The sequence below is a fragment of the Nerophis ophidion genome, unplaced genomic scaffold (assembly GCF_033978795.1).
Source record: "Nerophis ophidion isolate RoL-2023_Sa unplaced genomic scaffold, RoL_Noph_v1.0 HiC_scaffold_75, whole genome shotgun sequence".
In the NCBI taxonomy this organism is placed as follows: domain Eukaryota; kingdom Metazoa; phylum Chordata; class Actinopteri; order Syngnathiformes; family Syngnathidae; genus Nerophis; species Nerophis ophidion.
This window is the reverse complement of record NW_026906997.1, coordinates 1-144,179: the sequence shown is the minus strand read 5'-3', so window position 1 is coordinate 144,179 and position 144,179 is coordinate 1. Positions and strand designations below refer to the sequence as shown.

At 39.9% G+C, this 144,179-nt stretch overlaps 4 protein-coding genes, 1 long non-coding RNA gene and 5 other non-coding genes across 10 annotated transcripts; 5 read left to right on the top strand and 5 right to left on the bottom strand.

The window, feature by feature from the left end:
- Positions 1-43,190: 43,190 nt before the first annotated feature.
- LOC133547147 (zinc finger protein 239-like) lies at positions 43,191-53,656 on the bottom strand. Its single transcript, XM_061892973.1, has 3 exons — positions 53,587-53,656; positions 53,239-53,351; positions 43,191-45,508 (listed from the first exon to the last, which is right to left on the bottom strand). The coding sequence occupies exon 3, from the start codon at positions 45,456-45,458 to the stop codon at positions 44,379-44,381; it is 1,080 nt and encodes a 359-aa protein (XP_061748957.1). The 5' UTR covers positions 45,459-45,508; positions 53,239-53,351; positions 53,587-53,656; the 3' UTR covers positions 43,191-44,378.
- An 18,553-nt stretch (positions 53,657-72,209) lies between these two features.
- LOC133547153 (gastrula zinc finger protein XlCGF49.1-like) lies at positions 72,210-79,869 on the top strand. Its single transcript, XM_061892976.1, has 2 exons — positions 72,210-72,472; positions 78,055-79,869. The coding sequence occupies exon 2, from the start codon at positions 78,573-78,575 to the stop codon at positions 79,404-79,406; it is 834 nt and encodes a 277-aa protein (XP_061748960.1). The 5' UTR covers positions 72,210-72,472; positions 78,055-78,572; the 3' UTR covers positions 79,407-79,869.
- A 4,954-nt stretch (positions 79,870-84,823) lies between these two features.
- Positions 84,824-84,910, top strand: trnay-gua (transfer RNA tyrosine (anticodon GUA)). Its single transcript is given in 2 exon segments — positions 84,824-84,860; positions 84,875-84,910. It is a non-coding gene; the product is annotated as a tRNA-Tyr (tRNA).
- Positions 84,911-85,746: 836 nt separating this feature from the next.
- Positions 85,747-85,819, top strand: trnaf-gaa (transfer RNA phenylalanine (anticodon GAA)). The gene has a single exon. It is a non-coding gene; the product is annotated as a tRNA-Phe (tRNA).
- Positions 85,820-86,426: 607 nt separating this feature from the next.
- On the bottom strand, positions 86,427-86,499 carry trnak-uuu (transfer RNA lysine (anticodon UUU)). Its single transcript has one exon. It is a non-coding gene; the product is annotated as a tRNA-Lys (tRNA).
- Positions 86,500-91,742: 5,243 nt separating this feature from the next.
- LOC133547148 (gastrula zinc finger protein xLCGF3.1-like) lies at positions 91,743-92,756 on the bottom strand (the record flags this gene model as incomplete). Its single annotated transcript, XM_061892974.1, has 1 exon — positions 91,743-92,756. A coding segment is annotated over one exon (780 nt), but the record flags the coding sequence as incomplete, so codon positions are not given.
- Positions 92,757-102,078: 9,322 nt separating this feature from the next.
- On the top strand, positions 102,079-102,165 carry trnay-gua (transfer RNA tyrosine (anticodon GUA)). Its single transcript is given in 2 exon segments — positions 102,079-102,115; positions 102,130-102,165. It is a non-coding gene; the product is annotated as a tRNA-Tyr (tRNA).
- A 2,138-nt stretch (positions 102,166-104,303) lies between these two features.
- On the bottom strand, positions 104,304-104,376 carry trnak-uuu (transfer RNA lysine (anticodon UUU)). The gene has a single exon. It is a non-coding gene; the product is annotated as a tRNA-Lys (tRNA).
- Positions 104,377-113,639: 9,263 nt separating this feature from the next.
- LOC133547155 (gastrula zinc finger protein XlCGF57.1-like) lies at positions 113,640-116,445 on the top strand (the record flags this gene model as incomplete). Its single annotated transcript, XM_061892979.1, has 2 exons — positions 113,640-114,311; positions 116,437-116,445. Coding segments are annotated over 2 exons (681 nt in total), but the record flags the coding sequence as incomplete, so codon positions are not given.
- A 7,002-nt stretch (positions 116,446-123,447) lies between these two features.
- On the bottom strand, positions 123,448-126,622 carry LOC133547152 (uncharacterized). The gene is made up of 2 exons (XR_009805349.1): positions 125,656-126,622; positions 123,448-125,592 (listed from the first exon to the last, which is right to left on the bottom strand). It is a non-coding gene; the product is annotated as an uncharacterized LOC133547152 (long non-coding RNA).
- Between the last annotated feature and the right edge of the window lie 17,557 nt (positions 126,623-144,179).

The following is a 144,179-nucleotide window of genomic DNA, read 5'->3' as shown; positions in this document are numbered from 1 at the left end:
CTACCATGTTGGCAAAATACAAACACACAATATATTGACATATATAACACATAAAACATGGAATTAGAAGTGAACAGTACCCATCCCTACCAGCAAGTGTTGTTGTACTGGAAACTAATTTACAAACACAACTTCATCACACACAATACTCCACTATGGAATTGTTCTTATATTAAAATGAGAAACAAATTCATCTTTGTACAGCAATGGTTTGAAAAAGGCATTTGGTCACTGATGCACTTATTGACTGATACAAATATTTTAATATTTGAAGATTTCATTAAGTAAGAACTGAAAATAAAAAAAAATATTACACAATTTAAAAAGGCTTTCATTCAAAATATTCTAGTTACTGCATTTGTATTTATTTATTTACTATTTCACCTTCTTCTTATCTTTCTTTCTAAGGCAAAAACATTAATTTAGGAAAAAAAAAAAAAAAGACGGAATTGACCACTTAAAATAATATGTTGGATGTTGTTTTGCAATTGAAGACAACATTTGTTGGTTCTGTGACTGTGAAACACAATAAACAGTTTATTTTAAGAATGTATGCAAAGTAAATCTCTGTGGGATGATGTACAATATTGGCTTTTGTCTGACACTCCAAACTTTGACTGATATTGATGTTGTTTTGGGGATGTTGAAAAAGAAAAAAAAACATTGAAAAAAATGTTTAAAACACAATGCTGGATTTATTTGATGTATCCACAAATGTAAGTTTGTAAAAACAAAACCATCTTTTCACACACAACTCAGCTATTTTCTCTCACTTTTATATTGCATAAAGGTCTGGGGACATACATATAAAACAATCACAACACAATCATCATAATACAGAGTAATAACGATAATGAATAAAATGGATTATAGAGACCCAACAAATGATTCATAAAGTCACACATTTTAAAATTGTATAAAAGACAACTGTTCAAATGATGTATAAAGTAAATAATAATATGCTTCCTGAAGTGGTCCAGAAGATGTTTCAGATGTGAACCAGTACATATGTATATCATATAAAGGTGCTTATCTATGGGATTATTAACAATTACAAATACAATATGTAATACTTTGATATTTCATATAAATAGGTCTAAAATTGTATGATGAATATACAGTATATATATATACAGTATATATATATATATATATATATATATATGAGTGTGTGTGTGTGTGTTTGTGTGTGTATACATACACACGTTTATTGCATGTAAAAATATGTATTCTACTGTTTACTCTCACTTTTTTACTCTAATTGTTCTGTCCATTTTTTAATAAAAGTACACAATGTTGCATATTAATGCATGTGCTTGACTGAAAAAAGCACTAATATAAACTATCTAATTTATAAATATAGACGCATATTAAACAGATTGTTAGACAAACAACAATGTCACACATGTTATTTGTGCTGATGTTGTTAGAAAGTCAAAATGAAAGTCTGGACAGTTTATTTCAAATCCTGCAGTTTCATTTGCTGCTGCTGTTCTCACCAGCACACTTGTGTTTCTTACACTGCTACTTAGAAGACAATCTTTCACCACACACACTGCAACTCAACACTTTCTCTCCTGGGTGTCTTCTCATGTGTGCTACAAGCTTTGATTGTGAACAAAAGCTTCTGTTGCTGATTCAACAGGAATGTGATTTTTCACCAGTGTGTGTTCTAGTGTGTGCTTTCACATCTGTACTTCTTGTAAAACCTTCAACACAGGTTGAACAGAAAAAATATTTTTCTTCAGTGTGTGTTCTCATGTGTCTTTTCAAACTCTGACTTTGTGTATAACTTTTATCACAGATTGAACAGACAAAAGGTTTTTCACCCGTGTGTGTTCTCATGTGCACTTTCAACCATCGACTTTCTGTAAAATCTTTACTACAGATTGAACAGACAAAAGGTTTTTCTCCAGTGTGTTTTTTCATGTGTCTTTTCAAATATATACTCTCTCTAAAATCTTTACCACAAATTGAACAGGAAAAAGGTTTTTCACCAGTGTGTGTTCTCATGTGTACTTTCAAATAGTGACTTCGTGTAAAACCTTTACCACAGATTGAACAGACAAAAGGTTTTTCACCCGTGTGTGTTCTCATGTGTACCTCCAAATGTTGACTTTCTCTAAAACCTTTACCACAGATTGAACAGGAAAAAGGTTTTTCTCCGGTGTGTATTTTCATGTGTCTTTTCAAATTTTGACTTTCTCTAAAACCTTTACCACAGATTGAACAGGAAAAAGGTTTTTCACCAGTGTGTGTTCTCATGTGTTTTACCAAACTTGAACTTTGTGCAAAACCTTTACCACAGAGTGAACAGATAAACGTTTTTTCTCCAGTGTGTCTTCTCATGTGTGATTTCAGACGACAATGGTATTTAAAAGTTTTGTGACAGAGAGAAGATGTGAAGTGAGTGTTGTCAGTGTGACATGTCTTATCATCTTTAGAGTCTTCATCATCAGTGTCAGGAGAGTGTGACGTTGTGTCCTCACTATCTGATAGTGGAGCTAAGAGCTTGTCTGCTTGTGATCCTCCACAGTGGTCTCCATCAGCTTCTGTTGTCATGTGTTGTGTTGAGCTGCTGCTTGGTGGCTCCCCCCCTCCCCTCTCCTCACTTTCACCTTTCACCTCATCATCTTCACTCTTCACACTGACGAGGTGTCTCTTGTCTTCCTCTATAAAGTGGGGGGACAGCCGCTGTTTTTCCTCCACTTTAAAGTGGGGGGGCTTTGGCTCCTCTTCTTTCACGTGGAGGTACTGTGACTTCTTCTGCTCCATACTGGAGGACCCCTCCTGCTGCTCAGGTGGGCGATATTTTTCACAGACGTCTGCAGGACACAAGAAGACAAACACATGCTGGGATGGAAATAGACAAGATTTTACCAATTCAGATTTCATTTTCGACTGCTTTACGATTGGGTTATTTGTGGACTCACTTTTGCTTTCACATTCAGTAAAAAGGAGAAGAAACAGGTCGATTAGCATCAACTTTGACTAGTTGAGAAGTAACATGAGCCTACAAAGCCAACAGTGAGGTCTTAAAAGGCACAGATTTTCCGGGTCCCCCACGGGGGACCAAAGGGCCCTAAGGTCAATATTGTGCTTTGAAAATATCTATAAAATAAAAATATTTTTGGCAAGAAATTAACAAAATACTACACGTTATTTTGTGGCAATTACAAAGGAATGTCCAGTATAATTCTCAGGGCATTCAATCAATCACAACTGGACTGTTAAACTATATATATATATATATATATATGTCTTGATTGGATTATCCAGAGAATAGTGCTCGATACCGTGGTAGAGCGCAATATGTAGGTGTGGGAAAAATCACAAGACTACTTCATCTCTACAGAACTGTTTCATGAGGGGATCCCTCAATCATCAGGAGATTTTTCTCCTGATGATTGAGGGATGAAGTAGTCTTGTGATTTTTCCCACACCTACCTACATATATATATATATATATATATATATATATATATATATATATATATATATATATATGTATATATATATATATACCCCGCCTTCCACCCAATTGTAGCTGAGATAGGCTCCAGATAAACGGTAGAAAATGGATGGACACATGCATATATAGAGTCGCGATCAAAAGTTTCCATACACTTGTAAAGAACATAATGTCATGGCTGTCTTGAGTTTCCAATCATTTCTACAACTTCTGCTTGAATTTTTGACCACTTCTCTTGACAAAATTGGCGCAGTTCAGCCAAATGTGTTGGTTTTCTGACATAAACTTGTTTCTTCAGCGTTGTCCACACGACTTTGGGAAGGCCATTCTAAAACCTTAATTCTAGCATGATTTAGATATTCCTTGACACTTTTGACGTGTGTTTGACATTGTCCTGTTGGAACACCCAACTGCGCCCAAGACCCAACCTCCGGGCTGATGATTTTAGCTTGTCCTGAAGAATTTGGAGGTAATCCTTCTTTTTCATTATCTCATTTAAAGCACCAGTTCCATTGGCAGCAAAACGGACCCAGAGCATAATACAACCACCACCATGCTTGAAGGTAGGTGTGGTGTTCCTGGGATAAAGATCTCTCTTTTTCTCCTCCAAACATATTCCTGGGTATTGTGGCCAAACAGCTCCATTTTTATTTTATCTGACCACAGAACTTTCCTCCAGAAGGTCTTATCTTTGTCCTTGTGATGTCAGATGGAACAAAAATTGAGCTGTTTTTCATGTATATAATATAATGCATTGTGGCCAATCAACTGAGAACAGTACGATACTACCTTTGAAAAGTGCCGCTTCTGCTCTTTCATCTGACTGCATACAAGCAATAACATCTTGAAGAGGAAGAAAGGCAAAAAACTACAATTCTACTGGTTAATAATAAGGGTGTGAAGTACAATATGACTTAAAAACTTTTTTTTTTTTTTCCCCTTGGCCTCAGTCTGCACCCCCACTCCAGGGCCCAGGCTAAGACCGATTTTTAAATTTTATTTTAATCTTCTATTTTTTTCTTCCCTCCACACCCCTTGTTTACCTGTATGTCATCTTTTTTGTAAGGGGCGCTGGAAGCCGGCAGACCCGTCAGCGATCCTGTTCTGTCTCCCTGTAATGTTTGTCTGATCTTGAATGGGATTGTGCTGAAAATTGTAATTTTCCTGAAGGAACTCTCCTGACGGAATAAATAAAGTACTATCTATCTATCTAACAATAAAGGTGACGCTTTAAGCAGGGATGCACCGGGTTGAAAGTTCTGTTTTACACCTTCCCTGCTTGTCGGCTCCCAGACCGTAGTCGAGGAGAGCAGGGGAGACCTTTCACTTCGGAATGATGAGGCCATCAATTAGTTACAACTTGCTCACTTTATTTATAATTTCCACAGGGCAACACCGGACATCCAACATGCTATTGACAGTCCTGCACATGCTAGCACTACCTCTCCTAACTTGCCCACTCACTTACTCGTCACGTACCCCACATACTGCCATTCTTAGAGGAGCACACACCGAATGCTACTATCACAACAGCTGCTCTAAAGGGGAACATTATCACCAGACCTACGTAAGCGTCAATATATACCTTGATGTTGCAGAAAAAAGACCATATGTTTTTTTAACCGATTTCCGAACTCTAAAAGGGTGAATATGGCGATGTAAACGCCTTTTCAATTGTTCGCTGTCGGAGCAATGACGTCACAACGTGACTTTAAAACGTAAAGCAATCTGCCATTTTCTCATACACATTACACGCAGCAAGTCAAATCAGCTCTGTTATTTTCCGTTTTTTCGACTGTTTTCACTACCTTGGAGACAATATGCCTCGTCGGTGTGTTGTCCGAGGGTGTAACAACACACACAGGGACGGTTTCAAGTTGCACCAGAGGCCAAAAGATACGAAAGTGGCAAGAAATTGGACGCACATTTTACCGACGACAGCAATGCTACGACAGAGATGGCAAGAATTTGTGGATATCCTGCGACACTCAAAGCAGATGCATTTCCAACAATAAAGTCAGAGAATGTTGTGTCACATGCGGTTTGCATCTTCCTCCGCTGCGGTTCCACCCAGAGGGCCCGCTGACAGCGCAGCCGGACACGCTCATCAAGCGGACCGCGCCCACTCTCCGCCGCAGCTGGCCGCAGTCCACACCTGTGAGTGACGACGTGAGCTGCTTAAAAGACCAGTGGACCCAGGAATCCTGGCGGGAACTTAGTTCTCTGTTGAAGTACAAACTCTCCGTCACCTGCAAAGTGAGCTGTGCGTCTCACTCTTCTCCGGATCTCCTTCGTCATCAGATTGCTTCCTTCGTCCCTCGACTCCTCGCTTCCTTCCACGGACTACCCTGCCTGTCTTTGCCCTTATTGGACTGCATCGCGTCTCTCAACACGCACCTCCAACACTTTGGTAAGACACTCCAGTTAATCTATACACATAGTCTTACAACACACTCTTGGGTTTTTTGATACACACATCATTCTCTAGTTTATTAGTATTGTTATTATTATTATTAGTATATTTTGTATTATATATATATATATACTATGATATATATATATATTTTTTTTTTTACTTTGTATAAGAATAAATCTTTGGACATTAATGCCATCTGGTGTCCGTCCGTCACGTCTTTAGTAAACCATAACAGAGAAATCCCAACGGTGAGTTTTGTTGATGTTATTGACTTATGTGCTAATCAGACATATTTGGTCACAGCATGACTGCAAGCTAATCGATGCTAACATGCTATTTAGGCTAGCTGTATGTACATATTGCATCATTATGCCTCATTTGTAGCGATATTTTCATCCAGCCCTTCCCTCCACCCACATTTAATGCCAAACAAACACTTACCAATCGACAGATTTTTAAGTTGCACCAGTGGTCAAACGATGCAATCGTTGGTTAGGTGGCGATCGCCGAATTCGTCCTCGTTGCCGCTGTCTGTCGTGATATGATTAAATAGCTTCAGTTTCTTCTTCAATTTCTCTTTTGCTATCTGCCTCCACACTCCAACCATCCGTTTCAATACATGAATCGCTTACGTCGCTGAAATCAGAGTCTGAATCAGAGCTACTACGCTATACTTTTCTGTGCTATCCGCCATATTTGTTTTTGTTGGCTTCACGAAGTGACGTCACAGGACAATAGACGGGTGGCTATAACGACGGTTAAAATCAGGCACTTTGAAGTCGTTTTTTGGGATATTGCGTGATGGGTAAAATTTTGAGTAAAACTTCGAAAAATAAAATAAGCAACTAGAAACTGATTTTTATTGGTTTTAACCCTTCTGAAATTGGGATAATGTTCCCCTTTAAAACATGCCTCCCCAAATGCTGCGATGAATGTTAGCACCTTTGTTTCAAACTGAAGTCAACATTTAAATAATGAACAATCAGATCTGCACAAGGAGTTATAAAGAGTGACGTGTAATAATGTCATTGTTACACCAGTCCTGCTGTTCGGTCCGGTGAAGACTGCTCTCATATGAAACTTATCTTAACTGCATGTCAGTTATTTGAAGTAACACACAAATTAATAACATTGATTAAAAAATAATTCCGTTAGCAGGGCTCGAATTTAACCAAGGCAACCGTGACAAAAGCTGCAACTGCCCTTGTGACTTGCCGTAATGCCCTAAAAGATTGACCAACATCGACGACAAGAACATGCCGTGACCGCCCTTGACTTTCTAGTTCAGGAGTTAATCCGGCTGTATTTCCAACTAGGACTTTCCCCCATGTCCCTTTAGGGGTGTTGTGGCAAAATGTGAATGCCTGCCGAAAACGTATTTCCTTCGCTGAAGCTGCAGTTTTGGCTTGGTCTGTCCACAGCGGATTACTAAGTGTAAGATAAACACTTTATCTTCCTGGTTATTGTGTCGCTACGTGTTTGACATTATTTGAGACTTTATCGTGCCCGGAAAAGGACAGTTTGTCTCTTCTGTGGTATTGATGAGATTTAAAGGAGTGTTGTTAGTCCCATGTTGATGTGATAAAACCTCTTTCTCGTTTGGAAGATACACACAGCTGTAACTGTTCTTTCTTCCTGCACATAATAAATATGTACAACAGGTTTGGATGTCTAAATTTATGTAAAATTGTCATTAAATGTAATATTGCCTGACAAAAAGTGATTTGACGTAATATTTTGATATTTACACATCGCATATTTACAGAAGCGTATTTTACTAGAATACCCTTATGACCATTCCATATATCAAAATCAAGTACCTACTGTACTGTTTACTTGTTTAAATTCCCTGTTAGAGCAAATATCTACCCAAATGGACACTTTGTTGTTGACAAAAATGTATTTTAAGTAACATTTTCATATTGACATATCTTATCTCTGCATATTCTACTAGAATACCCTTATGGGCCTTACACATATGTAAATCAAGTACCTACTGTACTGTTGTTTAAATACCCTTTTTAGAGCTAAAAACTACCCAAATTGCCATTTTGCTGCTGCCAAAAATCGATTCCAGATAATATTAACAATAATAACAAAATTGTCAGAATAATTGTACATTAGTTATAACACAACTTTGTGTTCCATTGAGTTCAGGTCCCCTGCTAGAAGACAAAAACTGTATTTCATCTTATCAAACAAAAGGCTTGTAAAACTCCACTGTGTGCGATGGGATGCGACATGGAGGTGTCGGTTTCTTTGATCTATTGACAGCCACAGGAAGACCTTGTCCTGACCCGAGATCCACGAAGCGGAGAGGGAGCAGACCTGACGCAACTCCAGGTACCTTTTCTTTGAACTGTTTATAACTGAGTGCAAAAGCTGTGTACGGCCCCCCTCCCTTTAGAAACAGCTGCAGCTATGTAATCAGAAAAGACCCAAATAAAGAGGACGCGTGGAACTCCCTCGTCAGAGCGTGGTGGGAAACTGTACAAAGTTGCAGCCCAGACGTTTCTCCTCATGAGTTAAATTGAAACCGGTCTCTTTTTCATTTCTTTGCTTCTTGTCTTTTCTAAGAGATGCCATCGGTGTTTGAACCTGATAAAAATATCAAAGCATTACTCTAAAACACAACATTATACATTCTGAAAATGTAAACGATAGCAAGAATATACCTACATATTTCAGAAAATTTCACTAGCAAACACTTTGTTTTAAAGGTTTTTACTGCCTTTTTTTTAGCCCTTTAAGACACCTGTGAGTTAGGGCTATATAAATAAACATTGATTGATACTGTACAAAAATTCTAAATAACTGAAGAAAAATCACTGATAAACACTGGAAAACTGTCACTGAACGTCTTAGTGTGATGTCATTCTGTGACAGACAAATGGAACACAGTTTCCACAAGGTGAGGACATTGATGGTCTGACTCACTGTCTTACGGATCACCTCAACTTCTGCCTAGACGTGACCTGCCCTGCCAAGACTGTTCGGTGCTACCCTAATAACACACCCTGGGTAACACAGGAGGTTCAAGCTGTGCTCAACAAGAAGAAAGCTGCCTTCAGGAGTGGAGACAGGGAGGCAATGAGAGCAGCACAGCGGGAGAAGAAAGGACGTGTGAGGAAGACTAAGGACAGATAGCCAGGGACTGCAGATGGAAATTAGCTATATAGCTATAATCTGGAACAGAACATATCTGTCTTTGAGCTTAATGTTTCTGTGCATTGTCCCTTCAAATAAAGACTAAACTAAGCTACAGGAAGAAGGTGGAGCAGAACAACATGAGGGAGGTCTAGTAAGGTGTGAAAACCCTCACAGGCCACAAGACAAAGACCAGAGCAGTAGGGGGGACAATTGAGATGAATAACTTCTTCAACCGGTTCAACCAGCATGTGTCCTCCCCAACCCCCACTCCTCATCGCAGCCGCCCCCTCTTCTTCTCCCCCCCAGCCATGGTTGCAACCCCTTACTCTTCCACCTCCACCAGACAATAGATGGGTTTCCGCTAGCGGCGATTACCCATAATCCTTCGAGTCAGCCGCCATCTTGTGCAACAAAACTTTGTTTACTCGTCTGCGGCAGTTTTCTAAATATATTTCCACACTTTTGCAGCAACAATAACGTCCACTTCAGGAAATTTGAAAGAAGTCGTAAAAGTTCCCCACAGACAGACGCTAGATGCAAAGCCAGGTATTTACAGAAATGGAAGGATATTGGCGATAAAGATCCGTATGAGATGGGAAAGCACGAATGGACTACGGACTTGAAATGTTATCCGGATATAAGTTACGCCGACATCGTCAACTATTTGGTGAACAATGTTAGTGCCTACACTCTGGATGAGCTCAAGGGCTACAAGTCACTCGAAGCGTACAATTACTTTGTGTGTGGATGGGTACAGGAAATGAAACTGGCTACAATGGAAGATAAATGTGTGCTCATCGCTGGTGTTCGTCACTCTCAGAGATCAACTGATATGTGTTTGGTGCCATGGGTCATATCAGAGAAGACGGGTCGTGTTTTATCAGGACACTGTACATGTATGGCAGGCATTGGCGAAATATGTTCACATGTTTCTGCATTGTTGTTTGCCATTGAAACGAGCGTCAAGATGCGGGACAACACGACAGTCACACAGGAAAAATCTTACTGGCTACTTCCATCTGCAGTCAAGAAAGTTGGGTACAAGACCATACAGGACATTAACTTCACATCACAAGAGAAAAGCTAGACAAGGCAATCGTATCTGGAGATACACCGGCACCATTAAAACAGAGGAAACTACCGGAGGTACAGAAGGGGACACAAGATGAACTGTCAGACTTGTATAGAGAATTAAAATCCAAACGAAAAATTAAGCCTGTCTTACTTTCTCTGATTCCAGGATATGCTAAAGACTATCGTCCAGAAGCACTTGATAAATAGTACCCAAAAGTATTTTCAGAACTATATGATTCTAACTATGCAACTGCATAGTTTAGGGTTACTTGATTTAATTCATTCAAATTTTAATAAAATCGTCCAAAAATAAGCAGCGATTGCCTATATTATATATAGAAGGTTATATTTGTGCAACAACAACGTCAGACGTCGAGCGTTATTAAGTACAAGCACAGGCACAGTAGTTCCTCCTATGTTTTAATATCCATTCTAACCATAACACATTTGATCATCGATACAGAGAGCAACATAATTCAAAGTACCTGTTACAAAATGATCAGAGCAAACTTTATAATGTCGTTTTGCTGGATCAGGGGTAAATCCCACTCGATTGATTCTAGCTAGCCACAGGTTGCTCCTTTCTGTCGACAGTCGCTCGGTTTCCTTTCCCTGTTTTACTATAACCTTAGGGATATCGTAGTACTTTGTTGTTCTTTGTCCTGAATTGGCGCGGTTTACACAGCCCCAAACGACACATGTCTGACCCATTCTCACAAAAATAACAACGGAGGCGTCCTTGGTTACGAGTGTTTGTTTTGACATACAAGATGGCGGACAAGGGAATTGTGGGACGGGTGTGACGTCATCGGAAACCCATGTATAGTCATCTCTGTGGACCAGATCAGAGGTCAACTGAGGAAACTGCATCCTAGAAACTACCTGATGCGCACCAGAATCTATCTGGTGTGCACTGCGTATTATTTAAGTACAGTCTTTTATTTTCTTACTTGCAAACGCAGTGTTACTGTTCAAACTGTGTGCAATGCAACAGTATTTAAAATGATTAAATATACTCGTTAAATAATGTGTCTTCCTTGTTTTTAATGAATAATTAAGGCCTACTATGCTACTGTATTTTAATGCTGTTCATGATGGTGGTACTTGGAAATCCAAGTATTTTCTGAGGTGGTACTTGGTGAAAAAGGTTTGACAACTACTGACGTAGTGACATTGTAAACTACATTGGCAGACACCATTTTGTTATACCCAAACAGCGTCTGCTCATACATCGCGCTTCCAACGAGATCCCCCTTTGAGTAAAAAGGTTCCACAATTGTTCATGTTATACCATCTCATCTTATTGTCCATCATGTGAATGTTTGAAGTGGAACTAAATGTGATCTCTGAAAGGGGTACACATTATTACCAAAGCAGGGCCCCCGTCCACATATACAATACTACTACATATCTGATGAAAAACAACATCAGTTTGTTTTTTTAATTATAAGCGTGCCAAACCATCTCTATTTGGACATTATCTAATGCAGGGGTGTCCAAAATGCGGCCCGGAAGCCATTTGCGACCCGCAGCTAACCCGCCACACATCCTGCAAAAATTGCAAAATTGATAGTATTGCAAAAATTAAAACATTTTAAAAAAGTGGAATGAAGTGAAATATAGTGAGAAAACGTGTTAATGTTGACACAAAGCTGCCATGCAGGCAGTTTTTTTTTCCATTGCTCAAAAAAAGGACAAAAAAATTTGTTACAATGAATTATTACTTAAAAGTTACCACTTTAAAATGTTTTATGTAGAAAAATACTGCATATGTTGTGTGGTTGCCATATAAAAACATCAACATTTGGACAAAAGAGCATAAAATAAACAAAATAATAGTTCAAACTTAAAATCGACATATATTGGAGGTTTATCTTGAAATTTAAGTGTTAAAAGTAAAAAAAACAATCTAATAAAAATGCATCACTTTATGAGTGGGGAACCTTTCGGATCTCAAATATGTTTAGTAGGACTTTAATTAACTTTTCACTGTGATTACTCAAAAATATTAAATAATTAAAATCAATAATGTCCTGCATTATTGATCTTTGAGGGCTTTAATTGCTAAATAAAGGAACTCTCCTGAAGGAATCAATAAAGTCCTATCCATCTATCTAAATACTGCATATTTCAGTTTTACTATAAAAAACAAAGTTATGTTTGACGGAAAAGGCATAAAACCTTATTTGTTTTACTTTATATCAACCTCAAGTTGATATAGAGATTTACTGTAAGCATTAAATAAATAAATAAAATAATAATTTGACCTTTTTTTTAACATTTTAGTGACTGAGACCCTCTATGCTCCCCAGGAACCCTAAGGATTAAAAAAAAAAATCCATATATTTTGTTATGGTTTGAAAATGAAAAATATCAAAATGGTCCCCGCATGCTTACATTTTTCCGTGTTCGGCCCTCTGTGGAAAAAGTTTGGACACCCCTGATCTAATGGAAATGACTGCTGCAAACACGTCATGTTCATGATGAAATATAAAGTTAGTAAACATGTGAGAGTAAGAAGTAAACAAACCTGTTCTGTGTAACACAACTTGAGGTTTCTTGAAAACAGCCTCCAATAGTTGACGTAGTCTCTCGTTCTCTTCTTTTGTACGAGAAAGTTCCTCTTTGTACTCTGCTATCGTTCTTTCACACATTTTCACACAACAAAGTTCCTCCTTATACTTTTCTATCGTTCTTTCGCACATTTTCACACAATCACAACACTTTACACTCACACTTGATCTTAACTAAGCGATGTGTTGATCAAATCCGCGTCTCTTTGTTAGCGGCTAACAAGCTAAGCTAACTAGCATGCTAAGCTAATTGGCGCACTCAAACAACTATCAAGCTAAGCGGGCCTAATAATCTCCAAATGTGGCTGAGACGAGTGGAGTTTATCCTGACACGGAGGATGAATAAAGTGTAGTTAGTAGCGATGTGAGGAGATGTGCCGAGGCTTAGAAGCGTGTGTGGAGAAAAGGAGGACTTTGCCGCAAAGCGCATGTCTTCCAAGCATGCGTCCGTAGGGGCGGGGCCAAAGAGTCATAGTTGTGACGTTTTGGGCTAGGGAGTATAAAAACTACACTACCCAGCATGCAACAGTGGTGACGAGCATGCGCGGTAGCCCCGTGAAGTGGTGTCGTATGTCGCCATGCAGACAGCTAGAATGTGGTTATGAGCACGCTGTGTGAGTCAACGTTGAACACACCTCGTCTGCATTTATTACAATTAGACAGACAGGGTGTACCCTGCCTTCCGCCCGATTGTAGCTGAGATAGGCGCCAGCGCCCCCCGCGACCCCGAAAGGGAATAAGCGGTAGAAAATGGATGGATGGATGGATAGACAGACAGCACAATAAATGCATTAAAAAAACTACTAGTCGATTATTTTCATACATACATGATTTAAAGTAAAATACGGTTTATATATTTGAAATATAATTTTTGATTGATTGGTTGATTGATACTTTTATTAGTAGATTACACAGTACAGTACATATTCCGTACAATTGACCACTAAATGGTAACACCTCAATAAGTTTTCAACTTGTTTAAGTCGGGGTCCATGTTAATCAATTCATGGTACAAATATATACTATCAGCATAATACAGTCATCACACATGTTAATCATCATAGTATATACATTGAATTATTTACATTATTTACAATCTGGGGGTGGGATGAGGAGCTTTGGTTGATATCAGTACTTCAGTCATCAACAATTGCATCAACAGAGAAATGTGGACATTGAAACAGTGTAGGTCTTACAGTAAGATATGTACAGCCAGCAGAGAACATAGTGAGTTCACATAGCATAAGAACAAGTATATACATTAGAAGTACATTTGATTATTTACATTAGGTTATTTATAATCCGGGGACATGAGATATGAATGGAGGAGGGTATTAGTAAAGGGTTGAAGTTGCCTGGAGGTGTTGTTTTAGAGCGCTTTTGAAGGAATATAGAGATGCACTTACTTTTACACCTGTTGGGAGTGCATTCCACATTGATGTGGCATAGAAAGAGAACGAGTTAAGACCTTTGTTAGATCGGAATCTGGGTTTAACGTGGTTTGTGGAGCTCCCCCTGGTGTTGTGGTTATGGCGGTCAGGAAGAAGTTGGACATGTACTTCGGTATCAGGGAGGTGTCGCGGATTTTATAGACTAGGCTCAGTGCAAGTTGTTTTACTCTGTCCTCCACCCTTAGCCAGCCCACTTTGGAAAAGTCGGTTGGAGTGAGGTGTGATCTGGGGTGGAGGTCTAAAAGTAACCGGACTAGCTTGTTCTGGGATGTCCGGAGTCTAGATTTGAGAGTTTTGGAGGTGCTGGAGTACCAGAAGGTGCAAGCGTAATCAAAAAAGGGTTGAATGAGAGTTCCCGCTAGAATCTTCAAGGTGCTTTTGTTGACCAGAGAGGACATTCTGTAGAGGAATCTCGTTCTTTGGTTGACCTTTTTGATGACCTTGGTTGCCATTTTATCACAGGAATGATTAGCCTCTAGAATGGAACCTAGGTAGGTGATCTCATCTTTCCTGGTGATAACGATGTCACCCACTTTTGTTGCCATGTGTTGTTGTTTGTGGTTACCCGTAGGAAGAACTATGTCGAGCTGCATGAATAAATTGGCTTTAATTAAGTCTTCAGCAGGACAGCAATTGTACGTACGCACTAGAGATGCGCGGTTTGCGGTCACAACCGCGGAGTCCCCGGATAAACCGCGGGTCGGGCGGGTGACATGACGAAAAGATAGATTTTAAATAGATTCGGGCGGGTGGCGGTTGAACCAATTCGGAAATATATATTGGAATAATCCCAGGAATGTAGGCTCAAAAAAACTTCTTCGTTTGTCTTGTCTTTATTGCACAAGATGTAATACAACCACACAACAGCTCTCATGTCTCTAACGCTTTTCCCTGGACAACGCGAACTCTCACTTCCTGTCGATAACGTCACTTCTCTATCTCTCCCGGAAGTCCCGCCCCCCAGCCAAAGTCATTGTTTAACACCTCGTAGCCAGCCGCTACATTATACATAGTTAAATGTTATGTTGAAGAGGTTCATTTAGCCTACTGACGTGTATTTATAAATGGTTGGTTTATACAGGCTAGTAGGTAAAGTGTTGTACCTGACAACTCTTGATGGTACAATCCATACATCACGTCACAGACAACGTCACGCTAACATCACGTGACACCTCTGATGAAGGCTGCAGAAGCAACGTAGCCCAAACTTGTCAGGTACAACACTTTACCTTACTAGCCTATAGAAATCAACCATCTATAAATAGTTAAATGTTGTTACCCACATACGAAAAACGAGCAGCACTCTTTGAAACAGTATGTGGGCATACTTTTATTTTGAAGTGTCTCGTTTGGTCTGTCGACGGATGTAGGGAAGCTACTTCCAGGTGTGGCCAATGAGGTTTTTTACTTAGTAAAATGTTTGATCCACATGCTGTGCATGTTATTATTTTTACGTTTGTAACCTGCTTTATTTATTACAGTTTTCACGGTGAATTTGAAGGGAAAGTAAGCCTTTTAATAAATCAGTTCAAGAAAGCCATTGTGTCTGTGCTATTTGGAGGGAGTTACACTTTCTAACCTCACTAATGCCTTGCATCGTCTATATTAGATATATAACAACGGGCGGGTGGGTGTGGCTTTGATGAAATGTTGGTTCGGGTGGATTGCGGGTGGATGACGACTTTAGTGATGTGGTTGCGGGTGATATAATTGCCTATCCGCGCATCTCTAGTACGCACTGCATGAGAGGGTGGTAGTATCTGACTCCTCGATGTGCACACCCTGGTGGTGTGTTCTAGAATTACAACAAAAAAACAGTCATTTTACCAAATCATCTACATCCTTCCCTTTTAGTTCAGCGTCCTTAAAAAAAACAAAAGAAGATAAGTGAAATGAATATCCACATGCCCCTAAAACTGACCAACACGCCGGATTGTAGTCAGCTGGAGGCGTGTCTTAATGAAATTAAACAATGGATGTCCGCTAACTTTTTGCAACTCAACGCCAAAAAAACGGAAATGCTGATTATCGGTCCTGCTAGACACCGACCTCTTTTTAATAATACAACTTTAACATTTGACAACCAAACAATTAAACAAGGCGACTCTGTAAAGAATCTGGGTGTTATCTTCGACCCAACTCTCTCCTTTGAGGCACACATTAAAAGCGTTACTAAAACGGCCTTCTTTCATGTCCGTAATATCGCTAAAATTCACTCCATTCTGTCCACTAAAGACGCTGAGATCATTATCCATGCGTTTGTTACGTCTCGCCTCGACTACTGTAACGTATTATTTTCGGGTCTCCCCATGTCTAGCATTAAAAGATTACAGTTGGTACAAAATGCGGCTGCTAGACTTTTGACAAGAACAAGAAAGTTTGATCACATTACGCCTGTACTGTATATACCTTTATATACATATATACATACATATATACCTATACTGGCTCACCTGCACTGGCTTCCTGTGCACTTAAGATGTGACTTTAAGGTTTTACTACTTACGTATAAAATACTACACGGTTTAGCTCCATCCTATCTTGCCGATTGTATTGTACCATATGTCCCGGCAAGAAATCTGCGTTAGAAAGACTCTGGCTTATTAGTGATTCCCAAAGCCCAAAAAAAGTCTGCGGGCTATAGAGCGTTTTCATTTCGGGCTCCAGTACTCTGGAATGCCCTCCCGGTAACAGTTTGAGATGCCACCTCAGTAGAAGCATTTAAGTCTCACCTTAAAACTCATTTGTTTACTCTAGCCTTTAAAGACTCCCTTTTTAGACCAGTTGATCCGCCGTTTATTTTCTTTTTCTCCTATGTCCCACTCTCCCTTGTGGAGGGGGTCCGGTCCGATCCGGTGGCCATGGATGACGTACTGGCTCTCCAGACCCAGGATGAACCGCTCATCCAGAGTCGGGACCCAGGATGGACCGCCCGCCTGTGTTTCGGCTTGGGACATCCCTGCGCTGCTGATCCGCCTCCGCTTGGGATGGTTTCCTGCTGTGAACGGGACTCTTGCTGCTGTGTTGGATCCGCTCTGGACAGGACTCTCACGGCTGTGTTGGATCCATTATGGATTGAACTTTCACAGTATCATGTTAGACCCGCTCGACATCCATTGCTTTCCTCCTCTCCAAGGTTCTCATAGTCATCATTGTCACCGACGTCCCACTGGGTGTGAGTTTTCCTTGCCCTTATGTGGGCCTACCGAGGATGTCGTAGTGGTTTGTGTTGTGGTTTGTGCAGCCCTTTGAGACACTAGTGATTTAGGGCTATATAAGTAAACATTGATTGATTGATTGATATGTAACTGAGATCAAATCTCTTAACTGTGTAGGGTGAGTACAAACAATTCACCATCTGTAAGGAATATCTAAACAAATCATAGAACAGCTAGAAAAATACTATCTCAAAATAAATCACACGTGCATTTTTATTTTCTTACTGCACATACTTTGGATTGGGTCTGCAAACTCGACCTGCATGTGTTTTGTAAGCTGTGTCAGTCCGCGTCGTGAATCTGGGTCGAATTGGTGATGTACTTTCCGTTTGCCTAATCACTGTCTTTTCTCTCAGTGGTGTGGGAGGGACCAAGTCCACCATGGTATGTCTACCATCCTGAGAGTCTGCTTCGCCGTTCTGGAACGGTGTTGGTGGTTGTTCTTGAACCGGGACGATGTGGCGACGATTCCTCCTGTATCTTCTCCCATCGGACTGGATGATGTAGGAACGTGGCTCTTTGCACGACTTTTCCACTATTCCAAGTCGGTCATGTCCAGCAGGAGTCTGCATACGGATCACTTGCCCTTCTGCCAGGGGAGTCAGTGGGCGACTTGACTTGTCGTAGTGACATTTCACTGTAGTTCTCTTGTCGACTAGTCGAGCGTGTACTTGTGTTGAGTCTTTTTCTGTTGGATGTAGTAGTCTGGTTCACACTGGGATAGCTGCACGCGTTTGTCTTGACATTAAACGTTCGGCAGGGGAACCAAGGTCTGCATCTCGGGGAATGTTTCTGAGGTTCAGGAGGTTTAGGAAGACATAAGTTTTGTCCCGGTGGGATTTCTCCATCAGTTGCTTGTCACTCCTGACAACTCTTTCCGCAAGTCCATTCGACTTGGGAAACTCTGGGCTACTGGTGTTGTGGATGAAGTCCCGCTCCTCAGCAAATTTCCTGAATTGCTCACACTTGTACTGTCTTACATTATCAGATAGCAGTGTGTGTGGTGTACCGTGCAATGAAAAATGTAATTTTCATTTTGGAAATTACAGCTGTCGCTGTGATGTTTTGTAGAAGGTCAATTTCAAACCATCCAGAATAGGAATCAACTATCACCTGGTAGTGTTGTCCACGCCATTCAAAAAGGTCTGTAGCAACTGTGACCACGGAAGGTCTGGAACTGGATGGAGATGAAGTGGTTCTTTCTGCTGATGTGGTTTTGTGCTGTTGCACACTGTGCAAAAAAGTAGTTCTTTAGTGATGTCTCGTGACATTGATGGCCAAAAGATGATACCTCTTGCTCTGCGTTTGGTTGCTTCAATGCCTGGGTGACCTTTGTGTACAATCTTAATGTACTCTTTTTGTAGTGACGTTGGAATGACTGCTTTCTGCCCTTTCATGACAATTCCATCTTCCACAGTGAGTTCATCTCTGTAGGGGAAGAAAACTTCAATGGCAGGCTGCAGCTGAGTCTTTCTGGCAGGCCATCTACGCTGGATAACTACACTGAGTCTGCATTACTTCAACCTCCTCCATGTGCTTCTTGAGCTCTTCCAGGCGGGCTGTAGAAATGTAGCTCACAGACATGACGTCGAAAGAACTACTGTCAGATGGGCTCTCACTGTCTGTTGCATTAGGGGCTCTTGAAAGAGTGTCAGCTAAGTACATGTGCTTTCCTTTTTTGTAGATTAGGCTTATGTCATAGTTTTGCAAGCGTAGCAGCATCTGCTGAAGACGGGCCGGGGCATTGTGAATTGGTTTCTTCAAGATAGTCCCCAACGATTGGTGGTCAGTTTCTACTGTGGTGGCCTTGCCATACACATAGTCTCTGAACTTGGTGCATGCAAACACAACAGCTAGAAGCTCCTTCTCAATTTGAGCGTATTGAGTTTCTGTTTCTGTAAGGGTGCGGGATGCAAAGGCTACTGGCCTTCCATTTTACATGAGGCAGCTCCTAGTCCAAAGCATGACGCCTCACAGGTCAGCCTGACTGGCTCTTTGACATCTTAGTAGGCCAATACTGGTGGAAAGGAGAGACATGCTTTCAGGCGGTCGAAAGCATCTTGGTGTTGCTGGAACCAGCACCATGCGGTCTCTTTGTGAGTCAGCTTCCTCAGTGGCGTTGGGATGTCACTGAGGTTTGGAATGTGCTTGCCAAGATAGTTAACCATTCTCAGGAAACGTTGAAGTGAAGTGACATCTGTGGGGACTGGCATGTCTGTGATAGCAGCAGTTTTGGAGGGGTCAGCTTTCAAACCTTTACTTGTGAAGATATGACCAACATAGCATACTTGGTCAAGTCGAAATTTGCATTTCTGCGGGTTGAGTTTGAGGTTTATTTCCTTCACACGTTCTAGCACCTTTTTTAGGTTGGCGTCATGCTCCGCCACATCACGGCCTCCGATTATGATGTCATCGACAATGACTGAGCATGGATATCCAGCAAAAAACTGATCCATTGTGCGCTGGAATACTTCGCTTGCTGAGTTAATGCGAAGGAATCTGTAACGTCCAAAAGGAGTACTGAATGTTGTCTTCATTGAGGACTTCTTGTCCAGGCGGATCTGCCAGAATGAATTTTTTGCATCTAGCACTGAAAACATTTGTGCTGCTACCTCCTCCACACTTCTCATGGGGTGGTGGGGCCGTTTTAGTGCTTCATTTAAAGGCCTACTGAAAGCCACTACTACCCACCATGCAGTCTGATAGTTTATATATCAATGATGAAATATTAACATTGAAACACATGCCAATATGGCCTTTTTAGTTTACTAAATTGCAATTTTAAATTTCCCGGGAGTTTCGTCTTCGAAACGTTGTGTAATGATGACGTGTACGCAAGACGTCACAGGTTTTTAGGAAGTATGAGCGCTGCACACACACACAGCTAAAAGTCGTCTGCTTTAACAGCATAACTATACAGTTTTTTTGAAAATCTGTGTTGCTGAATTTTTTGCAATTTGTTCAATTAATATTGAAGAAGTCACAGTAGAAAGATGGAGTTGGGAAGCTTTAGCCTTTAGCCACACAAACACACAGTGATTCCTTGTTTAAAATTCCTGGAGGCGAAACTTTCCTATGGATCAGAGCGCGGTCAAGAGAACATGGATCCCGACCACATGTCAACCAGCAGGTTTCGGTGAGAAAATTGTGGTTAAAAAGTCAGTTCTTACCGGAGAAAAGCTGAGCTTGTGCCATCCATAGCTGCCGTCAACTCCCCTGAGACACTGCGCGTCAAGACAGTCGTGGAGACACACTTCCGACTATCAGGTACTATTTAACTCACTAAAACACTAGCAACACAATAGAAAGATAAGGGATTTCCTAGAATTAGCCTAGTAAATATGTCAAAAAACTTCGGAATCCGTCCCAATGCAATCACATTTTTTTTTTTTTACTTTTTTTAAATTATTTTTTTCTAGTCCATCGCTATCAATATCCTCAAACACGAATCTTTCATCCTCGCTCAAATTAATGGGAAAATTGTTGTTTTCTCTGTCCGAATAGCACTTTTTGTTGGAGGCTCCCATTAAAAACAATGTGAAGATGTGAGGAGCCATCAAACATGTGACGTCATCGTCTGCAACTTCTGACTTTTCTCTTAGCACCGAAAGTTGCAAAATTTATCGTGGATGATCACTACTAAATCCTTTCAGCAAATATATGGCAATGTAGCGAAATGATCAAGTATGACACATAGATTGGACCTGCTATCCCCGTTTAAATAAGAAAATCTCATTTCAGTAGGCCTTTAAATCTTTGGGGTTGATGCACAATCTGATTTCTGATTTGACTTTTGTGTGCCCAGCGACCATGGATGACACCCAAGCTGTTGGTTCGGTGACTGAAGTAATAACGTCTATGCTTTCCATGCGTTTAAGTTCAGCTTTCACACAGTCTTGCATCGCTACTGGGATGCGGTGGGCCGGCCTAACAACTGGCGGCACATTGGGGTCCACTGTCATTGTGTAAACAACTGGTAGTTCTCCGAGCTCTTCACTGAAAATATCTTGGTATTGTGTGAGGATCCGTGCGCTGAACTCTCCAGTGTTCTCTGTGGTGACATGGTGCACATCGGGACTCAACTCGACTAGCCCCGTACGCAGGCATGCACGGAAGCCCAACAGTGATGTCACATTCTATCCACTGTGAAAAATGGCAGTAAGTGGCGCTGTCCCTTTAAAAAGCATGTCAGCGTAGCTTCACCTTGTGTCTCCATTTTGGCTCCTCCGTAAGCCACCAAATTTGTGCTTCTGTGTTGTTTGGCGAGTTTCACGCCGCTGTTTACTCTATTGAAAGTCTTCAGTGACATTACATTGCATTTAGCACCTGTATCCACTTTCATTTTGGTTGGCATGTCGTTTATGCACACTGTGACAAATCCTTCATCTTGGTCTCTTTGTTGTGGATTTACAGAGTCAATGCAATTTTCTGTTTCCAAGCCATCCACGTAGAATGTGTCATTTTCACTTTGGCTGTGTTGATCCACTGTCACATCATGCACAGACTGTCTATAGCACTTGTTTGTGGTAAACTTGGACTGACTCTGTGGCTTTGACTTGCAGCATTTTTTGTACAGATTTTGTTTCTTGCAGCTGTTTTCATGTTGTAATTCTCGAACACACCACCAGGGTGTGCACATCGAGGAGTCAGTTACTACCACCCTCTCATGCAGTGCGTATGTACAATTACTGTCCTGCTGAAGTCTTAATTAAAGCCAACTTATTCATGCAGCTCGGCACAGTTCTTCCAACGGGTAACCACAAACAACAACAAAACTGTCATTTCACCAAATGATCTACATTGTCCATTTAAATTTTCAAAACAAAGACATACAACTTATTTCCGTAAAAATATTCAAATATTTAACAATGTATTGAAACAACAGTAGCATAAGGAAAGAAAAAAAGAAACAAAATAAATATTACACTCATGATATTATTTTTGTCTTTGATGATAATTTGTTTTATAATGTATTTTAGAATGTGGGAGGTTTTCATGTTCTTTTTAAATTTCAATTGGCATTACATATATTATATCTATACATCTATATCTGGCAGCACGGTGGAAAAGGGGTTAGTGCGTCTGTGTCACAATACGAAAGTCCTGAGTAGTCAGGGTTCAATCCCGGGCTCGGGATTTTTCTGTGTGGAGTTTGCATGTCCTCCCTATGTAGCAGATTTGAGCGTTATGGAGCTATTACCATTGCAGTACAACGTCTTCATTGTTTTGCAGAAAAAAATTGCCGAAGCCAAATGTGTCAAGTGTCTTGAAGATACTATCATGTGACAATAGTCTCTGTGTTTTCTCCTCCGCCACTCGGCTGTGACGTCATTCCCAGCTTCTGGCGTAAACGAAAGGCGGCAGAACAGAGCAGTACTGCCTTGTAACGTCAAGTGTGCTAACTGTCGTGAAAGCACATTGACAGAAAGCCCCGAGCAGGACGCTAATAAGTCAGTCTTATTATTTGATCTACAGTTTGAAATATTTTCGTCGTATAAAATACAAATTTGATTCTTTCTTTAAGGATAAAGTGGTCTCGATGCGCTAGAAGCACCTTGCCGCTTCTCGTGCTATCTTTGCTTGTTAGTTAGCTTAGCTCGCTAGTTAGCTTAGCTTGTTAGCTGCTAACAGAAGACACAGAAGTTATCAACACATCGCTAAGTAGAGATCAAGTGGTTGTGATTGTGTGAAAATGTCTACATTACAAATGTTGAGAGCGTTGGTGGATCAGCGACTAACTGCTGCCGTTGAAGAAATATTTGTAGTGTTAGAAAGAACGATAGCAGAATACGAGGCGGAACTTTCTAGAACAAAAGAGGAAAACTATCAAATACTGGACGCTGTATTCAAGAAACATCAAGTTGTGTTACACAGAACAGGTTTGTTTGCTTCCTACTCTCAAATGTTTACTAACTTTATATTTGATTGTTAACAAGAAATGGACATTTGGTATGATTGAAGTGAATGGAGTAGCCTTGTCAAGTGAAAGTAAACAATCTGGCATGCAGATGAAAGAAGATTCATGGAACAGAGTATTGTAACTAAAGAAGAACATGGATAATCAACAGAAAACATTCCTAAGTTTTGTTACAGAGGTAGTCAGCAAATCAATACAACAGCTAAAATTAAAGTGTCCGTTTGCAAATTGCTTAAAGTTAGTTTTTTTCTTACAAAAAAATATAACTCGATCGTCACCAGCTTGCTTATGTTACCATTAGTGGTTTAACAGAACGTATACATATTTTTAAATGTCCATTTTTTTCCACAATTACTAACTGAGATAGGTTCCAGTGACCCCGAAGGGGACAAGTGGTACAAAATGGATGGATAATTAAATTGAATAAAACTGGTTAGGAATTAGTTTGGCGTTCATGCTTGTCACTTACTGCTGTCTTGTACACACACTGGGAGCGTGTGCACGTACACAGAAACAGTCCGAGAGAAGCAACTAACACTTTGCAGTCATGTTGTTGTTGTCATGATAGAATATACATTCAATGATATGGGATGTACGCCTTGCTTTTTTGCTAGCAAATGTTTTCATTTAGTACTATAAACATTTGGTGGCACAGTAAAAAATTAAAAGTAATACGAAGTGTTCTATATAACAATTATAATATCAGCACTCAAACAACAATATACAGTAACACACATGTGCACTCATACTAATAAGACCTCATTCAGCTTTTTATAGCCAAGTAATACTATAAAAGTATAGTCCAGTAGCATGTATCAGTAACATAACATGACTGACAGCACATGCATGTCCATTACTGATCATAATGCCACGCATACACATGCCAGAATGAGAAGTGACACTGATAGGTTTTCAATGGAGTCAGTCCCCAGGAACGGTGATTTGTTTAAATTAGGTAAAAAATCAGATAATGTTAACACAATGTCTAAAAGGCAAACATTTATTCATGAAAGCAGAATATGGCTTTTAGCACAAAATGATGTAACTCCACACATACGTAACATGTACACGCACATTAGCTTTGTGTGTTGACCTAACGCAGGGGTCGGCAACCTTCAGCATACAAAGAGACATTTTAGCCTGTTTCCCCCAAATAAAACCCACCTAGAGCCACAAACTCTTGTTAGATTCCTAAAATGACGATAACACCACTTATAGTTTTGTTACACTTATGACATCAAACATGTATTTGATTTATTTCTGGGTATAACAAAGCAAATCATCAAATTATTTTGAACATTAGAAACAAAATACACTCTTCTTTCCCTTATTAATGAATACAAAAATAAAAATCAACTCATTCCAACATTCTGAAAGCATACAACTACAGCATATTTATTTGACTAAAAATTGAAAACAACTACCTAGTCATCAATAAAAACAGCAAATTAATAAAAATGTAAGTAAATAAAATGTTTGTCTTTTTGATCCGTCCATTGCTAGGGGTTGACCTCTAAAAACAATACAATTGCATGGCAGCAAGAGATGTCGCATAAGGGCTGTGACATACATTTACATCCACAATATATTCACATGGGTTTTATTTCCCTATGACAAGATCCCAGAAACTCTCCAAAATTACAATTGTAAAATTCAAATGAACTAACTAAATCAAATGAAATATAATAGATCAAGTAACCATTATTTGTTGACATTCGGTTTCAAAGCCAAAGGGAGCCAGGGAGGCATGAAAGAACCTCATGTGGCTCCAGAGCCGCGGGTTGAAGACCCCTGATCTAACGCTAGCTATCATTGAATATAGATTCAATATAATCAGAATTTGTGGGGAATATAGACACTAAAATGTTCTGTTAAACCACTAATGGTAACAAAACATGTCCTTTGGTGGTCTTAATTTTTTTGTTGGAAAAATGTAAGAGCACAATTTGCAAACAGTTGAGTCTCTTTTAAAATTATGAACTTATTTCTAACCTGCCTGAATAAGTGACATTTCTTATTATTATAATCACATGACAGCATTAATTTCCATGAGATTATTTTCTACTAATAGTGTTTTAGACCACTTACAATGACAGTAACAAAAAATATAGTTTTTTCATGAGCTGTGTACTAGTATTGTATGTCTGGGTAGGGGTCCTGCTTTGGAAACAAATTGTACCCTTTCAGGTTTGGCATCTAGTTCCCGCTAAAACATTCACATGTTGCACAATGAGATGTAAGCATGGGATCATGTGTACTGTACATTCCTGTAACTTTGTGATTGTATAATATATATCAATCAATCAATCAATCAATGTTTATTTATATAGCCCCAAATCACAAATGTCTCAAAGGACTGCACAAATCATTACGACTACAACATCCTCGGAAGAACCCACAAAAGGGCAAGGAAAACTCACACCCAGTGGGCAGGGAGAATTCACATCCAGTGGGACGCCAGTGACAATGCTGACTATGAGAAACCTTGGAGAGGACCTCAGATGTGGGCAACCCCCCCCCCCTCTAGGGGACCGAAAGCAATGGATGTGGAGCGGGTCTAACATGATACTGTGAAAGTTCAATCCATAGTGGCTCCAACACAGCCGCAAGAGTTCAGTTCAAAGCGGATCCAAGACAGCAGCGACAGTCCCGTCCACAGGAGACCATCTCAAGCGGAGGTGGATCAGCAGCGTAGAGATGTCCCCAACCGATACAGGCGAGCGGTCCATCCTGGGTCCCGACGAGCGGTCCATCCTGGGTCTCGACTCTGGACAGCCAGTACTTCATCCATGGTCATCGGACCGGACCCCCTCCACAAGGGAGGGGGGGGACATAGGAGAAAGAAAAGAAGCGGCAGATCAACTGGTCTAAAAAGGAGGTCTATTTATAGGCTAGAGTATACAGATGAGTTTTAAGGTGAGACTTAAATGCTTCTACTGAGGTAGCATCTCATCTTATATTTGTATAAGTATTTCTTTAAAATAACAGCATTTCTTGATTAATATTTATAAATTAGGATTCTTAATAAATGACACTAGAATAAGCACACATTTGATTGTTATAGCTTTTTGTGTGTCTGTAAAGGCATGACTGGCTAAGTGCCATTAGTGCATGTGTTGGTGCACGTGGGAAAGTGCGAGCGGCTGCTATTGAAATGACAAACTTGGTTTTGGTCAGGTTTGTGCGGCAGAAAATGTCCAATTTTGCTAGATAGGAACTTTTTTACCAATGTTTTGGTCACGTGTTTGTGGCCGACAAAAATTTAGCTCAATAAAGGGATCGCCGGAATTCATGTCCTCCTTCGAGCGTTTCGACAGACGTTCCAATAATTGAACGGTGATGATGAAAACGTTTTTCTCTGTTGTGGCCGTCAGTTACATTGAAAATTGTTATGCGCTTATTTTTTAGTTAGATTTTGGAGTGGCATAGATTTGCCGTGTGCAGAGGACACATTAGCAGTGCGCAATTGCACAGGATTAGAGAGAACGTTGATTGGAAGCACAAAATATGAACTGCAGATTTCTGCTGAGCAGCAATAACAGATTTGATCTTTTTCTTTTGTGGCATTTTTGTGTTCCCTTTCCCTGCATTTTGACTCACCAGAAGCAGCATGTATGCGCAGGCGTCGTTTGAGCAACAAAGAAAGACATTCGTAGTATTTTTTATTGCTCGCCAACGGACTATATTTCTTTACCGCACGCGGTCCCCTTAAAGTTAAAACCCCATCTGTGACGTTTCGCTGGCATCGTGGTGAAGAGTTGTTCTGTCGTGGGTGCAGCGGAGGATGGAACACAGCGTGAACCAAAGACACTGGCACAAAGGCACTAACAAAAACCAACAGAACTAGCGTGGGAGCTAGAATGAACAAAAAGCGCTGGTATGTAAACTAGGGACAAGCAGACAAACAAAATAGCATGGACGCTAATCTAATAACAAAAGTATTTTCTCAACATGCGGGAATGCGACTTCATCTGTTGCATATAGCAAACTACAGTCCGAGAGCCAATGTCCAACAAAAGCGGTCTTAAATAAGGAGATAAATCAGGGGCAGGTGTGCGTGATCACACGGGAAGCAGGTGACACAAATGCGTTGCTAGGACAACAGAAACAAACCAGGAAGTGCCACCGGGACCTAAGAGAGCCAAATACAACACAGGATGATAACAAAACAGAAACAAAACCAGAGTATGACATGGTCCAAGACGTGGACCATGACACCATCGACATGAATGAGCACAACGATGAGCATTGGAAACATAACTTTATTGAAGTATTTTCAGTTGTGAAGTGAAGTGAATTATATTTATATAGCGCTTTTCTCTATTGACTCAAAGCGCTTTACATTGTGAAACCCAATATCTAAGTTACATTTAAACCAGTGTGGGTGGCACTGGGAGCAGGTGGGTAAAGTGTCTTGCCCAAGGACACAACGGCAGTGACTAGGAGGGGGGAAGCGGGAATCGAACCTGCAACCCCCAAGTTGCTGGCACGGTCGCTCTACCAACTGAGCTATGCCGCCCCAGTTGTTGAACTGAAATCCACAGTGACTGGCTAATTGTTTGAGTAGAAGCTAAGCGAGAAGGGTAATGCTGTGTACACATTAGGGTTGTCCCGATCCAATATTTGGATCGGATCAGCCGCCAGTATTTGCCAAAAAATGCATATCGGCAAGGCATGGGAAAATGCCGATCCAGATCCAGTTTTAAAAAAAACTCTGGTCCACGTTTTCCAACGCACCGATTTAAATAATACATTCCACTCTTCTGCTGCTCCCTAAACTCCGTTCTGCATATTCCAGAACACCTTCAAAACTTCACAGGTCTGTGTTCTAACCGTGTGAATTAAAAGTTACGGTAAAAATGTCAGCTGTGTGGGATTATTTTACCCTACAAAACATGCCACAATAAATTGGCATAAACTCTATTGTGGCAACATAAACGCAACATAACAAATACCCAGAATCCCAATCTTCCATGACTCTTTCAGGCTATATTTTACACCCCGCTAGCACCAAACCCCGCCCCCCCCCCCCTCCATGCGTCTGTTGAGGTGGGCGGAGTTGGGGGCGCGGACGTGTATAATATAGCCTGAAAGAGTCATGGATGCAAAAGTTTCTGGGTAATTGTTATGTTGCGTTTATGTTGTGTTACTGTGAGGATGTTCTCCCGAAATGTGTTTTTCATTCTTGTTTGGTGTGGGTTCACAGTGTGGCGCATATTAGTAAGAGTATTAAAGTTGTTTATATCACAACCTTCAGTGTAACCTGTATGACTGTTGACTATATCCCTTGCAATCTCGTACGTGTGACGATGGGAGCAGCGAGATGCATGCGTCTGGCCGGCACGCAGATAACATGGTGTAAAGGCGGGTGATGACATATTGTAGAGGACGTTAAAAGTAAAGCTGTCATGGCACGCCCTCACTATTGTAGTCCGAGTGAAAGTCCGAGAATGATAGCCCCGGGAGAGGCACCAAAATCCGGAAACCCCCCAAAACAATGACGGGGGGGAGGGGGTCGGTGATTATGCAGCTGAGCCATGTGCAGCTGAGCCTCATCAGAGTGGCCAAAGAGCTGCATGCGGCTCCGGAGCCGCGGGTTGCCGACCCCTGGTCTAGTATATAGAAAAGTGCAAAATAAATCTAACCCATTATTATTATTATTAATGATACTGCTATCTGTTGTTCCAGCTGACCAATTTAATTATGACACGGTGTGACATTCAGTTCAGCTGCTGCCACTACACGTTAAAATCAGCGCTAAATGATGACAAATAAGGAAGCAACACCACACAAAAGTTTGTTTCATAACAATATTTTATTTTCAAATTCACTCACAAGGTGTCATTTTGAAGTGAACACACTTTTCTCACGACGAGTCACGGCCATATTTTATCAACCGTCCTCCTGGCGATCCATTAAAAAAAGTTTAAGTTTAAGTTAAAGTAGCAATGATTGTCACACACACACTAGGTGTGTTGAAATGTGTTCTCTGCATTTGACCCATCCCCTTGATCACCCCCTGGGAAGTGAGGTGGAGGTGGGCAGCAGCGGTGCCACGCCCGGGAATCATTTATGGTGATATAACCCCCAATTACAACCTTTGATGCTGAGCGCCAAGAAGGGAGGTAATGGGTCACATTTTTTTATAGTCTTTGGTATGACAATAAAAAAAATATATATATTCTAATTTTTTATAGTCTTTGGTATGACCTCCTCTCTGAGCTGCCACCTTATCGTGGTAGAGGAGTTTGAGTGTCCAAAAGATCCTAGGAGCTATCTTGTCCGGGGGCTTTATGCCCCCTGGTAGGGTCTCTCAAGGCAAGCAGGTCCTAGTTGAGAGATCAGACAAAGAGCAGCTCGAAGACCTCTGTGAAGAAGAAAAATCATGGACCCAGATTTCCCTCGCCCAGACTCGGGTCACCGGGGCCCCGCTCTGGAGCCAGGCCCGGAGGTGTGGCACGATGGCGAGCGCCTGGTGGCCGGGCCTGTTCCCATGGGCCCCGACCGGGCACAGCCCAAAGAGGCAATGTGGGTCACCCCTCCAATGGGCTCACCACCCATAGCAGGGGCTATAGAGGTCGGGTGCGATGTGAGCTGGGCGGCAGCCGAAGGCAGAGAATTTGGCGGTCCGATCCTCTGCTACAGAAGCTAGCTCTTGGGACGTGGAACGTCACGTCACTGGGGGGAAGGAGCCTGAGCTAGTGCGTGAAGTGGAGAAGTTCCGGCTGGATATAGTCGGACTCACTTCGACGCACAGCAAGGGCTCTGGAACCACTTTTCTCGAGAGGGGATGGACTCTCTTCCACTCTGGCGTTGCCGGCAGTGAGAGGCGACGGGCTGGGGTGGCAATTCTTGTTGCCCCCCGGTTCAAAGCCTGCACGTTGGAGTTCAACCCGGTGGACGAAAGGGTAGCCTCTCTCCGCTTTCGGGTGGGGGGGAAGGGTCCTGACTGTTGTTTGTGCTTACGCACCAAACAGCAGTTCAGAGTACCCACCCTTTTTGGGTACACTCGAGGGAGTACTGGAGAGTGCTCCCCCGGGTGATTCCCTTGTCCTACTGGGGGACTTCAACGCTCATGTTGGCAACGACAATGAAATCTGGAGAGGCGTGATTGGGAAGAATGGCCGCCCGGATCTGAACCCGAGTGGTGTTTTGTTATTGGACTTTGTGCTCGTCACAGTTTGTCCATAAAAAACACCATGTTCAAACATAAGGGGTGTCCATATGTGCACTTGGCACCAGGACACCCTAGGCCGCAGTTCCATGGTCGACTTTGTAGTTGTGTCATCGGATTTGCGGCCTTATGTTTTGGACACTCGGGTGAAGAGAGGGGCGGAGCTTTCTACCGATCACCACCTGGTGGGGAGTTGGCTGCGATGGTGGGGGAGGATGCCGGACTGACTTGGCAGGCCCAAACGCATTGTGAGGGTCTGCTGGGAACGTCTGGCAGAGTCTCCTGTCAGAGAAAGTTTCAATTCCCACCTCCGGAAGAAATTTGAACATGTCACGAGGGAGGTGCTGGACATTGAGTCCGAGTGGAACATGTTCTATTGCGGAGGCGGCTGATTGGAGCTGTGGCCACAAGGTAGTTGGTGCTTGTCGCGGCGGTAATCCCAGAACCTGTTGGTGGACACCAGCAGTGAGGGATGCCGTCAAACTGAAGAAGGAGACCTATCGAGTTATTTTGGCTCATAGGACTCCGGAGGCAGTGGACAGGTACCGACAGGCCAAGCGGTGTGCAGCTTCAGCGGTCGCGGAGGCAAAGACTCAAACATAGGGGAAGAAGCCATGGAAAACGACTTCCAGGCGGCTTTGAAGCGATTCTAGACCACCTTCAGCCGCCTCAGGAAGGGGAAGCAGTGCAATGTCAACACCGTGTATGGTACGGATCAGATCAGGGGCGGTACCTCTGGATTGGCAGACCGGGGTGGTGGTCCCTCTCTTTAAGAAGGGGGACCGGAGGGTGTGTTCCAACTAACGTGGGATCACACTACTCAGCCTTCCCGGTAAGGTTTATTCAGGTGTACTGGAGAGGAGGCTACGCCGGATAGTCGAACCTCGGATTCAGGAGGAACACTGTGGTTTTCATCCTGGTCGTGGAACTGCGTACCAGCTTTGTATACGCTCGGCAGGGTCCTTGAGGGTGCATGGGAGTTTGCTCAACCAGTCTACATGTGCTTTGTGGACTTGGAGAACGCATTCGACCGTGTCCCTTCGGGAAGTCCTGTGGGGAGTGCTCAAAGAGTATGGGGTATCGGACTGTCTTATTGTGGCGGTCCACTCTCTGTATGATCAGTGTCAGAACATGGTCTGCATTGCCGGCAGTAAGTCAAACACATTTCCAGTGAGGGTTGGACTCCGTCAAGGCTGTCCTTTGTCAGCGATTCTGTTCATAACTTTTATGGAAATAATTTCTAGGCGCAGTCAAGGCGTTGAGGGGTTCCGGTTTGGTGGCCACAGGATTAGGTCTCTCCTTTTTGCAGATGATGTGGTCCTGATGGTTTGATCTGGCCAGGATCTTCAGCTTTCACTGGATCGGTTCGCAGCCGAGTGTGAAGCGACCGGAATGAGAATCAGCACTTCCAAGTCTGAGTTAATGGTTCTTGCCCGGAAAAGGGTGAAATGCCATCTCCGGGTTGGGGGGCAGACCCTGCCCCAAGTGGAGGAGTTCAAGTACCTAGGAGTCTTGTTCACGAGTGAGGGAAGAGGGGATCGTGAAATCGACAGGCGGATCGGTGAGGCGTCTTCAGTAATGCGGACGTTGTACCGATCCATTGTGGTGAGGAAGGAGCTGAGCCGGAAGGCAAAGCTCTCAATTTACCGGTCGATCTACGTTCGCATCCTCACCTATGGTCATGAGCTTTGGGTCATGACCAAAAGGATAAGATCACGGGTACAAGCGGCTGAAATGAGTTTCCTCCGCCGTGTGGTGGGTCTCTCCCTTAGAGATAGGGTGAGAAGCTCTGTCATCCGGGAGGAACTCAAAGTAAAGCTGCTTCTTCTTCACATGGAGAGGAGCCAGATGAGGTGGTTCGGGCATCTGGTCAGGATTTAGGGCACGTCCAACCGGTAGGAGGCCACGGGGAAGACCCAGGACACGTTGGGAATACTATGTCTCCCGGCTGTCCTGGGAACGGCTCGGGATTCCCTTTGAAGAGCTGGACGAAGTGGCTGGGGAGAGGGAAGTCTGGGCTTCCCTGCTTAGGCTGCTGCCCCCGTGACTAGGGTTGGGTATCGAGTATCGATTGGAACCGGGACTAACTTTCAGATTCTCCCGGAATTGTTCAAAAGTTTAAATTTCGATTCCTAGTTTCGATACCCAGTCCGCCGACCGGAAACAAATGATATGTCCGCCGACCCGGAAGAAGAAGCCGCTGAACACCAACGAAGAAGCGCCCACCGCCGGAAGTGTTAGCATAGCCGAGCCTATGTAGCCGAGCGAGTCAGTCAAGCATGGATAGCGGGCGTCGACGGTCGAAAGTGTGGCTTTATTTTACTAAAAAACATTTAAATATCGGACAAATGTAACACATGCGACAGGACTGTTTCTCCAAGTTCTCTGAACCTTTTGATGATTTTACGGACCGTAGATGGTAAAATCCCTAAATTCCTTGCAATAGCTCGTTGAGAAATGTTGTTCTAAAGCTTTTCGACAAATTGCTTAAAAAGTGGTGACCCTCACCCCATCCTTGTTTGTGAATTACTTAGCATTTCATGTAAACTGCTTTTATACCCAATCATGGCACCCACCTGTTCCCAATTAGCCTGCACACCTGTGGGATGTTCCAAATAAGTGTTTGATGAGCATTCCTCAACTTTATCAGTATTTATTGCCACCTTTCCCAACTTCTTTGTCACGTGTTGCTGGCATCAAATTCTAAAGTTAATGATTATTTGCAAAAAAAAAAATGTTTATCAGTTTGAACATCAAATATGTTGTCTTTGTAGCATATTCAACTGAATATGGCTTGAAAAGGATGTGCAAATCATTGTATTCTGTTTATATTTACATCTAACACAATTCCCCAACTCAAATGGAAACGGGGTTTGTATATATATAATATATTTATACATGCGTGTGTGTGTGTGTGTGTGTGTGTGTGGTTCCACCAGGCTCGTTATTTAAATGATATTTGTTCAGTATCTAACAGATTAAAATGTATTATGTTTGCAGATGATACACATGTATATTGTTCAGGAGAATACTTGAAGTGTTGAGGTTAATAGAAGTTGAGTTGATTCAGCTAAAAAAATGTTTTGATATTTATAAGTTATCATTTAAATGATAAGAAAACTTAATTTGTGGTGTTAAGTGGTGCAAGGACAAATTGTGAAGCAAAACTAAATCAATTGGAAATTGATAGAGTATATGAAACTAAATTATTGGGAAGAATAATTGATAGTAAATTATGTTGAATATATACCGTATTTTTCGGATTAAAAAATCACATTTCTTTTTCATAGTTTGGCCAGGGGTGCGATTTATACTCTGGAGGGACTTATGTGTGAAATTATTAACACATTACTGTAAAATATCAAAAAATATTATTTATCTTATTCACATAAGTGCCTAGACGTACCGATAGAAGAGGAAGCCGCACATTGTCTACTTTGGACTTGGCAGAGTTGTTTAGAAGTGACACCGAGGAAGAAGATTTCATGAGATTTAGCGATTAGGAGTGACAGATAGTTTGGTAAAGGTATAGCATGATCTATAAGTTATAGTTATTTGAATGACTCTTAGCATAATATGTTAGGTTAACACAGCAGGCACCTTCTCAGTTGGTTATTTATGCCTCATATAACCTACACTTATTCAGCCTGTTGTTCACTATTCTTTATTTATTTTAAATTCCCTATCAAATGTCTATTCTTGGTGTTGGATTTTATTTAAATACATTTCCCCCAAAAATACGACTTATACTTTAGTGCTACTTATATGTGTTTTTTTGCCTTCTCTAATTATGCATTTTCGTCCGGTGCGACTTATTCTCCGGAGCGATTTATAATCCGAAAAATACAGTAAAGGGAAACATATCCAAATCTATTCATTCTCTTTATAAAGTAAAACATGCTGAATAAGACATGTCTGCAAATGTTATTGTGGAAGGTCTCTGTCCCAGATCCCCCTTTGCTTGGCTGGAATCACCACACTCGGTCTCAGTGATTTACACTTTTATTGATGGCAGTACATGCAACTGCATCAGTCCAGTGCTCTCCAGTTTGTTCACTGTATCTCGCCGTGTGTGTCTTTCTCTCTCCGTCACTCTCATCATCTTTCCCCTTAAGATCTCCAACGCTGCTGATAAAGGACCAGGTGATTAGATAACTCGCTCCAGCTGAGGTATCGGCTCACCTGTCTGCTGCTTCGTGGCCAATCCCTGCACATGCCCCGCCCGCAGGGAAGGCGTAGGCCACGCCCCTCTCCACATGCCTCCACCGCCCGATTCAGGCCGGGCGGTGCAATACAAGCACTTTCTCTCCCGGTGTGAATTTATGCAGTTGGGTTCCCCGGTTATACTTGCGCCGCTGACGCTCTTGGGCACGGAGAAAATTCTCACGTGACAAGCGCCCCACCTGGTGGAGTTTTGCTCGCATGTCAAGGACGTACTGTAACTAATTTTTGCTGGAGCTTGGACCCTCCTCCCAGCTTTCTTTAATGATGTCCAAGACTCCGCGAGGCCTCCGGCCGTACAATAACTCACACGGTGCAAAACCAAGTGAGGCCTGGGGTACCTCCTGCATCGCAAACATGAGGGGATCCAACCATTTACCCAATTATGTTTGTTCTTGTGCATACATTTACGGCTCATTGTTTTCAGCGTTTTATTCAATCTCTCCACCAGTCCATCCGTTTGTGGCAGGTACACGCTGGTGCGGATCGCTTTTATCCCCAATAATCCGTACAGTTCTTTTATATAATGCGTGACATAAAGGACGTGCCCCGGTCAGTCAGAATCTCTTTTGGGATTCCATCTTGGGAGATGACCTGAAACAGTGCTTGCGCGACACTTTTGGCGGAGATAGAGCGCAAAGGCTTTGCTTCGGGATACCGCGATGCGTAATCCACCAGGACTAAAACAAAACGATGTCCCCGTGTACTCGGGCCAATTCTCTTGAATGGAACCTCTATGAGCGATAATGGGCGTAACGGTGCCCGTGGAGTGGCCGCTGGATTCACCAGCTGGCAGTCTGGCCAGGCTGCGCACCACCGGCGCACATCCGCCCGGAGGCCTGGCCAATAGAATTGCACCATGACTCGATTAAGTGTCTCGTCATACCCCAAATGTTAAGCCATCGGGTCGAACCAGGTTTTGGTGGATCAGGGACTGCTTACAGACCGAGTCCACCATCGCCCGATATGTACCCCCTTGTACTCTTACCGGGACGTAGTATGTCTCTCCTGGATCGGGGGCGGGTGCTGGCGGCTCGACAACCCGCATTGCCCGCCCCACCTCCATCATGGAGCAATCCCTGCGCACGTGACCGGGTTGTCTGCACCCCCAGCACACCAGCCCTGGAAGTTGAGGTGCCCTCTGCGAGGGAAGCCCTCTCGCCACAGCACTGGGAACCTGGAACATGCACACATCAGATTTATTGTTAACCCGTGTCCCAACGTTAGTGGTGTGTGTGTGCGTGTGTGCGTGCCTGCGTGTGTGTGTGTAAGTGTTTGTGTGGCCACCAGGAAATCCTGGTCTTTATGCCCGGGTGAACCTGCCCGCTCCATACCCCCCCATCGCGGGGCGAGTTGACGCCGGGGTGCTGGGGTGGATCCTGCGGCCGTCCTCGGGGTTGCCTCCCTCTGCACTGCTAGGTGTTCCTCCGCCAACCTCACCGCTGCTTTTACGCTCGGGGGGCTGTGGTATCTCACCCACGCTGATGTCCTAGCCGGGATGGCGTCCAGGAACCGCTCCAAAACGATGCTTTCCAGCACACCTGGATCCTGTCCATTGGGCCGGAGCCACCGGGTCGCTGCGTCCCTCAGCCGGTAGGCGAACACGAACGCTCGGTCTTCTGGCTCCAGCGTCATCGCTCTAAATCAGCGTCAGCTGCTGCCGATCCGGTCCAGGATGGCTTAACAGAGGTTGGTGTATTGCAGGTGGGCAGATGCCGAGAGACTCAACACCGCCCGCTGCGCCTCCCCCACCAGGAGCGGCAGCAGTTTGGCTCCCCACTCTTCTTCCGGCCACCTGTTTGACGCCTCGAACACGTCCAGGAATGTTTGAGGATCCTCCCCCTCTACCATGCGTTTCATGTCGCGATTGTTGCTGACTTGCTGCTGATACTTGCGCCAGCACTTGTCCAAGCGCTTCCAAGGGGTTTGGTGCCGACATATTTCCTGGATTCTTCCTTAGTTGGGCGCCACTGTGGAAGGTCTCTGTCCCAGATCCCCCGTTGTTTGGCTGGAATCACCACACTCGGTCTCAGTGATTTACACTTTTATTGATGGCAGTACATGCAACTGCATCAGTCCAGTGCTCTCCAGTTTGTTCACTGTATCTCGCCGTCTGTGTCTTTCTCTCTTCGTCACTCTCATCATCTTTCCCCTCAAGATTTCCAACGCTGCTGATAAAGGGAACAGGTGATTGGATCACTCGCTCCAGCTGAGGTATCTGCTCACCTGTATGCTGCTTCCTGGTCGGCCCCTGCACACGCCCCGCCCGCAGGGAACGCGTAGGCCACGCCCCTCTCAACAGTTATATTATTCTTTTATTTTTCCATATTTAACATATTGTGTTGAAGTTTGTGTAAATGTTTACAGCAAAAGTCTTCCAGCTTGTATTCTTAGGTTATTTCAATTAAGAGGAGAAAACTATCATTCACGGGGGATATTGATTTTTGAAATAGGTAAAGTAAGAAGGGATATAAAATGCAAATGTATCACAGTTTTAGGAGTTAAGTGGTGGAACAAGCTCAGTGATGAGTTGAAGACATGTAGTTCTCTCACTGGGTCCATGTGTACACTCTCAGTTACATTAACACTGATATTATACATGTGGGCCAATAGATAGAAATGCTGTTAAATGTAGCTTTGATGTGGCAAGCTACTGTTGCAGTGTAGCGTGTAGTGTAGCTTGCTACAATTCTCTGAGGATAGCTTAGCTACATTTAATGGAGAGTAACTTGTAGCTTAGCTTAATACATTTTCCAGGTCGCTTGCCCATCACTGTCTGTTTGGCCTAGCTCACATGTGAATAGTTTGAATACTGCAAACTTCAATACAGTAACACCTCATTTGTGTTTTATGTTCTGCAGACGTCCAGCAGGTGTCAGCAGAGAGTCATGAAGAGATTCCCTCCAAGCAGCAGGAGTGGAGCTCCAGTGTGGGACAGAAGGAGCTACAGGCCCCCTCCCACATTAAAGAGGAAGATGAGGAACTGTGGAAGCAGCTTCAAAGGGTGGAGGATAATGATGAAGATGAAGCTCAGTCCTTACAGCTTCATCACAGTCAAAGTGAGGAGAACAGAGGGGCGGAGCTTGTAAGTCAACACATCACAGAAGCTGATGGAGAGCATTGTGAAGATATAAAGTCAGAACCAGACAGCATCTTTGCTCCACTGTCAGACATGGACCACATGATGTCAGACTCTTCTGATCACAGTGACCACATCCAAAAACCTTTGGAGAGTAAAAATGACTCTAAAGGTGATACGAGACATCACACTAACAACAAACACTTGGACTGCTCTGAATGTGGGAAATCATTTAGACTGAAGAGTGATTTTACAAGACACAAGAGAATACATACTGGAGAGAAACCTTTTACTTGCTCTGTTTGTAAGAAGATGTTTTCCAGAAAGCTTAACATGTCCACGCACATGAGAACATATACTGGAGAGAAACCATTTACTTGCCCTGTTTGTAAGAAGAGTTTCTCCACAAAGCTTGTCATGACCAGACACATGAGAACACACACTGGAGAGAAACCGTTTAGTTGCACTGTGTGTGATAAAACATTCAGGGTTAAGTATCAGGTCAGTAAACACAAGTGTGTAACAGTCATGGAAGCTGCAGGGATTTAAAACCACTTAAGCAGTGATTGTGCTAAATGTACTCTAAAACACAGCATGTTTAATATGAATGAATATTTGATGTTTTATGTAGTAGTGCTTCTCATCTTCTACTGTTATTCTATGTTGTTCTGGAATTACTTTTAAGTTGTGTGCATTTATTGAATATCATGTATGTAGCTACTATTTTATTTTATTTTCTCATTGTTAAAGAGAGAACTTCTTATTATTTACAGTTGTTTTTTGTTCACACATTTTCTTCCATTGCATTTTTATTGATGTTATTATCCAATTAAAAGAATGAATGAATAAAATTGTTAACAAAATGTGGACTGAGCAGTATTATTACATCATGGATGTTAACTCCTGCAAAACATCAACAAAGAAGAAAAAGTCTGAAGTTAGCAACACATCACTGAACTTTAGAGTCATCGTGAGTGGAGTTGCTTGTTTTTATTGCTGCATTTGTACTTATTTCACCTCACATCTTCACTTTCAACCCTAAAGTCTTCTTCAAATATATTGTTGAAGGTTTTGAAGATCAATGTTTATGATGTGTGTGTAGTCTGTGGAAAGGGTTGTTGTCCCTTGTGGATCCATTTGTTCACTTGCACAGATACATCTTCATCATCATCATCATCATCATCATCAGCCATAACCGGTCCACTACTGGATGAAACCTTAGCATTAATGTTCTAATATCAGTGTGACCTCATTATTCCTTGATTATAAGACCTAAAGGCCTACTGAAATGAGATGTTCTTATTTAAACGGGGATGGCAGGTCCATTCTATGTGTCATACTTCATCATTTCGCGATATTGCCATATTTTTGCTGAAAGGATTTAGTAGAGAACATCCACGATAAAGTTTGCAACTTTTGGTCGCTAACAGAAAAGCCCTGCCTTTACCGGAAGTAGCAGACAATGACGTCACCCGTGTGATGGCTCCTCAAATCCTCACATTGTTTTTAATCGGAGCCTCCAATAAAAAGAGCTATTTGGACCAAGAAAACGACAATTTCCCCATTAATTTGAGCGAGGATGAAAGATTTGTGTTTGAGGATATTGATAGCGACGGACTAGAAAAAAAAAAAACAAGTAAAAAAAAAAAAAAGGGGGTTGCATTGGGACGGATTCAGATATTTTTAGACACATTTATCAGGATAAACCTGGGAAATCCCTTATCTTTCTATTGTGTTGCTAGTGTTTTAGTGAGATTAATAGTACCTGATAGTCGGAGGTGTGTCCACGGGTGTCTGGACGCCAGTGTTTGCAGGAAGTTGACGGCAGCTTTATGGATGGCACAAGCTCAGCTGATCTCCGGTAAGTGGCGACTTTTTACCACAATTTTCTCACCCAAAACTGCTGGTTGACATTTGGTCAGGATCCATGTTCGCTTGACCGCTCTGATCCATGGGAAAGCTTCACCTCCGGGAATTTCAAACAAGGAATAACTGTGTGTTTGTGTGGCTAAAGGCTAAAGCTTCCCACCTCCATCTTTCTACTGTGACTTCTCCAATATTAATTGAACAAATTGCAAAAGATTCAGCAACACAGATCTCCAAAATACTGTGTAATTATGCGGTTAAAGCAGACGACTTTTAGCTGTGTGTGTGTGCAGCGCTCATACTTCCTATAAACCCGTGACGTCTTGCGTACACGTCATCATTACACAACGTTTTTAAGACGAAACTCCCGGGAAATTTAAAATTGCAATTCAGTAAACTAAAAAGGCCGTATTGGCATGTGTTGCAATGTTAATATTTCATCATTGATATATAAACTATCAGACTGCGTGGTGGCTAGTAGTGGCTTTCAGTAGGCCTTGAAAATACAGATTTCAGCACTGTATTGCTGTGTTGGATCCGCTTTGGACTGGACTCTCGCGACTGTGTTGTATCCATTATGGATTGAACTTTCACAGTATCATGTTAGACCCGCTCGACATCCATTGCTTTCCTCCTCTCCAAGGTTCTCATAGTCATCATTGTCACCGACGTCCCACTGGGTGTGAGTTTTCCTTGCCCTTATGTGGGCCTACCGAGGATGTCGTAGTGGTTTGTGCAGCCCTTTGAGACACTAGTGATTTAGGGCTATATAAGTAAACATTGATTGATTGATTGATACTCCAACTCACCACACTGAGAAGTGGGGGCGATCCTGAGCTAGCAGATGCATGTTGCTATCATGTTTTATCAGCGAGGAAGACAGCAATTGTGTATACTTTTTTGTCGGAAGCAAGTTGTATTTGTGGTATACTGAAGTTTCATGATGTTGTTTGCACATCAGACTGACTCTCTCTCTCATCCACAGTCTGGAGTGCAGCTGACGCTGGTCAATCCAACACACCTGAGGTTGATTAGCGTGCCTTTATTAACTGGCTGCTTACGGCCCGTTAGCGCCGGTACTTTGTGGTTACTGCTGTTCCTCACGCATGACTGTCCTTCTCGTCTCACTTGCTAAACCCTCCTGTTTTTGCTCGTGCATCTTGCAGGTTTGCCTGTTTATCCAGCGCCGACTAACGCTTGCAGTTTATCATTTTGTGTTTCTGTTTTACTTCATTCTTGAAGTATGTTTCCTAGCTTCGTCTAGAGATTTATTTTTGAACTTTGCTCTTTTATTTTTTATCTTATCTCTCAGTATTATTCCCAGTCTTTACTAGCGCTTTTGGTTTAGTTTTGGTATTTATCTTAGTAGTTTTTATGGTGTGTTTTTGTGCTCCACCATCGCTTTATGTTTTTGTGGCTACATCCTCCTTGCGCCCAGAATAAAAGAATACATTTTGTCTACAAACAATATGTCTCTGCATCCTTGGGTTCCATCTAATTCAGCTCCTAACAGTATTGCTCTGCTGAATAAATGAATCACTATAGCTGCCAATATGGAAGATTATTTATATATTTAAGAACATATCATTTCCTAAACAGGTAGCAAAATGACACCACAAAAAGTGAACTAGCAGCAGGACTCAGTTAGTATTTTATTAATTTAAAAATGAATTAACTATAAAGAGTAACATGAGAGTGGATTTTTCACAAGAGTTCACCAAAAACTGGAAATTGGGAATGCTAGTTACAATCATTTCGTTATTTTTAAGATGCAGAAGAACGAGGTGGCACCGTGCAGTGAAAAAAGGGATATTTATTGATAAAAGAACAAAAACCCAGAGCAACTTTTCTATGAAGAAAACAAAACAAACTGCTGAAATCCAGCAAAACACTCACAGAAAATCAGCAAGAAAAGAAAAAAAAACTAACCAAAATAATATTAACAATAATAACGATAATAATAAAAAAAATGAAAGAATATGAACAGTTAGTAAATAAATAAATAGAAAAAACTATGTACATATAGGGAGTCATCTTTAAAAAAAAAAAACACAGTTTAATCACGAATTGGAAAAAATAAAATCAGTCTTATGTGGCGTGACATAATGGAGCCAGTATTCCCAGTATGAAGTACATTTCTCTAGTTTATCCTTTTGATAAAGCTGTTATCTCCTGTGTTTTATAAATGTCCATTGTGATTTCCATCCATTTCTTCAAAGTTGGGCTCTCCTGTAATATCCATTTCCTGGTAATGCTCTTTTTACAAGCCACTAGTAGGATATTCATGAAGTATTTCTCTTTTTTCAGCCAATCCTGAGGTGCGATGTGTGAAAAACAGAATGTTACTTTCAAGGGGTGATTTGAAAATATCCTGTAGAGCTTGGTGTATCTCTTTCCAATAGTCCTTTATGGCAGAGCAGTCCCAGAAAACATGCTAGTGGTTTGCCTTTAGATTCCCACAATTTGTCCAACAGGCAGGGGAGTTGTTATCATACTGAGACTTCTGAGAAGGTGGAATAAAACTTTCCCAGCCAAACTCTCCACTTGGGTGAGCTGCTACAAGTCCATTGATATCTCCATTTTATTGTCCATTCTTCCTCAGATATAGTTATCCCTCCTTCCTTCTCCCATTTTGTTTTAATATATAAAGTTGAATATGATTTCTTATACAAGCATGAAACACTTCTATCAATAGTTTCTGAATTATATGCTTTTGTAAACAGTTCAATGAAACAAATGCTTGTCTTTGTTACATGTTTCACCTTCATATTAACAAAATGCCGCAACTGCAAATATCGATAGAAGTTTTGTTTTTTTAATAAATGTGTCAAATTTGTCACTGACAGTTTAGTTAGGTTTTTTCCTCTGTGTTTGTTTTTATTTCCTGTAAGCGCTCTTATTTTGGTTCAGTTTCCTGCTTGTCTCTCTGAGAGCTGTTTCCCCTCAGATGCGGCTGATTGGCACCTGGCCACACCTGGACTGTCAATCAGCCGGTTGCTATTTAGACCTGCTTTGCCCTCCAGTCAAGGCTAGAGTAGTGTTGTTGTACTGGAAACTAATTTACAAACACAACTTCATCACACACAATACTCCACTATGGAATTGTTCTTATATTAAAATGAGAAACAAATCCATTTTTGTACAGCAATGGTTTGAAAAAGGCATTTGGTCGCTGATGCACTTATTGAGTGAGAAAAGTATTTTATGAATTGAAGATTTCATTAACTACATCCTGCAAATAAAAATAATTACTCAATCAATCAATCAATGTTTACTTATATAGCCCTAAATCACTAAATTACTAAAGATAAAAGGCTTTTGTAAAAAACATTCTAAATACAGCATACCATCTTTTGTAATTATTTACTATTTCTTCAATAGTATATTAAAAAAAAATAGAACTTGAAAGTTTCCAATCTTCCAAAGGCAAAGGGGTTCATTTTGGAAAAAAAAACAACCCCGGAATTGACCACTTAAAATCATTTTTAGGATATTGAATTGCAATTGAAGACAACACTTGTTCGTTCTATGATAGGGAATGTATGCAAAGTAAATCTATGTATAATATTGGCTTTTGCCAAAACGACAAACTTTGATTGATATTGATATTGTTTTGGGGATGTTAAAAAGAAAAACAACCATAAAAATGTTTCAAACACAATACTGGATTTATTTGATATTTCCACAAATGTAAGTTTGTAAAAAAAAAAATCCCTTCACAAAAATAATCTGCCATTTTCTCTCACGTTTATATTACATAAAGGTCTGGGGACATATATATAAAACAATCACAACACAATCATCATATTACAAAAGAGAGTAAAAAAGATAATTAATAAAATGGATTATAGAGACCCAACAAATGATTCATAAAGTCACACATTTTAAAATTGTATAAAAGACAACTGTTCAGATGATGTATAAAGTAAATAATAATATGCTTCCTGAAGTGGTCCAGAAGATGTTTCAGATGTGAACCAGTACATATGTATATCATATAAAGGTGATAATCTATGGGATTATTAACAATTACAAATAAAAGAAAATGTAATTCTTCAATATTTCAAACGCCTATAAAAAACTATTATGAATAAGTTTAAAGTTGTATTATGCATATATATACAAATTAAATGTTTTTTGTATGTAAAATATGTCTTGTACTGTTTACACTCACCTTTTCGGTCAAATTATTTTGTTCAATATTTAATAAAAGTACATTAATGCATGTACTTGATTGATGTGCTGATGTTGTTAGAAAGTCCAAATGAAAGTCTGGACAGTTTATTTCAAATCCTGCAGTTTCATTTGCTGCTGCTGTTCTCACCAGCACACTTGTGTTTCTTACACTGGTACTTAGAAGACAATCTTTCACCACACACACTGCAACTCAACACTTTCTCTCCTGGGTGTCTTCTCATGTGTGCTACAAGCTTTGATCGTCAACAAATGCTTCTGTTGCAGATTGAACAGGAATGTGATTTTTCGCCAGTGTGTGTTCTCTTGTTTTTTTCACATCCTGACTTTGTGTGAAACCTTTACCACAGTTTGAACAGGAAAAGGTTTTTCACCAGTGTGTGTTCTCATGTGTACTTTCACAGACTGTCGATTTAAAAAATCTTTACAACAAATTGAACAAGAAAAAGGTTTTTCTACACTGTGTATTTTCATGTGTTCTTTCAAACTCTGACTTTGTGTAAAACCTTTACCGCAGATTGAACAATAAAAAGGTTTTTCTCCAATGTGTGTTCTCTTGTGTATTTTAAAATTCTAACTTTGTGTAAAACCTTTACCACAAGTTGAACAGGAAAAAGGTTTTTTGCCAGTGTGTGTTCTCATGTGTACTTTCAAATGTTCCTTCCTTGAAAAAGATAAGCTACAGATTGAACAAGAAAAAGGTTTTTCTCCACTGTGCATTCTCATGTGTACTTTCAAATACTTACTTAGAACAAAACCTCTACTACAGATTGAACAGATAAAAGATTTTTCTCCAGTGTGCGTTGTCATGTGTACTTTCAAATTGTGACCATTTGTAAAACCCTTACCACAGACTGAACAGGAAAAATGTTTTTTGCCAGTGTGCGTTCTCATGTGTACTTTCAAATGTTGCTTCCTTGAAAAAGATAAGCCACAGATTGAACAAGAAAAAGGTTTTTCACCGGTGTGTGTTCTCATGTGTTCTTTCAATTTGTGAGTTTCGACAAAACCTTTACCACAGATTGAACAGATAAAAGGGTTTTCACCAGTGTGTAATATTGTGTGTTTTTTCAAACTCTGCTTTTCAACAAAACCTTTACCACAGATTGAACAGACATAAGGTTTTTCTCCAGTGTGTATTCTCATGTGTCTTTTCAGATTACGACGGTATTTAAAGGTTTTGTGAGAGTGAGAAGATGTGAAGTGAGTGTTGTCAGTGTGACATGTCTTATCATCTTTAGAGTCTTCATCATCAGTGTCAGGAGAGTGTGACGTTGTGTCCTCACTATCTGATAGTGGAGCTAAGAGCTTGTCTGCTTGTGATCCTCCACAGTGGTCTCCATCAGCTTCTGTTGTCATGTGTTGTGTTGAGCTGCTGCTTGGAGGCTCCCCCCCTCCCCTCTCCTCACTTTCACCTTTCACCTCATCATCTTCACTCTTCACAGGGACACCAGTCACTGGGAACTCCTCCAGTCCTTCAAGATGATCTCCCTCTTGAGTGATGCTGTGTTCCTCCTCTTCCTCTTTAATGTGGGGCGTCAGTGAGTCTTCCTCTTCCTTTTTACAGGGAAGGGTCTGTGTCAAAGAGGAAAAGGAGACGCCAGAGGGTCCGTGGAGCCTGGTCTTCCTCTTCGATGGATCCTCCTTCACCATCCTGAAGCCACACTCCTGTTTTTCAGGCAGAACTTGTTCTTCACAGACATCTGCAGGACACAAAATGACAAACATGCTTGCGAAATGTCCAGATTCAGACAGTAAGTTCACATGAACTTAAAAAAAACAAGTTATTATATGAATTGGCCTGAAAACCAGCACACTGCTCTTCACAACATTATTAAGAGGAAAATAAGACCACTTTTTACGAGGGATGGGCAATATGGCCTAAAATCTATATTGCAATAAATTCCCTTTAACCTGAGTGCAGCTGGGATAGGCTCTAGCGCCCTCTGGGATTTTGATGTCAGTTACTGATGTATAAACTTGGAGAAAAGATTAAGTCGTTTACAGTGTAAATCTGTATTCTGTATTGTTGTCGCTGTTATGACGCCATCTTGTGGTCGAGTTTGCTCACTGCGAGTGCTCTGGTTTGAAAGTGTATTTCCTTTTCCTTCGTGCCTTGAACCCGAAGTAAGGTTTCGTCATTGATCTCGCCAAGCAACGTTTGTAAGTGTAACCGGGGATTTCCACTGGATGTGGAACGGTAGCGCCACGGCAACAGACTCGATCCGTTTTTTGTTTCAGAGTCAATGTGTCAGTTTCCACCGCCTGGCTTCTATAAAAGGTGAAAAAAGAACAATCCAAACACAAGCACAGACGAAGCAGAAACAGACTGCTTTTTCATACTGTTAATCCTGCTAAAGTGATTTGGGATCCTGCAATGAAACCCAAGGGTATTTTGGGAGGTCACATAAACATCCAAAGCCTAGTTCCCAAGTGTGATGAAATCAGATTATTACTGTCCGAGTCTAATCTTGATTTTCTATGCATAAGTGAAACGTGGCTGCATGATAACATTTTAACCAGCTTAATCAGTGTTCCGGGATATAAATGTTTTAGAAGGGACCGAACTGTGGGAAGGGGAGGGGGGGTACAGATATATGTCAAAGACTTACTTAATGCAAAGGAAATTCCCCTGACTGCTGATATATCTACTGAATGTTTATGTATCAATGTCACACTATCACAAAACATGCAATTCAATGTATTGGTGGTATACAGCCCTCCATCTGCGTGCGCTGCAATGCTATGCGAAGACTTAGATGTACTGTTTAAGAATTTTAAGAATAACAGTGAAGTACCTGTCTTCGGACACTTCAACTTAAACTGGCTAGACAAACACTACAGAAAAAAAATAAAAGAACTCACATGGGGCGGCATAGCTCGGTTGGTAGAGTGGCCGGGCCAACAACTTGAGGGTTGCAGGTTCGATTCCCGCTTGTGCCATCCTAGTTACTGCCGTTGTGTCCTTGGGCAAGACACTTTACCCATCTGCTCCCAGTGCCACCCACACTGGTTTAAATGTAACTTAGATATTGGGTTCCACTATGTAAAAAGCGCTTTGAGTCACTAGAGAAAAGCGCTATATAAATATAATTCACTTCACTTCACTTCACATCCAAACATGACTTTAGTCAGAAGATAGAACCCCACATGTATCACTAAAAACACTCAGACACTAATTGAGTTAATCTACACAAACAAGCCTGACAGAATCATAAAATCTAGTTACCGGCTTGTTAGATGATAATCTGACATTAGCTGCAAGAAAACCCACAAAGAAACGTCTGACGAGGTTTAAAAGTCAAGATCAGAAAACTTTTAAACTTGAGATCCCTCACCAATCAACAACTGCATTTGAAAACGAATTAAAGGGTATTACTTCAGACGAGCTCCAACAACATGACCAAGTACACGCCTGTTGTAATCAGCTAATGTCTACTATCGGACACATTATTGATCAATATATTAGAAAGCGAAAAAATTATGATATCCGGAAATTAATGAAAATAAGAGATTATGCCTCAAAAACTTTTATCAAAACTCGTAGTGACAGATTCGAAAATATTTAAAGACTTACGTAATCAAGTAGTTAAACAGCTCGGAATGTCCCAATCAAACTATTACATCCACATGCTTTTAGAGGCCAAAGGAAATGGCAAAATGATCTGGAAACTACTACACAACCTATTAAACCCAGAGGGTAACACCACCCAAACCCAATATAAACTAAAGTAGGAGACAAAATCATTACTGATTGTACTCAAGTCTCAAATTAGTTCAAATAATTCTTTATAGAATCTGTCAAAAACCTTTCCTCGGGTTTTTCCTGTCTGACTAATGATGATCAAACAACAGACATACCTGATAAACAAGACAGCTCATTTCAGCTCAAGGAGGTTAGTCAGACAACTGTCTTAAATGCCATACATGACCTAAACACCACATACTCAAAGGATATTTATAACCTAGACACAGCTTTTATTTTTTAAAAATAGCGGCATCCTTATACAGCCTCTTACCCGTCTTATCAATATTTCCATTAAAACTGGGCAATTCCCAGATGGATGGAAAACTGCACAGGTAATACCACTTTTAAAATCTGGTGATGCTGGATTAACATCTAACTATAGACCCATCAGCCTTCTTCCAGTTTCATCTAAAGTCCTGGAGAAGATTGTTTCGGAACAACTAATGCACCACCTTGAGACAAATCACTATTTGAATCCCTTGCAATTCGGACTCAGACGTAACCATTCTACAGAATCTGACACTTGTTTTTTAACTGAAAAGATCAAACATTCCCTTGACAAAGGACAGGTAGTCGGTGCAGAATTTTCAGACTTAAAAAAAGCATTTGATACAGTCAATCATAACATTTTAATTTCAAAACTAACTACTGTAAATTCAACTAATTCAAACAGTCATTGTCCTGTCTTGAGTCATATCTGAAGGGCCGTGAACAATGTGTCACCATTAATAATGTGAGATCTTCCTTCCGCAAAATTGAAACAGGGATACCTCAGGGTAGTGTCTTGGGACCGATACTATTTAGTCTATACATCAATGACCTACCAGATGTATGCACAGATATAGATTTCCAGATGTATGCGGATGACACAGTCATATATACATCTGGTAAGACCTGTACTCTAGTTGCTGAAAAGCTAAATTAGACAAAATAGCATCTTGGCTGGCATCATCCTGTTTAACCCTGAACACTAAAAAGACTAACTCTGTCTGCTTCTCCATAAAAAAGCAACCTCAAACAAATCTGAATACAAAAATTAATGATGAGGTCATTGAACAAGTACCTGAAGTCAAATATGTGGGCATAATCATAGACTATCAGCTGAATTTTAAAAGTCACATTAAGAAAATGTGTAAAACCCTGAAGGCCAACCTAGGCCGTTTTAAGATTATAAGAAACTGCTTAACTCTCAGCTGTGCTTTTACTTTTATGAATGCAATGATTCTTTCACACATATATTATGGCTTAACTACATGGTCCCAGTCAGCAGTCAAGACCATTGAGTGTCTTTATTACCGTGCCTTGAAAGTCCTAGACAAGAGAATACAATATCATCGTTGCCAAATTTTAACCACATTTTAATATTTCCATTGAAACTGGGCAATTCCCAGATGGATGAAAACCTTGCCAAATTTTAACCAAATACAATATTTTAAGTTTTACCAATTGTATTTTGTTACATACAGTCAAACTGGTTTTTAAATGTTTGGATAACTCTGCTCCCCAATTGCTCTGCAAGGCCATTACAAGACTGCAAAGTGGTACCAGAACTACCACCAGAGCAATGTCAAAAGGCAACTGTTGTGTTCCATTCCGTAGAACATCTTTTGCCCAGACTGCCTTTTCAATAAAAAGACCACAACTATGGAACTCTTTACCTGACACTTTGAAAAGTATAACTGCACTTGTCACTTTCAAAGAACAAACAAAATTATGGCTAGTTGAGCAGCAATCGTGTTCCCATGTTTAGTTTTTTCAAATTTTTACTAATTGTTTTTTATCTAGCCTGCACGTTGTGTTGTTATTATTATTATTGGCTTTTATCTAGTTTGCACTTTGTATTATTTCTATTATCGTTATTATCGACTCATTTTTGTCTTATTTTCATTTTCTTGTTTTAATGATGTTGGATCTGTGTTGTTGTTGTTGTTGTTGGGGACAAGTGTTGTAAATTAGCTTTGGCTACAAACACTATGATGCATACATTGGATAACTGTTTCAGATGTCTAGGTTTTTTGGATCCGTCCCTATTTCAAATAAACCTTAATATATAATATATGTGAGTGGAATGTGTTGATGTTGGAATGGTTTGAATAGGTTAAAAAATGTGGGGATGGTGCAACTTGGACAAATGTCACTCAGGTGGGTGTACGCATGTGTGGAAGGTACGTAGACACAGAAAACTCCCCCACAAGCATGTTTGTGTGAGAGGTATTAAAACGGAGGTATTAAAACATTAGTCAGTCAATCAAACAAACGCTCAATGAACTTTGCAGTCATGGATACACTGTGTGTTTATTTTCTCCGGCTGCGGCTCTCAAACTGCATACAAAAGGTCTTCTTTTGTTCGTTTGGTCTGAAAGCGTAAAAAAGCACTGCCTCAATAAGACAAAAATAAAGCGGGTCTGGGGGCCCAAACGTTGCCATTCTTGTGTGAGTGTAGGCGTGTAGTCCTTATGTGACATCATCATGTCATGTTCATGAGGAAGCTGAGCTTGTTTCATACACGACTCCCCTCAGCCGTCTCCACTCCAACACACATGAGCAGCTAACTTAGCTAACATTAGCAGGTGACCTACGAGAAAATTCTCACAAGACCACAACTCTTCTTCTCTGACCTTCCCAAAGTAATAATCCAATCAATAATCACTGAACTCAACAAAAAAATAAGGCATATTATTTCAACAATGACTTCCGGTGTCACAGAACTGGCTAATATAACAAAATCTGCTTTTCATTGCACAATATCAGGGAAATTGACATCAATGTAAGAGCAATATTGTCATTCTTAGGAGAAGCAACATTTGTCAGGGAAAATAATGCCTTGCCGGTAAGGTCTATTCAGGTGTACTGGAGAGGAGCCTAGGCCAGATAGTCGAACCTCGGATTCAGGAGGAACAGTGTGGTTTTAGTCCTGGTCATGGAACTGTGGACCAGCTTTATACTCTGGGCAGGGTCCTTGAGGGTGCATGAGAGTTTGCCCAACCAGTCTACATGTGTTTTGTGGACTTGGAGAAGGCATTGGACCGTGTCCCCCGGGAAGTCCTGTGGGGAATGCTCAGAGAGTCTGATTGTGGCGGTCCACTCCCACTATGATCAGTGTCAGAGCTTGGTCCGCATTGCCGGCAGTAAGTCGGACCCGTTTCCAGTGAGGGTTGGACTCCGCCAAGGCTGCCCTTTGTTACCGATTCTGTTCGTAACTTTTATGGATAGAATTTGTAGGCGCAGTCAGGGCGTTGAGGGGATCTGGTTTGGTGGCTGCAGGATTAGGTCTCTGCTTTTTGCAGATGATGTGGTCCTGATGGCTTCATCTGGCCAAGATCTTCAGCTCTCACTGGATCGGTTCGCAGCCGAGTGTGAAGCGACCGGAATGAGAATCAGCACCTCCAAGTCCAAGTCCATGGTTCTCGTCCGAAAAAGGGTGGAGTGCCATCTCCGGGTTGGGGAGGAGATCTTCCCCCAAGTGGAGGAGTTCAAGTACCTAGGAGACTTGTCCACGAGTGAGGGAAGAGTGCATCGTGAGATCGACAGGCGAATCGGTGCGGCGTTTTCAGTAATGCGGACGCTGTATCGATCCGTTGTGATGAAGAAGGTGCTGAGCCGGAAGGCAAAACTCTCTTTATTGGTCACTCTACGGTCCATCCTCACTTATGGTCATGAGCTTTGGGTTATGACAAGATCACGGGTACAAGCGGCCGAAATTAGCTTCTTTCGCCGGGTGAGAAGCTCTGTCACCTAGGAGGGACGGCGTGGCACAGTGGAAGAGTGGCCGTGCGCAACCCAAGGTCCCTGGTTCAATCCCCACATAGTACCAACCTCGTCACGTCCGTTGTGTCCTGAGCAAGACACTTCACCCTTGCTCCTGATGGGTGCTGGTTGGCGCCTTGCATGGCAGCTCCCTCCATCAGTGTGTGAATGTGTGTGTGAATGGGTAAATGTGGAAGTAGTATCAAAGCGCTTTGAGTACCTTGAAGGTAGAAAAGCGCTATACAAGTACAACCCATTTATCATTTATAACTCGGAGTAAAGCCGCTGTTCCTCCACATGGAGAGGAGCCAGATGAGGTGGTTTGGCCATCTGGTCAGGATGCCACCCAAACGCCTCACTCGGTAGGATGTCACGGGGAAGACCCAGGACACTTTGGAAAGACTATGTCTCCCGGCTGGCCTGGGAATGCCTCCGGATCCCCCGGGAGGAGTTGGATGAAGTGGCTGGGAAGAGGGAAGTCTGGGCTTCACTGCTTAGGCTGCTGCCCCCGGAAAATAATGTGTTCTGGACCACTCATTCATCCTTTAAACACGCTGTCATTCAAAATAGCGACTAAACTACGAAGCTAAAGCTAGCAGGGAAAATCCATAAACGCATAACACAGCTCATCTGCTTGTGTTGTTGTGAACGACATCATCAATGTTGGAATAATGTACAAACAGGACAGTACTCGCAACAGTCGCCTCCACACATCGTTCTGAGAACAGCAACACACTTCCCCTTCACAATAATAGGTCTGACTGCGCTAACAAAATAAAGTTTAAAAAAAAAAAAAGCACCTTAAACAAGCGTAATGAACTTATTGATGCATTTACACAATTATTATGCTTTGACCCAAAGTACGGGTCAAAATTGTCCAAAGATTTATTGCACAAAATAAATGTGAGCGATTCTACATTTAATTAACAAACTGGAAAGAAAATAACATTTGCCTTGGTGCCCTAAAATATGAACCCTCCTTTAAGGCAACACTTGTCTTGACCTTAAAAAGTAAAAATTTGAGCCCTGTCTATAATGTCCCATCCATCCATCAATGTTCTACCGCTTGTCCCTTTTGGACTCACAGGTGGGCGGAAGGCGGGGTACACGCTGGAAAATTCCATAAAACCTTTACACTATTTATTTAAAATGTGTCCTAATTAAAATGTATCCTCCAGTTTGTGGCTATTAAAAGACACATTTCAAGAGGATATGCATTTTTAGAGCATGTTTTAAAGAGATAGCATTTAAAAAAATGACTTCTGGCTATATTATATTGATCAACTAAATCTTATTAGTGAGCGGAATAGAGGCGCTCTCATTGACTCCATTGTGAGAATTAGGATAGTCAAGATTGTGCTAATGTTTGTTTAGGACTTAGAATGCATACAAAATAAAAACATGTTATTGTCTTACATATGGATTGTGAATGATAGGAGGAAAAAAAAAAATCAGATCCCCTTTGATAATTGTTCTACATCCTGCGAACGGGCTGATGCTGTGGTGAAAGTGAGAAAATAAATGCATGTCGGGAAAATGCAAATTTCAGCAAAAATGGCTGGCAAACGTTTTAAAACCTGCTTAGAGATTGTTGGTAGAAAACCCAGAAAGGCATGTGTGTGTTATAAAATGATGTTAGAATTACCTTTATTATTTGGGTTTAGGGGCCATGTCATGGAGCTCGTCCACAGCCCAACTCTGACTTGTTCCACCACTGACAGTTTGTAGTACAAATGGACTGGGATATGTAACTCATCTTTAGTAGTTACATTCCACAGAACACAGACAACCACGTGGTTGCAAGACCACGTTGCAAGTAGCAGACGGAATGCATCATCCTCACAAGACAACACAACTTCTTATACACAATATATTAAGCATAGTGTTAATAATGAAATGTAAAGTTAGTAAAGATGTGAGAGTAAGAAGTAAACAAACCTGTTCTGTGTAACACAACTTGATGTTTCTTGAAAACAGCGTCCAGTAGTTGATGTTGTCGCTCCTTCTCCTCTTTTGTACGACAAAGTTCCTCCTCATACTTTGCTATCCTTCTGTGGCACATTTTCACACAATCACAACACTTTACTCTCACACTTGATCTCTACTTAGCTAACTAGCGAGCTAAGCTAACTAACAAGCAAAGATAGCACGAGAAGCGGCACAGTGCTTCTAGCGCATCCAGACCACTTTATCCTTAAATAATGAATCAAAGATGTATTTTATGCGCCGTAAATATTATAAACTGGATAACAAATAATAAGACTGACTTATTAGCGTCCTGCTCACTTGGCACACTTGACGTTACAAGGCAGTACTGCTCTCTTCTGCTGTCTTCCGTTTACACCGGAAGCTGGGAATGACGTCACAGCTGAGCGGTGGAAGAGGTAGCTCTATATAAGATATTGCCTGCTGTCACTGTTACCATGCTTTTATAACCTGTAATATTTATTTGAATAACAATGTGAAATAAAAGAATGTCTTGTTTTTCAAAAATAAATTCAAAGTATATCAAACAAAGCTTTAATGTTGGGGTTCAGTGGCGCCCCCGTGCGACATTCATTGCAATGACAAGAGTGAAAGTGCTAGAAATTGTAGCGATATTACTGCCTGATTACACATGTTTTTATTGTTGTTCCCTTTTTCTCCTAGATAATCTATTTTCCTACAAAACATTAATAAAACATTCAAATATCAGAGAACGTGATTTCGCACGAACTCTGACATAAAACAAATTGTAAATGCAGGAAGTGACGTAATCTTCGAGCATGCGTGGACCGATCGTGTCGTGAATTTATATCAATTTTTAAAAAGTGTGAAATATTTGCTCTCATACACAAAAGTGTCTTTCTTAAAGTGAAATCCAAATTCTAACATTGTGTTAATGATTTGAATTTATTAATCCAATCTTGGAAGATTGTACAAAATAGAAAAAGCCCTTATTATATTTACTGAAATAGTTTAAGTTTATCATTTATTTATATATATTTTATTTTAATCTTATTCGAATGGTCTCTCATATTTACTTTTACTTTCTTTAACGGGTTTTGTTTGTAAGAGGATTGGATTTAATGTGATGTTTTTTATATTGCTGAGTAAAATATTGAAAAAACATTGACTCATATTGTATTGAAAGTACCTTAATGTGTCTAAACATTGTTTATGTGTGTTTAATTGTTCAATAACAAAATAAAATAAATACTCAGAAGTAGAACTGGTTAGCAAATAAACTCTTATTTTAACAAAAATAACGTTGAAGTCATATTACATGACATTATATAAATATGTATATTAAATATAATTTGAATAGTTGGCAAGTAAACAAAATGCATTTGCCATACCTAATTGTATTATATCAATTATAACTCAACCCCACACTTTACAACATGTATTCACACTTTGTTGTGTGAAAATATTTTACACAAACTTACATTCAATTATAGTAATCATTATAATATAATAAGATATATAACAATGTGTGTTCTGGATCTAAATTAATGCATGGAAAATAAATAGATAAACAATTAATCTTTTTTACCTGGAAACTTATCTCCTTAAGTGTGCAAATAAAGTCTTACGTATTACTTGTATTACATTTGAATAGAACCTTATTGAGCATATTAACAAGATTCTGTTAGAAAATGTGCTGAGTATGAAAAAAGTCATTTTGAATATGCGTACAGGATGTAGAATGACGATGATCTCGACCCACTATAAATAAACAAATCAGGAAGATTGGAGCATGTGGAAGGAAGTTATGACTGTTATCATTTTCCACCACAAGGGGGCGATTTAGGTGTCAATATCAATGACTGGACATCAGACCCCGACCTAAAGGCCCACTGAAAGCGACTACTAGCCACCACGCAGTCTGCTAGTTTATATATCAATGATGAAATATTAACATTGCAACACATGCCAATACGGCCGCTTTAGTTTACTAAATTGCAATTTAAAATTTCCCGGGTGTTTTTTCTTGAAAACGCCACGTAATGATGACGTGTACGCTTGACGTCACAGACTGTTAGGAAATATGAGCGCTGCAAACACACACACACACACACACACACACACACACACACACACACACACACACACACACACACACACACACACACACACACACACACACAGCTAAAAGTCGTCTGCTTTAACGGCATAATTACACAATATTTTGGAGATCTGTGTTGCTGAATCTTTTGCAATTTGTTCAATTAATAATGGAGAAGTCAAAGTAGAAAAATGGAGTTGGGAAACTTTAGCCTTTAGCCACACAAACACACGGTGATTCCTTGTTTAAAATTCACAGAGGTGAAACTTTACTATGGATCACAGCGAACATGGATCCCGACCGAATGTCAACCAGCAGTATTCGGTGAGAAAATTGTGGTAAAAAGTCTCTTCTTAGGTCAGCTTGTGCCGCCCATAAAGCAGCCGTCGACTTCCCTGAGACACTGGCGTCAACACACCCGTGAACACACACATCCGACTATCAGGTACTGTTAAACTCACTAAAACACTAGCAACACAATAGAAAGATAAGGGATTTCCCAGAATTGTCTAATCTGTCCCAATGCAATCGCGTTTTTTTTTTAAACTTTTTTTTTTAAACTTTTTTTTTTTTTTTTTCTTGTCCGTCGCTATCAATATCCTCAAACACAAACCTTGCTCCTCTCTGAGCTGCTACCTTACCGTGGTAGAGGAGTTTGCGTGTCCCAATGATCCTAGGAGCTATGTTGTCTGGGGGCTTTATGCCCCCTGGTAGGGTCTCCCAAGACAAACAGGTCCTAGGTGAGTGATCAGACAAAGAGCAGCTCAAAGACTTCTATGGAATTACAACAAAATGAACTCAGATTTCCCTCGCCCGGACGTGGGTCACCGGGGCCCCGCTCTGGAGCCAGGCCCGGAGGTGGGGCACGATGGCGAGCGCCTGGTGGCTGGGCCTGTTCCCATGGGGCCCGGCCGGGCACAGCCCGAAGAGGCAACGTGGGTCACCCCTCCAATGGGCTCACCACCCATAGCAGGGGCCATAGAGGTCGGGTGCATTGTGAGCTGGGCGGCAGCCGAAGGCAGGGCACTTGGCGGTCCGATCCTCGGCTACAGAAGCTAGCTCTTGGGACGTGGAACGTCACCTCACTGGGGGGGAAAGAGCCTGAGCTAGTCCGCGAGGTAGAGAAGTTCCGGCTGGACATAGTCGGACTCACCTCGACGCACAGCAAGGGCTCTGGAAACAGTTCTCTCGAGAGGGACTGGACTCTCTTCCACTCTGGCGTTGCCGGCAGTGAGAGGCGGCGGGCTGGGGTGGCAATTCTCGTTGCCCCCCGGTTCAAAGCCTGCACGTTTGAGTTCAACCCGGTGGACGAAAGGGTAGCCTCCCTCCGCCTTCGGGTGGGGGGACGGGTCCTGACTGTTTGTGCTTACGCACCAAACGGCAGTTCAGAGTACCCACCCTTTTTGGGAGCACTCGAGGGAGTACTGGAAAGTGCTCCCCCGGGTGATTCCCTTGTCCTACTGGGGGACTTCAACGCTCACGTTGGCAACGACAGTGAAACCTGGAGAGGCGTGATTGGGAAGAATGGTCGCCCGGATCTGACCCGAGTGGTGTTTTGTTATTGGACTTTTGTGCTCGTCACGGATTGTCCATAACAAACACCATGTTCAAACATAAGGGTGTCCATATGTGCACTTGGCACCAGGACACCCTAGGCCGCAGTTCCATGATCGACTTTGTAGTTGTGTCATCGGATTTGCGGCCTCATGTTTTGGACACTCGGGTGAAGAGAGGGGCGGAGCTTTCTACCGATCACAACCTGGTGGTGAGTTGGCTGCGATGGTGGGGGAGGATGCCGGACAGACCTGGCAGACCCAAGCGCATTGTGAGGGTCTGCTGGGAACGTCTGGCAGAGTCTCCTGTCAGAGAGAGTTTCAATTCACACCTCCGGGAGAACTTTGAACATGTCACGAGGGAGGTGCGGGACATTGAGTCCGAGTGGACCATGTTCCGAACCTCTATTGTCGAGGCGGCTGATTGGAGCTGTGGCCGCAAGGTTGTTGGTGCCTGTCGTGGCGGTAATCCCAGAACCCGTTGGTGGACACCAGCAGTGAGGGATGCTGTCAAGCTGAAGAAGGAGTCCTATCGGGTTCTTTTGGCTCATAGGACTCCGGAGGCAGTGGACAGGTACCGACGGGCTAAGCGGTGTGCAGCTTTAGCAGTCGAGGAGGCAAAAACTCGGACATGGGAAGAGTTCGGGGAAGCCATGGAAAACGACTTCCGGACGGCTTCGAAGCGATTCTGAACCACCATACGCCGCCTCAGGAAGGGGAAGCAGTGCACTGTCAACACCGTGTATGACTGCTGACTTCGACTGCGGATGTTGTGGATCGGTGGAGGGAATACTTCGAAGACCTCCTCAATCCCACCAACACGTCTTCCTTTGAGGAAGCGGTTCCTGGGGATTCTGTGGTGGGCTCTCGTATTTCTGGGGCTGAGGTCCCTGAGGTAGTTAAAAAGCTCCTCGGTGGCAAGGCCCCAGGGGTGGATGAGATCCGTCCGGAGTTCCTTAAGGCTCTGGATGCTGTGGGGCTGTCTTGGTTGACAAGACTCTGCAGCATCGCGTGGACATCGGGGGCGGTACCTCTGGATTGGCAGACCGGGGTGGTGGTCCCTCTCTTTAAGAAGGGGGACCGGAGGGTGTGTTCCAACTATCGTGGGATCACACTCCTCAGCCTTCCCGGTAAGGTTTATTCAGGTGTACTGGAGAGGAGGCTTCGCCGGATAGTCGAACCTCGGATTCAGGAGGAACAGTGTGGTTTTCGTCCTGGTCGTGGAACTGTGGACCAGCTCTATACTCTCGGCAGGGTTCTTGAGGGTGCATGGGAGTTTGCCCAACCAGTCTACATGTGCTTTGTGGACTTGGATAAGGCATTCGACCGTGTCCCTCGGGAAGTCCTGTGGGGAGTGCTCAGAGAGTATGGGGTATGGGACTGTCTGATTGTGGCGGTCCGCTCCCTGTATGATCAGTGTCAGAGCTTGGTCCGCATTGCCGGCAGTAAGTCGGACCCGTTTCCAGTGAGGGCTGGACTCCGTCACCGATTCTGTTCATAACTTTTATGGACAGAATTTCTAGGCGCAGCCAACGCGTTGAGGGGTTCCGGTTTGGTGGCCACGGGATTAGGTCTTTGCTTTTTGCAGATGATGTGGTCCTGATGGCTCCATCTGACCGGGATCTTCAGCTCTCACTGGATCGGTTCGCAGCCAAGTGTGAAGCGACCGGAATGAGAATCAGCACCTCCAAGTCCGAGTCCATGGTTCTCGCCCGGAAAAGGGTGGAGTGCCATCTCCGGGTTGGGGAGGAGACCCTGCCCCAAGTGGAGGAGTTCAAGTACCTAGGAGTCTTGTTCACAGGGGGGGGAAAGTGGATCGTGAGATCGACAGGCGGATCGGTGCGGCGTCTTCAGTAATGCGGACGTTGTATCGATCCGTTGTGGTGAAGAAGGAGCTGAGCCGGAAGGCAAAGCTCTCAATTTACCGGTCGATCTACGTTCCCATCCTCACCTATGGTCATGAGCTTTGGGTCATGACCGAAAGGATAAGATCACGGGTACAAGCGGCCGAAATGAGTTTCCTCCGCCGGGTGGCGGGTCTCTCCCTTAGAGATAGGGTGAGAAGCTCTGCCATCCGGGAGGAACTCAAAGTAAAGCCGCTGCTCCTCCACATCGAGAGGAGCCAGATGAGGTGGTTCGGGCATCTGGTCAGGATGCCACCCGAACGCCTCCCTAGGGATGTGTTTAGGGCACGTCCAGCTGGTAGGATGCCACGGGGAAGACCCAGGACACGTTGGAAAGACTATGTCTCCCGGCTGGCCTGGGAACGCCTCGGGATCCCCCGGGAAGAGCTAGACGAAGTGGCTGGGGATAGGGAAATCTGGGCTTCCCTGCTTAGGCTGCTGCCCCCGCGACCCGACCTCGGATAAACGGAAGATGATGGATGGATGGATGGTTCCTAATTATGTTGTCCATGAGGACCGTGAAGATTCTGGACTAACGGCACAACTATTTGTATTTTTAATTCCAGCTGACTGACATAACTATGATACATTTTCACACTGAGTTCAGCTGCCGCTGCTACACATTACAATCAGCTTTGAATGATGACAAATAAGGAAGCAACCAAAGTTTGATGTGTGTGTTATTGAGAAGAAGATGACATAACTGCATTTCACCTTGCACTGCACACATAGTTGACTTCTTTTAATTTTCCTGAAGGAACTCTCCTGAAGGAATCAATGAAGTACTATCTATCTATCTATTTAAGACTTCAAATAAACAGCTGCTGATAAAAGACTTCCCTGCTTTAAAATGTTACAGAACATCATGTTGGAGGTGTTCAAACTCTTGTGCTAATAGAAATGCTATTTAAAATGCCTTTTTTACAGGTTTTTATTTCCACAAATGACATGTAGTACCAACAAGAGTACTGATAAATACTGGTATCGATAAGGAATATTTATTAGGGTATCATATCAATAAATCTATAAATTTACATCCCTACTGAAAATACAAGCCAGATATCTTAAAAAAATAAAATCATTTTTTATTTGGATTTAGTTACTACTCCACTGTCCAGCAATGTCTCAACACCTTTGAGAGATGAATTAATGTAGTTTATTTTTACTAATTAGCTATGTTTTGTTGATGTTAAACATCAGAATCAGACACATTTTATTAACCCCCGAGGGGAAATTAAAATGTTCAGCAGAATCCCATTCAAGGTCAGACAAACATTCTAGGGAGACAGAACAGGATCGCTGACGGGTCTGCCAACTTGCGGCGCCCCTTGCAAAAAAGGTGAGATACATACAGGTAAACAAGTGGGGGCAATGAGAGAGAAAAAAAAAATCGGTCTAAGCCTGGGCCCCTGGAGAGGGGGTCCAGACTGAGGCCAAGGGAAGAAAACAACTCATTGCCATATCACACATTCCTCTTTCATGTGTAAGAGGGAAACATCAAAGAAGACAAAGGACATTAAAAGAGCAGAGCTGATGCAACCAGCCACTTCTACATACATACATGAATAAAAAGTAAAAGAAACATATACACTGTGGTGGCTTTTGCGGTGTCCCACGCCATCGTCTGCTGGGGTGAAGGGAGCTTGGCCAGAGACGGGAGCAGACCCAACAAAGCAACCAAGAGAGCCGACTCCACTCTCGGCCGCCAAACCAAGTCTCGGCCAGTGTCCAGTCCGCATGGATGAGTGAGGATATGTCCAAAGAGACTGAGGTGTCCGATACCTGCTCATTCAGCCAAGACACTGTGAAGCTTTTCCGTCCCGGCGCTCAGTGCTAGCTCCGCAGTCCTGTCTCTTCATCTGCATCTCCTCCAGTCTCTCCAAACGGACTCTGGTGTGGCAGAAACCCAGCAGCTGGTCTCCATGGCCAAAAGGCTCTCAGGAGGCAGATCCAGAAGTTCACAAAAAAGCACCGCAGAAGTCACGAAAGTGCCACCCCTTGTCACACAGTCCCAAAAGGTCCGGACCAAAAGGCAAAAAAAAAAAATATATATATATATATATATATATGTATATATATGTATATAAACATGAAAAGAAGAAGGAAACACAAAAGGATGACACAAGAGCACAGAGTTTCTGCCAACAGCAGCCACTACAGGGTCACCATCTTGGGGGAAAAAAATAAAAAAAATTGCAGCATACCAGCTACAACAACACACAAATCATAAAAGTTTCCTAAAGGAAAATGTTCATATTTAAATAAGTAGAGTAAATAAATCATAAACAGGATTTTACAGTTTAAATGCAAATGTTGATGCTCCTCTTAGACACTGTTCTTTGTTCTCTTTCGGGTGTACAAGCAGCTGTCTTGTTTGTATGTAAGTGTTTTACTGCTGTGTTTATTTTTTTCATGAGTTTTTGTATTGCTTCGCTGATGTACCGTATGGTTTTGACATCTTGAAAGTCAACGTGGGGACTGATGAGATCCTCAGAGACAGAACAGCGGCAAACAGCTTCCCGCCAAGAAAAAGAAGAGGGCCAAGAAAAAAGTGTCGGCCGCCAAGTCCGCCGCCAAGGGCAAGAAGAGCGACGCCCAAGCAGGACGCTCCTCGTCCAGCCCCAAGAAGTCCAGAGCGGGGAGCAAGTCCAAGGCCATTGTCATGGACTCCAGCACAGACGACGAGAAGCATGGTGAGGAAGAGAAGGTGACGGCGAGGGACAAGTCGTTGGAAAAAGAGTTGAAAACTTACCTGCACGACGAAGTGTGCACTTGGATCTTCAATCCGCCAAACTCTTCCCACATTGGAGGAATGTGGGAAAGACTAATTGGCATCACGCGCCGTATCCTGGATGCATTGCTCCTTAAGGAGGGAGGCTCTCACCTTTCTCATGAGGTGCTCACCACTCTCATGGCTGAGGTCATGGCAATTATAAACGCAAGACCTCTCATTCCAGTTTCAACTGACCCAGAGATGCCAGCAATACTAACACCTGCAACCTTGCTGACACTGAAGAGAGACGTCATATCTGCACCGCCAGGAGACTTCAACGTGAAAGACATCCACTCACAACAATGGCGGCAAGTCCAATCTCTCTCTGATAGATTCGGGAAGCGATGGAAACAAGAATACCTGTCAACCATACAAACTAGGAGAAAATGGTATGCAGAAAGGCCTAACCTGCAAATTGGAGACCTGGTACTACTGAAAGACGGCCAGGTGAGAAGAAATGAATGGCCCACTGGACTCATCGTCAAGTCTATCAACAGCCATGACAACAAAGTAAGAAAAGTAGATGTTAAGATCATCCGACAAGGTACTCCAATAATCTACACTAGACCTGTTTCAGAGGTTGTGTTGCTCCTTCGTAAAGAGACTGTATAGTGGTATAAAACATTATACCAAGCGGGGAGTGTTATGCCCGTTTGATTGTGGACTATTACTGACACCTTGTGGCGATGGGAAATGCTCCGCGTCATTAGTTTGGGCACTTCCGGTTTACTTTGGGCACTTCCGGTTTACGATGTTTGTCTAGTTCATAAACAATAAGAAGTAGTCGAGTTGTGTTAACTCTTACAAGCCTTGGAAAAGATAAGTCTGTAAGTAAACTGTTTAACTTGTTTATGTAACTCAATACTAAGGTGGAAAGTTGCTAAGTTTGATAGTAAGATGTGCATTGAAAAACGATTTTTGGGCACTAATTTAATGAATGTTTGAGGATTTAAAATGGCTGCTGGTCGCATATTTCCACCATCGAAATAGTTTCAACACTCAGCAGTATTTGTTTGGCGATAATGCTGTATATTTGTGTGAAGCTAATGTTTAGATATTGTGCATAACATTTCAGTATGTTAATTGAATCATATAGCTTATACATTGTCATTGTGTGTATTTCAGTTTTACAATAATAAAAAATAAAAGTTAATAAATAAAAAGAAAAGTTATTTTTCAATTTCGTTTTCGCTATCTGCCTCCATACTCCAACCATCCCTTTCAATACATGCGTAATCTGTTGAATCGCTTAAGCCGCTGAAATCCGAGGCTGAATCCGAGCTAATGTCGCTATATCTTGCTATGGTCACCGCCATGTTGTTTGTATTGGCATCGCTATGTGACGTCACAGGAAAATGAACAGTGGCTTCGCACATAGCCAAAATCAAGCACTTTAAAGGTTTTTTTTAGGGATATTCCAGGACGGGTAAAATTTTGAAAAAAACTTTGAAAAATAAAATAAGCCACTGGGAACTGTTTTTTATTGGTTTTAACCCTTCTGAAATTGTGATAATGTTCCCCTTTAAGAAAGTCAGTGATTTCACTATAAAAGTGGGTGACATCGTTATCACCAGGAAAGATGAGATCACCTACTTAGGTTCCATTCTAGAAGCTAATCTTTCCTGTGATAAAATGGCAACCAAGGTAATCAAAAAGGTCAACCAAAGAACGAGATTCCTCTACAGAATGTCCTCTCTGGTCAACAAAAGCACCTTGAAGATTCTAGCGGGAACTCTCATTCAACCCTTTTTCGATTACGCTTGCACCTCCTGGTACTCCAGCACCTCCAAAACCCTCAAATCTAGACTCCAAACATCCCAGAATAAGCTAGTCCGGTTACTTTTAGACCTCCACCCCAGATCACACCTCACTCCAACCCACTTCTCCAAAGTGGGCTGGCTCAGGGTGGAGGACAGAGTAAAACAACTTGCACTGAGCCTAGTCTATAAAATCCGCTACACCTCCTTGATACCGAAGTACAAGTCCAACTACTTCCTTAACGTAAATGACCGCCATAACCACAACACCAGGGGCAGCTCCACAAACCACGTTAAACCCAGATTCCGATCTAACAAAGGTCTTAACTCATTCTCTTTCTATGCCACATCAGTGTGGAATGCACTCCCAACAGGTGTAAAAGTAAGTGGATCTCTATATTCTTTCAAAAGCGCTCTAAAACAACACCTCCAGGCAACTTCAACCCTTTACTAATACCCTCCTCCATTTACATCCCATCTTCCCGGATTATAAATAACCTAATGTAAATAATCAAATGTTCTTCTAATGTATATACTTGTTCTTATGCTATCTGAACTCACTATGTTCTCTGCTGGCTGTACATATCCTACTGTAAGACCTACACTGTTTCAATGTCCACATTTCTCTGTTGATGCAATTGTTGATGACTGAAGTACTGATATCAACCAAAGCTCCTCATCCCACCCCCGGATTGTAAATAATGTAAATAATTCAATGTATATACTATGATGATTAACATGTGTGATGACTGTATTATGTTGATAGTATATATTTGTACCATGAATTGATTAACGTGGACCCTGACTAAACAAGTTGAAAAACTTAATGGTGATGTTACCATTTAGTGGTCAATTGTACGGAATATGTACTGAACTGTGCAATCTACTAATACAAGTATAAATCAATCAAGCAATCAAATTCAGAAAATAAAGACTTATACTGTGATTGAAAACAAATGTATTTAAGGAGTGTAAGATTGTCATTTATGTCCCCTGTGGACGACTGAGGAAGTGCCTGCTCTAAAAAAAATTCTTAATCCCCACTATGTTCTGGGGACGTAAGAGGGCTGACGTCACCAGATCAGATCAGAAAACAAAAAGGATTACCAGGCGTGTATGGTGAGTCCTGGACGAGTTGAAAGTGGCTGTGTCTGTGAAGGGGTGACGGTGGAGTTAGCTAGGCGACGCCCTTCGCCGCGGCTTCCGCCTCTGCCGACGCGTGCGAGGGGGTGAGACGGGGTGTTGCTGGACCCAGTGGAGTCAAGCGGGACTTGGAGACCTCCAAGCCCCAAGATCATCTCGACATTCGGTGCGCCGCGGAATGTCCCAGCCTGCATTGCTTAGGCTAACGTCCACGTTATCCTGTCGAATTCTTCGACTTCCGCTGGGAGAGAAGCTTCATTAACTCGGACTTTACTGTGACATCTTGCTGGCATCGTGGTGAAAAGTTGTTCTCTCGTGGGTGCAGTGGAGGATGGAACACAGCGTGAGGATAAGGATAATGATTTGTTATACACTACAAAAACAATTTTTGAACAAAAAACACTTGCATTAGGCACTAAAGACAAAACAAACAGAACTAACGTGGAAGATAAAAGGAACAAAAAGCGCTAGTATATAAACTAGGGACAAGCAAACAAACAAAATAGCATGGAAGCTAATCGTATAACAAAAAGTCTTTTACCACAATCGGGAAATGCGACGTCATCTGTTGTGTGTAGCAAACTAAACTCCGAGAACAAAAGGCAAACAAAGACAGGCATATATAGGGGCAGAAATAATCAACAGTCCGGGGTCTTGTTGTCGTATTTTACGCTCCATAATGCGGCACACATTTTCGATGGGAGACATGTCTGGACTGCAGCCGGGCCAGGAAAGTACCCGCACTCTTCTACTACGAAGCCACGCTGTTGTAACACGTGGCTTGGCATTGTTTTGCTGAAATAAGCAGAGACGTCCATGTTAACGTTGCTTGGATGACAACATATGTTGCTCCAAAACCTGAATGGACCATTCAGCATTAATGGTGCCTTCACAGATGTGTAAGTTACCCATGCCTTGGGCACTAATACACCCCCATACCATCACACATGCTAGCTTTTGAACTGTGCGCCTAGAACAATCCGGATGATTATTTTCCTCTTTGTTCCGGAGGACACCATATCCACAGTTTCCAAATATAATGTAAAATGTGGACTCGTCAGACCACAGAACACTTTTCCACTTTGCATCAGTCCAACTTAGATGAGCTCGGGCCCAGCCAAGCCGGCGGCGTTCCTGTGTGTTGATAAATGGCTTTCGCTCTGCATAGTAGAGTTTTAACTTGCACTTACAGATGTAGCGACCAACTGTAGTTACTGACAGTGGTTTTATGAAGCGTTCCTGAGCCCATCTGGTTATATCCTTCACACACTGATGTCGGTTTTTGATGCAGTACCACCTGAGGGATCAAAGGTCTGTGATGTCATTGCTTACGTGCAGTGATTTCTCCAGATTCTCTGAACCTTTTGACGATTTTACGGACCGTAGATGGGAAAATCCCTGAATTCCTTTCAATAGCTCGTTAAGAAATGTTGTTCGACAATTTGCTTACAAATTGGCGACCCTCGCCCCATCCTTGTTAGTGAATTACTTAGCATTTCATGGAAGCTGCTTTTATACCCAATCATGGCACCCACCTGTTCCCAATTAGCCTGCACACCCGTGGGATGTTCCAAATAAGTGTTTGATGAGCATTCCTCAACTTTATCAGTATTTATTACCACCTTTCCCAACTACTTTGTTACGTGTTGCTTGCATCAAATTCTAAAGGTAATGATTATTTGCAAAAAAAAAAAAAAAAAAAATGTTTATCAGTTTGAACATCAAATATGTTGTCTTTGTAGCATATTCAACTGAATATGGGTTGAAAATAATTTGCAAATCATTGTATTCCGTTTATATTTACATCTAACACAATTTCCCAACTCATATGGAAACAGGGTTTGTAGAATTAGCTTTCATCATCTTAGAGGTGAGAAAACGGTTCAGTATGTCAATATAGCAGCATAAGCTAGTTACTTCTGTGATCAATGCGCCGCTAAAAGTAGGTCCTTAATATTAGCGCTTATAATAACAATATCATTAATACTTGGTTAATATTCAGGTCACAAAATGTAAAATGAGTATTGTTGGCAATTTTGGGATGTTTTTTTGGAGGACTTTGTGGGTCTAACAGAGGAGCTCCCATTGACTCCAATGTTAGCTGATTTTTTGCTCATGATTATTTAATAATTCAAATTCATAAAAGTTTGAAACAAATGTCTTACATAAGGATTGTGAATGATAGGTAACATTTTTAAAAAAGTGCAGTTTCCTTTGAATTTGTCAGATAAGTAAACAGTCCTTCAAATTAAAGATGTAAAACAATTGAGGTTGTTTATAGATATTATCCACTATGAAGTTACAGTCAAACTAAGCACACAAGGGAAAGTACATTCATATACAAATGAAGTACACACATGTGTAAGAATCATGTTAACCACCAAAATATTGACTCGTTCTCCTAAAGCCAATATCGAGTATCCTTTGGTGAGCTGACCGTATCGTCACACCCTTAGTTAAAAGCACACCATCCCCATGACATGACACTTCCACGTGATGTAGAACAGTAGTCCCACATTTTAAACATACACACACATCTGAAGAATATTAAAATTAAATATATTTGGTGGGCCAAACAAAATGACTCGACGAACCAATGTTTGGTATGGGCGATATGACCTCAAATCTATATCCTAACAACAATATGTCACAATATATAATTTGATATATGATTGAGAATAGAATAATTTCAAAACTAGGTACAAAAGCTCCTAATTTGGCAGCTGACATATGCAGTAACATATTGTTCGTTTCTAATAGTATTATTTTGTCAAAACAGTTATTAATAATGTACCTGTTTATTTACTGTTATATCTGGTTACTTTATTTGAGAAAATAATACTGGAAATGTAATATTTTACTGCATATTTCAGCAACTAAATTAGGAGCCTGTGTAGCCTGTTTTAAAATGGTTCTATCAGTAATTCTAAATGAAATACTGTATCGCAAAATCAATTTTAAACCATATCGTTCATCCATAGTAAAAAGTCCTGTCGTCCTGGTTTTTGTTTCTTTTCCTGTGAATAATGTTGTAAAGAGCAGCGTGTTTGTGCGTCACTGAGATTTCAAGACAGTTCATACGATAACTTGTTTTTCCTAAGTGCATGTAAAAGTACTGAATGCATTGTGTGACTGAGCAAAGATGGTGTGTTTGTCTTGCAGACATCTGTGAAGAACATCTTCACCCTGAGCAACAGAAGTGGAGCTTCAGGATGCGGACAGAGGAGCCACAGCCCTCCCACATTAAGAAGGAAGAGGAATACCCACTGATACCCCATTTTAAAAAGGAAGAGGAGGACCCACTGACACCCCATTTTAAAAAGGAAGTGGTGGATCCACTGACCCCTCACTCTAAGGAGGAAGAGGAGGACCCAGTGACCCCTTACATTAGAGAGGAAGAGGAGGAAGAGGGCATCAGTCAGCCTAAATGGTTGGAGGAGTTCCCAGTGACTGGTGTCCCTGTGAAGAGTGAAGATGATGAGGTGAAAGGTGAAAGTGAGGAGAGGGGAGGGGGGGAGCCTCCAAGCAGCAGCTCAACACAACACATGACAACAGAAGCTGATGGAGACCACTGTGGAGGATCACAAGCAGACAAGCTCTTAGCTCCACTATCAGATAGTGAGGACACAACGTCACACTCTCCTGACACTGATGATGAAGACTCTAAAGATGATAAGACATGTCACACTGACAACACTCACTTCACATCTTCTCTCTGTCACAAAACTTTTAAATACCATTGTAGTCTGAAAAGACACATGAGAACACACACTGGAGAAAAACCTTTTCATGTTTTATCTGTAGTAAAGATTTTACTAAAAGACAAAATTTGAAAAGACACATGAGAACACACACTGGAGAAAAACCTTTTTCATGTTCAATCTGCAGTAAAGATTTTACGCATTGGCACAATTTGAAAACACACATGAGAATACATACTGGTGAAAAACCTTTTTCCTGCTCAGAATGTGGCAAAAGTTTTGTAATAAATCAAAGGTTAAAAGTACACATGAGAATACACACTAGAGAAAAAACTTTTTCCTGCTCAGAATGTGGTAAAAGTTTTGTAACAAATCAAACCTTAAAAGCACACATGAGAACACACACTGGTGAAAAACCTTTTCAGGGTTCAATCTGCGGTAAAAATTTTACTCTAAGGCCCCTTTTAAAAACACACGTGAGAACACACTCTGGTGAAAAACCCTACTCCTGTTCAAGATGCAACAAAAGCTTTCGTCACCGACAATCTTTCACAGTACACATGAGAAGACACCCAGGAGAGAAAGTGTTGAGTTGCAGTGTGTGTGGTGAAAGATTGTCTTCTAAGTACCAGTGTAAGAAACACAAGTTTGCTGGTGAGAACAGCAGCAGCAAATGAAACTGCAGGATTTGAAATAAACTGTCCAGACTTGAACTTTCACTTTTCTAACAACATCAGCACATATAACATGTGTGACATCATTGTTGTGTGTGTACAATAATGTTATTATGAATCTAACATTTATAGATTAGACATTTCAGATTAGTGCTTTTATTTCAGTCAAGTACATGAGTTATTATACACATTTGTGACTTTAAAATGAAAAGATTTTTGACTGAAAAGGTGAGAATAAATAGTATATAAAATATGTTAGTTACAGTAAACATTTTAAGTGTAGAATTTACTTTTATACTTATTCATAATATTGTTTCATATGTTTTATGTAATAATGAAGAGTTGCATTTTTTTTTTCAAATTGTAGATGATTCCATAGATGAACTCTTATATATGATGTACATATTTGTTTTACATGTGTTCATACCTTTGCTTTTGAGTACACATAAATCCCTCTTAGTTCATATTTACTGCTTCACATCTGAAACATCTTCTGGACCACTTCTGGAAGCATATTATTATTTACTTTATACATCATTTGAACAATTGTTTTTATACAAGATCATTTACTTTTAAAATGTGTGACTTTATGAATTATTTGTTGGGTCTCTATAATCCATTTTATTAATTATCTTTTTTACTCTCTTGCGTAATATGATGATTGTTTTGTGATTGTTTTATATGTATGTCCCCAGACTTTTATGCAATGAACAATGTATGCTTCAACTAAAGTTGGGTACAATAATTATAGTTAATATATTTATAAGTATTTATTTTATTCTATTTTGTATTGCACTCTATTTTTTTATGTTTTCTTTATATGACTTACATGTAGTGTCCAGCTTACTTCATCATCTATATTAACTCAGAAAAATGTGATGACCTTTATTCCTTTAATTTCAATATTATCCATCATTGTTTGTGTTTTACATTTTTACAATCTCCAAATATGATATATTTAGTTTTATTGAAGTTTAGTGACAGTTTATTGATGTGCAGCCATCTATTTTATGGTCAAGTTCTCTCTGGATAAAATAAGACGAGAGTTAAATCAAGCGGTAATGAAGGTGAAGAATGGAAGATTATTATATACATAATTATATATAGTTACACTCAGTAGTGACAATTAAAGACACTTTCATCCTGTTCATTTGAGCAAAAAAAGAGAGTTAAGTGTAATATTGTAAACAGTAGAAGAATATTAATATCAGCAGTCAATATTCCAACATTGTGAAGCTAACCTATGGTAAAAAACATATTCAGCATTAAAGGCTTTATGAGAGTGATGTAATTATCAGAATCAGAAATACTTTAATAATCCCTGAGTGGAAATACACATTTTCATTAACATGTGAATATTAAATGTAATAATGTATGATATTAATAAAATAGTAAAATGTTACTTTTGGGGATGTGTAACATCCTGAATGTTTTCATGCTGGAATAGTTTTAATTAGTAGAGAGTGAAACAAATGAGGAAGTAATGATAATGATGGTTTGTTTTTAGTCTGTTTATGAATAATTAAAGATAATTAAAATAGCAAAATGTAGCTTACATCCTCAGTGAGCTGATCTCCAGCAGTAAAGATGAGAGAAATAATGTGGAAAGGTCAGAAGTCAAATGTTTCTTCAGGTAATACATGGAGCCTCTGCTGCCAACTATTTAGTAAAAAAAACCTATATATATATATATATATATATATATATGTATGTGTATATATATATATATATATAGAGAGAGAGAGAGAGAGAGAGAGAGAGAGAGGTAGATATATAGATATATAGATTGATGGATATAATATAAATAACGACAAAGGAAATTTTAAAAGAACATGAAAACCTCCCACATTCTAAAATACATTATAAAAACGATTACCATCAAAAACAAAAATAATATCATGAGTGTAATATTAATTTTGTTTCTTGTTTTTCTTTCCTTATGCTACTTTTGTTTCAAAACATTTTTAAATATTTGAATATTTTCACGGAAATAAGTATTATGTGTTCTGTTTTTTGGGGGGAAAATTTGAAATGGACGAGTTTACTTTTATTTTCACAAGAAGTAAATAGTATATAATAAAATAGTTTTACCGGGGGTGGAAAGCTGGTTGTACTTATTCCTCTCGCGAGATTTGGAAAAGAGCTGGTTACTTGTTTCTCTCGCGAGATCTGACAACACTGCGCGCGAACCAAACACGGCGAGGATAAAGCAAGATGGCGTCTGACGGTGAAGACGTTATTGCAGTCGTCACAGTTCAGTGTTCTTAATCTATGCCTCCATGTACACATATATGTCCTTTATTGCACTCTAGTAAATAGAGTAAACATCGTTAATAACTGTTTGCATCCGGTTATATTAGTCTGAGCGCACTTTGATGCTTCTCGAGCTAGCTTAACTTGCTAGTTAGCTTAGCTTGTTAGCTGCTAACAAAGAGAGGCGGAAGTGATCAAAACACATCACTAAGTAGAGATCAAGTGTGAGTGTAAAGTGTTGTGATTGTGTGAAAATGTGCCAAAGAACCACAGCAGAGTACGAGGAGGAACTTTGTCCAACAAAAGAGGAGAAGGAGCGACAACATGAAAAACATCAAGTTGTGTTACACAGAACAGGTTTGTTTACTTCTTACTCTCACATCTTTACCAACTTTATATTTCATTATTCACACTATTCTTCAATAGATTGTCTGTAGGAAGATTAATTGTCATGTGAGGATGATGCACTGATTGTTTTACATTGTTCATAAGAAGGAGACATTGTCAGACACACAATATTTATGAGAGGTTGATGTTTGTAACAATGTGTATCAACATGTTTACACAAAACTCACACAGTCACCGGGGGAATATTCCAGAGAGCAGGTTAAGTGCAAAGTCCTGAGTATGGAAAGCTCGAGAGTTTTACCTCCAAAAATAAGAGAGGTAAGACAAATTCAGAGTCAGTTACCATGGTTACTGATGCTGTAAACCTAGCCTGCTAGCTGGCAGGTTTGACAAGTTATATATGTGTGTCAAAGCTATACTGACCTGCTATTTCCTTCATGTCGGTGTTCGTTGATGCAGCCATTAATGTTGCATTGATTATTGAAAAAACAGCCTGCTCTAAAGATGACATCTTGATCTCATACCATCTCAAACCAATTGACTGTTCATTATTAAGTGAAGTGTCTTATAGTCGCTTAAGTTCGTCTTTTACCAAGCAACACTATGTTTTATCCAGTTACTCAATTAATCGGAAACATTTCCCGTAGAACACTTGATTAATAACATTTTCAATAGCTAGAGCCCATTATTTCATGTACGATTTAATACTTAGCATGTAGGAGTTAAAATGTGTTTTGTTTGTGTCCTGTAGACATCCATCAGCTGATTGGACACCAAGAAGAATGTCTCCCTCATCTGCAGGGGGACAGTTTCACTTTAGAATATCCACAGCCCTCACATTTTAAAGGGGACAAGGGGGATTCACAGCCCTTTTATTTTAAAGAGGAAGAGGAGGGAGAGTGTCCTGTAGGGCAGGAGGAGGCTGATGTCAGCAAGTTTCCACTGACTGTTGTCTCTGTGAAGACTGAAGAGCATGAAGACAAACCACCTGAGTCCTCACAGCTTCATCACAGTCCAAGTAAGCACAACATCCACATATCATCTAATAAAATGTTTGTGACACATGTTCATCCGGGGGACACATTTAGGACTAAAGATGAAAATAAACTTGCTTTTTAACACCACCATTTAAAAATGAATGCTCATCAATCATCAACAATGTAATTGCTGGGGTGTAACCATGTGACCTAGGGGCCGTCCTCCTTACCTCACGTGGTCAAATGAAGGCAAACATTCAATATGGCTACTGTTTATTTACCTTAGCAGCACATATGTCAGCATATTTCAAAGGTTTAGTGGTGAAGATTAGGGATGTATTTGTGTATACGTGTATTTGTATTTAACCGTTTCGGTACGGGGGTTTCGGTTTGGTTCGGAGGTGTACCGAATGAGTTTCCACACGAACATATTAACCTAAAGCCTTAACAAGCTGCTCCGCTTCGTTATGCCTGTCCCTGTCAGTACTCTACACAGCACCCAGCATTGTCCCACCCACAAAACCATCTGATTGGTTACAGAAAGAGCGGTAACAGCCAATCAGCAGTTCATATTCAGAGCAGTAACAGCCAATCAGCAGTGTGTATTCAGAGCGCAAGGAGTCAGTGGTCCACCGTCGTCATGAGCAGGTAGGTGTTTAGCAGGTAAGCATCAGGCAGCGGACTCTCTCCAAATTATAATAAACACCTCCCAGTCAACTACAAACCATGTTTCCATATGAGTTGGGAAATCCTGTTAGATGTAAATATAAACAGAATACAATGATTTACAAATTATTTTCAACCCATATTCAGTTGAATATGCTACAAAGACAACATATTTGATGTTCAAACTGATAAACTTTTTTTTCCCGCAAATAATCATTAACTTTAGAATTTAATGCCAGCAACACGTGACAAAGAAGTTGGGAAAGGTGGCAATACCTACTGATAAAGTTGAGGAATGCTCATCAAACACTTATATGGAACATCCCACAGGTGTGCAGGCTAATTGGGAACAGGTGGGTGCCATGATTGGGTATAAAAGCAGATTCCATGAAATGCTAAGTAATTCACAAACAAGGATGAGGGTCACCACTTTGTAAGCAAATTGTCGAACAGTTTTAGAACAACATTTCTCAACAAGCTATTGCAAGTAATTTAGGGATTTTACCATCTACGGTCCGTAAAATCATCAAAAGTTCAGAGAATCTGGAGAAATCACTGCACGTAAGCAATGATATTACGGACCTTTGAGCCCTCAGGCAGTACCGCATCAAAAACCGACATCAGTGTGTAAATGATATCACCACATGGGCTCAGGAACACTTCATAAAACCACTGTCAGTAACTACAGTTGGGCGCTACATGTGTAAGTGCAAGTTAAAACTCTACTATGCAAAGCCAAACCCATTTATCAACAATATCCTGAAACGCCGCCGGCTTGGCTGGGCCCGAGCTCACCTAAGATGGACTGATGCAAAGTGGAAAGGTGTTCTGTGGTCTGGAAACAGACGACGTGGTGTCCTCCAGAACAAAGAGGAAAATAACCATCCGGATTGTTGTAGGCGCAAAGTTCAAAAGGCAGCATCTGTGATGGTATGGGGGTGTATTAGTGCCCAAGGCATAGGTAACTTACACATGTGTGATGGTATGGGGGTGTATTAGTGCCCAAGGCATAGGTAACTTACACATCTGTGAAGGCACCATTAATGCTGAATGGTCCATACAGGTTTTGGAGCACCATATGTTGCCATCCAAGCAACGTTATCAGGGACGCCCCCTGCTTATTTCAGCAAGACAAGTGTTACAACAGCGTGGCTTCGTTGTAAAAGAGTGCGGGTACTTTCCTGGCCCGCCTGCAGTCCATACCTGTCTCCCATTGAAAATGTGTGACACATTATGAAGCATAAAATACAACAGCGGAGACCCCGGACTGTTGAAGGACTGAAGCTCTACATAAAACAAGAATGGGAAAGAATTCCACTTTCAAAGCTTCAACAATTAGTTTCCTCAGTTCCCAAACGTTTATTGAGTGTTGTTAAAAGAAAAGGTGATGTAACACAGTGGTGAACATGCCCTTTCCCAACTACTTTGGCATGTGTTGCAGCCACGAAATTTTAAGTTAATTATTATTTGCAAAAAAAATAAAGTTTATGAGTTTGAACATCAAATATGTTGTCTTTGTAGTGCATTCAATTGAATATGGGTTGAAAAGGATTTGCAAATCATTTTATTCCGTTTATGTTTACATCTAACACAATTTCCCAACTCATATGGAAACAAGGTTTGTACTAGTAACATCACTATGAGCCCGTTGACGTTCTAGAAACAAACAGCAGCTCAGCTCGCTTGCAGTCCTGGCTTGAGGTGAAGGCTAATTAGCTTTTAACATTAGCGCATTTTGCTGTGTGTGTGTGTGTGTGTTACAAACAGCAAAGCCCTGTCCGTCTGTTATTTCACTTTTCCTTTTTATGTGTTAATTGAGCTGTTTTGAAGCATCAAACAAGGACATTATGTTAAATGAAGAGTTTCTGTCTCTGATCGTTGATATAATAATGAGTTTTAGGTATTTCAAAGATGGCGCTAGTATGTGCTTTGGCCTGCTGTGTCTCGCTGTCAGCTCTGTTCGTTTTTGTGTTGTTTGCGTCTATTTTCGTCTCTGTCAGCTCACTGCTTGTGTATGACGAAGAAGGCCCAACAAAGGATGTACTTCCTGCGGCAGCTGAGGAAACTTAAGGTGCCGACCAAGATGCTGGTGCAGTTTTATTCAGCCATCATCGAGTCCATCCTCACCTCCTCCATCACTGTGTGGTTCCCCGGCACCACAGTCCAGGACAAGCATCGACTGTGTAATTGCTGGGGTCCAAGTCAGCTTTTTCACCTGCATGGATTCCTGCCTTCCTTTCCCGCCCCCTGGTTCCTCTCCCCCAGCGGCAGTGTCTCCGGCGCCGTGGTAAACGTGGCGGCCAGCTGGTGAAATTTAGGGCACTCCTGGCCCGGCTTCCCATGGCTTCCCGAAGGAGGAATGGTGCGGTATCCGGTCTCCTCCTGCACGCTCGCTGGATCCCATCAGTTCCTGGCTTGTTCCTGTATCGTTGGTTTGGAGGATGAGACTTGCCGCCGTTGCTCCTGCTGTCCCCGCCCCCGGAGGCGCGGGGTGGATTCCCGCCACCTGCGGGCTGTCTGTCGGGCCCCACCTGGAATAGCTGCGGCCTTGGACGTGGTGGCCCCTGCCAGGTTCAGTCTTGTGAACGCAAAATCTTTGACAAACAAAACGATTATCCTGAACTTCCCGCAGACTTGACCAATTCTGTGTGACGGAAACATGGCTGAGAGCCGGTGAGTCCGCCCCTCTTAATGAACTTCTGCTTCCAGAGTGTTCCTACGTTTATTCTCCGCGGTCGTCTGGTCGAAAAGGAGGAGGATTAGCAGTGGTTTTTAAAAATGAATTTAAATGCCGTCTGATACGCCTGCAATCCTCCTTTTCAAGCTTGGAACTGTGCATGTTTGAACTGGGTCTTTCTGATGTCGTCCTGTGTGCCGTCGTCCATCGACCACCCAAGTACCACAAAGACTTTATAACTGACTTTTCTGAAATTTGGGCTGAAATCCTGCCTAAATATAATCTTGTCCTTATTGCTGGTGATTTTAATATTCACACCTAAGCCCAGACGAGTCGCTTTCCAGGAGCTTCCTGACTCATTTAACTTTGTACAGTCTGTGTGTGGTTCCACACATGAACGCAGGCATAAACTCCATTTAGTGCTCTCGTATGGTTTGCGACGCTGTGTTCTCTGATCATATGCCGATCCTGTTTGATATTCCCACTCAGTGTCCGTTACATTGTGCGCTCCGCCTCAACGCTCTCGCATGTTTAATTCTTGGTCTCCTGCTCTGTTTTCTCTTCCATTTTTTAGAATCTTTGTGATGATAATTCTGCAGCCTCTGTGTGTCTGAATACTGAAGAGTTGGTTTCTGGGTTCAACTCTATTTGTTTACAAACACTGGATACTATCCCTCCTTTCAAGTTCCGCCGCGCCAAACCCACACCTGAGCCCTGGTTGAATGACATCACTCGTGCGGCCAGGCGCGAATGTAGGAGAGCAGAGAGAACAATGGAAAAAAGACAGGCTGCATGTGTCTTTTGCCATTTTTAAAGAGAGCATGTTGTCCTCCAGCAAAGATGAATAAATATCCATCTGAGATTATAGCTTCTAACTGTAACAACCCCAGAGTTCTGTTCAAGACCATTAGCATTGTCATTGATGCTCCCAAATCTGTTGGTTTTGATGCTTCTTCAGAATTCTGTGAAAATTCTGTCCACTTTTTCACTGACTAAATTGTGTCACCTAGAGCCAGTTTATCTCAGCTTTCCTAGGACCTTTCTATTCCTCTGCACTTTTCTTCTGTTTTCCATCAGTTTGAGCCGGTGTCCTTTTCCTTTCTAAAGGACACGGTTAGTCATATGAAGCCCTCTGGTTCTCCTGCAGATGCCCTCCCACCTCGCGTGTTTAAGGAGGTACTTGCTACTATTGGATCAAGCGTCCTTAACATTATCAATAGTAGCCTCTCTTCTGGAATAGTACCAGCAGAGTTTACAGGATGGAAGAGGGGTTAGTGCGTCTGCCTCACAATATGAAGGCCCTGAGTAGTCAGGGTTCAATCCCGGGCTCGGGATCTTTCTGTGTGGAGTGTGCATGTCCTCCCCGTGAATGTGTGGGTTCCCTCCGGGTACTCCGGCTTCCTCCTACTTCCAAAGAAATGTACCTGGGGATAGGTTGATTGGCAACACTAAATTGGCCCTAGTGTGTGAATGTGAGTGTGAATGTTGTCTGTTTATCAGTGTTGGCCCTGTGATTTTATGTTGTTTAGTCCAAGTCGCTCTCCCTCCCCTCGGCACTTATAACTACTGTACGTAGGGATTTATCTCGACTCGTCTTGACGACTGCAACGCCCTGTATGTAGGCATTAGCCAGGCCTCCCTCGCCTGCCTGCAGCTCGTGCAGAACTCTGCTGCTCGTCTGCTAACACAGACCCACAGTCGTGAGCACATCACCCCCATACTAGCGTCCCTTCACTGGCTCCCTGGGCTCTACCGAATCAATTAGTAGAACTACTATTTGTTTTCAAATGTCTAAACAACATCGCTCCAACATACATCTCCGACCTCCTTCGGCCTTGCTGAACAGTAACGTCAGCTGCTGTTGACGGTCTCTTACACAAGGCTGAAGCTAAGCGGTGACAGAGCTTTCGCCGCTGCTACTCGCAAGCTCTGGAACAACTTAACTTTGAGTGTTAGACAGGCCTCCTCTCTTCCTGTTTTTAAATCACTCTTAAAAACACACTTTTATTCCATGGCCTTTAACATTCTGTGATCTCCATTTTGCTATGGCAGCCCATTATGCACCTGCTGTGAACCTGTTTCTATGTTTTATTTATTATCTATCGGGCTTTGTTTGTGTTGTGGTGTGTTTGCTAGTTTCCCTTGTGTTATCTTTTAACCTGTCTATTGTACAGCACTTTGTGGTAAATATTAAATGTGCTGTATAAGTAAAGTTGATTTGGTTTGATTTGAGCAAAGCTGGACTTTTCTAAAGAGTGTTTGTTTTCTCCTGTCCCGCAGACGTTGAAGAAGAACCTCTACCCCATGAGCAGGAGAAGGAACCACAGTCCCCCAACATACGCGAGAAAAAAGAGGTACCACATTCCCAGCACAGCAAAGAGGGAGGAGAGGAGCCACATCCCCCCCACATTAAAGAGGAAGGCGAGACGCCACAGACCCATAATGTTAAACTGACCCTTCACATTAAAGGGCAAGCGGAGGACCCACTGATCTTACACATCAAAAATGAAGAGGAGGACCCACTGACCCCTCACTTTAAGGAGCAAGAGAACCTGCTGACCCCTCACATTAAAAAGGAAGAGGAGGACCCACTGACACCCTACTTTAAAGAGGAAGAGGAGGACCAAGAGCCGCCGCACATTAAAGAGGAAGAGGAGGAAGAGGGCATCAGTCAGCCTAAATGGTTGGAGGAGTTCCCAGTGACTGGTGTCCCTGTGAAGAGTGAAGATGATGAGGTGAAAGGTGAAAGTGAGGAGAGGGGAGGGGGGGAGCCTCCAAGCAGCAGCTCAACACAACACATGACAACAGAAGCTGATGGAGACCACTGTGGAGGATCACAAGCAGACAAGCTCTTAGCTCCACTATCAGATAGTGAGGACACAACGTCACACTCTCCTGACACTGATGATGAAGACTCTAAAGATGATAAGACATGTCACACTGACAACACTCACTTCACATCTTCTCACTCTCACAAAACTTTTAAATACCATAGTTCTCTGAAAACACACATGAGAACACACACTGGAGAAAAACCTTTTTCTTGTTCACTCTGCAGTAAAGGTTTTAGACAAAGTATCAATTTGAAAGTATACATGAGAACACACACTGGTGAAAAACCTTTTTCCTGTTCAACCTGTGGTAAACGTTTTCTTGTAAGTCACAATTTGAAAGTAGACATTAGAACACACACTGGTGAAAAACCTTTTTCCTGTTCAACCTGTGGTAAAGGTTTTACAGAAAGTCAGAAATTGAAAGTACACATGAGAACACACACTGGTGAAAAGCCTTTTTTCTGTTCAACCTGTGGTAAAGGTTTTGCACAAAGTCAGGATGTGAAAAGACACATGAGAACACACACTGGTGAAAAAGCTTTTTCCTGTTCAATCTGTGGTAAAGGTTTTACAAGAAGTACAGATGTGAAAAGACACATGAGAACACACACTGGGAAAAAATCGCATTCCTGTTCAATCTGCAACAGAAGCTTTTGTGACCGATCAAACTTTGTAGCACACATGAGAAGACACCCAGGAGAGAAAGTGTTGAGTTGCAGTGTGTGTGGTGAAAGATTGTCTTCTAAGTACCAGTGTAAGAAACACAAGTGTGCTGGTGAGAACAGCAGCAGCAAATGAAACTGCAGGATTTGAAATAAACTGTCCAGACTTTCATTTTGACTTTCTAACAACATCAGCACATATAACATGTGTGACATTGTTGTTTGTCTAACAATCTGTTTAATATGCTTCTACATTTATAGATTTGATAATATGAAATATTGAAGTGTGACATATTTCTAATTGTTAATAATCCCATAGATTATCACCTTTATATGATATACATATGTACTGGTTCACATCTGAAACATCTTCTGGACCACTTCAGGAAGCATATTATTATTTACTTTATACATCATTTAAACAGTTGTCTTTTATACAATTTTAAAATGTGATTTTATGAATCATTTGTTGGGAATCTGTAATCCATTTTATTATTATCTTTATTACTCTCTTTTGTATTATGATAATTGTGTTGTGATTATTTTAAATGTATGTCCCCAGACCTTTATGCAATAAAAAGTGAGAGAAAATGTCTGAATTGTTTGTGGAAGGATGGTTTTGTTTTTCAAACATACATTTGTGAATTAAAAACATCCATCATCCATTTTCTACCACTTTTCCCTTTGGGGTCACGGGGGGCGCTGGTGCCTATCTCAGCTACAATCAGGCGGAAGGCAGTGTACAACCTGGATAAGTCGCCACCTCATCGCAGGGCCAACACAGATAGACAAACAACATTCACACTCACATTCACACATTAGGGACCATTTAGTGTTGCCAATCAACCTATCCCCAGGTGTATGTCTTTGGGGGTGGGAGGGGCCTATCCCCAGGTGCATGTCTTTGGAGGTGGGAGGGGCCTATCCCCAGGTGCATGTCTTCGGAGGTGGGAGGGGCCTATCCCCTGGTGCATGTCTTTGGAGGTGGGAGGGTCCTATCCCCAGGTGCATGTCTTTGGAGGTGGGAGGGGCCTATCCCCAGGTGCATGTCTTTGGAGGTGGGAGGGGCCTATCCCCAGGTGCATGTCTTTGGAGGTGGGAGGGGCCTATCCCCAGGTGCATGTCTTTGGAGGTGGGAGGGGCCTATCCCCAGGTGCATGTCTTCGGAGGTGGGAGGGGCCTATCCCCTGGTGCATGTCTTTGGAGGTGGGAGGGTCCTATCCCCAGGTGCATGTCTTTGGAGGTGGGAGGGGCCTATCCCCAGGTGCATGTCTTTGGAGGTGGGAGGGGCCTATCCCCAGGTGCATGTCTTTGGAGGTGGGAGGAAGCTGGAGTACCCGGAGGGAACCCACGCAGTCACGGGGAGAACATGCAAACTCCACACAGAAAGATCCCTTATTGTGTTTTAGACATTTTTTTTTTTTCTTTTTCAACATCCCCAAAACAATATTAATATCAATCAAAGTTTGGAATGTCAGGGAAAAGCCGATATTGTACATCGTCTCACAGGGATTTCATTCATTCATTTCATTCATAAAATATAGTGTTTATTTTGTTTCCCTATCACAGAATGAACAAGTGTTGTCTTCAATTGCAAAACAACATCTTAAAAATTATTTAAAGTTATCAATCCGGGGCTTTTTTTCTTAAATTAACCCTTTGGCGTTTGGAAGAATGGAAACTTTCAAATTATGGGTATTTTCTATTTTTTTTGTTCCAGAGAAAATACAGTAAAGAAGAAATAGTAAAGAAGTAAAAAAAAAAAGATTTACAGGAATCACAATATTTTGAACAAAAGCCTTTATAATTGCTTAAAATATTTTGTCTGTTTGTAGGTCGTACTTAATGAAATCTTCTAATAATAAAATATTTTATCACTCAATAAGTGCATCAGCGACCAAATGCCTTTTTCAAACCATTGCTGTACAAAGATGGATTTGTTTCTCATTTTAATATAAGAACAATTCCACAGTGGAGTATTGTGTGTGATGAAGTTGTGTTTGTAAATTAGTTTCCAGTACAACAACACTTGCTGGTAGGGATGGGTACTGTTCACTTCTAATTCCATGTTTTATGTGTTATATATGTCAATATATTGTGTGTTTGTATTTTGCCAACATGGTAGAATCACATGATAGGCAGGTTTTATCATGTTTTTCTGTCAGAAGAGCAAGGTTTTGTTTGGACGAGCAATATGTAGCTGTATTGACAAGTATGGCAAGTTCCTGTAAGCGTTGTAAGAAAAGCAAAAGGGTGCATTGCCAAAGGCGTAAAGCACATGGTATTCCCGCTCACTCTCCCATCCAAATACTAACCAGGCCTGACCGGGCTTACATTCTCAGAGCTGACCAGCTGGCCGTAAACTGAGCAAATAACCTCAACATCAGATTGTTAAATGTGACAAGCTGCTTGACAGGACCTGTCTGCAATGAGCAAGGTGCGTGTGATACAATAATCACTGCTCTTTTTCTCAGCCTCTCCAACTGTTTTGGACGTTTACGCCACTGCTAGCACTGAAGTGCCTTGATGGCACGTGGGTCACTGTTGGTGATACTGCAAACCTTGCAATCAATCTCAAAGCCGGTCCAAAGTAAACAAACATGTATGAGTTGAAAGTGAGAGTAGTAAAGCGGGGCTCAGTGTGACGTGAGGGTGCCCAACATCTAAGAGAACAGCCATATTGGCAACCTCAGGTGGACATGAATTAGTTAGGATGTTCAGTGACAAGCTGGGAACTGTCAAAGCTCAACTCACCAATTGCTTGAACACAAACCTCATTAATGACAATTAAGACACTTTTACATCCTCATCAAGTAAGAAGGTTTTGACCAAAAAAGAAGCTACTCTCCCGAAGTTGGAGCCAAATGCCTTGGGGACACAAGTTTAATGGTCAGTTGAGACAAATCTATGGCGTCACATTAGTGCCAAAAATCCAAGCGCATAAAAACTGTTATCGCGCGCTGATTCTCCACTTCGTACACGCGCGCGACACCCATTTGCGCGCGTCTGGTGCCTTTGTGCGCGTGCGTGGCGTCCTTTTTGCTTGCGCCCGGTGTCTTTGTGCGCCGTCTTGGTTTTGGCACTTTGGGGGCGATTATGTTTAGACCGCCCCTCCTTTCTGATTGGTCAGGCGAAAATAGCTGCAGGCCAATCAGACGTATAGCAGGGCGGGTCATGGTCAATATGTATCAAGATGATACAGCTCCTGTCGACAAACACATTAGAAAAGTCCAAATTAGTGGAGTTGTGGAAAATGCCAATTGAATTTGATCCAAAAGTCTTTAAAGAAGGTAATGTCTCATCTGTTGAGAGAACATCACATAGTTAATGAAGAGTCAAGATCAATATCTCTCTTTTCATACAATCAGTCCACACATGTCAGTCAATGATGGAAATTATATTTTCAAATGTGTTTTCTTTCCTCACTTGTCTGTTTTAAAAAATATTGTTATTCATTTAATATTTGTATATGTAAATATTGAATGTATGCCACAATGTTGGACTATTAATTTTCTTTCCTCTTTCTACTTTAAGTTTACACCCGAGTCTACCTGAAGCCACTTATCTATGCCTACTTCATATCAGGACCACATGATTAGCATATGGGCCTAATTATTGATGTTATGATTGCAATGACTATTTTAGTAGAATAATGAATGACAGGTTATCACTACAACTAAGTAATATGGTTTTAATATTACTATAAAAAGTATTTACGTTTCTGCAAACAACTCAAACTATGGAAAATGAGATATCAGCCCAGATCAGTATAGATGGCAGAGTTTAAAATATGTATTTAAAAAAACAAAAAAAAAAGCTAGCTCCATACATTAGGCAAATTCAATCTGAGAGATAATAGTATTAAAGACTTACTTGTTCAGCCATGAAAACCTGATTTCCTTTCTTTTTAATCCCAGGGAACTGCCATGGACCTTTCATCATAGATATGAATAAACACTCCATGTTTCTCCATCTTACCTCGGACTGCTGGCCCCCATCATTTTATTGATGTCAATGATACATCTACTATTTAATTATACACATACATACAATACTCAGACATTTATAACAAATCGAACCGTTTGGAAATTAGTTGAAAATTGAGAAAGTTATGGTTATTTAAATAGTACATGTATGGCGTCACATTAGTGCCAAAAATCCAAGCACATAAAAACTGTTGTCCCGCGCTGATTCTCCACTTCAACTCATTTCCAAACAGTTCGATTTGTTATAAATGTCAGAGTATTGTATATTTAAATAGTACATGTACCATTGACACCAATAAAATGATGGGGACCAGCTGTCCGAGGTAAAATGAAGAAACATGGAGTGTTTATTCATATCATATCATTCATTAATTTGCCTAATGTAGGGAGCTAGCTTTTTTGGTTGTTTTTTAAATACATATTTTAAACTCTGCCATCTGTACTGATCTGGGCTGATATCTCATGTTCCATAATTTGAGTTGTTTGCAGAAACGTAAATACTTTTTATAGTAATATTAAAACCATATTCATTAATTGTAGTGATAGCCTGTCATTCATTATTCTACTAAAATAGTCATTGCAATCATAACATGAATAATTAGGCCCATATCAATCAATGTTTATTTATATAGCCCTAAATCACAAATGTCTCAAAGGACTGTACAAACCACTACGACTACGACATCCTCGGAAGAACCCACAGAATGCTAATCATGTGGTCCTGATATGAAGTAGGCATAGATAAGTGGGTTCGGGTAGACTCTGGTGTAAACTTCAAGTAGATAGAGGAAAGAAAATTAATAAATTAATCACATTAACTATGTGATGTTCTCTCAACAGATGAGACATTACCTTCTTCAAAGACTTTTAGATCAAATTCAATTGACATTTTCCACAACTCCACTAAATTTGGATGATTTAGAATGTGTTTGTCGACAGGAGCTGTATTATCTTGATACATATTGACCATGACCCGCCCTGCTATACTTCAGATTGACGCTCAGCTTTTTTCGCCTGACCAATCAGAAAGGAGGGGCCGTCTAAGCATACCCGCGCCCAAAGTGCCAAAACGAAAATGCACCGCGCGCACGAAGTGGAGAATCAGCACGCGATAACAGTTTTTATGCGCTTGGATTTTTGGCACTAATGTGACGCCATAAAAATAGTCAGCTACTTTTGTTGAAGTCCAATTGACAGCGAAATGAACAAGGTACACAACAGGGTATTTAAACAGGATGGTTTCAAAGGGTTTCAGGCAGGTTAAATGAAGTTTAATTGTATGCAATATTCCTAACATTCATGGTAGTAAAACATTCTTCAATGACGTGGCCTCATTTTGGTATATTTTTAATTACATCTGCGGTCCCCTCCAAGGTTTCTCATTGTCATCCCATTGGGTTGAGTTTTTTCTTGCCCTGATTTGGGATCTGAGCCAAAGACGTTGTTGGGGCTTGTGCAGCCCTTTGAGACACTTGTGATTTAGGTCAACTAAGTCAACTTAGGTCAACTAAGTCAACTTTGATACTAAAGTGACTCAAACATCAGAGTAAGTATGTGGTGATACTAACCTTCGATAGCTCAGTTGGTAGAGCGGAGGACTGTAGTTGCTCATGCTGGAATCCTTAGGTTGCTGGTTCAAATCCGGCTCGAAGGATTACTCTTTTTTTTAAAATGATTAAATCAAGATAAACAACACAAGATACACTTACAATTAGTGCACCAACCCAAAACATCCCTCCCTCATTCTCACTCATTCATACATTACATTTCTGTGTGACGTCGTTCAAATAAGAATCCAAATAATGTCTTACATCCTGAGGATGTAAACTGTGTGTTGTTTTGGCGTAAGATATTTACGAAACACAACCTGTCCTACAGTAAGATGTTTCTTTCTGTAGGGATAGTGATGCAATGGATTATGTGTCTCACTATGGACTAGAAGATTCTAGGTTCAACTCCTAGCCAGCGTGCTGTTGTTTGTTAACTCAACTGAAACAGTATTCTGTACAATTTTAGGGGGAGTTTATTTTGCTTTTTTTTTTTTTTTTTTTTAAATCTACTAACTGAAACATGTGTTTGTTTTCTCTTTATTATTGCGAATGTATAACTGGTAGTTGTATCTGTTCTTATACCGTTTAAACTATCTTTCTTCTAAGCAAGGTTCATCTACACTTGAAGAATTAATTATTAGCCTGCTAAGAACTTTTGAACATTTCTGAAAAATCTGCCAAATGTTTGCAATAATCATAACATTATCGGTAATAAAACATTCTTCAGAAGCATTTTGGTACATTTTTTAGAGAGCCTGAAATGCTCAGTCATGGAGCGCAAGACATTCTTTTTGAGCTTCCGGGATTCAATTACCTGTTCTGCTGACCAATACTAGACTTTGAGACCCCCTTGGAAAGACCTCCTTCCACCCCTCAAAAGTCACCAATAGGGCAGACCTTGGTTACATTTGAATGTGTAAACCCAAGCAAATGTTTCGTAGCTGAAATAGCTCAGTTGGGAGAGCGTCAGACTGAAGTTCTGAAGGTCCCTGGTTCAATCCTGGGTTTCAGCACAACTCGGTGAGTTTCCAAATCAATTCATTTTACTAATAAGCCTTCTGTGGCTCTTACAATACTGAAATGGTCTCCCTGGCCTGCCAGCCTTGCTGGTGGAATCCTAGTATCAGTTGTTACACACCTTTCCTCTCTTTTTAATTTGGACAAGCGTTACGTGGTTTAACGGTGTATCGTTCCTTAAGCCAATGTTTGGTCTTTAACTGAGCCTTACATCGGGCTGTTTCAAACACAAATTTGTTGCCTTAGGGGTTTGTCTTGGACTGTATAACTTGAAACTGAGAGTAATAAAGCTGTGCTCAGTGTGAGGTGAAGGTGCATCTAACACACCTACAGCAAAATATTAACCACAACTTTTTCATACAGATACACTGTCTAACAATTTGTGTTTTAGGTATTGCGGTTAAACCTTCAGATGATCACACTAACGCTCTCCCACCTGAACTAAAGTGGATGTGAGGGATGTTTTTGAATTTCAGTTTTTCAAATGAAATAGAGAAAAAACAATCATTTTTGAAAACTATTTAAATTAAAAATAGATTCGAAGGACTGCTGCAGGGGGGTGAAAGGACATTTTTTGAGAAATGTATGGAGGTCAGCATCAGCCACTTGAACAGGGACTTGAACCCTGGACCCTCAGATTAAAAGTCTGATGCTCTGCCGACTGAGCTACCCAGGACCTTTGATGTGCTGATATGTCCAACATCTGAGATAACATCCATATTGGCAATCTCAGGTGAAAGTGAATTAGTCAGCATGTTCAGTGACAAGCTGGGAACTGTCAAAGTTCAAGCTCCCCAAGTGCTTGAACCCAAAGCTCATTTTTGACAGATAGGCCAGTTTTACATCGTCATCAACAAAGAAGGTTTTGAGCAAAAAAGACGCTCCTCTCCCAAAGTTGCCAACTCTGAGCTGCATTTAACTTGGATGCTCCCCAAAATATTGCCAGAAGCATTTTGTTTTATTTTTTAGTGGAGGTTAGCTGCAACAGGTAGAGCTGGTGAAGGCCCAGGCTGCAACAAATAGAAGGTCACTAGATTTTAAAGTCCAACATAAGCAGTCAGTAAAGCCCTGTTTTGGTAGTAAGCCTCATGTAAACTGTGTGTTCTTTTGGCCTAAGATGTTTATGATATACAACTTGTACAACATTACAGGGCACGGAGCTAGTGGTGCAATGGATAACATGTCTGACTACGGATCAGAAGATTCTAGATTCAACTCCTGACTAGCTCGTTGTTTTTTGTTAATTGAACTGAAACAAAATTCAGTGCTGTTTCTTTGAGAGTGTTTTTTTGCATTTAAAATAAATATCTACTAACTGGAACATGCTTTTTTTTTGTCTTGTTATCATTGTGAATAGATAACTGGAAGTTGTATCTGTTGTTATACTCGGGACATTCATTTAGAATAAAGTGGGTGAGGAAAAAGGTGAAACAAAACAAATCTTACCTGAGCACGCCTTCCTCTTGTTAGAGTAAAAATTGTTGGGGCTTGGTCACTAGCATTCAAACTAGTTGTGACTATTCTGTCTATGAACATGAACAGGGAAGCAAACACAGTATCATTCAGGATGGTTTGTTACAGCCGTGATGGTATAGTGGTTAGTACTCTGTGTTGTGGCTGCAGCAACCCTGGTTTGACTCCGGGTCATGGCACCATACCCTTCCTGTACTTTTTTGATGATTTTTGAAAAAAGAGGTATCTTGTTCCCTCTGGTAAGTGGTTGAACAAGATGTGAAACCAACCAGGTACTCTGGTGAAATTAAAAATATCTATTTGATGTCATTACAGTATTGTCCTTGATGCATCATTTAATATGACTGATGTGTGCTTTGTGCTGTTACTTTATCACTTGGTAAAATTGCATTATAAACTCAGTCAATCGATCAATACTTTCTTTCTTTTATTTCTTTCTTTAGTTTATTTTGAACATGAACATACTTACAACATAATACATCAGACACTTTAATACCATTTCACATTACATCATGTCCGAAAAGGAGTAGGATGAAGCAAAGCTTATTTAATCCTATCCCTTTCCCACTTCAGAGCGTTTACAAATATATACATTCATTTACTGACCTTTTTTGTAGTAAAATAGTGAAATGACATCCGTGAATGAGTAATACAACAGTTTTGTAATATGTAATTCATTAATTCAGTCATTATTAGCATACTGAGATGAAGAATATCTTATTTTCAATAAGGTTGAAGTTTTTCCTCTTCTTTGTACTTTATAAGCACTATTAATCTGAACAACATCTTAAACTGGATCATATCAGTACAATTTTTAACTTCATTACTTAATCCATCAATCCACCCATCTTCTTCCACTTAACCGAGGTCAGGTCACGGGGGCAGCAGCCTAAGCAGGGAAACCCAGACTTCCCTCTCCCCAGTCACTTTGTCCAGCTCTTCCCGGGGGAACCCAAGGCGTTCCCAGGCCAGCTGGGAGACATAGTCTTCCCAACGTGTCCTGGGTCTTCCCCGTGGCCTCCTACCGGTTGGACGTGCCCTAAATCCTGACCAGATGCCCGAACCACCTCATCTGGCTCCTCTCCATGTGGACGTGCAGTGGCTTTACTTTGAGGTCCCCCCGGATGACAGAGCTTCTCACCCTATCTCTAAGGGAGAGCCCCGCCACCCAAGCGGAGGAAACTCTTTTGTGCCGCTTGTACCCGTGATCTTGTCCTTTCGGTCACAACCCAAAGCTCATGACCATAGGTGAGGATGGGAATGTAGATCGACCGGTAAATTGAGAGCTTTGCCTCTCGGCTCAGCTCCTTCTTCACCACAACGGATCGATACAGCGTCCACATTACGATCCGCCTGTCGATCTCACCATCCACTCTTCCCTCACTCGTGAACAAGACTCCGAGGTACTTGAACTCCTCCACTTGGGGCAGGGTCTCCTCCCCAACCCGCAGATGGCACTCCACCCTTTTCCGGGCAAGAACCATGGACTCACACTTGGAGGTGCTGATTCTCATCCCAGTCGCTTCACATTCGGCTGCGAACCGATCCAGTGAGAACTGAAGATCCTGGCAAGATGAAGCCATCAGGACCACATTATCTGCAAAAAGCAGAAACCTAATCCTGCAGTCACCAAACGCGATCCCCTTAACGCCTTGACTGCGCCTCGAAATTCTGTCCATAAAAGTTATGGACTTGAATCCTGGAAGTCAGAATGAAAGTCTGATGTTCTTATAACAGAGCACTTCAGGGTTTCTTCACAACACGTAACAATAAATAAAAATGAAGCAAGATGCTTCTGGCAACATTTTGCTTGCATATTTGACCCCGTTCTTGGAAATACTGGTAGATTTGATTGACATGTGTTGCTTTCTTGACACAGAGCCGGTTCAAAGCAATGTTCTCAAATGTTTAGCAGGGTTAAGGTCCAGTCTCTGGAACGGACATTCCAGAAACCTGCCTGAAACCCTTTGAAAACAGTTTTTATGTGTGTTTAATATTGTTGTCTTGTTGGAAAAGCTGCTTGTGTACAAAGATCAGCCTTTTCACTCTTGATTGGAGGTGAGGCAAAGTCTCATCCGACCTGTAAACTTTTCTCCCAAAACTGCTTTGGGTTCGAGCACTTGGTGGGCTTGAGGTTTGACAGTTTCCACTCTGTCACTAAACATCCATCCATCCATTTTCTACTGTTTATCCCTTAAAACCGGACAATTCAAGGCATGAGCCGACTACAGCAGTGATGAACAAACAATATGAAAGTAGGTTTGAGGTTCTAGGTCACATGACTGAAGCTACTGACAATTGAAATGTTCTTAGTGAGCCGATGACAAGTACTTTATTGACGGTCCCTTAAAGTAAAGCACTTGTCAGCAGGGACTGACAGACGTGGCATGAGTTTTCAAACAGTCAGCCTGGCTGGATGTTGAATGTCTGTTGAATATCTAACTTGGAACTCATTTGACCTATGTTTGGCATTTGGAGGTCACTCCAGCAGCACTGAGAGCAGTCTGAGTCAAACTACCTTGAGATAAATTTTGCAATTGTCAATGCCAACAAAGAAATGGACTCAAAAAAACGCTATAAAAGTTATGGTAGATTGATGCTAATATACATTGGCTTTGCTATTGACATGCTACTGATTAGCATTAGCAATTTCTCATGACGTTAACACCCACCAAATGAGTTAATTAAAACTATAACTAAGATAAATGTTAGAATCAGACAGCTGGTGCATAATAAATCCAATATTTACAGTATTAACACTTTTTTGGGCGCAACAAAACACATTATGAATTTACACTACAGCCATCTAGCGTACTGGACTTGCAAATGTAAATAAAGCTACATGTAAATGATGATATGAAAACAAAAAAACAAAAAACAAAGGGTAACGAAAGGACCGCAGTTATCAATAATAATCTTATTTTTAAACTTTGCAATATAAATTTATCACAATCAAAATGATTAACACACACAAAAGTACCAAAAAGTCGTACTGTTGAGGCTTGGTATTGATTTGGAGGTAGTGGAATGTGTTCCGAATCAGTTGAAAAGTGAACAGTACCCATCCCTACCAGCAAGTGTTGTTGTACTGGAAACTAATTTACAAACACACAATATATTGACATATATAACACATAAAACATGGAATTAGAAGTGAACAGTACCCATCCCTACCAGCAAGTGTTGTTGTACTGGAAACTAATTTACAAACACAACTTCATCACACACAATACTCCACTATGGAATTGTTCTTATATTAAAATGAGAAACAAATCCATCTCTGAACAGCAATGGTTTGAAAAAGGCATTTGGTCACTGATGCACTTATTGACTGATAAAAATAGTTTATTATTTGAAGATTTCATTGAAGTACAACCTGGAACAAGAAAAAAACTCATAACTTAAAATTTTCCATTCTTTCTAAGGCAAATTAAATAATTTGAGAAAAAAACGACGGAATTGACCACTTAAAGTAATATTTTGGATGTTGTTTTGCAATTGAAGACAACACTTGTTCGATCTGTGATAGGAAAACACAATAAACAGTTTATTTTAAGAATGTATGCAAAGTAAATCTCTGTGGGATGATGTACAATATTGGCTTTTGTCTGACACTCCAAACTTTGACTGATATTGATGTTGTTTTGGGGATGTTAAAAAAGAAAATAAAAAACATTAAAACAAATGTTTAAAACACAATATATATAATACACAAATGTAAGTTTGTAAAAACAAAACCATCCTTTCACAAAAAAAAAATCTGCCATTTTCTCTCACTTTTATACTGCATAAAGGTCTGGGGACATACATATAAAAGAATCAATCAATCAATCAATGTTTACTTATATAGCCCTAAATTACTAGTGTCTCAAAGGGCTGCACAAACCACCACGACATCCTCGGTAGGCCCACATAAGGGCAAGGAAAACTCACACCCAGTGGGACATCGGTGACAATAATGACCTAGTGGGACGTCGGTGACAATAATGACTATGACAATCACAACACAATCATCATAATACAGAGTAATGACGATAATGAATAAAAATGATTGTAGAGACCCAACAAATGGTTTAAAAAGACACATTTTAAAATTGTATAAAAGACAACTGTTTAAATGATGTGTAAAGTAAATAATAATATGCTTCCTGAAGTGGTCCAGAAGATGTTTCAGATGTGAACCAGTACATATGTATATCATATAAAGGTGATAATCTATGGGATTATTAACAATTAGAAATACAATATTTCATATAATTAAGTCTAAAATTGTATGATGAATATACAGGATATATATATATATATATATATATATATATATATATATATATATATATATATATATATATATATATATGTGTGTGTGTGTGTGTGTGTGTGTGTGTGTGTGTGTATATACATACTCACAAAATGTTTATTGCATGTAAAATGTGTGTTGTACTGTTTACTCAGCTTTTTACTCAAATTGTTCTGTCCATTTTTTAATAAAAGTACACAATGTTGCATATTAATGCATGTGCTTGACTGAAAAAAGGATTAATATAAAATATCTAATCTATAAATGTGGAAGCATTTTAAAAAGATTGTTGGAAAAACAACAATGTCACACATGTTATATGTGCTGATGTTGTTAGAAAGTCAAAATGAAAGTCTGGACAGTTTATTTCAAATCCTGCAGTTTCATTTGCTGCTGCTGTTCTCACCAGCACACTTGTGTTTCTTACACTGGTACTTAGAAGACAATCTTTCACCACACACACTGCAACTCAACACTTTCTCTCCTGGGTGTCTTCTCATGTGTGCTACAAGGGTTGATCGGTCACTAAAGCTTCTGTTGCAGATTGAACAGGAATGTGAATTTTCACCAGTGTGTGTTCTAGTGTGTACTTTCAAACACCAGTTTTCTGTAAAACCTTTATCACAGATTGAACAGGAAAAAGGTTTTTCACCAGTGTGTGTTCTGTCGTGCAGTTTTAAATGATGACTTTGTGTAAAACCTTTACCACAGACTGAACAGGAAAACGGTTTTTCACCAGTGTGTGTTCTCATGTGCACTTTTAACCATCGACTTTCTGTAAAATCTTTACCACAGATTGAACAGACAAAAGGTTTTTCACCAGTGTGTGTTCTCATGTGTGCTTTTAAAAGGGGACTTTGTACAAAATCTTTACCACAGACTGAACAGGAAAACGGTTTTTCACCAGTGTGTGTTCTCATATGCACTTTTAACCATCGACTTTCTGTAAAACCTTTACCATAGATTGAACAGACAAAAGGTTTTTCACCAGTGTGTGTTCTCATGTGTGCTTTTAAAAGGGGACTTTGTACAAAATCTTTACCACATTCTGAGCAAGAAAAAGGTTTTTCACCAGTGTGTGTTCTCATGTGTCTTTTCAAATTTTGACTTTCTGTAAAACCTTTACCACAGGTTGAACAGGAGAAAGGTTTTTTACCAGTGTGTGTTCTCATGTGTATTTTCAAATTGTGACTTTCTACAAAACCTTTGACACAGGTTGAACAGACAAAATGTTTTTTACCACTGTGTATTCTCATGTGCACTTTCAAACTCCAATTTTGTGTAAAACATTACCACATATTGAACGGATAAAAGGTTTTTCTCCAGTGTGTCTGCTCATGTGTGTTTTCAGACGACAACCTCTATAAATGGGTTGTACTTGTATCGCGCTTTTCTACTTTCAAGGTACTCTTTGACACTACTTCCACATTTACCCATTCACACACTGATGGAGGGAGCTGCCATGCAAGGTGCTAACCAGCACCCATCAGGAGCAAGGGTGAAGTGTCTTGCTCAGGACACAATGGACGTGACAAGGTTAGTACTAGGTGGGGATTGAACCAGGGACCCTCGAGTTGCGCACGGCCACTCTCCCACTGCGCCACGCCGTCCCTATTATTACATCATTCCCAGTACTATGTTCTCAAATAAAGTAACCAGATATTAACAGTAAATAAACAAGTACATTAATAATAATTGTTTCGACAAAATAATACAATTAGAAAAGACACAATATGTTACTGCATATGTCAGCTGCCAAATTAAGAGCCTTTGTAAACAGTTTTGAAATTCTTCTATTATCAATCATATACCAAATGATGTATCGTGACATATATTGTTATTAGGATATAGATTTGAGGTCATAGCACTCATACCAAACATTGGTTTGCCGAGTCATTTTATTTAGCCCACCAAATATGTTTATTTTTTTATAATCTTCAGATGTGTGTGTATTAAGGGTGTAACGGTACGTGTATTTGTATTGAACCGTTTCGGTACGGGGGTTTGGGTTCTGGTTCGGAGGTGTATCGAACAAGTTTCCACACGGACATATTAAGTAGAGCACCACACGTTGTGTCAACAATGTACACTGAGGCACAACACACGGCATGCTAGCAATGACCCTGCTACTACAAAGAGTAAAAACCAGAGCTGAAAGACACTCCTGCCTCGTTAAGATCTCCCGTTTGGGAACACTTCGGCTTTGCAGTGCGACACAACAATGGATAACATGGCTTCAACAAAGAGAAAGACGAACAAACGCAGCTCCCACTGCATTCAAGCAGCTTCTACTCGGCAACTCAGGCAGGGCTAAAGCAATAACAAATGCTGTTGGTGTTTTTACAGCAGCAGATTTAAGACCATAGTGCATTAAAAACTAGATTTTGACCCACTTCTATGGTGGAAGAACAATGAGCCCATATATCCTCTTACTGCCAAGTTAGCCAGGCACTACCTCACCATACCTGCTACCTCTGTGTCCAGCGAAAGGGTATTTTTCACAGCTGGGGACATTGTAACTGCAAGCAGGTCTGCTCTTTCTGCAGACAAGGTGGTTAAACTAATTTTTCTGGCAGAAAACATGACAATTGAGTGAAAGTCATCAGGGAAATAGGGTGGGGAGGGGGAAGAAAAGTTAATCTGAGGCTGAGTTGACTTGAAACTGTTTAATGTTGCACTTTTTGTATGTAGAAGGAAAGTTTTGTCATTTTATTTAATCTGAGCTACAACTTGAAGCAGTTTTATGTTGCACTTTATACGTTAAAATGTTGCATTTTATAAGTAGAAAGGTTTTGTTAAGAAACCAATTCAGAGCCTTATCTTATTTTGTTTTTTAATTTTATATATATATATATATATATATAGATATGTCCAGAGTCGGGACCTGGGGTGGACCGCTCGCCTGTGCAACGGTTGGGGACATCTCTGCGTTGCTGACCTGTCTGCGCTCGGGATGGTCTCCAGCTGGCCCCACTATGGACTGGACTCTCACTATTATGTTAGAAACTGGCTGGCCTGGGAACGCCTCGGGATCCCCTAGAAAGAGCTGTATGAAGTGGCTGGGGAAAGGAAAGGCTGGGCTTCCCTACTTAGGCTGCTGGCCCCGCGACCCGACCTCAGATAAGCAGAAGAAGATAGATGGATGGATGTGTAACACAACTTGATGTTTCTTGAAAACAGCGTCCAGTAGTTGATGTTGTCGCTCCTTCTCCTCTTTTGTTGGACAAAGTTCCTCCTCTTATTCTGTTGTCGTTTTTTTTTTTTTTTTCTAAAATCACAAATATTTCTTCAACGGCAGCAGTTAGTCGCTGAGTCACCAACACTCACATCATTTGTAATGTAGACATGTTCACACAATAAAAACACTTTACACTTACATTGGATCTCTGCTTTGATGTGTCGATCACTTCCGCCTCTCTTTGTTAGCAGCTAACAAGCTAAGCTAACCAGCAGGCTAGGCTAGCACGTCAAAGTGCACTCAGACTAATGTATCCGCATACAAACAATTAATAACGACGTTTACTCTGTTAAACGACACACATGTGCACATGTACGTTGTAATTAAGACCTGTAACCATAATAACCAATACAACATCTTGTTTTGTTCTACCTCCTGTGTGACGTCATCGAGGTGTTCTCAACCGCAGAACAAATGTTGGCCAAATACGTGTTTCACTGGGACAATAGTGAGTGGTGCACACTTCCTTTAAACACGTGTTTCACTGGGACAATAGTGAGTGGTGCACACTTCCTTCAAACACGTGTTTCACTGGGACAATAGTGAGTGGTGCACACTTCCTTCAAACACGTGTTTCACTGGGACACTAGTGAGTGGTGCACACTTCCTTCGCCCGGCCAAAGAACAAGATAAATAGTCCCATTTAAGAGTTGCTGGTGTAACAATAGGAAGAATATATTCCACTCCTCTCTTGTACACGCGGCTTATGAGGTAATATACATGATATATTTTCATATTATTTATCTTATTTACCTCATATGTTGTTCGAAGCTAACGTGCTAGCGTTAGCCCGCTAGCAGGCCTTTGTAGCAAATGCGAGCGTTTTTTTTTTGAGGAGTGTATTTTATATGTTCTCTATGAGAATTATATTGACTTATTTAATACTTTTAACTGTTTTTTTGTTGTATATTACAGTCACGCTTAACATCATTGAATATTTGTTACTAGAAAGAAACGAACGTCTCGAAATTTAAGTCTGGAATAAGTCACATGGCATAATAATAATAATAATAAAACATTTTATTTGGTATAGCGCTTTTCAGTGTACTCAAAGATGTTTTACAGGATGAAAAAAAATATTATTGTTATTGTAATGACAGTGTAATATAATGTATTATTGCAGTGGTCTGCTTTATGTTGGTGTCAACTTTATTAGCAATAAATACAAATGATGTTTGCACGCACTTCTATTACCTTGATAACATCCATCCATCCATTTTTCTACCGCTTGTCCCTATTTGGGGTTGCGAGGGGGACAGGGGGTGTTGGAGCCTATCTCAGCTGCATTGGGTGGACATATCATGGAAATTAAATCAACTGATGTTTGTTATTACGAAAACACTATTTGCACAATTGTAAGTGATTAATGCTTATTCAGTCAGACTAAAATAAATATTTAATTAAATAAATGTTAAATATTAAAAATAGCTTTAATATACTGCACACAAAATGAATTTAAATTAGATTAGATAGTACTTTATTTATTCCGTCAGGAGAGTTCCTTCAGGAAAATTACAATTTTCAGCACAATCCCATTCAAGATCAGACAAACATTATAGGGAGACAGAACAGGATCGCTGACGGGTCTGCCGGCTTCCAGCGCCCCTTACAAAAAAGATGGGGTTGGGGGGGGGTGGGGGTAGGAGAAAAGAATAGAATATTAAAATAAAATTTAAAAAAATTTGCATCAATATTTTGTATGTAGTCAGAACATGAGGTACCCAAATATTTTAAATAATTGTTTACATTTATGAATTTATATATATATATATATATATATATATATATATATATATATATATATATATATATACATATATATATATACACATACATATATATATATATATATACTCGCTGGCACTTGTTCCAAGTGCTTCGCTGTTTTCTGTTGGGTTAAAAATGTTGCTTTCGCAGAAGAAAGTTAAAGTAGCAATGATTGTCACACACACACTAGGTGTGGTGAAATGTGTCCTCTGCATTTGACCCATCCCCTTGATCACACCCTGGGAGGTGAGGGGAGCAGTGGGCAGCAGCAGTGCTGCGCCCGGGAATCATTTATGGTGATTTATCCCCCAATCACAACCCTTGATGCTGAGTGCCAAGCAGGAAGGTAATGGAGAACAAGGAGAGGATATTGTGCGTAAAAGTAAAGCCAACCGACCACAGCTCTGTAGTCCTGGTCACCGTTGACGTGAGGTGGGACTATTTTGGAGGTGCACGTCAAGGTTGGCTGGTAGGTTGGTAGTGGGAGGAGCCAGTTGGCGTCACTTGATGCTGCAGCACAATGAAACTTTTATACGTGCAGACTGACTTCATGCAGTCATGACGGTATTAAAATCCCAGCAGGAGGTTTTCTATAAGTTGTTACTTTTTAAACAATAATTAATGTAAATGCAGAAAATAGGATCAATGACACAATTCATAATAATCAATAACTGATGATTATTCCATGTGTAGAAGAACATCACCACAGAGTGGTGTCAGTCCACTTGGAAAATATTATATTTGATAGACAAAACATATTTGACACATCTGAGCTGAAGTTTGTTTGTGTTGTCTTGCGGACGTCCAACAGATGAACGCTCGTCAAGAAGAACGTCCCCTTCAGCAGCAGGAGGATCCACAGCCCCCCCACATTAAAGAGGAAGAGGAGGAAGTGTGGATCAGTCAGGAGGGAGAGTGTCCTGTAGGGCAGGAGGAGGCTGATGTCAGCAAGTTTCCACTGACTGTTGTCTCTGTGAAGACTGAAGAGCATGAAGACAAACCACCTGAGTCCTCACAGCTTCATCACAGTCCAAGTAAGCACAACATCCACATATCATCTAATACAATGTTTGTGACACATGTTCATCCGGGGGACACATTTATCACTAAAGATGAAGATATGTTTGCTTTTTAACACCACCATTTACAAATGAATGCTCATCAATCATCAACAGTGTAATTGCTGGGGTGTAACCATGTGACCTAGAGGCCGTCCTCCTTATCTCACGTGGTCAAATGAAGGCAAACATTCAATATGGCTACTGTTTATTTACCTTTAGCAGCACATATGTCAGCATATTTCAAGGGTTTAGTGATGAAGATAAGAGCTGTATACCAAGTACCATTTTTTTTTTTTTTAGTACTGGTTCCTAAAGGTCTACTAAAAGCCACTACTAGCGACCACGCAGTCTGATAGTTTATATATCAATGATGAAATATTAACATTGCAACACATGCCAATACGGCCTTTTTAGTTTACTAAATTGCAATTTTAAATTTCCCGGGAGTTTCGTCTTAAAAACGTTGTGTAATGATGACGTGTACGCAAGACGTCACGGGTTTATAGGAAGTATGAGCGCTGCACACACACACAGCTAAAAGTCGTCTGCTTTAACGGCATAATTACAGAGTATTTTGGAGATCTGTGTTGCTGAATCTTTTGCAATTTGTTCAATTAATATTTCAGAAGTCAAAGTAGAAAGATGGAGTTGGGAAGCTTTAGCCTTTAGCCACACAAACACATGGTGATTCCTTGTTTAAAATTCCCGGAGATCAAACTTTCCATCATAGCTGAGACAACAATACAGAATACATATTTACACTGTAAACAACCTCATCTTTTCTCCAAGCTTATACATCAGTAACTGACATTAACATCACAGGGGGCGCTGGAGCCTATCCCAGCTGCATTCAGGTTAAAGGGAATTTATCACAATTTAGATTTTAGGCCATATTGCCCATCCCTCGTAAAAAGTGGTCTTCTATTCCTGTGAATAATGTTGTAAAGAGCAATGTGTTTGTTTTCAGGCCAATTCATATAATCACTTTTTATTTTAAGTACATGTAAACTTACTGAATGCCTCATGTGACTGAGCAAAACTGGACATTTCTCAAGCATGTTTGTCATTGTGTGTCCTGCAGACGTCTGTGGAGAACAACGTCTGCCTGAAAAAAAGGAGAGTAGCTTCAGGATGGTGAAGGCGGATCCTTCAAAGAGGAAGACCAGGCGCCACGGACCCTCTGGCGTCTCCTTTTCCTCTTTGACACAGACCCTTCCCTGTAAAAAGGAAGAGGAAGACTCACTGACGCCCCACATTAAAGAGGAAGAGGAGGAACACAGCATCACTCAAGAGGGAGATCATCTTGAAGGACTGGAGGAGTTCCCAGTGACTGGTGTCCCTGTGAAGAGTGAAGATGATGAGGTGAAAGGTGAAAGTGAGGAGAGGGGAGGGGGGGAGCCTCCAAGCAGCAGCTCAACACAACACATGACAACAGAAGCTGATGGAGACCACTGTGGAGGATCACAAGCAGACAAGCTCTTAGCTCCACTATCAGATAGTGAGGACACAACGTCACACTCTCCTGACACTGATGATGAAGACTCTAAAGATGATAAGACATGTCACACTGACAACACTCACTTCACATCTTCTCACTCTCACAAAACATTTAAATACCATTGTAGTCTGAAAAGACACATGAGAACACACACTGGAGAAAAAACTTTTATCTGTTCAGTCTGTGGTAAACGTTTTGTTCGAAGTCATAATGTGAAAGTACACATGAGAACACACACTGGCGAAAAAACGTTTTCTTGTTCAATCTGTGGTAAAGGTTTTATACAAAGTCAATATTTGAAAGTGCACATGAGAACGCACACTGGAGAAAAACCTTTTCCCTGTTCAACCTGTGGTAAAGGTTTTACACAAAATCAATATTTGAAAGTACACATGAGAACACACACTGGGGAAAAACCTTTTTCCTGTTCAATCTGCAGTAAAGGTTTTGTACAAAGTAACAGTTTGAAAGTACACACTAGAACACACACTGGTGAAAAATCACATTCTTGTTCAATCTGCAACAGAAGCTTTTGTGACCGATCAAACCTTTGTAGCACACATGAGAAGACACCCAGGAGAGAAAGTGTTGAGTTGCAGTGTGTGTGGTGAAAGATTGTCTTCTAAGTACCAGTGTAAGAAACACAAGTGTGCTGGTGAGAACAGCAGCAGCAAATGAAACTGCAGGATTTGAAATAAACTGTCAAGACTTTCATTTTGACTTTCTAACAACTTTATGATTCATTTGTTGGGTCTCTATAATCTATTTTATTAATTACCGTTATTACTCTGTATTATAGTGATTGTGTTGTGATTATTTTATATGTATGTCCCCAGACCTTTATGCAATATACAAGTGAGAGAAAATAGCAGATTTTTTTTTTGTTTTTGTGAAAGGATTTTGTTTTTACAAACTTACATTTGTGGATACATCAAATAAATCCAGTATTGTGTTCTGAACATTTTTTATGTATTTTTTTCTTTTTTCAACATCCCCAAAACAACATCAATATCAGTCAAAGTTTGGAGTGTCAGACAAAAGCCAATATTGAACATCATCCCACAGAGATTTACTTTGCATACATTCTTAAAATAAACTGTTTATTGTGTTTCACAGTCACAGAACCAACAAGTGCTGTCTTCAATTGCAAAATAACATCCATAATATAATTTTAAGTGGTCAATTCCATCCTTTTTTTTAATTTAGATTAACTCTTTTATCTCAGAAAGAATGGATACTTTTAAGTATTTTTTTGTTTCAGAGAAAATAATAAGAAGAAGAAATAGAAAACAATTAAAAAAGATGCAGTAACTAGAATATTTTAAATAAAAGCCTATTTAAATGTTGTAATATTTCTTATTTGCAGGTCATACTTAATTAAATCTTGAAATATTAAAATATTTTTATCAGTCAATAAGTGCATCAGCGACCAAATGCCTTTTTCAAACCATTGCTGTACAAAGATGGATTTGTTTCTCATTTTAATATAAGAACAATTCCATAGTGGAGTATTGTGTGTGATGAAGTTGTGTTTGTAAATTAGTTTCCAGTACAACAACACCTGCTGGTAGGGATGGGTACTGTTCACTTCTAATTCCATGTTTTATGTGTTATATATGTCAATATATTGTGTGTTTGTATTTTGCCAACATGGTAGAATCACATGATAGGCAGGTTGTATCATGTTTTTCTGTCACCTTGAGGAAATGGCATAAAGAGGAAGATGACAATATAATGTCACTTGGACAATGATGTACAGAACAGAGGAGATTTAGTTCATTTTAATTTTTGGTTTCAGGCAATTTTTTATATTATTATTTTTTCACAAAACCTCTCCATTATCCAGCTATGGATTTCTGGTAGCTGCTTAAAAGGAGATGGAAGGGGACAGTGAGCTGATGTATGAGGAAGGTATGGACATGGATAGGACTAGAGGGGAGAGAAGGTCATGAAGGTAAGTCGAGTGCTAAAAGAGTAGAAAAGAGTAAAAAGATTATAGTGATGTCAGGTTCAAACACTGATGCGTCTATTAAACAGACGAGAAGGAAGAAATCATGCACAGACAGAGTTACATTTTGCTCAATTGAGGAGAGATGTGTTTTGGGCTGTACTCTAGTTACAGATCCAAACTACGTTCTAAAAGTCCAGCCCACGTGTTGCCTCTATTTATTTGGGAGGTCCCTGGTTACATCACTGAGGCTGTCGCTGAGGGAAGGGGGTCATCTTCACAGCTCCAGCTAGACACAATATATAATTATACATAAATGCAAATGTGCTGACAGTCGTGATATCACCTTGTCTCTGTTCTGTCTACGTCACGGTACTCGATGTTCGGTCTTGGCAGTCAGCAGGCCGGTTCTGGAAACAAACACTGATAAGAGACTTGCTTGCAATCTTGTGGATTGCCAGCTTTGCACAGACAAAGAAAAAATAATTTCAGCACACTTGATAATAACCATAGCAACAGCCTTTAAGCATAAGAGTTGTGTGATAATATACCGTAGTTCCTTGAATAGGCGCCGGGGCGCTAATTAATTTAAAACCTCTTCTCACTCCTGCGCTTAATCAAGGCATGCGGTAAAAGTAAGCAGGAGCTAATCATTTTAAAACCTCTTCTCACCCGTGCGCTTACCAGTGGCATGCAGTAAAAATCTGACTGATTAAAACATAAATAAATAAACATTTATTCTGTGGCCGCGGCCCGGTGGTTGGGGACCACTGCTCTACAAGGTTTCTCACTGTCATCCCATTGGGTTGAGTTTGTTCTTGCCCTGATGTGGGATCTGAGCCGAGGATGTCGTTGTGGCTTGTGCAGCCCTTTGAGACACTTGTGATTTAGGGCTATAGAAGTAAACTTTGAGTGATTAATTGCTTGATAATAATGTGACTCAAAAATCAGAATTAGTATTGTTTGATCCTAACCTTCGATAGCTCAGTTGGTAGAGCGGAGGACTGTAGTTGCTCATGCTGAAATCCTTAGGTCGCTGGTTCAAATCCGGCTCGAAGGATCACCCGTTACGCTTTTTTTTTTTTTAATTAAATCAAGATAAACAACACAAGATACACTTACAATTAGTGCACCAACCCAAAAACTGTCCCTCCCTCATTCTCACTCATTCATACATTACATTTCTGTGTGATGTGGTTCAAATAAGAATCCAAATAATGTCTTACATCCTGAGGATGTAAACTGTGTGTTGTTTTGGCGTAAGATATTTACGAAACACAACCTGTCCTACAGTAAGATGTTTCTTTCCATAGGGATAGTGATGCAATGGATAATGTGTCTCACTACGGACTAGAAGATTCTAGGTTCAACTCCTGGCCAGCGTGCTGTTGTTTGTTAACTCAACTGAAACAATATTCTGTGCGATTTTTGGGGGGAGTTTACTTTGCTTTGGCTTTTCTAAATCTACAAACTGAAAAATGTGTTTTTTTTCTCTTTATTATTGTGAATGTATAACTGGTAGTTGTATCTGTTCTTATACTCGGGGCATTCAATCAGAATAAAGTGGGTGAGGAAAAAGGTGAGCACAACAATATAAATGTGACTATTTTACATCTTAGCAGTTGTTCTTTACACCACAATGGAGTAAAACCTAAATATTTCCCCAGAACATCAAGTATTAGCACACTGATTGAGATTCTCTTCCATGATGTCGTTCAAACAGAATGTGGCTTGAGCAGATGGTTTAACATTAGACATCAGGAGAGCAAACACATTATCAATCAAGATGAGTAGGAACATCCGTGATGGTATAGTGGTTAGTACTCTGTGTTGTGGTCACAGCAACCCTGGTTCAATTCCGGGTCATGACGCTTAAACTGCTTTTCTTTTCAGCATTTTTCATCTTCACTTGAAGACTTATTTATTAGCCTGCTAAGAACTTTTGAACATTTCTGAAAAATCTGCCAAATGTTTGCAATAATCATAACATTCTCGGTAGTAAAACATTCTTCAGAAGCATTTTGGTACATTTTTTAGAGACCCTGAAATGCTCAGTCATGGAGCGTAAGACATTCTTTTTGAGCTTCCGGGATTCAAGTACCTGTTCTGCTGACCGATACTAGACTTTGAGACCCCTTGGAAAGACCTCCCTCCACCCCTCAAAAGTCACCAATAGGGCAGACCTTGGTTACATTTGAATGTGTAAACCCAAGAAGGTGTTGTATAGCTGAAATAGCTCAGTTGGGAGAGCATCAGACTGAAGATCCAATGCTCCGTGGATCGATCCTGGGTTTCAGCATAAATATACGTGCTTCTAAAATGGTACTTATTACTAATAAGCCTCCTGTGGCTTTTACAATACTGAAATGCTCAGTCATGGAGCGTAAGACATTCTTTTTGAGCTTCCGGGATTCAATTACCTGTTCTGCTGACCAATACTAGACTTTGAGACCCCCTTGGAAAGACCTCCTTCCACCCCTCAAAAGTCACCAATAGGGCAGACCTTGGTTACATTTGAATGTGTAAACCCAAGAAGGTGTTGTATAGCTGAAATAGCTCAGTTGGGAGAGCATCAGACTGAAGATCTAATGCTCCGTGGATCGATCCTGGGTTTCAGCATAAATATACGTGCTTCTAAAATGGTACTTATTACTAATAAGCCTCCTGTGGCTTTTACAATACTGAAATGGTCTCCCTGGCCTGCCAGCCTTGCTGGTGGACTCCGAGTATCAGTTGTTACAAACATTTCCTCCATTTTTAATTTGGACAACCGTTACGTGGTTTAACGGTCTTTAACTGAGCCTTACATCGGGCTGTTTCAAACACAAATTTCTTGCCTTAAGGTTTGTCTTGGACTGTATAACTTGAAACTGAGAGTAATAAAGCTGAGCTCAGTGTGAGGTGAAGGTGCATCTAACACACCTACAGCAAAATATTAACCACAGCTTTTTCATACAGATACACTGTCTAACTATTTGAGTTTAATGCAATTTTTTTAATCCTTCGGATGATCGCATTAACGCTCTGCCACCTGAAGTAAAGTTGATATAAGGGAGGTTTTTAGTTTCAGTGTTTCAAATGAAATAGAGAAAAAAACAATCACTGTTGAAAACTATTTAAATCAGATATAGATTACAAGGACTGCTGCAGTGTGGCAAAGGGATGTCTTTTGAGAAATGTAAGGAGGTTAGCATCAGCTGCCTGAACAGGGACTTGAACCCTGGACCCTCAGATTAAAAGTCTGATGCTCTGCCGACTGAGCTACCCAGGACCTTTGATGTGCTGATATGTCCAACATCTGAGAGAACATCCATATTGGCAACCTCAGATGAACGTGAATTAGTAAGGATGTTCAGTGACAAGCTGGGAACTGTCAAAGTTCAAACTCCCCAATTGCTTGAACCCAAAGCTCATTTTTTGACAGATAGGCCAGTTTTACATCGTCATCAACAAAGAAGGTTTTGACCAAAAAAGAAGCTCCTCTCCCAAAATTGCCAACTCTGAGCTGCATTTAACTTGGATGCTCCCCAGAGTTTTGCCAGAAGCATTTTGTTTCAATTTTTAGTGGAGGTTAGCTGCAACAGGTAGAGCTGGTGAAGGCCCAGGCTGCAACAAATAGAAGGTCACTAGATTTTAAAGTCCAACATAAGCAGTCAGTAAAGCCCTGTTTTGGTAGTAAGCCTCATGTAAACTGTGTGTTCCTTTGGCCTAAGATGTTTACAATATACAACCTGTACGAAATTACAGGGCACGGAGCTAGTGGTGCAATGGATAACATGTCTGACTACGGATCAGAAAATTCTAGGTTCAACTCCTGGCTAGCTCGTTGTATTTTGTTAATTGAACTGAAACAAAATTCAGTGCAATTTCTTCGGGAGTGTTTTTTTGCATTTAAAATAAATATCTACTAACTGGAACATGCATTTTTTTTCTTTTTTATTATTGTGAATATATAACTGGTAGTTGTATCTGTTGGTATACTCGGGACATTCAATCAGAACAAAGTGGGTGAGGAAAAATGTGAAACAAAACAAATCTTGCCTAAGCACGCCTTCCTCTTGTTAGAGTAAAACTTGTTGGGGCTTCGTCATGTTGAGAGACACTTTTTGTGCCGTCTCACCCGGGCCGGGAGCAGGAACACAATTTGAGGAGGCAGGAGTTGAGTCAAGTAGAAGTATTTTATTGAACGCAGTCTGCAGAGAGTGGAGATCGTATAGTACACTTGAACAGTAGTACCAGTAAAACCCAAAGCGATCCGTCTGAGAGTTTGTTGTACAGCAGCTTATATACACTGTGCCAGTAGTTATCTGATTGGTCAGTCTACTGACTGACGTCTGTTGCTATGTGTCTCGTGTCTAGGAATAATTATGCTGAACTACTCTTGGTTTCCTGTTATGCTCGTTGTTGCTCAAGTATCTGTTTCCTGTATGTGCAGTGTTTGGCACACTGAGTTAAATTGAGGTCAGGACGTTTCCTGTTTTGTTTGGTCCACTCTGTACTCTCAGAAATGAGGCCTTGTACACAAAATTGAGGTCAGGACGTTTCCTGTTTTGTTTGGTACACTCTGAACTCTCAGAGTGTACCTAACTATACGAATGCGCATATTGCCAGTCCCCTTAAAAGGGGTCGGGGGGTCGCACTAATATACAACGAAAACTTTAACTTTAGTCCTAACTTAAATAATAAATATAAATCGTTTGATTTGCTTTCTATGAAGTCTGCCACACCTCTGCCTCTGTGCCTGGCCGTTATCTACCGCCCCCCAGGGCCCTATTCGGACTTTATTAGTGAATTCTCAGAGTTTGTTGCTGATTTAGTGACACACGCCGATAATATAATTATAATGGGGGACTTTAATATCCATATGAATACCCCATTGGACCCACCGTGCGTGGCGCTCCAGACTATAATTGATAGCTGTGGTCTTACACAAATAATAAATGAACCGACGCATCGCAGCGGTAATACGATAGACCTAGTGCTTGTCAGAGGTATCACCATTTCCAAAGTTATGATACTCCCGTATACTAAAGTAATGTCCGATCATTACCTTATAAAATTCGAAGTTCAGACTCATGTTCGGCAAGCTAATAATAATAAAAACTGCTATAGCAGCCGCAACATTAATGCTGCCACAACGACGACTCTTGCTGACCTACTGCCCTCGGTAATGGCACCGTTCCCAAAGTATGTGGGCTCTATTGATAACCTCACTAACAGCTTTAACAACGCCCTGCGCGAAACCATTGATAACATAGCACCGCTGAAGTTAAAAAAGGCTCCAAAAAGGCGTACGCCATGGTTTACTGAAGAAACTAGAGCTCAGAAATTATTATGTAGAAAGCTGGAACGCAAATGGCGCACGACTAAACTTGAGGTGCACCATCAAGCATGGAGTGATGGTTTAATAACTTATAAACGCATGCTTACCTTAGCTAAAACTAATTATTACTCAAATCTCATCCGCATTAATAAAAACGATCCAAAATTTTTGTTTAGTACAGTAGCATCGCTAACCCAACAAGGGACTCCTTCCAGTAGCTCCACCCATTCGGCAGATGACTTTATGAAGTTCTTTAATAAGAAAATTGAACTTATTAGAAAGGAGATTAAAGACAATGCGTCTCAGCTACAACTGGGTTATAGTAACACAGATACGACTGTATATACGGCGGATACTGCAAATATCCAAAATAGTTTCTCTCGTTTTGATGAAATAACACTAGAAGAATTGTTACAACGTGTAAATAGAATAAAACAAACAACATGTTTACTTGACCCACTTCCTGGGAAACTTATCAAGGAGCTTTTTGTATTATTAGGTCCATCAGTGCTAAATATTATAAACTTATCACTTTCCTCGGGCACTGTTCCCCTAGCATTCAAAAAAGCGGTTATTCATCCTCTCCTTAAAAGACCTAACCTCAATCCTGACCTCATGGTAAACTACCGACCGGTGTCTCACCTTCCCTTTATTTCGAAAATCCTCGAAAAAATTGTTGCAGAGCAGCTAAATGAACACTTAGCTTTTAAAAATCTATGTGAAACCTTTCAATCCGGTTTCACGGCAAATCACTCGACTGAGACAGCCCTCGCAAAATTGACTAATGATCTATTGCTAACGATGGATTCTGATGCGTCATCTATGTTGCTGCTCCTCGATCTTAGCGCTGCTTTCGATACCGTCGATCATAATATTTTATTAGAGCGTATCAAAACACAAATTGGTATGTCAGACTCAGCCCTGTCTTGGTTTAATTCTTATCTTACTGATAGGATGCAGTGTGTCTCCCATAACAATGTGACCTCGGACTATGTTAAGGTAACGTGTGGAGTTCCCCAGGGTTCGGTCCTTGGCCCTGTACTCTTCAGCATCTACATGCTGCCGCTAGGTGACGTCATACGCAAATACGGTGTTAGCTTTCACTGTTATGCTGATGACACCCAACTCTACATGCCCCTAAAGCTGACCAACACGCCGGATTGTAGTCAGCTGGAGGCGTGTCTTAATGAAATTAAACAATGGATGTCCGCTAACTTTTTGCAACTCAACGCCAAAAAAACGGAAATGCTGATTATCGGTCCTGCTAGACACCGACCTCTATTTAATAATACAACTTTAACATTTGACAACCAAATAATAAAACAAGGTGACTCGGTAAAAAATCTGGGTATTATCTTCGACCCAACTCTCTCCTTTGAGTCACACATTAAAAACGTTACTAAAACGGCCTTCTTTCATCTCCGTAATATTGCTAAAATTCGCTCCATTTTGTCCACTAAAGACGCCGAGATCATTATCCATGCGTTTGTTACGTCTCGTCTCGATTACTGTAACGTATTATTTTCGGGTCTCCCCATGTCTAGCATTAAAAGATTACAGTTGGTACAAAATGCGGCTGCTAGACTTTTGACAAGAACAAGAAAGTTTGATCATATTACGCCTGTACTGTATATACCTTTATATACATATATACATACATATATACCTGTACTGTATATACCTTTATATACATATATACATACATATATACCTATACTGGCTCACCTGCACTGGCTTCCTGTGCACTTAAGATGTGACTTTAAGGTTTTACTACTTACGTATAAAATACTACACGGTCTAGCTCCATCCTATCTTGCCGATTGTATTGTACCATATGTCCCGGCAAGAAATCTGCGTTCAAAAGACTCCGGCTTATTAGTGATTCCTAGAGCCCAAAAATGTCCGCGGGCTATAGTGCGTTTTCCGTTCGGGCTCCAGTACTCTGGAATGCCCTCCCGGTAACAGTTCGAGATGCCACCTCAGTAGAAGCATTTAAGTCTCACCTTAAAACTCATCTGTATACTCTAGCCTTTAAATAGACCTCCTTTTTAGACCAGTTGATCTGCCGCTTCTTTTCTTTCTCCTATGTCCCCCCCCTCCCTTGTGGAGGGGGTCCGGTCCGATGACCATGGCTGAAGTACTGGCTGTCCAGAGTCGAGACCCAGCATGGACCGCTCGTAGGGACCCAGGATGGACCGCTCGCCTGTATCGGTTGGGGACACCTCTACCCTGCTGATCCGCCTCCGCTTTGGATGGTTTCCTGTGGACTGGACTCTCGCTGCTGTCTTGGATCCGCTTGAACTGAACTCTCGCGGCTGTGTTGGAGCCACTATGGATTGAACTTTCACAGTATCATGTTAGACCCGCTCGACATGCATTGCTTTCGGTCCCCTAGAGGGGGGGGGGGGGGTTGCCCACATCTGAGGTCCTCTCCAAGGTTTCTCATAGTCAGCATTGTCACTGGCGTCCCACTGGATGTGAATTCTCCCTGCCCACTGGGTGTGAGTTTTCCTTGCCCTTTTGTGGGTTCTTCCGAGGATGTTGTAGTCGTAATGGTTTGTGCAGTCCTTTGAGACATTTGTGATTTGGGGCTATATAAATAAACATTGATTGATTGATGATTGATTCTTTTACATAACAGTTGCTAAAACTTTTGTTCACTTCCAGTTCTTAATTTATTGACAATATACTCCATAAGTAATCACAATAAAAATAAATAAATAACTCTCAGTGAAGTAAGTTCCATTTCATATGGTGAGATGAGTAAGAACATCTAGAAAATGAATGGATTGATGACATAAATTCAGAATGTTTATTATCATGGTTCTTCTTCTTTCTACTTTGTAAAGACTTGAAGTTTGAAGAGTTTCTTGAAGTGGATGATATTAGTACATTGTTTGATTGCTTTGCTTAATGCATCCCATCATTTAATTCCACATACTGATGTGCTTAAGGTCTTAAGTGTTGTACGTGCATACAAATGTTTTAAATTACATTTTTCTCTAAGATTATATTTCTCCTCTTTTTTTTGAGAAAAATTGTTGTATATTCTTGGCTAGCAGGTTATAGTTTGGTTTGTGTATAATTTTAGTTGTTTGCAAATTCACTATGTTGTGGAATTTCAGTATTTTTGATTCAATAAATAAATTGTTTGAATGTTGTCTATATCCAACATGATGTATTATTCTAACTGATCTTTTTTGTAACACAGTTAATGAATGAAGTGTACTTTTGCAGTTATTTCCCCATTTTTCTGCACAATAACTCAGATATGGTAACACTAGTGAGCGGAAATGCTGATTATCGGTCCTGCTAGACACCGACCTCTATTTAATAATACAACTTTAACATTTGACAACCAAATAATAAAACAAGGTGACTCTGTAAAAAATCTGGGTATTATCTTCGACCCAACTCTCTCCTTTGAGTCACACATTAAAAGCGTTACTAAAACGGCCTTCTTTCATCTCCGTAATATCGCTAAAATTCGCTCCATTTTGTCCACTAAAGACGCCGAGATCATTATCCATGCGTTTGTTACGTCTCGTCTCGATTACTGTAACGTATTATTTTCGGGTCTCCCAATGTCTAGCATTAAAAGATTACAGTTGGTACAAAATGCGGCTGCTAGACTTTTGACAAGAACAAGAAAGTTTGATCATATTACGCCTGTACTGGCTCACCTGCACTGGCTTCCTGTGCACTTAAGATGTGACTTTAAGGTTTTACTACTTACGTATAAAATACTACACGGTCTAGCTCCAGCCTATCTTGCCGATTGTATTGTACCGTATGTCCCGGCAAGAAATCTGCGTTCAAAAGACTCCGGCTTATTAGTGATTCCTAGAGCTCAAAAAAAGTCTGCGGGCTATAGAGCGTTTTCCGTTCGGGCTCCAGTACTCTGGAATGCCCTCCCGGTAACAGTTCGAGATGCTACCTCAGTAGAAGCATTTAAGTCTCATCTTAAAACTCATCTGTATACTCTAGCCTTTAAATAGACCTCCTTTTTAGACCAGTTGATCTGCCGCTTCTTTTCTTTCTCCTATGTCCCCCCCTCCCTTGTGGAGGGGGTCCGGTCCGATGACCATGGATGAAGTACTGGCTGTCCAGAGTCGAGACCCAGGATGGACCGCTCGTCGGGACCCAGGATGGACCGCTCGCCTGTATCGGTTGGGGACATCTCTACGCTGCTGATCCGCTCGAGATGGTTTCCTGTGGACGGGACTCTCGCTGCTGTCTTGGAGCCACTGTGGATTGAACTTTCACAGTATCATGTTGGACCCGCTCGACATCCATTGCTTTCGGTCCCCTAGAGGGGGGGGGTTGCCCACATCTGAGGTCCTCTCCAAGGTTTCTCATAGTCAGCATTGTCGCTGGCGTCCCACTGAATGTGAATTCTCCCTGCCCACTGGGTGTGAGTTTTCCTTGCCCTTTTGTGGGTTCTTCCGAGGATGTTGTAGTCGTAATGATTTGTGCAGTCCTTTGAGACATTTGTGATTTGGGGCTATATAAATAAACATTGATTGATTGATTGAGAATATGAAGTGATTTTTGGTCCAGAACATGTTTTGCTTCATTCATTATTGCCGTGTTTCTTGCTACTTTATGTTGTAAATTTTTTACATGAGATTTTCAGTTCATTTTATCATCAATCATTATACCTAGAAATTTGGTTTCATTTACTCTTTCAATATCTATTCCGTCTATTTGTATTTGTGTTTGACACTTCTTTTCTACTTTTACCAAATAGCATTATTTTAGTTTTACCGAAATTCAAAGATAGTCTGTTTTTGTCAAACCATCTTTTTAATTTGTTCATTTCTTCTGTTATTATTTGTATTATCTTCTGTGTGTTCTCTCCTGAACAAAACACTGTTGTATCATCCGCAAATAATACAAATTTTAAATATTTTATAACTTTAAAAATGTCATTTATATAAAGCTTGAACCATGTTGGTCCTAGTTTTGATCCCTTAGGTCAGGGGTGCCCATTACGTCAATCGCGAGCTACCACTCGACCGCGGGGGGGGTGTCAGTCGATCTCCAGCCAGGCTTTTAAAAAAAATAGACCTAAAAATGAGTGATCATCAATCTTCACCAAGACGTCACTTAAATGACATTCACGGTACCGGAGGGTCTTGTGAGATGACGCTGGCTGCTGCAAGATCATTATTATTAAAATATGACCAAGAGGAAGGCGAGAAACACTTTTTATTTCAACAGACTCTCGCGCCGTACCTTCCGTCAAAACTCTAAAGGCCGACTGCACATTTCCTATCTTCACAATAAAAGCCCTGCTTCATGCTGCCTGCGCTAACTAAATAAGAGTCTCGGAAAACTGGCGTGCACAAGCGATCCCTCAGAAAGCTGGCGTGCACATCACTTGTGCACGCCAGCTTTCCGAGACTCTTATTTAGTTAGCGCAGGCAGCATGAAGCAGGGCTTTTATTGTGAAGATAGGAAATGTGCAGTCGGCCTTTAGAGTTTTGACGGAATGGACGGCGCGAAAGTCTGTTGAAATAAAAAGTGTTTCTCGCCTTCCTCTCTGTCATTTTTTCAAAATAATGAACTGGCAGCAGCCAGCGTCATCTCACAAGACCCTCGGGTGCCGTGAATGTCAATCAAGCAAGCTACGGAATTTGCCGCCAATGTTTTTCTTGTAAAGTGTATGGAAGCTGGATGAATTAGATGCCAAAAACCAACCACTTTCATGTGGTATTGTACAGAAAGGACAACTTTTTTTCTCCTCCATTTGAAAATGTGGGCGTTATCATCATTACTGTCTGATTCCAATCAATGCAAGTCATCAGAATCAGGTAATACACCAACTTATATTCTTGTCTTGGTGAAAGAAAGACATCTATATGTGTTACACATGCTTGTATTATCATTAAACACATTTAACTTGTTTACAAAAATGTCTCTTTCATAAATAAATAAATATAAATGATATATATAAATGAGGTAGATCCCCTCGAGTTGGTCAATTGAAAAGTAGCTCGCCTGCAGAAAAAGTGTGGGCACCCCTGCCTTAGGTACACCACAGGATATATTTAGTGTTGTAGAAGTGTGTTCGTCTAGCTTCACGTATTGTTTCCTGTTGGTTAAATATCTTCGAATCCAGTTTAAGACCAGCCCTCTGATGCCATACCAGTATAGTTTTTTGATTAAAATATTGTGATTAATAGTGTCAAATGCTTTAGTTGGATCAATAAACACTGCTGCTGCATATTTTTTTTTTACTATCTATTGCATTGGTCATTTCTTCTGTCATTTCTATTACAGCCATCGAAGTTGAAATATTAGCTCTGTATCCATATTGGTTCTCATCTAATATGTTATGTTTGTTTGTAAAACTCTCTAATCCGACAGTTTTTCAATGATTTTACAAAATTGTGGAAGTAAAGAAACAGGTCTATAATTTGTAAATTGGTGTCTGTCTCCAGTCTGATAAATTGGTGCAATTTTAGCTATTTTCATTTTGTTTGGGAATTGACCTGTTTGAGATGATGGGTATTTTTACGCTGCTTTTGCAGTGTAGCGTGTAGTGTAGCTTGCTACAATTCTCTGAGGATAGCTTAGCTACATTTAATTGGGAGTAACTTGTAGCTTAGCTTAATACATTTTCCAGGTCGCTTGCCCATCACTGTCTGTTTGGCCTAGCTCACATGTGAATAGTTTGAATACTGCAAACTTCAATACAGTAACACCTCATTTGTGTTTTATGTTCTGCAGACGTCCAGCAGGTGTCAGCAGAGAGTCATGAAGAGATTCCCTCTAAGCAGCAGGAGTGGAGCTCCAGTGTGGGACAGAAGGAGCTACAGGACCCCTCCCACATTAAAGAGGAAGAGGAGGAACTGTCGAAGCAGCTTCAAAGGGTGGAGGAGGCTAATGATGAAGATGAAGCTCAGTCCTTACAGCTTCATCACAGTCAAAGTGAGGAGAACAGAGGGGCGGAGCTTGTAAGTCAAAACATCACAGAAGCTGATGGAGAGCATTGTGAAGATATAAAGTCAGAACCAGACAGCATCTTTGCTCCACTGTCAGACATGGATCACATGATGTCACACTCTTCTGATCACAGTGACCACATCCAAAAACCTTTGGAGAGTAAAAATGACTCCAAAGGTGATACGAGACATCACACTAATAACAAATACTTTGACTGCTCTGAATGTGGGAAATCATTTAGACACAAGAGTTATATTAAAATACACATGAGAATACATACTGGAGAGAAACCTTTTACTTGCTCTGTTTGTAAGAAGAGTTTTTCCATTAAGCCTGCCATGACCAGACACATGAGAACACACACTGGAGAGAAACCTTTTACTTGCTCTGTTTGTAAGAAGAATTTCTCCAGAAAGTCTAACATGTCCTCACACATGAGAACACATACTGGAGAGAAACCTTTGACTTGCTCTGTTTGTAAGAAGCGTTTCTCCACAACGCAACATATGATCACACACATTAGAACACATACTGGAGAGAAACCTTTTACTTGCTCTGTTTGTAAGAAGTGTTTCTCCAGAAAGCCTGACATCTCCATACACATGAGAACACACACTGGAGAGAAACCTTTTACTTGTTCTGTTTGTAAGAAGAGTTTCTCCACAAAGTCTAACATGTCCTCACACATGAAAACACATACTGGAGAGAAACCTTCGACTTGCTCTGTTTGTAAGAAGACTTTCTCCACAAAGCCTAACATGTCCGCACACATGAGAACACATACTGGAGAGAAACCTTTTACTTGCTCTGTTTGTAAGAAGTGTTTCTCCAGAAAGCCTGACATCTCCATACACATGAGAACACACACTGGAGAGAAACCTTTTACTTGTTCTGTTTGTAAGAAGAGTTTCTCCACAAAGCCTAAGATGCCCGCACACATGAGAACACATACTGGAGAGAAACCTTTGACTTGCCCTGTTTGTAAGAAGCATTTCTCCACAAATCTTGTCATGACCACACACATGAGAACACACTGGAGAAAAACCATTTAGTTGCACTGTGTGTGATAAGATGTTCCGGCATAAGTATCAGGACAGTAAACACAAGTGTGTAACAGTCATGGAAGCTGCAGGGATTTAAAAACACTTAGTGATTGTGCTAAATGTACTTTAAAAACACAGCATGTTTAATATGAATGTATATTTGATGTTGTATGTAGTGCCTCTCATCTTCTACTGTTAAATTTAAAGGCCTACTGAAAGCCACTACTAGCGACCACGCAGTCTGAGAGTTTACATATCAATGATGAAATATTAACATTGCAACACATGCCAATACGACCTTTTTAGTTTACTAAATTGCAATTTTAAAGGGGAACATTATCACCAGACATATGTAAGCGTCAATATATACCTTGATGTTGCAGAAAAAAGACCATATGTTTTTTTTAATGGATTTCCGAACTCTAAAAGGATGAATTTGGCGATTTAAACGCCTTTCAATTGTTCGCTGTCGGAGCAATGACCTTTCACCTGTGACGTTACAACGGGAAGCAATCCACCATTTTCTCAAACACATTACACACACAAGTCAAATCAGCTCTGTTATTTTCCGTTTTTTCTACTGTTTTCCGTACCTCGGAGACATCATGCCTCGTCGGTGTGTTGTTGGAGGGTGTAACAACATGAACAGGGACGGATTAAAGTTGACTTACGTGGCGTGTGCATCGATTAGCACGGCATGCTAATCGATGCTAACATGCTATTTAGGCTAGCTGTATGTACATATTGCATCGTTATGCCTCATTTGTAACTATATTTGCATCCAGCCTTTCCCTCCACCCACATTTAATGCCAAACAAACACATACCAATCGACGGATTCAAGTTGCACCATTGTCAAAAGATGCGAAAGTCCCTTGTTTGTTCTGCACATTTTACCGGCGATGCTACGACAGACATGGCACAGAGATGTGTGGATATCCTCCGACACTCAAAGCAGATGCATTTCCAACGATAAAGTCTACGAAATCCCAAAGGTGAGTTTTGTTGATGTTATTGACTTATGTGCTAATCAGACATATTTGGTCATGGCATGACTGGTAGCTAATCGATGTTAACATGCTATTTAGGCTAGCTGTATGTACATTTGTAGCTATATTTGCCTCCAGCCTTTCCCTCCACCCACATGTTATGCTAAACAAACACTTACCAATCGATGGATTTAAGTTGCTCCTGTGGTCAAAAGATGCAATCGTTGGTTAGAAGGCGATCGCCGAATAGCTTCAATAGCTATTCGCTCAATAGCTTCAGTTTCTTCTTCAATTTCGTTTTCGCTATCTGCCTCCACACTCCAACCATCCGTTTCAAAACATTCGTAATCTGTTGAATCTGCTGAAATCCACGTCTGAATCCGTGCTAATGTCGCTATATCTTGCTGTTCTATCCGCCATGTTTGTTTGTATTGGCGTCACTATGTGACGTCACAGGAAAATGGACGGGTGGATTTACAGATAGCGAAAATCAGGCACTTAAAGCCTTTTTTCGGGATAATCCATGATGGATAGCATTTTGAAAAAAACTTCAAAAAATAAAATAAACCACTGGGAACTGTTTTTTATTGGTTTTAACCCTTCTGAAATTGTGATAATGTTACCCTTTAAATTTCTCTCCAGTTACTTGTTAAAAACGTCGCGGAATGATGACGCATACGCGTGACGTCACCTGTTGGAGGGGACATATTAGCGTAGCACCAAACACGGCTAAAAGTTGTCTCTTTTCATCGCGCAATTACAAAGTATTTTGGACATCTGTGTTGCTGAATCTTTTGCAATTTGTTCATTTAATAATGGAGACTATAAAGAAGAATGCTGTTGGTGGAAAGCGGTGGATTGCAGCTGTCTTTAGCACCGAGACACAGCCGGTGTTTCTTTGTTTGTTTTTAACACAGAGCGGTCAAGCGAACATGTTTTCTCTACGTCAACCAGCATGTTTTTGGATGGGGAAATTGTGATATATATCTTACCGGAGAAATCGTTGGATTATTTGTCGCCCTGCAGCAGCTGTGAGCTTGGCTCCTCGGCTTCTCTCTGAGACACTGGCGTGTTCACCGCAGCCATCCGACCTCGAGGTATGTTTTTACAATCTTACTAAAACACTATTAAAACAATAAGCAGATAAGTGATCTTCCACAATTATCCTAGTAAATGTGTCTAATTACATCTGAAACGCTCACACTGCCGTCTCCCGGAGCCGTCGCGTTTTTTTTTTGTTTTTCTTCTAGTCCTTTACTATCAATATCCTAATTCACAAATCTTTCATCCTCGCTCAAATTAATGGGGAAATTGTCGCTTTCTCGGTCCGAATTGTTGTTACTGCTGGTGGCTCCCATTAAAAACAATGTGAATATGTGTGGAGTCCTACAACTCGTGACGTCACGCGCACATACTTCCAGTAAAGGCAGGGCTTTTTTATTAGCGACCAAAAGTTGCCTACTTTATCGTGGATGTTCTCTACTAAATCCTTTCAGCAAAAATATGGCAATATCGCGAAATGATCAATTATGACACATAAAATGCACCTGCTATTCCCGTTTAAATTAGAAAATCTAATTTCAGTAGGCTTCTAAAGTTAAAGTAGCAATGATTGTCACACACACACTAGGTGTGGCGAAATTATTCTCTTCATTTGACCAATCACCCTTGATCACCCCCTGGGAGCTGAGGGGAGCAGTGGGCAGCAGCGGTGCCGCGCCTGGGAATCATTTTTTGGTGATTTAACCCCCAATTCCAACCCTTAATGCTGAGTCTTGGTATGACTTGGCCGGGATTTGAACTCACGACCTACCCATCTCAGGACGGACACTCTAACCACTAAGTCACTGAGTAGGTTATATGTTGTCCTGTAGTTACTTTTTAAGTTGTGTGCATGTATGTAGCGACATTTTATTATTTTCATTTGTTTTTTTCCACACATTGTTTCCATTGCATTTTATTAATGTTATTATCCAATTAAAAGTATAAATGAATCAAAACGTGGACTCTAGTAGATGAGCAGCATTGTTACATCATGGATGTTAACTCCTGCAAAACATCAACAAAGAAGAAAAAGTCTGAAGTTAGCAACACATCACTGAACTTTAGAGTCATCGTGAGTGGAGTTGCTTGTTTTTATTGCTGCATTTGTACTTATTTCACCTCACATCTTCACTTTTAATCCTAAAGTCTTCTTCAAATATATTGTTGTGGGCTTCTAAGATTGATGTTTATTATGTGTGTGTAGTCTGTGGAAAGTGTTGTTGTCCCTTGTGGATCCATTTGTTCACTTGAACAGATACATCATCATCATCATCATCATCGTTATCATTATCAAAATACAGATTTAAGTACTGTATTAGAGTGCCTCTTGTAGTACTCCAACTCGCCACACTGAGAAGTGGGGGCAATCCTGAGCTAGCAGATGCATGTTGCCATCATGTTTTATCAGCTAGGAAGACAGCTTTTGCGTTTACTTTTTTGTCGGATCCAGGATGTATTGCTCCGCTGAATAAATGAATCACTATGGCTGCCAATATGGAGGATTTTATATATATATATACATATATATATATATAAAATCCTACATATATATATATATTTAAAGGCCTACTGAAATGAGATTTTCTTATTTAAACGATGTGTCATACTTGATCATTTCGCGATATTGCCATATTTTTGCTGAAAGGATTTAGTAGAGAACATCCACGATAAAGTTCGCAACTTTTGGTGCTGATAAAAAAGCCCTGCCTTTACCGGAAGTCGCAGACGATGACGTCACATGTTGATGGCTCCTCACATCTTCACATTGATTTTAATGGGAGCCTCCAACAAAAACAACTATTCGGACAGAGAAAACGACAATTTCCCCATTAGTTTGAGCGAGGATGAAAGATTCGTGTTTGAGGATATTGATAGCTAAGGACAAGAAAAAAAATAACAAGTAAAAAAAAAAAACGCGATTGCATTGGGACGGATTCAGATGTTTTTAAACACATTTACTTGGATAATTCTGGGAAATCCCTTATCTTTCTATTGTGTTGCTAGTGTCTTAGTGAGTTTAACAGTACCTGATAATCGGAGGTGTGTGTTCACGGGTAGAGGTGGGTAGAGTAGCCAGAAATTGTACTCAAGTAAGAGTACTATTACTTTAGAGATGTATTACTCAAGTAAAAGTAAGGAGTAGTCACCCAAATATTTACTTGAGTAAAAGTAAAAAGTATGTTGTGAAAAAACTACTCAAGTACTGAGTAACTGATGAGTAACCTGTTTGTTTAATGATTACGGCAACAAATAATGCACAAAAACATAAAAATAGCAATGAGCAAATTCAGAGCCAGGAATATCTCTTAAGCAACTAAAACAATAATATATATTAAATAATAGTACATTAAAATAAAATTAAAAAATGGCACATTGAGCCACAATAACTTAACAGCACCATAGCCTCAGTAGGCATTCATTGATTTGATTGATTGATTGATTGATTGATTGATTGATTGATTGAAACTTGTATTAGTAGATTGCACAGTACAGTACATATTCCGTACAATTGACCACTAAATGGTAACACCCCAATAAGTTTTTCATCCTCAATCAATTATTTAATAAATGATCAAGTCGAGGTGATATACCTCATATATACATATACATACACACACATATCATACATACACACACATCATTTATACACACACATATATTTACACATACATTTATATATACAGTATATAATTTATATTTATTTATTTTGCTGTTTTTGTTGACATGTTAAAGGTGTTTTAATGAATATACATGCATGTTTAACATATAGATTCCTATCTTTCATGAAGACAAGAATATAAGTTGGTGTATTACCTGATTCTGATGACTTGCATTGATTGGAATCAGACGTCCACGTTTTCAAATGGAGGAGAAAAAAAGTTGCTCCTTCCTGTCTAATACCACATGAAAGTCGTTGGTTTTTGGCATCTTATTTGTCCAGCTTCTATATTCGTTTTTATACACTTTACAAGAAATACATTGGCGGCAATCTCCTTATCTTGCTAGCTTGTTTGCGCTGGCTTTCGGAGACTCTTATTTTGTTAATGCAGGCGCGATGGAGCGGCGCTTTTATTGTGAAAACAGGAACTGTGCGATCAGTCTTTAGGCTTTTGACGGGAAGTACGGTTGAAATAAAAAGTGTATTTTTTCCTTTAAACTTTTGATTGATTGATTGAAACTTTTATTATTAGATTGCACAGTACAGTTCATATTCCGTACAATTGACCACTAAATGGTAACACCCCAATAAGTTTGTCAACACGTTTAAGTCGGGTTTTACGTATCACGGTCATGTGACCACCTGGCTCTGTTTGATTGGTCCAACTTCACCAGTGACTGTATGTGATTGGTGAAACGCAGGCATGCGTAGTTCCTACTTTGAAGCTCTGTCATTAACCAAAATAAACATTAATAGATCCATAAAAAAAAGTAGCGAGTAGTGAGCTTAATGTAGATAAATGGAACGGAGTAAAAGTAGCGTTTCTTCTCTATAAATATACTCAAGTAAAAGTAAAAGTATGTTGCATAAAAACTACTCGTAGAAGTACAATTTATCCCAAAAGTTACTCAAGTAAATGTAACGGAGTAAATGTAGCGTTTCTTCTCTATAAATATACTCAAGTAAAAGTAAAAGTATGTTGCATAAAAACTACTCGTAGAAGTACAATTTATCCCAAAAGTTACTCAAGTAAATGTAACGTGTTACTACCCACCTCTGGTGACATTGTTGTTTGAGTAACAATATTCTTAATGTGCTTCTACATTTATAGATTAGATATTTTATATTAGTGCTATTTTCAGTCCAGCACATGCCTTAATATGCAACAATGTGTAAATTTATTTAAAAAAAAAAGAAAGAACAATTTGAGTAAACAGTACGAGACTTATTTTACATGGAAAAAACATTTTGTGTGTATGTACACACACACACGCGCACACACACACACACACACACACACATATATATATATATATACATATATGTATATATATATATATATATATATATATATATATATAGATATATAGATATATAGATATATAGATAGATATCATCATGCAATTTCAGATTCATATGAAATATTGAAGTATTACATAATTTATTTGTAATTGTTAATAATCCCATAGATTATCACCTTTATATGATATACATATGTACTGGTTCACATCTGAAACATCTTCTGGACCACTTCATTTATTACTCTGTATTTGATTGTGTTGTGATTGTTTTATATGTATGTCCCCAGACCTTTATGAAGTATAAATGTGAAAGGATGGTTTTGTTTTTACAAACTTACATTTGTGGATACATCAAATAAATCCAGTATTGTGTTTTAAACATTTTTCATGTATTTTTTTTTTTTCTTTTTCAACATCCCCAAAACAACATCAATATCAGTCAATGTTTGGAGTGTCAGGCAAAAGCCAATATTGTACATCATCCCACAGAGATTTACTTTGCATACATTCTTAAAATAAACTGTTTATTGTGTTTCCCAATCACAGAACCAACAAGTGTTGTCTTCAATTGCAAAACAACATCCAAAATATTATTTTAAGTGCTCAATTCCATCTTTATTTTTCTGTGATTAACTCTTTTGCCTTAGAAAGAATGGAAACAAAAGTTATGAGTATTTTTTTGTTCCAGAGAAAATAATAAGAAGAAGAAATAGTAAAGAATTAAAAAAAGATGCAGTAACTAGAATATTTTGAATGAAAGCCTTTTTAAATTTTGTAATATTTTTTATTTGCAGGTTGTGCTTAATGAAATCTTCAAATAATAAACTATTTTTATCAGTCAATAAGTGCATCAGTGACCAAATGCCTTTTTCAAACCATTGCTGTACAAAGATGGATTTGTTTCTCATTTTAATATAAGAACAATTCCATAGTGGAGTATTGTGTGTGATGAAGTTGTGTTTGTAAATTAGTTTCCAGTACAACAACACTTGCTGGTAGGGATGGGTACTGTTCACTTCTAATTCCATGTTTTATGTGTTATATATGTCAATATATTGTGTGTTTGTATTTTGCCAACATGGTAGAATCACATGATAGGCAGGTTGTATCATGTTTTTCTGTCACCTTGAGGAAATGGCATAAAGAGGAAGATGACAATATAATGTCACTTGGACAATGATGTACAGAACAGAGGAGATTTAGTTCATTTCTATTTTTGGTTATAGGTGATTCTTTTTTTTATTATTTCAAAAACCTCTCCCTTATCCAGCTATGGATTTCTGGTAGCTGCTTGAAAATAATTAATACAGAAAGCTTTACTTTAATAAGTGTATTGTTTTCCATTGATAAACACAATTGGGAACTGACGTTGCCAAGAATGGAACTCACGTCTTGTAGAATAAAAGGCCAACGCGCCAACCTTTGTGCTATCAAAGTTTTGTTGACGTTACCAACAACAATCAGTAATCTAATGGTTATGAAATGGACATCAAGTTTGTTGTTTTGATTCAGTTTGTCATCCTTCTTTGATTCTAGTGGCATTTAAAAAACTGTTTTTATTCTCTCTCCATATTCCCAACTGACCACAAGACTCAAAAGACAACATTTTCGATGGAGCTTGGGCGGTTTATCACTTGTCGAATTTCCCGGCAAATCTGTACTGCTTCCCGAAGCGGTCACGGGGCTTCTCACGTCATCATTTCTGGCTCCTCCCCTGAATGAAATAGGCCTCCATACACGCCTGGTGGAAACACCCCCTCCATTAGTCCACACACGCCTCCAAGCCTCCGCACCATCGGAAGCGGACCAAGGATCGCTGGCTGACACCGATATATCAATTTAATAGCATGACACATAGATAGAAAAAATGGAAAAAAGCCGATAGGGCTGGGCGATTAAACGATGTCACTATATATTGCAAAATACATCAAATCGAAACCAATTAAAAAAATAGTCATTTGAAAAAAATACATAGGGCTGGGCTGTAAAACAATACAATATATATAATGATAGACACATGACTGATGTTAAAAAAGTAGGACAATGGCCAATAGGGCTGGCTGATAAAACTAGACACATAACTTATGTGGGGGGAGGGGGGCACCAGACTTTTGAAGAGGGAATGTGCGCCCTCCTGTGGACTTCTGCTGCAACTGCACACACAAACAAATTCATTACTTCCAAGTGTGCCTTATTTAGTGTCCCAGACTTCCAATTCCTCCTTTACATGTTTAGTGTATAAGTATTAATTAAACAACTGTTTGATATATGAATATTAAAAACGTATTTAGTGTATAAATATTAAATACATGTTCAGCGTATAAATTAAATATATATATATATATATATATATATATATATATATGTATATATAGAGAGAGAGAGAGAAAGAGAGCGAGAAAGAGAGAGAGAGTGAGAGAGATAGAGAGAGACATAACGAGACAGAGAGAGAGAGAGAGGACCAGACTTATTAAGAGGGAATGTGCGCCCTCCTGTGGACTTCTGCTGCAACTGCACACACAAAGAACTTCATTACTTCCAAGTGTGCCTTATTTAGTGTCCCAGACTTCCAATTCCTCCTTTACATGTTTAGTGTATAAGTATTAATTAAACAACTGTTTGATATACGAGTATTAAAAACTTATTCAGTGTATAATTATTAATTAAACAACTGTTTAATATATAATTATTAAAAAAAAACTTGTTTAGTGTATAAATATTAAATACATGTTTAACGTATAAATTAAATGTATATTTATATATATATATATAATATATATATATATATATAGAGAGAGAGAGAGAGAGAGAGAAAGAAAGAGAGAGCAAGAGAGAGACAAAGAGCTAGACAGAGAGAGAGAGAGAGAGAGTGAGTGAGAGAGAGGGAGAGAGAGCAAGAGAGAGAGAAAGAGAGAGAAAAAGAGAAAGAGCGAGAGAGACCAGACTTATTAAGAGGCAACGTGCGCCCTCCTGTGGACTTCTGCTGCCTCTGCTGTCGTGGAAATTTCCTAAAGACGATCCTTTTGTGACCAATAGCTTTAAAATGATTTATTAGAGTAACAAACAAATAATAACAAGCTTTGCAAAGCGAGACCAAACCAGAACGACACATCCGTTCGTTCCAGCTTGTTCTAACTCTTTTAGAATATGTCATGACAATATTATATTCTCAGAAGTCCCACCCTCCATGCTCATTTACATACAGTATCCCAGTAAAAGAATGCCCAAGGTCCTGTGAAGGGGAGAGGGTGTGGTTTGTCCAGAAGGATGACACAGAAGACAGAGCTTGATCAGATCAGAGGTCTCCTGCAGAACGTCACATTCCTAAGCCTAATAAACAACTTTTGGCGACCCGTTTAAAGAACATCATCAATTAAAACGAGTACAAGTAATTTTGCTATCACAATCCTCCCTTTTATTACCTATAATAAACTACAAACAACAACATTACTAACTAGCGAAAAAAACACACACCAAATAACCCTTAGAAAGTAATAACATGATTAAAAATAAAATTACAAAACGCCACACAAATACTCAACCTAATCAACATTATAATCAAGTAACATCTCAAAGAACGGATCTTCATTTTCATCCTTGAAATCTACCTCACCTTGTCCCAAGGCTGTGTACTGAACGAACGTAGACGAAATCATACACGTAATTAGTGATCTTATCAGCGGAATCACACAAACTGACAAGACAAACAATAGAGCTAAGACCACTAGCATAATCGTCCCAATTTGCATTACCCACGAACGCCAAGTTGCTACTCAGGACGGATCCACCACAAAATCTTCTCCTATTGCGTCTCGCAGAGAAGTCAAATTCTGAATACCCTGCGAAATGACGGAATCATCTCCAGTATTGTCTGGAATGTACGTACAGCACCATGAATTCAGCATAGCACAAACTCCTCCGACGCTCGCTACCAAATGGTCTAATACTATACGATTTTGCAAAGTCACTGCCCGTAACGCCTTCATTTCCACTCTGCTCGCCTCCGTAATAGTTACTGTCCAATTTACAAAACCTGAAAACCGATGATTCAGCGTCTCCATTCTAAGCATGAGTTTCCCCACGCCCAGCTGTGGAAACAATGACAATGCCACCTTTTCTCCTGGTGTCCAAAGTTCAAGATCTGCAGGCACATTTGTACCCCAAATCGCATCATGGGGTGCATACTCACGCTTACCCCTATGACTCGGAACAGCTGACACAATGTAAGAGTGGTCAGCAGCTGTTATCATAGCACAACGGCCCATCCAATTCTATGGCAATCTAACATAAACGTTAAAGCCACAAAGCCACAGAACATCCTCCTGAGGCCGCGTGCCAGTTTGATCTGTAAAATAGGGAGAACAGCCCCCTCCTTGCGCAGCCTGTGAAATGTTCAAACTAGTGTTACCGTGATATGTAGTGCATGAACTAGTCACATTTAAACAATACATCAGTGGAATTTGTCCCATCTGCACTGGCGGCTCTCTAAGGCTCCAAGATACCGCATAACACGCACATTTCATACCCGGCCTAATATAAACTGGACCAAAAAGCACATTCGTATCATTATCGGACCACCGATCATAAAAATCTAACTTCGGATCTTCAAGCGAAGACAAAGATGTCCCCGTATGCGCTTTAACCGTATCATTCAGATTTGCTGCAAAAAGGTATAACACATCCTGGGAAAATATCTATAACCCTCCATTACAGGCTTAGGTGTGACATGTGGATTGGACGCCGCTATAGGCATATATGTACAGACATAGCAGTTTGAGACATTATGTGAGTCCGCTACACATTTGTCCTGGTGATTTTGGCCCTCAGCGCCTTCACCTGTGTCTGCAAACTAGTAGTGTTTCTCTAAAGATGTGATGCGAGGGAGGTGTGTGTAACCCTCGTCTCTGCAGCCGCGGATCCTGCCGTAGGAGCCAAAAGCGATTTTACAGCTCCTCACTCCTCTGCGGCCACCGCTACAGGGCCCGAAATCGCCTTGCATTGCGAAGCGTGGACCCACGTCGGCCGTTCTTCCACTTTCACTGCAGTGTGGGTGACGAGGAGAACTTGGAACGGGCCGAGCCAGCCTCATTGTTTCCAGCTCTTCCGTCTGAAGTTCTTGATAAGCACGAAGTCGCCCGGCACAATGGTGGGTAGAGGATGATCCGCTCGCCCCGGAAGCTTCAAAGAGACTTGCCTTCAAATATTAGCAAAACACTTTGTTAAAGATATGCAATATCTTACCAGTCCGTGTTCACAGAGCGTCGTCTCAATTGGCGGTCCTGATGGTCCTATCCCCACATTAGGGGGGACTGCAAACAGAATCTCAAAAGGTGACAGGTTATGACGCGTGCACACCTGCATACGCATGTACATGACAACTATCCGCAAACATTTAGGCCAGCTGAGCTTAGTCTCTTCACAACATTTGGCAAGTTTTAATTGAATTGTTCCGTTTCCTCTTTCAACAGCACCTCCGGATTGTGATGGTAGCTGCAATGAGTTCTCAAATCAATTTGCAAATAATCAGACAATTGCTGTATCACCTCATTTACAAAATGTGAACCATTGTCACTCCATAACTTCTTCGGAATGCCCCACTTTGCCACAATTTCAGTTAAAAGTGCTTTTGCCACTGCAGCGGAAGAAGAATGTTTCGCTTGGAAGGCTTCTACCCATTCTGAAAACATATCAACCATCCATCCACCCATCCATTTTCTACCGCTTATTCCCTTTTTGGGTCGCGGGGGGCGCTGGCGCCTATCTCAGCTACAATCAGGCGGAAGGCGGGGTACACCCTGGACAAGTCGCCACCTCATCGCAGGGCCGACACAGATGCACAGACAACATTCATACTCACATTCACACACTAAGGACCATTTACACATCACTAGACAATATTTTTTCCCTTCACTGGGTGTAAGTTCAATGAAATCCATCATGACATGCTCAAAAGCCCTACTAGGCGGTGGGTGTGCTGCTTGTGGTAATGGTCTAAGTTTACCTGGATTATTTTGAGCACAAATCAAACAACTTTTACAGAGATGTTCTGTGAAAGCGTAAAAGCCCTTAGTAAACCAGAATTGCTGTACTGCTCGACACATCCCTCCCTTTGACACATGGTCCAACCCATCACTCAATTTCACATAACAATCAAACAAGCGTTTAGGAAGACAAGGCTTCCCATCCATCCATCCATTTTCTGCCGCTTATTCCCTTTGGGGTGGCGGGGGGCGCTGGTGCCTATCCCAGCTACAATCGGGCAGAAGGCGGGGTACACCCTGGACAAGTCACCACCGCATCACAGGGCCAACACAGATAGACAGACAACATTCATACAAAGCTTCAGGCGTCAGGGCCAAACCCGGCTCCATCCCGGAAAACAGCACCAGAATTAGCCCATGCCTGTCGTTCCTCGCCCACAAACAACTCGGCACTTGCGCCAACAAGGAGGAAATCTCAGTCGGAGAAGTCACCGCAGTCAAAGTCAGGTGTGCGTCATACTTTTCGTCAGTCGGAGATGCTAATTGCACCGAACGTAGCAAATGAATTTTTGCCGCATAATTAATTCTATATGCATCAACTGATTGTGAATAGAATACATTTTTTCCCGCGTGCACACGGTTGCCAATCCTTTGCCAAAAACAGTCATGCATAAAAGGATTTAAATCCCGCCAATTATCAGATTTAGCTTTTGCTATCGGAATGTGCGGACTGGAATTTTCAACATGATCCAATATTTCTTGTGATGGAGTTAATTTTACTGCAACTGCACATTTGCATCCATCAAAATAGACGTCATTAATAAACAAACTATCATTCAAACCATGATAGAATGAAGCTTCATATTCTTGGTCCGGACCTTCGTGAACATGTGACACACAATACATGCTTTCAGATTCAATTCTGTCAGATACTGGATTCAAACAGGGTGATATTGTGCTCTCTAGATCCTGCAGAGCAGTGGTCGTTACCCACCACTGATAGATATAGAGCGGACAATTCACCTCCAATGAGACAAAATTCGACCCATTTGCATTCCTCTCCACTTTGAGGCCTTCTGGCATCGGAGTGATTCCGATACCCCATTTTAACATTAAATCACGACCCAACAGATTGATTGGACAAAGATCAGACATTAAAAACAAATGTTTTGTTGTCATTGTACAATCAGCCGTCGCCCATGTACAACGAATTGGTATTGAAAACTTTTCTAGACAGTTTGCCCACTCGCACTAGTGGAAAACATAGTTCTACCACTCAATTTTGTAGAGAATTCACTCGTTTGAATTACGCTGTTTGTCGCTCCAGAATCGACAAGAAACGTCAATGACCTTCCACCCACATCACACACAATCATCGGCATTTTCTTATAGGCTAAGTCCTCACAAAAAGCATACGTCCCAATCATTGGCTGTTCACGCTCTTCTAATTCCCTAATTCTGTCCTGCACCTTAGCAAGCAGCAATGTATCAGTAAAAGCAAGTGCGTCTTCGTTGCGGTTAGCGGTTAGTATGGTGTTGTCGTGAGAAGGTGTGGGTGCAACACTTATCTGTTTCGTTGTCTCAGGTCCCGAGCCGGTCAGTCAATCTGAATTGTTTCTGAGTTGGCCTCCATCCGCTCTGCCCCAATAGTCCCGCTGTCCATCCCGTTTATTCTCAGGACAGTCTCGCCTCCGGTGACCTTCCTTTCCGCACGTGAAACAATAGTTACGGCCACGTCCATCTTTCTTCTTGCCTCCATCCCGCGTTCATTTCACAGTGGCAGTCCTCAAAGTGTTCAGAAATCAGTCCTTGGTGGGGTCCCACAAGTCCCCCATGTCCCAAAAATGCAAAAAAATGAATAAAAAAAACAGGGGCCGGATTTGGACCCCGGCGTGCCATAGCTTGGACACCTATTTCAAAAATTGCCCCCGGCCGGGTATCTTTTCCTTGGAGTTCATAGAGAGCAAATCTAGCAGAAAATTGGCATTTTAAACAAAGAGAGGGAGTTTGGAGGGGGCAAAACGTCCCGCGTGCACCTCTGCTGCTATCTTTGCCAACTGCTCCGGTCCCAGATGCACCAGCAGAAGTTTTTGTATTTCTGCTCCTGTGGGACGCCATGCCCGACAGAAAGCCTGGAATGCGGCTGCAAGCGCGTCTCCACCTCTGTGTGGTGACGGCCAGTCTCTGATCGCTTCACGCATTTCCTGGTCCATCTGGTGTAAGACCAAAGCGGGAGTCCCTTGCGGTCCTGGATATTCCATCATCGGAGCCTGGAAGGTTCTGCCACTTCTCAGAGTCCTGCCAGCACTGTCCTCACTCAGAGACATTTTATTCACTTCGTTGGTCACATGTTGAATTGATGAGCCCGATGCTCCTTGATTGTCATCCTGATGTGAGTGGGAGGACCCCGCCGGGGCTGCTGCGCCGTGCCCCGAGACTGCCCGCTGGTAGTTAGTGGGCGAAAACGGCGTTGTGAGGGGTAGAGTTGGGAGCTGCTGAAGCTGGAGCTGGAGGGGTGACATCGGCGGGTGCTGTTGTTGGTGCTGGTGCTGCTGTTGCTGTTGTTGGTGCTGGTGCTGTTGTTGGTGCTGGTGCTGTTGTTGGTGCTGGTGCTGCTGTTGGTGCTGGTGCTGCTGCTGCTGGTCGTAGTGCGGGGGCAGAGTGGGGTAAAGTGGCGTCCAGTCCTCAGAAACCCTTCGACTGCGACTCAGGCCCTGAGATTGGCTCGAAAACAGAGTACTGGGAAAAATATCAGTTGCAAGATCGATCTTTTCTTTATTTTCTGCTTCACTCATCTAATGTTTCTTTATGTTGTTCAAACAATTCAAATCTTTCACACGCACAGTCTTTCCCTTTCGCATGTTGACCTCTTGTAGCGCTAACTTTTCTTTAATTTTACTCAATTGATTCATCCTAAATGAACCAGTCTTGGGAAATCCCAATTCATTCACCCATACTTTCACACACATTAGGGCTCCCTCTACATATTTTCTTTCATTGTGCACATACATGGGAAATCACAATCGAATACCTCAGGCTTAACTTTCCTGGACTACATATTCGAGCTCGTTTTAATTTTCCGCTCTTTTTGTTTAAACTTAACATACTAAAATGTGTGTTGTTTCTTCCGGCCTCTAACCGGGCATACACTCACGGCCTTATAGACACTGTTAATCATCGGGACTCTAACCCATTAAAATTTATGACGAGACGGCTCCAACCCTAAATCCGTGTTATTTCTTCCGGCCTCTAACCGGGCATATAGATACGTTTTTAGGAAGACACGGCTACTTTCATTGGGACTCCAACCCGGCATTAAAATCGGGACTCTAACCCAGGGACTCTAACCCAGCGCTACATTTTGGGACTCTAACCCGGCGCTACAATTGGGACTCTAACCCAGGGACTCTAACCCAGCGCTACAATTGGGACTCTAACCCAGGGACTCTAACCCAGCGCTACAATTGGGACTCTAACCCAGGGACTCTAACCCAGCGCTACATTTTGGGACTCTAACCCAGGGACTCTAACCCAGTGCTACAATTGGGACTCTAACCCAGGGACTCTAACCCAGTGCTACGATTGGGACTCTAACCCAGGGACTCTAACCCAGCGCTACATTTTGGGACTCTAACCCAGGGACTCTAACCCGGCATTAAAAATCGTAGGGAGACGGGAAAAGAACGGCTAATTTCCCATGTATGAAACATATAAATCACTCAAGCTTTGTCACACAAAAAAACCTTTTGTGGAATCGTCTTTTGTTTGAAATTCAAATGTCAGAGATTCGTCTTAAAATTTCAGTCAGGATGATTCAATTAATTTACCGTTACGATGTTGCAGCGGGTTAAACGTGATCCCGAAGAGACGGCCGTCCGATTCGCAGGGGCCTCGAAAACTCTCCCGTCCTTTCAAATTTCTGGGAAGGAGAAGTCAGCTTTTTTGTGCTGCCGGGTTGATTAGTCCATTTCAGCGGCCTCTGCCAACGGGAACAGCGATCTTCTTGGGATCCCGCTTCTGACACCAACTTGTCGTGGAAATTTCTTAAAGACGATCCTTTAGTGACAAATAGCTTTAAAATAATTTATCAAAGTAACAAACAAATAATAACAAGCTTTGCAAAGCGAGACCAAACCAGAACGACACATCCGTTCGTTCCAGCTTGTTCTAAATCTTTTAGAATATGTCATGACAATTATACATTCTCAGAAGTCCCACCCTCCATGCTCATTTACATACAGTACACCAGTGGAATGAATACCCAAAGTCCTGTGAAGAAGGAGAGGGTGTCGTTTGCCCAGAAGGGGAGGGGGGTCACTCGGGAAAGGGCAACAGTTTAGCAGGGGGGGGGTACCAGGGAGAGAAAACACACATGTCCAGGTCAACTAAAGTCCACATGTCACATCAAAGACACAGGAGCCAGACCTTGATCAGATAAGAGATCTCCTGCTGAGTGTCACATTTCTGAGTCTAATAAACAACTTTTGGTACCCAGTTCAAAGAAAATCATCTATTTAAACGAGTATAAGTATTTTTTTTATCACACTGTCCTAGGTAAATACATTATAATAATAATAATGGATTAGATTTATATCGCGCTTTTCTATTATTAGATACTCAAAGCGCTCACAGAAAAGTGGGAACCCATCATTCATTCACACGATGGTGGTGGTAAGCTACATCTGTAGCCACAGCTGCCCTGGGGTAGACTGACGGAAGCGTGGCTGCCAGTTTGCACCTACGGCCCCTCCGACCACCACCTATCATTCATTCATCATCTATTCACCAGTGTGAGCGGCACCGGGGGCAAGGGTGAAGTGTCCTGCCCAAGGACACAAGGGCAGCGATTTGGATGTCAATAGGTGGGAAGCGAACCTGCAACCCTCAGGTTTCTGGCACGGCCGCTCTACCCACTACGCCATGCCGCCCCCAACTGCCAACCACATGTACTCTGCCTCACATGTGGATAAAGCAACAGTAGCTTGTTTTCTTGTTTTCCATGAGATTAGAGAGCTACCTCCGCTTAGACTAGCACAATAACCTGATGTGCTTCTCCTGTCAGACACATCTGAAGCCCAGTCAGCGTCACTGTACACTCTCAATCCCAGTTTTTCACTTTCATTTCTTTTGAAACATAACTTGTTTTCTGCTGTACCTTTGAGGTATCTAAAGACATATTTTACTGTGTTGGCTCAGCAAAGTGTTGGGATAACTTCCTGACCACAAAACTTCTGTCTGGACGTGTGCATGTGGACAAGTAAATTAGGCTTCCAACTGCCTCCCTGAACCTTCTTTGATCTGTCATTTTGTCTGCAACATCTGTGTACTCTAGTTTTGGTTCACATGGAGTCTCTCTGGACTTGCAATTTTGCATTTCAAATCTCTCTAAGATGTTGTGAACATATCTCTCTTGAGACATTGTGACTTTACCATTTGTTTGGTCAAAATCTATTCCCAGAAAATGTTTCAATTTTCCTAGATCCTTCATTTTGAATCTTTCAGTGAGCATCATTTTCACACTGTTGAGTACACCATTGTTTTTAGATGCTATGATGAGATGGTCTACCCATACTAGTAAAATCACGTTCTCATAATACTTCTCTCGTAAGTACACACAATGATCAGCAGAATTTTGTACAAAACCATTCTCAGTTAGACATGTGTGCAACATTGCATTCCAATTTCTACCGGACTGTTGCAAGCCGTAGAGAGACTTGTGCAATTTACACACTAGCTTTTCACCTGAGACTGATTCTTTGTCGTAGCCTTCCGGCTGTTCGATATGAATTTCACAATCGATCGGAGCGTGAAGATAAGCAGTCTTCACATCAAGCCGGTGCAGCACTAGCTCCTCTTGTGCCGCCTTTTGCATGATCACCCTCACACTTGTCATGTCTGCTGTGGGTGAAAATGTCTCTTTGTAGTCAGTTCCCTTTTCTGACTGTAGCCTTTCGCTACGAACCTCGCTTTGTATTTATCTGTTCCGTCAATGTCACTCTTGAGGCCATAGACCCATTTTCCCCCCACTGTCTGGTGGCAAATGGGTGAGGGTAAAGGTGTCGTTTTCCTCCAGTGACTTTACCTCATCATCCATAGCATTTTTCCACTGCCCTGATTTGTTTGACATTATCGCTTCCTTGTAGGTTTGAGGAATGTCACATACTGCTCTGTAGCAAGAGTCCACGCATGTTACAAATTTGTCCAATGTTTTCAAAGTCCTGTAAGTGAACCGGCCTCCTCCGGGTTCGTGGTGGGTTCCTTCCGTTTACAGTGTCAGGGACTCTGTGCGTTCAGTCTGTTCAGGTAAAGTCTGAGAAACACCCTGTAAACCTTGATCTGGTACATTTTCAACCTTGTCATCATCAACACAAATTTCTCTTTCATTAACCCTGGGGTTTACATCACCATACCCCGTGTATGACTCACATGTTTGTGTTTCTTTTTCTGTTGCAGTTTTGGTTGTGAATTTTACCAATCTGTGTTTCTGAACTTTCTCTTGTTCTGGGTAGTACACTAGGTAGTCTGGGCAGTTTTTATCATAACCCACAAAAACACCCTGCTCACACCTGGAGTCTAGCTTGCCCTTGGCTTGTTGCTGGTAAGCATAGCACACTGATCCAAATGTTTGCATTTTGGAAATGTTTGGTTCTTTCCCTACGAACAACTCGTATGGCGTTTTCTGTGTACGCCTAGAGTAGCATCTGTTCCGTACAAAGGCTGCCGTCTGTACAGCGTAGTTCAACAGGTAAGTTACTTTCTAACAGCAAGCGTCTACCCATCTCATGAAGGGTTCTCCACCCTCTCTAGGCCGTGCCATTTTAGTGTGGTGAATAGGGTGAAGACGTTTCATGTCTAATCCTATTCTTTATTAACAGTGCCTGGAACTCTTTGCTTGTATACTCAGAAGCATTATCTGATCTGATGCACCGAACCTCACTGTATGGTGCTACGTCAGCTAAGAACCGTTCTGTTGCGAGACCTGCATTACTCTTAGACCTTAGAAAGTACACCATCATGGTACCAGAATAGTCATCAGTAAATATTTGTGCATATTTGTGACCATTGATGCTAGGCGTTTGCATGAGACCGGCTAGGTCAGTGTGGACTAGCTCCAAGGGTTTCTTAGCCCACCTGTCAGGCTCCTTGTTTCTCGTCTGGGTAAATTTGCCTTTTGTGCACACTTCACATAATTGTGCTGGTTTAGCCGCACTCCCTATTATCTCCATGCCTCTCACTACACCTTATAATTTCTGCACATCTTCATAATTACAATGGCCCAACATTTCATGCCAGGTTTGTACATCATGACACACTTTACATTGATCAATATCAGTTTGAACAGTAGGCAAGTAATACAGATGACCACTTTGGTGTATGTCAAACCTGCTACCGTCCCTTGTGACCATGCGATTGTCCCCTTTCTCGAAGGTGATCGTCGCTCCTCCATTTGTGGCACGCGGCACGGAAAATATGTCATGTGGATATGTGGGTATCATTATTTAATATTTATACATTAAACATGTATTTAATATTAATACACTAAACATATTTAATTATGTACTAATTATATATTTAATATTCATACAGTATACATGTATTTTTTTAAACATGTATCTAATATGTATACACTAAACATGTATTTAATATCAATACGCTGAACATGTATTTAATATTTATACACTAAACATGTATTTAATATTTATACACTAAACATGTATTTAATATTTATACACTAAACATGTATTTAATATTAATACACTAAACATATTTAATTATATACTAATTATATATTTAATATTCATACAGTATACATGTATTTTTTTAAACATGTATCTAATATGTATACACTAAACATGTATTTAATATCAATACGCTGAACATGTATTTAATATTTATACACTAAACATGTATTTAATATTTATACACTAAACATGTATTTAATATTAATACACTAATCATTAATTTAATATTTATACACTAAATATGTATTTAATATTCATACACTTAACATGTATTTAATATTTATACAATAAACATGTATTTAATAATCATACACGAAACATGTATTTAATATTAATACACTAAACATGTATTTAATATTCATACACTAAACATGTAGTTATTATTCATACACTAAACATGTATTTAATATTAATACACTAAACATGTATTTAATATTAATACAAAAACATGTATTTAATTTTAATAAACTAAACATATATTTAATATTAATACACTAAACATGTATTTAATATTCATACACTAAACATGTTTTTAATATTAATACAAAAACATGTATTTAATTTTAATACACTAAACATGTATTTAATATTCATACACTAAACATGTATTTAATATTCATACAATAAACATGTATTTGATATTTATATACTAAACATTTATTTAATATTCATACACTAAACGTGTATTTAATATTTTTACACTAAACATGTATTTAATATTAATAAACTAAACATATATTTAATATTAATACACTAAACATGTATTTAATATTAATACACTAAACATGTATTTAATATTCATACACTAAACATGTAGTTATTATTTATACACTAAACATATATTTAATATTAATACACTAAACATGTATTTAATATTTATACACTAAACATGTATTTAATATTTATACACTAATCATGTATTTAATATTCATACACTAAATATGTATTTAATATTCATACACTTAACATGTATTTAATATTTATACACTAAACATGTATTTAATATTCATACACGAAACATGTATTTAATATTTATACACTGAACATGTATTTAATATTCATAAACTAAACATGTATTTAATATTCATACACTAGACATGTATTTAATATTACTACACTGAACATGTATTTAATAATCATATACTAAACGTATATGTAATCATATACTAATCATATATTTAATATTCATACAGTAAACATGTATTTATTATCCTCTAAATAAGGCACACTTGGAAATAATGAATTTCTTTATGTGTGCAGTTGCGGCAAAAGTCCACAGGAGGGAGCACGTTCCCTCTTAATAAGTCCGGTCCTCTCCGTCTCTCTCTCTCTCTTTTTCCTTTTTTTTGTTTCTTTTTTTTTTTACATAAGTTTGGTTCCTCTTACACTTATATTTATACACTAAACATGTATTTAATATTAATACACAAAACATGTAGTTATTATTAATACACTAAACATGTATTTAATATTTATACACTAAACATGTATTTAATATTCATACACAAAACCTGTATTTAATATTAATACAAAAAACATTTATTTAATTTTAATACACTAAACATGTATTTCATATGCATACACTAAACATGGATTTAATATTCATACACTAAACTTGTATTTATTATTAACACACTAAACATGTATTTAATATTAATACACTAAACATGTTTTAATATTCATACACTAAACATGTATTTAATATTAATACAAAAACATGTATTTAATTTTAATAAACTAAACATATATTTAATATTAATACACTAAACATGTATTTAATATTTATACACTAAACATGTATTTAATATTCATACACTAAACATGTATTTAATATTCATACACTAAACATGTATTTAATATTAATACACTGAACATGTATTTAATAATCATATACTAAACGTATATGTAATCATATACTAATCATATATTTAATATTCATACACTAAAAATGTTTTTAATATTCATAGACTAAACATGTATTTAATATTAATACACTAAACATGTATTTAATATTTATACACTTAACATGTATTTAATATTAATACAAAACATGTATTTAATTTTAATAAACTAAATATATATTTAATATTAATACACTAAACATATATTTAATATTCATAAACTAAACATGTATTTAATATTCATACACTAAACATGTATTTAATATTAATACACTGAACATGTATTTAATAATCATATACCAAACATATATGTAATTATATACTAATCATATATTTAATATTCATACAGTAAACATGTATTTATTATCCTCTAAATAAGGCACACTTGGAAATAATGAATTTCTTTATGTGTGCAGTTGCGGCAGAAGTCCACAGGAGGGCGCACGTTCCCTCTTAATAAGTCCGGTCCTCTCCGTCTCTCTCTCTCTCTTTTTCCTTTTTTTTTTGTTTCTTTTATTTTTTTTTACATAAGTTTGGTTTCTCATACACTTATATTTATACACTAAACATTGATTGATTGATTGATTGATATATTTTTATTTCAAATATGCAAAAAAACCCAAAAAAAAAAACAAGAGCAAGCATGATCCAATACAGTGCTGTAGCCTTAACGGCTAGTATAACAAAATGAAAACAATGAAGAATAAAAAAAACAAAAAAAACAAATGAGCATTCGACTTTTTTTTTTTTTTTTTTTTTTTACATATTTGAAAAGGAGTGAGAAGAAGTATACACTTATTTAATCCCACCCCTTTTCTTTAAATCATAAATTACTCTGAGCTCGAACTTCCTTGTTCACTCTATGTACAAACTTAATGAGCTTGTATATAAATAAATGATAAATATATACATACATATGCACACTACACACATACATGATAAATATATACATACATATGCACACTACACACATACATGATACATATATACATACATATGCACACTACACACATACATGATACATATATACATACATATGCACACTACACACATACATGATACATATATACATACATATGCACACTACACACATACATGATAAATATATACATACATATGCACACTACACACATACATGATACATATATACATACATATGCACACTACACACATACATGATAAATATATACATACATATGCACACTACACACATACATGATACATATATACATACATATGCACACTACACACATACATGATACATATATACATACATATGCACACTACACACATACATGATAAATATATACATACATATGCACACTACACACATACATGATAAATATATACATACATATGCACACTACACACATACATGATAAATATATACATACATATACACACTACACACATACATGATAAGTATATACATACATATGCACACTACACACATACATGATACATATATACATACATATGCACACTACACACATACATGATACATATATACATACATATGCACACTACACACATACATGATAAATATATACATACATATGCACACTACACACATACATGATAAATATATACATACATATGCACACTACACACATACATGATAAATATATACATACATATACACACTACACACATACATGATAAGTATATACACACATATGCACACTACACACATACATGATAAATATATACATACATATGCACACTACACACATACATGATAAATATATACATACATATGCACACTACACACATACATGATACATATATACATACATATGCACACTACACACATACATGATAAATATATACATACATATGCACACTACACACATACATGATACATATATACATACATATGCACACTACACACATACATGATAAATATATACATACATATGCACACTACACACATACATGATAAATATATACATACATATACACACTACACACATACATGATAAGTATATACACACATATGCACACTACACACATACATGATAAATATATACATACATATGCACACTACACACATACATGATACATATATACATACATATGCACACTACACACATACATGATAAATATATACATACATATGCACACTACACACATACATGATACATATATACATACATATGCACACTACACACATACATGATAAATATATACATACATATGCACACTACACACATACATGATACATATATACATACATATGCACACTACACACATACATGATAAATATATACATACATATGCACACTACACACATACATGATAAATTATACATACATATGCACACTACACACATACATGATACATATATACATACATATACACACTACACACATACATGATAAGTATATACACACATATGCACACTACACACATACATGATAAATATATACATAGCATATGCACACTACACACATACATGATACATATATACATACATATGCACACTACACACATACATGATAAATATATACATACATATGCACACTACACACATACATGATACATATATACATACATATGCACACTACACACATACATGATAAATATATTGCATACATATGCACACTACACACATACATGATAAATATATACATACATATGCACACTACACACATACATGATAAATATATACATACATATGCACACTACACACATACATGATACATATATACATACATATGCACACTACACACATACATGATAATATATAATACATATGCACACTACACACATACATGATAAATATATACATACATATGCACACTACACACATACATGATAAATATATACATTGCATATGCACAACGTACACACATACATGATAAATATATACATACATATCACACTACACACATACATGATAAATATATACATACATATGCACACTACACACATACATGATAAATATATACATACATATGCACACTACACACATACATGATAAATATATACATACATATGCACACTACACACATACATGATACATATATACATACATATGCACACTACACACATACATGATACATATATACATACATATGCACACTACACACATACATGATAAATATATACATACATATGCACACTACACACACATACATGATAAATATATACATACATATGCACACTACACACATACATGATACATATATACATACATATGCACACTACACACATACATGATAAATATATACATACATATGCACACTACACACATACATGATAAATATATACATACATATGCACACTACACACATACATGATAATATATACATACATATGCACACTACACACATACATGATAAATATATACATACATATACACACTACACAATACATGATAAGTATATACATACATATGCACACTACACACATACATGATAAATATATACATACATATGCACACTACACACATACATGATAAATATATACATACATATGCACACTACACACATACATGATAAATATATACATACATATGCACACTACACACATACATGATACATATATACATACATATGCACACTACACACATACATGATAAATATATACATACATATGCACACTACACACATACATGATAAGTATATACATACATATGCACACTACACACATACATGATAAATATATACATACATATGCACACTACACACATACATGATAAATATATACATACATATGCACACTACACACATACATGATACATATATACATACATATGCACACTACACACATACATGATAAATATATACATACATATGCACACTACACACATACATGATACATATATACATACATATGCACACTACACACATACATGATACATATATACATACATATGCACACTACACACATACATGATAAATATATACATACATATCACACTACACACATACATGATAAGTATATACAACACATATGCACACTACACACATACATGATAAATATATACATACATATGCACACTACACACATACATGATACATATATACATACATATGCACACTACACACATACATGATAAATATATACATACATATGCACACTACACACATACATGATACATATATACATACATATGCACACTACACACATACATGATAAATATATACATACATATGCACACTACACACATACATGATAAATATATACATACATATGCACACTACACACATACATGATAAATATATACATACATATGCACACTACACACATACATGATACATATATACATACATATGCACACTACACACATACATGATAAATATTATACATACATATGCACACTACACACATACATGATACATATATCACATACATATGCACACTACACACATACATGATAAATATATACATACATATGCACACTACACACATACATGATACATATATACATACATATGCACACTACACACATACATGATAAATATATACATACATATGCACACACTACAACACATACATGATAAATATATACATACATATGCACACTACACACATACATGATAAATATATACATACATATGCACACTACACACATACATGATAAATATATACATACATATGCACACTACACACATACATGATACATATATACATACATATGCACACTACACACATACATGATAAATATATACATACATATGCACACTACACACATACATGATAATATATACATACATATGCACACTACACACATACATGATAAATATATACATACATATGCACACTACACACATACATGATAAATATATACATACATATGCACACTACACACATACATGATACATATATACATACATATGCACACTACACACATACATGATAAATATATACATACATATGCACACTACACACATACATGATACATATATACATACATATGCACACTACACACATACATGATAAATGATATACATACATATGCACACTACACACATACATGATATATATATACATACATATGCACACTACACACATACATGATAAATATATACATACATATGCACACTACACACATACATGATAAATATATACATACATATGCACACTACACACATACATGATACATATATACATACATATGCACACTACACACATACATGATAAATATATACATACATATGCACACTACACACATACATGATAAATATATACATACATATGCACACTACACACATACATGATAAATATATACATACATATGCACACTACACACATACATGATAAATATATACATACATATGCACACTAACACACATACATGATACATATATACATACATATGCAACACTAACACACATACATGATACATATATACATACATATGCACACTACACACATACATGATAAATATATACATACATAAGCACACTACACACATACATGATACATATATACATACATATGCACACTACACACATACATGATAAATATATACATACATATGCACACTACACACATACATGATAAATATATACATACATATGCACACTAACACACATACATGATAAATATATACATACATATGCACACTACACACATACATGATACATATATACATACATATGCACACTACACACATACATGATAAATATATACATGACATATGCACACTACACACATACATGATAAATATATACATACATATGCACACTACACACATACATGATACATATATACATACATATGCACACTACACACATACATGATAATATATACATACATATGCACACTACACACATACATGATTACATATATACATACATATGCACACTACACACATACATGATACATATATACATACATATGCACACTACACACATACATGATAAATATATACATACATATGCACACTACACACATACATGATAAATATATACATACATATGCACACTACACACATACATGATAAATATATACATACATATGCACACTACACACATACATGATACATATATACATACATATGCACACTACACACATACATGATAAATATATACATACATATGCACACTACACACATACATGATAAATGATATACATACATATGCACACTACACACATACATGATAAATATATACAATACATATGCACACTACACACATACATGATACATATATACATACATATGCACACTTACACACATACATGATACATATATACATACATATGCACACTACACACATACATGATAAATATATACATACATATGCACACTACACACATACATGATAAATATATAGCATACATATGCACACTACACACATACATGATAAATAATACATACATTATGCACACTACACACATACATGATACATATATACATACATATGCACACTACACACATACATGATACATATATACATACATATGCACACTACACACATACATGATACATATATACATACATATGCACACTACACACATACAATGATAAATATATACATACATATGCACACTACACACATACATGATAAATATATACATACATATGCACACTACACACATACATGATACATATATACATACATATGCACACTACACACATACATGATAAATATATACATACATATGCACACTACACACATACATGATACATATATACATACATATGCACACTACACACATACATGATAAATATATACATACATATGCACACTACACACATACATGATAAATATAACATACATATGCACACTACACACATACATGATACATATATACATACATATGCACACTACACACATACATGATAAATATATACATACATATGCACACTACACACATACATGATAAATATATACATACATATGCACACTACACACATACATGATAAATATATACATACATATGCACACTACACACATACATGATAAATATATACATACATATGCACACTACACACATACATGATACATATATACATACATATGCACACTACACACATACATGATAAATATATACATACATATGCACACTACACACATACATGATAAATATATACATACATATGCACACTACACACATACATGATAAATATATACATACATATGCACACTAACACACATACATGATACATTATATACATACATATGCACACTACACACATACATGATACATATATACATACATATGCACACTACACACATACATGATACATATATACATACATATGCACACTACACACATACATGATACATATATACATACATATGCACACTACACACATACATGATAATATATACATACAAAGGCACACTACACACATACATGATAAATATATACATACATATGCACACTACACACATACATGATAAATTACATACATAGCACACTATCACAACATGATAAATATATACATACATAGCACACTACACACATACATGATAAATATATACATACATATGCACACTACACACATACATGATAATATATACATACAATATGCACACTACACACATACATGATAAATATATACATACATATGCACACTACACACAACATCAATGATAAATATATACATACATATGAACAAAACTTAGCACACATACATGATAAATATATACATACATATGCACACTACACACATACATGATAAATATATACATACATATGCACACTACACACATACATGATACATATATACATACATATGCACACTACACACATACATGATAAATATATACATACATATGCACACTACACACATACATGATACAATATATACATACATATGCACACTACACACATACATGATAATATATACATACATATGCACACTACACCACATACATGATAAATATATACATACATATGCACACTACACACACATTACATGTAATATATACATACATATGCACACTACACACATACATGATAAATATATACATACATATGCACACTACACACCATACATGATTACAAATATACATACATATGCACACTACACACATACATGATACATATATACATACATATGCACACTACACACATACATGATACATATAGTACATACAATATGCACTCTACACACATAATGATAATATATACATACATATGCACACTACACACATACATGATAAATATATACATACATATGC

What these genes read in the sequence shown, in the direction of transcription:
- LOC133547147 (XM_061892973.1), bottom strand. Translation starts at nt 45,458, where the DNA reads ATGGTGAAGGAGGATCCATCGAAGAGGAAGACCAGGCTCCACGGACCC.
- LOC133547153 (XM_061892976.1), top strand. Translation starts at nt 78,573, where the DNA reads ATGACAACAGAAGCTGATGGAGACCACTGTGGAGGATCACAAGCAGAC.